The sequence below is a fragment of the Xenopus laevis genome, chromosome 1S (genome assembly GCF_017654675.1).
Source record: "Xenopus laevis strain J_2021 chromosome 1S, Xenopus_laevis_v10.1, whole genome shotgun sequence".
In the NCBI taxonomy this organism is placed as follows: domain Eukaryota; kingdom Metazoa; phylum Chordata; class Amphibia; order Anura; family Pipidae; genus Xenopus; species Xenopus laevis.
Window position 1 is genome coordinate 99,350,649 of NC_054372.1, and position 144,179 is coordinate 99,494,827.

At 36.5% G+C, this 144,179-nt stretch overlaps 1 protein-coding gene across 1 annotated transcript; it reads right to left on the reverse strand.

The window, feature by feature from the left end:
- Nucleotides 1-10,468: 10,468 nt before the first annotated feature.
- zcchc7.S (zinc finger, CCHC domain containing 7 S homeolog) lies at nt 10,469-111,301 on the reverse strand. The gene is made up of 9 exons (XM_018239939.2): nt 111,151-111,301; nt 106,072-106,775; nt 42,996-43,039; nt 41,090-41,209; nt 38,633-38,803; nt 31,384-31,419; nt 14,879-14,974; nt 13,005-13,122; nt 10,469-11,309 (listed from the first exon to the last, which is right to left on the reverse strand). Exons 2-9 carry the CDS (start codon nt 106,760-106,762, stop codon nt 10,903-10,905), a joined length of 1,683 nt encoding a protein of 560 aa, XP_018095428.1. The 5' UTR covers nt 106,763-106,775; nt 111,151-111,301; the 3' UTR covers nt 10,469-10,902.
- Between the last annotated feature and the right edge of the window lie 32,878 nt (nt 111,302-144,179).

Genomic DNA, 144,179 nt, shown 5'->3' on the forward strand with positions numbered 1-144,179 from the left:
GCTAACTAGATTTGTATCTGAAGTGAGCTGAGGCTGTTCTTACTCATTCCTGAGCAATGCCAAGCCAAATATGTGGGAGAGCCACATCTGGAGTCTTTTATTGGATAGCACTGCTTTAAAACATGCTCATCTCCAGCTGTAAGGAGAGTGTGTAGTTCAGCAAGTGCTGAAGGGCTGCAAAGTGGACAGCCCCGGAGTAAAAAGCTGCTGCTGGACAGAAGATTCTGAGCTTTGCTAGGACCCATTAACCCGAGCTTGAGAAAGGCTTCCGCTTTGTCTTACATTCAGAGGCACGGAGCCAAGTTTCAGTGTGTGAAATTATTACTCTTGGTTCACATTCAGCCATGAAAAATGTTGACAAGACAATTCACTAATTAGTTGTTTGTATCACTTACTTGTACATGGTCAGATTTTTTACTTGATGAGTTATTTAACGGTGTCCAAATTAACTTCAGTTCTGTAATTGACATGTTTAATGAGGTGTTTGTTTGAAACACCCAAATTGAAATAGAGGTCGTGGATTTCTCTTTGCTGAAATATTCGGCACATCATCCATGTTCACTTTCTACTCCGTTAAAGAAAAATGTACCTCATCTCTCCCTTCTCCCTCTGAATATACATTCCTGATAATTCTTCACCTAGCGTATCATTTGACACCCACAGAAGCAAAGGAAAACAATACTTCCGTTCTACTTTTGTACACTAATTTTATTCATATGTTGAATTATTTTAGGGTAAGTCCCCTTAATAATTCTGCTTTTAAAACTATTAAAGGGGAAATAAACCCTCAATATACCTCTTCGATATACTCTCCAGCGCTCTAATGCAGGCTGCTGAAATAAGATATTAAATCCTGCTACCCAGCCTTATATAAGTCATCTTGTATTATATAATATAGGTTAATTACTGTGCAGTACTGACTTGCTAGTGTTGTTTAGGTTTTGTATGCTGGGAAATCTGTGTAGTGTGGTGACAGAAGGCTTTCAGAGCAGTGCTTCAGTTCCAACATTCCCCAGTATATTATCAAGGGTTAAATGCACGCCAAGATGTAAAGTCTACCAATACCAGGACTAGACTCTTAAAGGGTTTGTTTAACTGCACATGAAAGTAATTATAATCAGAAAACTGCAATGGCCCAGGGTCCTTCCAGTGATCATGGGGGGGGGGTCACCACAACATTTTTACATTTTCCTTTAACTTTTAGTATGTTATAGAATGGCCTATTCCAGCAACTTTTCAGTTGATTTTTTAAATAGTTTAGTATTTGCTTTCCCATGTTCCAGCTTTCAAGTGGGTGTCACTGACCTAAGCAGCTTAAAACTATGACTCTATGTGTACAATATAAAATACTGTAATCCTGTAATCGATTCCCAATGCACAGATAATCCCTCTACGTAGTTAAGGTGGCCATAGACGCACAGATAATATCGTACTAAACAAATTTTCGTATGATATTCAGTGCGTGTATGGTGGGAAAAGAGCCAACTGATATCAGCAGAAGACTTGGATATCGGTCAGCTCGTTGATTGGGCTGGACGGAAAATTTTGATTGGGTGACTTTAAAGGCACCCAAACATTGGCCATTGTTAGTGTTGAAACGTCAGATACAGGTAGAACTCTATTGTTTCTGACAATTCAGCTCTACACATGTGTATTGAAACAAAAGATCTTTTCCAAGAAAGATCGTAATTGTTACGTCTATGCCCACCTTTACTCCTACTTATCTGTAAGACAAAAGAGTGGGTTAAGAAAGGGGCAATCTATCTTGCAAAAACAAAACATACAGTAGCATTAACATTTGTCTATTTCAAACCACATATGTTTTCATGATTAAAGCAATAGGCAAAATGTTACAAACAAGCCCTATTCATTGCACACACGTTGACCAATGGGGAATACTTCCCTTTTAAGAATAGATTTCTTATTATTAGCCTATTAGCCTTTATTTATATAATGCTGACATATAGCTCAGTGCTTTATAGAGAGTATACATCATTCACATCAGTACCTGCCCCATACCCACCCTGTATGATATTCAATAACCTGACTGAACCTCTCACCTTGTTTCTTATTCACGGAATGTAAGTACTGTATCTCCCTTCCCCTGCTACAGCACAAATCAACTGCCACCCTGAGACACCATTCCTCTTATGAGACCTCTGGGTTCGTGTGTCCTGGGCATCTCTGGAGTGAAGGCTGACAGGTTTCCAGTTTCCAGAAGAAAGATAAAAACAACAGGTTGAATGATATTCCATACATTCCTTTAAATAGAAGTAAATTGAGGCTGTCAGGTTTGCTGTTATTCTTTTGATTGAAATGAAAAAGGTGCCATTCTTCTAATCTTATGTTAGGACTTGAATGATACGAGTTTCTAACTGCGAGGCAGTCCTTCCACTTCTCTTCTTGTTGCAGCTAGAACCTGTCTTTTTTCCTGTCAGGTGACCAGAAAGTTACACAGAACATCACAAAATGAAGACTCAAGATGTAAAAAGGAAATATCTACTGATATTTGTATGGTCATTTTTGTGAATCTTTGCTATACCATTTAATTCCCTTTAAATTTGAGCCACCTACATAGGGAAGCTACAAGTGGAAGTTTTATGTGGTATTTCCATCTCATTTGATTAAAATGTTCTTTTTAGTAGGATATTAAGTAAAAAAATGCATAGTTACCTGTAACCATTAAAAACTAAAAACAGAGCAACAATTCCTGAATATCCTGTACTTTTCAGTAGGCTTGGGGCTCGGAACTTTAAAGTTTTTCTACTTTGCTTAAATAATGAACAAATAGTAAGAAATGATATGGGAAGTTCCATGGTTCACTGCATTCACTTTTATTACATTTTCTAAATATCTTTTTAAGCAGGACAATATTTCCACTTAAACGCCAAGTAATTTCTTAAAAGAATCAGGCCCAGAGGACAAAAAATATTCTATGTTTTACTAACTTTCTTTTCTTGCAGGTCACAAAGTATATTATACCGGTTTAAGGGGGAAAATATATCAAAAATGTAATTTAAAATAGAGCTAAAGATTAGATTTTTAATTTGAAGTTCTGCAGTCCAGCGTTGAACTTTATAATGCCATTATGTTGCTTAGAACGGTCTGTAGACCCATTATCAGCAATTAACATGGAGTTTTACCAATTGGATTCCTTCTTTTTTAACCTAATGCCTGGTAGGCTTGTCAGTCACACTAGGCTGGGGTACCCAAAACAGGGTTGGGATTGGGCCAATGGGACACCAGGAAAAAAACAAACAGTGGGCCCAGCATAGAGCTGCTCCCCACTTTAGACCCTGGGCACAGATACCTGATCTCCCCCACTGGCCCCAAAAAGAAAAAAATGGTACGCGTGCGGGGGAGGGGGTTGCGACAAGGGTATTTGCAGCAAGGAGTAAAATAAAACCAATTTTTCCCACTATTTAATTTTTAAATATATAAGTAGTAACAAAAAAGCAAGATGGGGTGGGATCCTTAGTATCAGAGGGATGTAAATTTGTTGATGAGAGCAGGGAAAAAGCAGATATGTTGCACTGTTATGTACTGTAATGAAAGTTTGCTTTACAATAGGCCCAATTCTAATAATATACTATACATACTAAATTATAGCTCACTCAGCAGAATATTCAAAAGATATTTGCATGTGTAGAGAAATCAAAGGTCTGGGACCTGATGGTATTCATCCCAGGTTACTAAATGATCTTAGCTCTGTGACTGACAAATCTCAGAGCTCAGGATTCATTGAGGTTCTGAGAGACTTGCGAATTGCTAATGTGGTGAGGCTATTCAAAAAAGGGATCCCGTTCAGCCTGAAGACTATAGGCTTGTTAGTCCGACATCAGTGGTGGGAAAACAAGTCTGATTTTGAATAGTTGGGTCTCATATAACCTTTGGGGGAGTATGCCCGGAAGCTCACTTGTTTTCATGCTTGTTTTCACAAGAAATTCTTTGTTTGTATCAAAATGTTATGGGTGTGCTAGCTTTTAAATTTGGGGGTGACAAGTGCACAGCCTAGAGCAGGGGGTCCCCAACCTTTTTTTTTTTTTTTACCAGTGAGCCACATTCAAATGTAAAAATAGTTTGGGAGAAACACAAGCATGCAAAGAATTTCTGGGGGGGCAAAAGAATAGCTGTGACTGGCTATTTGTTAGCCTATATGTGGACTGGCAATCCACAGGAGGCTCTGTGTTGTAGTGCACCTGGTTTTTGTGCAACCAAAAGTTGCCTCCAAGCAATGAATTCTAAAAAAAAGCACCTGGGAGCAACATCCAAGAACAGTGACTTTGAAGATTCAGATTCTAAATACATTATACAGTGAGAGGCAGAGGATACGATTACACTTTAGCCACACATGTATTACATAGTATAAGAGGCAATAGCTCCGGACAACCCAGTTTTCTCCCCTTGTAAAAAGCATAAGTGAAGGCTGAAGAAGGTTTAATCATGGTGTAGCTCAAAAATGAACTCAGCATTCATCAACCAAGCTAAAAATGCTCCCAACATTGCACCTGATGATAGTATGAGTATAGCACCCAAGTGGTAGAAATAGCAGCATCATTCACTGGGAGATAAATGAATAGGAGAGGTGCTGCATTATGCTGGGCTTGATGTTTTTGAAAGCACAGGATAATGCATAATGGCCTGAGATAGCTACATGCCATTATTAACAATAAATTTAAAAAACGTAAAAAAAAAAAAAAAAATCTTGGTTTGCGGATATAATTTTTTTTCAATTGTTTTTTATTTAAATTCCATCACATCCATGAGTATTCATTTTTGCAATAGTACAGGCACATATTACAAGCTTTGTAGGGATGAGTAACTAATAAAGTCATTTTGAATACGACAACAATTCTTCTTTGTGCATCCCCCCACCCAACATGTATAAATTGTATACAAATGTGACAAAATGCAGGACAAATAAGAATCTAGAACTATTTGCGGAGAGGTAGCGGTATTCATACTTTGAAGTTCATCGTGTGGATATCATTTTTAATGGTAGAATGAATTATTTGCAAGGCACTCACTTTGAAATAATACTAGAATCAAAATTATAAAGAAAATCACAGCAGAATTTCTTTAAAGAGGTAGTTCACCGTTAAGTTATTTTTACGTATGTTATAGAATGATCATTTCTAAGCAACTATTCAATTGGTCTTAAATATATATTTTAACTTTTTTGGCGCCTTCTTTTCCAGCTTTCAAATGGGGGGGGGGTTCATCACTGATCCATTTAAAAAAACCAAATGTTATGTAAGGCTATAAATTTATTTTCTTTATCACTGTGATAATAAAATAGTACCATGCACTGGATCCAAATGTAGCTAAAATTCATCCTTATTAGAGGCAAATAATCCTATTGAGTTTTATTTTTCAAATGACAGAAAGTTATATATGTATATACAGGTATGGGATCTATTATCCAGAAACCCGTTATTCACAGTTCTGAATTACGGAAAGGCCGTAGACTCCATTTTATCCAAATAATCCAAATTTTTTAAAATGATTTCCTTTTTCTCTGTAATAATAAAACAGTAGCTTGTACTTGAACCCAACTAAGATATAATTAATCCTTATTGGAAGCAGAAGCCTATTGGGTCTATTTATATATATAGGGTATATTACATGATTTCATAATCCTTGTAGGAAGCAGAATAGGGTTTATTTCATGTTTAAATTATTTTCTAGCAGACTTAAGGTATGAAGATCTAAATTATTGAAAGACCCATTATCCGGAAAACGCCGGTCCCGAGCCTTATGTATACCAAGTCAAAATGCATATCTTAATATGTCTTAATGCATCACCTGCTTCAGTGGAGTATGGCAAAATATCAGGCTCAGCAGAAAACAATGTAACATCTGAGAAATAAATCGAAATTTTCATCCAAATAAGCAACCTAAACAAACCTCTCTCTAGGGATTCTGCATAATTTATAAAGAAACTTCTGGAGCTGCAGGCTGATTGTGGTATATCACAAGTTCCAGTAAAAATGTTCTTGATGGGGGGTGCATGGGTCTAAGGGGATGATAATGAATACATGGTGGATGCTGGATGGGAGAAGCTGTGCTGATTCCTTACAGAGGGGTATGGGGAGGGATAAGATTCAGTATAGAGAGGAACTGTATGAGAAATGTTATGCTGATCCATTACTGATGTTGCTGAAGACATAAGCTGTGTTGGGACAGTAAAAACAGCTGTATGGTATAATCCAGTGGTCCCCAAGGTTTATAAATATCACAGGTTTATTTCACATTCTGAATTGTCTGTTCCTTAACATAGATTTTTTTGCTCCACCCCAAATCAGAGGTGGCTCTATAGGTAAACCAGTTTGTTTTAATTCTATTAAGATGCCTCGTTCCACTGAGAAACAAACATTTCGGCTTGCACAAGAAACTGCTTAGATATATTTAATGTAGAAGTTATACTAATCTTATACAAACAAGCCTATCATAAGTATAGTTACGCTCTAATATTTGGAATTGAATCATTTGCTCTTATGGGGGATGTGAAACATACATCTATCTATAGATCTGCTTTTCTTGCACAGTTCATGAAGCACGGGGATTGATGCACACATGACTTTAGATAAGCCCACATAATTACATTACATTACAGCTCATCTACCAACTGGAAACCGTGCGTCACTGATAATAGAATAAGCAAATATTGGAGAAAACAAACCTGGTGGTTAGTGTATAGAGAGTACATTAAGGGCGTTTGCATTTCAATTGGTGCCACGTGAGGATACCAGCTGGTATTTTTGCTACCTGACATCTGTTCATTGAAATTAATTGGACTATACACACCACCGTGCACAAATGAAAATGGAAATTGCAGAATAAATGGCACCCAGCACATCGGCGAGCAAGTGCATGCTATGCTACTCTTTTTGCATTCTTCATATGCGCTACAATTGTCCAGCCACAGAGAAATCCTTGTTTTAGAAGCACAACTTTACAAAGCCTGTGTGAGCCCTGGGGTGTTGTTGCTGGATCCAGAGTCTTCATACAATGCTGTTTCTTCAAGAAAGGTACAGAGTTTAATATAAGAGCGTAACATGGGAAGAAAAGCTTTGGCTCTGTCATCATGAACGTTTTGTTCAATAGGAAGATCTGGTATAAAAGTAAATTATGATAAGCATAATAATTCAGAGCTATAACCACAACTGGGAACCTTTCTCACCCCATTGATGTCTGGTGGATGAGAAAGTAAAAAGGAACTCAATTTGCAACAACTACTATAAACTGTATATCCATCCCAAAATGCTCTATTCTTGAGTCCTGCGCGGAACCCATTTTTGAGACCCAGACCTGAACCTCTAACCCGAAGCCTGAACCGCAGCCCGTGACCCGAAACGCAACCCACATATTTACCCACTTGAATCAGCTACCTGACCCCGGCCTGCAACTGCCTTATCTGCATCCTGCTGACAACCATTAAACAGGAAGTGCTGTCACTGCTTCCTGGAAGTGACATCATCAACAGTGGGCAGAGACAGAAAATACATTTCTTTACATTTTTTTTTTAAAGGAGTAAAATCTGACTCCCTTCTAAAAAAAATGCTCTATAAGGCTACAAATTAGTGATGTAAGGACCGACCCGATACCCACGGGACCCGTGACGGGCGGGTTCTGGCTGACCTCGCAGTGCTCCTCGCAGGTGGCCACCTTCAAATGCCGACATCCGGTTTTATGGTGTCGTGTATGCTCGTCCCGCCCCTTTTGTGACGTCATCGGCGGAGCGGCGCGGGTCTATAAAAGGACCCCCGGAAGCGGGTGCGGGTATTACCAGGGCAGGTTAGGGTCGGGTGCGGGTCAGGGAAACCCTGACCCGCACATCACTACTACAAATGTATTGTTATTGTAAATTTTTATTACTGATCCCTCTTCGGTTCATATTCCAGTCTCTTATCCAAATCAATGCAGGGTTGCTAGGGCAATTTGGATCCTTGTTACCAGATTGTTTAAGATGCAAACTGAAGAGCTGCTGAATAAAAAGCTAAATAACTAAAAACCTTCAATAATAAAAAATTAAAACAAATTGCAAATTGTCTCAAAATATCACTCTCTACATCATACTAAAAGTTATCTCAAAGGTGAACAACCCCTTTAAAACACTGTGTTGCATCAATTGCTACCTCTGTCTTTGCACTAAGGCTTAGGGCTCCAGAATGATGCAAGGCTAAACCCTGTGCACTGGTAAATAACCAGATGAACACCAGACTGCTCTTATATCCAACTTTGCATTAGTTCTAGTAACCCACTTAGTGAACTGTGGGCTGAACGTGACCCCATCAGGACTCCAGCTTGAAATTTGAATTCAGCCACAAACAGTTGGACAACACTGATCTTAATTATGAATAAATAACACTTAGCATTCAATATAATGCGGAATAATTATCATCTGCCAGCTATACGCCTATGGTATATGTAACAGAAAAAAATAATATATTGCATTTAGCCAAGTAAATCCTCCCCTATCCTTTGTCATTATTATCTATGTCAGTGATCCCAACAAGAGGCGCATCCCCATGCTACAGATTTAATGGAGTGCTAACAATAGTAATATACAAGCATAAATTAAAATAATTCACAATGCCGTCATTGCTTAACACCAAGTGGTACATTTATCAAGGGTCGAATTTCAAATTCATGTAAGTTTTTTTAAACTCCCTTATATTCGAATATACTTGAAAAATAATTTGAATTTTCAATTTGACGCTTAATAAATCTGGACCTTAGTACGGCGATCCTCACACTTTACACACTATTTCTTTGAATAAAATTCATTGCATTGCTTTATCATCAATGGGAAATACAATGTGTCTTTTTTTTTTTTTTTAGTGTCTGGGCTAGTAACCTCCTGATGAGTCACATGTGCAACAGCTACAATATCGTTTTTATTCTTTAGATGGCACAAACAATGTAAGGAAGTGATTTGAAGCCAGGATCCACAAGATAAAACAACACAGAAAGCCAATAACAAGCTGCCTACTTTTTTGGTGTGTGCTCGAGAGTTTGTTTCCCTTTAAGCCAAAGAAGAAAACCTAGGTAAACAGATGCAAAACCAATAATTATTTGAATCTTCATGAAGAATAATATCATGATTATTTACTGCTGACAGATTACTTGATGTTATGAGGATAAGGAAACAGAAACACATAATTTGGCCCTCTCGGCACTGATCAATTTTGTCCATAAATTTGGTTGTTTTTTTTTTAAAACATACCAACATGATAAGGTTACAATACATAAGGCAAAAAATACTGAGCAGCTTTTCCTATGACCATACAAATGTTCCCTAAAAATGCCATTCTCTTTTAAAGGAACAGGTGAATTGCTCCTTCAGAAGAGCTCACTGATACGCGCTTAAAAAATTTATATTTATTTAAATTTTATTTATAAAAATCTATTATGCGGAAACCCATAATCCAGAAAGCTCTGAATTACGGAAAGGCACTCTCCCATAGACTCCATTTTATCCAAATAACCTAAATTTTTTAAAAATTATTTCCTTTTCCTGTTATTTTTGTTCCAAACTAAGATATAATTAATCCTTATTGGAAGCAGAACCAGTCTATTGGGTTTATTTACTGTTTAGTAAGGATTTTCTAGTAGACTTAAGGTATGAAAATACAAATTACAGAAAGATCTGTTATCTGGAAATTCTCAGGTCCTGAGCATTCTGGATAACAGGTCCCATACCTGTATCAGAACCTGATATATTTGAATGTACATATACAGTTTCCAGCAGCTTATCAGTATGCGCTATTCTACTGAAACCACTTTATAGGCACTTCTACAGTAAAACTCACTTGAGGTTTGGGGTGCAAAGAAAATAAATTCCTCCCTGCTACTGAAACCAAATCCACACAATGGGGCAACTTCACTTACCTCCGAAAATTCGCCAGCGACGGCTTCACTCACATCGCCAGGTGAAAATTCGTCAGGACAATGCTAATTCACTAAAATGCAAATTTGCGTCCAGGGCACCGAATGATGTCGAAGTTTTGCTAGTGTTAATTCGGCAAGCAAAGCAAAGTTGCGCTAGCGTTGGCTAATTTTCATATGGCGGAAGTTAAAGTTGAATGGACGTATATGTTGCAGCGAATACATTACACTACACAAGCCTGGGAAACCTTAATAAAATAAAAAATAGAGTTGTTATAATACCCTACACATGTGCCCAGTGTATAGTTTATGTGCCATATGTAAGGAAATGTAGGGGGAAAGCCGGGTACCCTAAAAAAAATGTACGATCTTTTGCAGCCTATCACCCTGAAAAACTGAAAAGTCGCCAGCGTTTTTTTTGGGACTTTTCAAATTTTTTTTGAGGAACTCCTATCTACTCTATTGCACTTTGCCTGGTCTGAGGTGGCGAAGGCAACTCTGGTGCAAGAGGTAACGTTCAGTAAAATCTGCATCTTTGTGAATTAGCGTAGTTAATTCGCCTGGCGTTAGAGTGCGAAGTAGCACTACAGTCTATCTCCTTCGCTAGCGAATTTTCGCGCTTTAGTAAATTTGCCCCAATGAGTGGTAAAACAACATATGTTCAGTCTATATTTGTGCATAAATAGAAGCAGCACATACAATATTACCTACAGGTTTTCCCTCATTATGAGGTGGTTTCTTGCAGTACAGTATTAACAATCAATACCCACATATAAAATACATTAAAATAAAATATGTATAGTTTATTTAAAATACCAGCTCAAAGAGTTCTTATATGTGAAATGAACTTGGATCTTAACATCTTTAATAAGGTTTCGATTTATGAACTTTCTTCCAAAGGATATGTGTTCTCTATGTCAGGGCAGAGAGAAACGAGCATTTCAACAATATGTTGTGTTTCTGCAGATAATGAGAAAAAGTCTCAACACATTCATATTCAGTTGCACCCATTTATGCTGTGCTGCTTTGTGCTACTTTTCTTTTTGATTTCTTTTTCTTCTGTTTAATTACAAGTAAATCCTGTTCAACAGCAGAACTGCCTCCTCTTTTGCCCTTGAGTTTCTTCCTCCGGAGATTTCTATATAACTCTTTCATTTCATCATACTTCTTTAAACGGTTTTCAAGTTCCAAGTAAGGGTTAGGAATTTCACGGGGGTAATCCCCCTCTGTTTCTTGAAGGCCAGATTTTTTTTTCTTATGCTTCTTCATTTGTTTTGTCTCTGCACATTGGTCAGTAACTTGTTTCTCTTTTTTACTAGGATGTTTGTTCTTCCTTTTCCTGGATGGTGGCTTAGCATCTTCCTTGCTTTCATTATATTCTCTTATCTCGCATGTGAGAAGGCCAGCTTCTTGGAGATCTGTAGAAGGTATAGAGTAAAACAAAGAAATATATAAATATAGAACACTGAGACACTGCACTTGTAAACATTACACACTTACTTCCTAGTACTTGTTGCTGGAGATTGTAGTATTTATCTAATAACAGTGAGTGAGTGTATAATAATCTCCTTCCTAGTTATAGCCCTCAGGATCAGTTGCAAAACGTGAAGGATAAGAAAAGCAAATATATTTAAAATAAATCAAATTGTGTCTATTAAAGGATATGTAAAAAAATAAAAAAGAATGTACTGCATTAAACTCTTTTAGATATAGAAGGAATGTGCTTTAAAAAATTGTGTTTCTGGTTACTTTCTGTAAAAACCCTACTAGTCCCACCCATCTGCCCCATTCCTGTCCGCTGAATTCCCAGGCTGTGCAGGGGAGCTGGCGGCACTCAGCACAGTAGAATAGGAACCAATCAGCAGCTAGGCTGACCTGATAGGGAACTGAAGCCTGTCTTTGCTTATGTGACTGCAAGGCTATGATTGGCTCTCCCCCTGCTACTATTCTTCTGGCAGGGTCCATTAGACACGCCCACCCCTCATTTGAAGCACAGACAGGGCCCAGAGAACATATATGGAGAGCTCAAAAAAGTGGCTATTTTTGAAGTTAATTTACAGCCTTACAGGTCTAGATAGAGGTCTTCTAGCCTGGAACTCCCCACCCCCTCCCCCCTATTCCTGGTTATAATACTCCTTGGACATTCCCTTATTAGACAAGACAGTAGTGACAATGACTAACTTTAGGTAATGAATGTTAAGTTTATTGATATGCCTTTTGTAACAATACAATTGCTGTATGTTCAAGATCTGACCCTGTTAATCTTGAATAAAAATGTAAAAATCAGCATCATATAGCATATTGCCTACAAAATTGGGGGGAGGGGGGTTAATTTATCCTCTATGTCTCCTTCGAGCTTCTCCTGCTCTTCTGTTATCTGATCCACATGCACAGCACTAGGGCCACCCAGGATACCTTTAACGTTTGGTTGGCCATAAACCTCATATGTGTACGTGCATTATGATTTGTCTGAAGGCTGGGCCTCGACAATTGCCTGGCTGAAGGCAAACACCAAGAAGCTGAATTGATATCTAAATAGGACAAGATATAAATCTAGATAGAGGATTGTTTTGGTTCTAATCAGTGGAATTTGATCAAGAGAGCCATACGGGCATCTTAAGGCTACATAGATGATAAACCCAGTTTTACAGGGTTATGTAATGAAATACAAATTTTGCCCAGGTGCAGTAACCTATAGCAACCAATCAGCAGGTACTTGTTTAAAAGTAAATATCTTAACAGCTACAATAGTGAGAACCATACCTGGCCTAGGATTCTTTTTCTTTTTTTTCTAACTTCTTTGCTTGACCAAAAAACTGAATAGGTGATTCAAGTGACAGTGGTACTGAGAATGGTGGGAGCTGGTGTTCTATGACAGCTGAAAAGCTTAGACTGATACCCATGATGCAATATGTATTGGTCCAAGTGTAATATCTGTACTAACTGCACCACAGTCAAAATATGAATCATTTATGAGAAATGGGTGAAGGCTGCTTTCTTTTACTCCTTTAATGTCCTGAGCTGAAAATATGTTTAATAAGAGAACAGTAGGAATAGAACACTATAATGTGAAATGCTGATGGAGCTTTAGAGGCTTAAAATATTTGACTTACCTTTAATCTTATTTTTTGCTCGCTCATTTCTTTTCCAGATATCATTTTCATGGTCATAAGAAAACACAAGCTGACAAGTAGGGAAGTGATCACTATTCATCCTCCTTTCTTTACATTCCTGCAGGGAAGAAAAATGAAAAACAAATCACGATGATAGAAAACGACTAAAACTGATTGTTTTACTTTTAAGAGCTCACTCTAGAGACAGAGGATATCCTACTGCCTAAGGCTATTAAAGAGTGTTAGCAGCTATAGTCATGGAGGCTTATGCACTGCTCCCCCTTACTGGGCATTCAGCTAAGTTGTCCACATGCCAGTCTTTATCCTGATTGAATGCACAACCCATACCTGGATCTATAAAATGGAGCTTTGCCAGTATACCTCCTACTTTATATCATGCACTGTCAGTGCTCTGATGTGGACCTGTTACGTACACCCACTTCAGAGAAAAGTGACTGTAAGTATTGGGCGACAGCTTTTAGGTTGGCAATCATGGTGAAGCAAAACGTATTAAAAATAAAGCAAATTACAAAAATGTTTACATAGACACTTAGGGGGTTATATACTAAAACTATTTGTTTACTCATATTTTACCAGAAACAAACTCAACCTAGATTGATTTTTTTTTTTCGAGTTTATAAAAAAACTCCATTTGAGTTTCAATTTGTATCATACGACTAATTGCCACTAAAAAAACTCGAATTTATAAAGTTTTTGCTTGAAAACCAGCGTCAAACATCCAAAAACTCCCAAAATTTGTAAAGCTTAAAAACATTTTCAAATGGTTAAAGGGAGAGCTGTCATTGACTTAACAGGTTTTTGATGGAGTATTTTTGGATCCAGACTTTTAGCAGCTTTGGGGCATAATACTGTAAATCTGTAAAAACTAGGTTTTTTTCTCTAAAAATGAGTTTTAATTAATAACCGTCTAATGTCCCATTTAAATGTATGAATTAGAATTTTTTTCACCATAGCTTAGGGACAAGCAGTACTGCCGGTACAACTCCTAAATTTGTACAGGACAGTTACAAAGTCAGATGCAGTTTTTTGTTATCTGTTTGCCAAACTAAGCTCTTGCTGCTCAGCTTGTTCATACTCTACTGCTTTTATTTTCTACGCCCCCCAGTGACAGATCCGTCCAAGCATCCTTAGCCACTGTACTGATTTCTTTGACTGACAGGAGAGTTTTGAAGGGGGTTGACTTCAAAAGAAATACTGGGCACACCAATGTGTCCCTTATAATGCATTCAGTAAGGCTTAGGCCAAGGGCATACGAAGCGTTGGCTCTACTGCTATCAACCTGTTTTTTGGGGGGGGGGTTTTTGCCGGCTGAGAGAAGCAGATCCGCTCCCTTCCCCAGCTCCGTTGATCTGCAGCTTCCACCTGAGTGCAAGTACATGGAACAGAAGTTGGTCAAGAAATGTGTGCTTTCACATTTTTGGCCTGATCTCCGCTCCACTTTGCATACCTTCACTAAATCGGAAGCTGTACTTTTCAGTGCAGATCAGCAACGTTGCGGAATGTAGCTGCAGCCTATGGACTCACATAATTAGACATACACTTTGATTTATGCAAGGTAAATATAGTTTAGATTCATTTGTATCAGAGACTGTGCTGAAAAGTTATCCATGCCTTCCTGATGGCTGTTGCCTTCCCATAGGCCTTTCTTTTCGTGAAAGGTTCCTTTATTTTGCATCCCTTTTTGTTAAATGAAATAATCAAAACATACTTAAAAAATACGAAGCTATTTGTGTGGGTAGGTTTAGTTCTGTGGTATATGATTCATGTGTCTGCTTGGTGTGTAAGGATACATACCACATAAACAACAAATGACACACGTTTTGCTTAGATTAGAATGTATACCATATACTTACATAAATACAGTGTCCTTTCCTAGCACAGTTGCAGCAGTAAACAATATCCTTTTGGCCAGTATATGACTTAGGTTTCTTGATTGGTCCTGGTTTAATCTGTATGGAAAAGGAACATGAATGTGTTTGAATATTTAATGCATTTATATTAGCAGTTGTCAGTATTATTTTTTATGTTAAGCCTGGCACCTAATCTGTTGATGAACCTACATTTAACAGAATCTGGCTGATTCCTGGCACTTTTATCACAAGGATCATCATTTATACCATATATATCAGAAGTCACCTGCATCCTTGTGCTTTTATACAGGTGATGTATGATGTAATAAGCATCCCTATTGAAATATATAAAAAAGGTGTTTTTCATCATGATACACAGACATACAGTGCCTTGCTGGAAAAATAACACCATTGATTTCTGTGATTAAAACAATAGGCAAAGACGTTTGTTCAGCACAAACCCTATTGACCAGACTCATGTTGAACAAGGGGGTATTACTGCAGCTTTAAGACTGGTTTACAGACAGCACCAGTACTGTACATGCTGCCTTGGAACAATAAGAAAAACTTTTCCCATCTTCGCTTGGAAATCTCTCTCAACAAAATACTCATCAACCCATACATCAAGATTCATGAATACAGGTCCTCTGCTGTTTCTAGATATATTGAATAGAGGCATATTTGGTGGGTGAAATGTTGGAAATGACTGCACTATCAATATATGGAGGTTAATAATGTGGTAGACAGCATTACCTATAAAAAGCCCACCCCGTCTGCTTTTCTTGCTGAAAGCCTTTCATGCACCACTAAACTTGGAAAATATCAGACGATAACACACGAGCCTCACCACACCAAGGATTTAGGTGCTAATGTGTCTGCCGAGTGCTGCAGATGCAAAGATTACAAATCATTTTTCCTTTAATGTCATTTTACATAACCCTTTTTTCTGCTTGGGTAGTTAGTTTGGGAATGAATGCCATTAAAACACTTAATCATTATCTAGGAAACTAACCTTCACCACTAGGAATCTCCATGACAAAGACCAGTAGATCAGACAGCAGGCTGCCTTAGCAGAGTTTGTCTGCTGGTGAAATGAATATTATATGCAAATAGAAACTCCGGGCAGCTCCCACAGTGACCTTGAACCGGCCGTCATCTCAACTTACATATTCACAGGCTCGTCGGAAAGCTGGTACTCATTACTACGAAAATATCTGCACCATCAGTACCATTAATTAGTGACAGCTCTTAAAATGATACTGAAGTACCTAGGTTTTTTTCTAGGTTATTGCAGTGAGGGCTTCCAACAATTCTTGCTACCAAATGCATGTGTGTAATTAGTATTTCTGCATAGTATACCACCTAAATATATATGTTTTCAACTCTTACAACTAGACACTAAAGTAGGTCCATGTGTTCCCCGTGAGATGAAATGTAAGACACACTTGCCTACTCAAAGTTGGGTACAATCACTGGTTTTATACCTTGGTAGATACAGAGGGACATTTTGTAATAGTGAGGCCTTAATCCAGAGCAGATTTACATCAGGTTTACATCAGGTTGTTGTGTTTAGCCCCATAAATATTTTTTTCCGGCGCTATATGCTACTCTCAGCTTTATTTATAAGGGTGTAACCTTGATAGACACCCACCAAAACTGTGATTGGTGTATTTGGGTAAGCCTTATAATTGGTTGATTTGCTAATTGATGTACTGCTCTGATTGGTGCACTATTGTTTAAATATTTGAGGTATGGCTCTGTAAAGATAGCCTATGATTAAGTGTTTGTAACACGAAACGTGTAAGGCTGTGGACACAATAAACTATTTCTTCACTTTGAACCAATTGCCTGGTGGAAGATTGCCTTTATTGAGTGCCTGCTCCAAAGAATTTTTATTTATAACTCCACTTGTCTAGAGAACGGTGAAACATAGCTTAAATAGAGTGTGCTTAGTTATGGGTTCTGATGTCGAGAACAGATATTCCTTTAATAACCAATTGACTGGGCCATAATGTGATGTGTTTGGGAATGGGACAAGTTTCATTTATTCAGCGGGACATTTTATTGAATTTTATAGGGAAAGGGTTATTGAGATCTGATTCTAATTCTTAAAGTGCATGTAAAGTCTAAAATAGAATAACACTAGAAATGCTGTATTTTGTATACTAAATATAAACATGAACTTACTGCACCACAAGCCTAATCAAACAAATGATTTATGCTTTCAAAGTTGGCTACAGGGGGTCACCATCTTGTAACTTTGTTTAACATCTTTGCAAGACTTAGACTGTGCACATGCTCAGTGTGGTCTGGGCTGCTTAGGGATTGTCATAAACAAAGCTGCTTGAGTTCTGCGTGGCTGGGAAGTAAGGCGGGGGCTTCCCCTGCTGTTCATAAGTATGATTGTTTCCCATCTGTCAATTCACTAAATTCACTAAAATCCGAAGTTGCGCACAGGGGTAATTTGCATACGGCGCGAAATTCAAATTTCAATGGAGGAACACGTATCTGCACTACAAATGCCTAGAAAACCTTCAAATCAGCAAATAAAAATTTTATTTTGCCCTACACATGTGCCCACTGTCTAGGTAAGTTGCCATGAGTCAGGAAATGTAGGGGGGAGGAAGGGGAGCCCCAAAAATTTTTCGATCTTTTTCAGCCTATCAGCCATCATGTAGAAAACACGCCAGCGTTTTTTTGGGACTTAGAAAAAAAATTGACTTTTTTTGAAACAATCCCTATCTACTCTATTGCGCTTCGCCAGGTCTGAGGTGGCGAAGGAAGTCTAGCGTAAAAGGTAGCGTTCAGTACACTGCGCAAGTTAGTGAATTTGCGTAGTTTCGTCGCTAGCGAACATTCGCCTGGCATAAGGTTGCGAAGTAACACTAGCGAAACTACGCCAGCGTTCGTTAGTGAATTTGCGCAGTAGCGAAAATTCCAAACGCTAGCGAATTAACGGCTTAGTGAATTTGCCCCATTATGTCAAACACATAAACGCAATGCTGAGTCCACTATAATCCTATTCCAATCTTATTATGCAAAACATTTTTCAGTACGCTTTCCAGTAAGCATCTATTCTATATTAAGCAATTTTTAAAAATACATTCCTTTTTCTCTGTAATAATAAAACAGTGCCTTGTAGTTGATGGTAACTACGCTGCATGAAACATTAGTGGGCAAAACAATCCAAATGGGTTTACTTAATATTTACAAGATTGTTTTGTTACAAGGTTGTTACAAAATATGGTGATCCACTGGCAACAAAAATAAATGATATACAGTACTTGCATATATGGAGTGTATGTGGCCCCCAGAAATAGGGACAATTAAAATAAGTGAATTAAAAAAAGACCAAACAACCTAAATTCCAATCCGTTAATATATAAGACACCTTAATGATAAGGTAACTTTCTAATTCACATAGGCTTTCTGCCACTGAGCAACTGATTACCAACTGCAGTGCGTCTTTCCTACCTCATGCTATGGTTTCCATACAGTTCTACATTTGTTGCTGCTCAATTTTATTATCATAACTTTGAAACGAAAACTTGCATAGATATTAAATGACTCAGTGAAACAAGGGACCAGGGAATGTACATTGATCAATACCCCTTCTTTTGAATATTGTAGCTAATTTGACCAGATCATTAGTATTTCTATTGTGCTATTTTTACTTAGCCTTAGAGTGCTCCCACAAATCCCAACACCCCCTTTTTGTGTACAGTTCTATACAGCTACAATCTTCTTCAAACATTCATAGTGTAAGCTCATTATTCTGTAACAAGAATCTTTTAACACCTCTATCTTACTGCCTGTGTACAAACATTATGAATAGCTCTTCTATGAAGCAAAATGCTTTTATACCTTTGTAAGGGGTTAGTAATTTATAAATGCTTTATAGAGAATGCTTGATCCGTATAGTCAAAACAAAGATGCATATTCAATCCCAACAACAACCCTATGTTTACTATACTAGTTATATTCTTAACACTGACGATTTAGGAAGACAACTCTTCAACTCAAAATTACACTCCTCATTTCCAGAGATTTCTATTTTAGGATAAATAAGCCACCTCCATGAAGCCCTTTAGCAAGGCTGCATAATGAATTTTCACTGATGCAAATGAAAGCTGAGGAATGGTACCTTTAAGGCTTTATTATCCTTTTCTTTATCTTTTTGGATAATCCTACAGCCTGGGTTGAAGGGGGAAAAAAAGAGAAAGAAAAACCCTAGCATGGCAAAATGAAATTTAGCTCTCAGCTCCTAGAAAGGAGACGTTACAATATAAACCAAGAGTTTTCTCTTAAAAAAAGAACAAAAAGCCTTCAGCGTGCCTGGAACAATGAATAATATATGCAAGATAGTTGGATAGCAGCAGCTCACTCAATGAATAAATGGAAATGAGGTGCTCCAAAATCTTCATGGCTTAAAACACATCCCAATTTTCTCCAAAGGTGGCGACTTTTATCCACTGGTCCATGGCTAATTTTACATGGAATGCAAAATTCTTATTCAGATCGTCCACAGCATTAAAGTTCAGCAGGGTCCCTTTGTAGCTCTCAGTAAAGCTTACATTTATTTTCATTTTAAAGTGAGCTAACAACTGCTTTCCTTTTGATCGCTGCCTACCCATAAAGCAAAATACAAGTGTAAAATGTAGGATATAAGCACACATGCTTCTCTGCAGTAATGTGCACCTTAAAGAAAAACTTTAAAAAGGACACCACAGATATGTACATTTTTTTTGCCATCTAAAACATATCTGAGCCTTCTCTGCCTTATATCCCCCCTTCTCTCTCTTCTACGTATTGCTTTTCTACATTCCTCGCTGCAGATGGACTGCATAAATAAGCAATGTGCTATGAGACTTCAGACTAGCCGATAAACCCCTTTCAATTTTCATGCCAGCTTCTTCTTTTGTAATTCAAATCTGGCTGAAAACTGGCAGCTCTGAAAACTGAAACAAGCACTGCCACAAATACCTTGTAATGCTATCGACCTTGTCTGCCCATGCAGGGAGGAAAGGAGGATGCATATGTGTCTGCAGTCATCCAGATAACATAGTTCATTTTTTTCCCCTTGGATAACAGGAACCAACGCAAGCCTGTGGACCAGAAGCAGTCATTGCAAAGCAAACTGGAGAAAAAGTCTCTTAAGAACATACTGTATGTGTGTTTGTGTATAAGAATAATAATGCAAAAAAAAAAAAAAAAAAATATATATATATATATATATGTGTGTGTGTGTGTGTGTGTGTGTGTGTGTGTGTGTGTATAGACACAGCACATACATATATTGTCAGCCAGTAGACCCTTTTCCTTTTGCCATCCATATAAACTCTACATTAGGGCCATGTATATTTCCCTTAAAATCTGCTTTGCCATATTTCCTTTTAAGATAGACTAACGCTACGAGCAATGGTGGCAATGAAATCATTTTTCTAAGGAAATAAAAAGGAAGCTCTGCTTATCAGTCACCATCAGAAAGTTCATTAATCAGCTTGGCTTTGTGCCCTCCAAATTGAAAGGTTAAGTAATCCTCCAAGGAATATTTCAGGGAAGTGCAGCCCATTGTCCAGAGAGGAGCTGCCATTCATTTCACGTGGGATCAGTAACTTGGTATCTTACCTCTGTTCTGAGCCCAAACAATTGTCAAACGTCTAAGTGCAATAAATATATTAAATTTGTTGGTGGGTAGAAAAAAATACTGAATACAAACAGTATTAACTGTCTTGTTCTGTACTCATATTTTGTTTATTGTTCCAATGGGATAACATTTTTAGCACACAAGCTAAGGGTGCATTTAATTATAGATTAGTTTAAATTTACAATGTAATACAGGTATGGGATCCATTATCTCCACTAGACTACATTATAATAAAATAATCACATTTTTAAAATAATAATAATAAAACAGTACCTTGTACTTGATCTAAACTAACATATAATTAATACTTATTGGAATCAAACTCAGATTATTGGGTTTATTTAATGTTTTCATGATTTTCTAGTAGAATTAAGGTATGAAGATTCAAATTACAGAAAGATCTGTAATCCAGAAAACCCTAGGTCCCAAGAATTCTGAATAACAGGTCCCATGCCTATATTATAAAATCAACAATGACTTTAGGTTAAATCTGTCACACATTAAGTAGCAGAATGATCTGTAGCATAAAAAGGCTTTGTAGGAATGGTGGCATTATTAAAACACAATGCATTGCAGGGACTTTTTGGGAATTGGGTGCATCTTTATTCCCAAATAGGAAGTACCAAATACATAATTTTTAAACGTGGATGAATCCTTGTCTGAAGCCTTAACCAAATCCTAATATGCATATTTAAATTTGAGAAACAAAAATACATTATGAATTGTCTTTTTTAGTTGTTAAGAGCATGTGAGACGTGATAAGTCACATGACTTGGCTGCAAAAAAAATAAAAAAGTGGGGTGTATCAACTAGGAGTTGATACACCAATTTGATGCCCAACATTGGATAGGGTTCCCCATAGTTCCTAACGAGGCTATACAGTTTTTTGTAAACATCACTGAATTATCCACTTAGCTATAGTTTCAAGACCATTAAGAAAGCATTCTTCCCAAATTGCATCCCAATTGATTAATAATCAATTCGTCATTCGTCTATTGTGGAAAGTCCTCCACAAACTAGACATATGCGCAATTTACAACAGAGCGCAACTATTGGATAATGAAAAGCACCTCTGGTCATACAGCACTAGTGTCCTACAGCTTAAAGGCTATTGGTCTTGTTCCAAAATGAAAGCTTTAGAACACAGTCAAAATATATAAGTACAACTTGCTTATTCAACAAAGCCCAAATAATTTACAGAAAGTTTTCCATTAATATGTTACTGTTGAAATGTACAAGAATATCTTGCAACAACTACAGCTGCTGGTTAGATTATAACCATGGTAGACATTCAGAAACACACACCATACAGCTCTACTGGTTCAGCAAACAGTATCCAACTTAGGTTGCAATGTATACTGGATGCAATAATTCAGAACAACTGATTTTACTTGCACACAAAGATTTTACGAATTTCATCCATACAGATGCATCTGAGAAGGTCATCAAACCTGTGCAGACATAGGTGGTGGATCCTCTAACTGCCGAGAGGTAATTTATGTGGCCTGTGTTTCTTGTTGAAGGTTACTGGCCGATGGATTTTCTAGACCTGTTTTGTCTTTACCTATTTTGACCAAACTGCCTCTAGGTTGTGATGAGCCAGTTGTTTTTAGAAAATATATTGTCTAGGCTCATTTGTGTATATCCAAAGTTCCACACTATAATGTATGTCATGGATGCCAGGAAATGTTTAATCGCTGTTCTTGCTATTCTGTTTAGCAGTGGTCGGAGGTTGTCTTGAAGGTGGGAAATAAGTGTAGTGCTGTACTGTAGTCAAGATTCTTGTGTTCACAAGTGCTTTGCAATTTGCTCTATCATCATATCTGGATAAGTTGCCAACAAAATACAACTGTTTTTTATTTTGCCTTGTATGAGCTTTACCAGACAATAAAAGAGCACTGAACAAAAACTAAACACATCACTGAACACTATGCAATATCTGAGATTTCAAAGAACAACCCTTTGTAAGCAATCCATGAAATGAAACAAGCTTTGATAAGTAAAGCAAATATGTCTGCAAAATTAAAAACTGAAAAATGCTATATTTCCATATTCTATACTTCAGCAACAGGTAACCTCAATACTAATTCACTTTTTATGCATGTTATGTCCTAGTTATTATAAATGATACAAATATCTCTGAACTGACAGATACTTGCTCAAGCAGTATGCAGTGTGGAACCTCAGTTAATATGCCACTTGCATATTCATACAACATTCATTCCATTTACACTGTTAAAAACTGTTAATTACAAAACAATGAATTTAAACTGAAAGTCTGTAGAACATTCTTACTAAAAACAAAAAGTAATAAATTAAAAAATTGTAACATGTCATGGAACATGCTACTGACCTCACTTTTATATTACACCATCTAAACCGCAAGCAACTTCAGGACTTAATGTATAAGGGAACACTCATGCCTACCAACATGATGTCCATAATAAGGCAGATACACTATGAAATCTATGAACCATGTTCCATGTGTGACCAATTGTTTACAAAGAGGATGTAAAAAATGATGCTTTCCATGGATGGGGATCTTTTCTTGCTGCCTCTTAAAGGAGAACTAAACTACCTCAATAATTAAAAACCCCTACCCACTACCCTACATAGTCCGCCCTCCCTGCTTCCCTACCCCACATAGGTAATTACCCCTGAAATTGCCCCCTATTCATTACTCATGTATAGGTGCAGAGTAAGTGCAGCAGAGCTCATGGGCACCATCTTCCGGCTCTTCAGTATTCTCTGTGTTCTATTCCTTCCCTTCAGCAATTTCCAGTACTTGGTGCATGTGCAGTTGCAACAAATCAGAAAACTGCTCCAACATGCGCCAATACGGGATTCACTTCTCGAAGAATACAGAAGAGCGAAGATGGCGCAGATGAGCTTTGCTTACTCTGCACCTAATGAATAAAGGGCACTTTTAGGGGTAATCACCTATGTGGGGGGGGGGAGAAGCAGGGTGGGGGACTATGTAGGGTAGTGGGTAGGGGTTTTTATTATTGGGGGGTTTAGTTCTCTCTCATGTAACCCCTCCAAAAAATTTAATCAATGAACAGCTTCTTTGAAATCTTTATGCCTTCTCCTCCTCTAATCCACTCTGGCCCCTCTCTTGGGAATTTTCTTTGGCTGTTGGCTATTGAGCAGACTCAGATCTTATCAACTCAGACTGCAAAACACACCCACTCCAGTCTAGCAGCCAATGAAGGAATGACATTGCTAGTTCCCACAGAAACTCTGGTCTAGCTGTCTGCTCCAATATTTTCTTCTATCCTCCTGTCCTGAGAGGATATATACAGAATAAGTTATGGGGTTCAGGTGGGGTAGATGTGCCCAACTTATATACATGGTAGGAAAATATAGGGTTTACATGTCCTTTAACATACCCACTAACATACCCACTCAAAAGCTGCCACTGCCTTTCCAAGTTCCTCCCACTAGCCAACCATATAGATCTAATGTAAAAATTAATAAGAGCAATATATATCAAAAAGGGCATCTTACTTCACACTGACACGTCATCCTATAGAAAACAAGCTCTTTCGTTATCTGCCTTGTTAAATAGTAATGTTTGCATGTACTGTCCAGCAAAGTGTAACAATATTAATAACAGAATGAATTCCATTTTAGAGCCTAAGCCGCATTAAACTTAAAAATGGAAGCAGATTATTTTCCACAAGTCTTACACGTTTAACACTTTATTTTTCTAACCTGTATATCATAGTTCTTCAAATACAATTTCTGTGTATGGCTCCCAAACAGGATTTGTGATTATCCCTTCTCAGGCACAGGTGGATCAGTCACAGCAACTAAGCCAGTATATTAAAATACTGCAATGCAATTTGTGGCACAGTGCACATTCTCCAGCCTGCAGTGACTTGGGTATATTTGCAGCAATGCCTGTTTTAAGCCACATACACTATTAAGCTAGCACATATTTAGGATCAGAGAGAGAGATGTGTGATGTTGACATTAATGAGGATTTGATTCATAAAGTTCCTAAGAAAAGAACAAGAATTCAAATTGTTATACTCTTCAGATATTAGAAAATTGACAAGTAGGGCAATAATAGATGATCCCTGAACTTCTTTTGTATATCTGGATGACTGCATTTGCATAAATATAGAACTCAAATTAGCTAGTATGAACCATTTTACCAATTCAATGATTTTAATGTATTTTATTTATAAAGAATCAACACTCTCTATTATTATTCAGTGTTTAAGAAGAATTAAGAAGTGTTGCTTCAGTCTTGCTGAGCCTTTTGACTTAACATTAAGGGATAGATTAATCAAGGGTCGAATTCAAAATTTCTTATTGTCAAATTTGTATCGAGTTTTTCTAAAAATTTGAATTCAATTTTCTAGGTTTATCATACTCTGTCCCTTTAAGAATTCAAATTTGACTATTCGCCACCTAAAATCTGCCGAATTGCTGGGAGAGGTCCAGGGATCAATTTTGAATTGTTTGCAGTCTTCCTGACATTGGAGAAAAAACTCAAATGGGGTTTTTAAAATTTGATTCGAGTTTTCCGGGTCGATTCCATTCATCTGAGTTTTAAAAATTAAATTTTGAATTTATGGGAGTTTAGGGGAGTTTTTAAAAACTCACATGAATTCAAAATTCGAATAATTGATAAATGTGCCTCTAAGGGTACATTCCAATTCTGCTAAACATTTTTTTTTTTGGCCTAACTGAATCAAATCCTTGATTCAGTGCATTCCTTAATAGAGGTTTTATATAGTGAGGCTGCGGTGGTAAACTTTTTATTTCTTGATATTACCAAACTAGTACCCTATATTTTTAATATTGGTGAGCTTTTCTTGACAAAGGTTAACCTTACATAAAAAAAACAAATTCTACCCCTCAAGTGGTTGAAATATTAGGTATCCTCCTGACTTGGATTCTTAGCAAGTATTAATTAACTTAAATATGAAAGAGGTCATTTCATCGGAAACTGAAGTCTTCTGCCCTTGGAGTTGAAAGTGAATTTTCAATAAAATTCAAACAATACCAAAAGGACATAAGGATGCTAAGGGGAAAATATAAAGCTGAAGTTAATATTTAAAAAGCAAAAATAAATATACTGAATTGTTTTTTGTGAAATGTTCAAATAAAAAACATGCTAAGTCTATGCCTCTATGTTACAGTTTTGCTTAGATAAATATAAAGGCATAATTAAGCTTCCAATAAAATAGTAAGGAAAAAATGTAATTGTAAAGCTATGATTGTGACAGTGGAAGGGGGATTTTTACAGATTTTGCAGATCAAGAAAAAATGATAGTTTTTTTTACCTGGAGTACTACCAATATAGAATATTCGAAGGAAAAACTATAGGAAAGGAAAATGCAAAATACCTGTTTGACCTATATGGACGAGCAGTTGTCAAAGTTGAAACTTGAGAAGAGACAGGGAAGGAAAAACTACAAATCAGCAGACATCACAGCCTGGGCACCCCCGCTCTACTGTTATCATCGGGGTTTTCTGACTGTAATTACACTACTGTAAAAACTTTAATGTGGAAGATTTTCTTGTAATTATAACAATTAGAGCTCTGCAAAGCCATGAAGCTCTGGCCATACAGATAACGAACATATTTTAACTTGAGGAAAATTTTAGACGTTGAGGCAATTTCTCATGCAATGTCTTAAATTCAGTCTTTTGATGTATTAAACTATATTGTTTACCTGGGTATGAAAAAACAATGAACAACATTCATACGGAATAACATACTTGCATGTGAGCCATAAAGAGACATTAGACTAATCAACAATGGCTTTTTTTTATTATCAATCCCAATTTTATATTGCCTTTCTTGATAAGTAAATGATGAGTACACCCATTCTTCAAAAACATGGAGCCAAAGGGTTATTATTACAAAAATGTTGGTAGTGGGGATTGAATATTTTCCAGAGTCAAACATGTTTATGATCTGGATATGTTTTCACAAAAAGCAAGCCTTGGTTGGCCATATTAAAGTTACCTTGCAATATAAGAAAACTGCATTTGAAAAAGCTTTGAAGGCCTGGAAAGTATATGGCAACAGTTTGCACGACTCAAGTGCATGTATTTGGAAAAAGCTCAGGGAAGCTAACTGATCCACTTAAGCTTACATTAATATACTGGTTTTCCAACTAGCTTTTAAAATAACAGTTCGAATAAATTACATTGTTATTATAAGATTATTATAAAAGCAAACTGATCACAATTGCCAGATGCACTTGCAAATCAGCACTTTCTCATGCTGTGCTTACAGAAACAAAGACAAGAAGTAATTAGCCCAGCCCATCTGAGCTTACACTGTAGCGCTTGGGCACCCAGTGGAAGTAGAGTATAGAGACAAATTAGTACAGAATTAATTGCGGTTTTGCTCTTGGAACTCAACATACATACAGAACATAATATACATGCTAACTGAGCCTTCATCAAGGGTAGAGGGTGCACAACAATAAATAAACCCACTAAATAGTTTTGTGAATCTATTTGGTTGGCGTGAACACTATGATTTTCTTGTATAACTATGTTTTGGTTAAATCAGCAACCTTATAATTTGTTGAGGTGGGTCGTAACAAAGGTTGGTGAGGAAAGAAAAAATTAAAACTACCATTAATTAAAACATACAAGGCCTTTAAGATCAGAGATAAGTGCAACATGAGCATGGAATTGTAGACGTGCCTCAAAGAAATATCTGCAATACTGAGTGAGAAGGGGTAGAGATGGAAACGTGATACAGGTATGGGACTGGTTATCCAGAAACTCATTATCCAGAAAACTTTGAATTTCGGGAAGGTCACCTCCCATAGACTCCATTTTAATCAAATAATTCAAATGTTTAAATTTGAATTCCCTTTTCTCCGAGTACCTTGTACTTGACCCCAACTAAGATATAATTTCCCTTTATTTGAGGCAAAACAAGCCTATTGTGGGAATCCAAATGATGGAAAGACGGCAGATTACGAGAATTCTGAATAACCCATACCTGTATACAAAGCAATACAGAAATTAGGTTAAGGTGGTTGACTTCCTTCGGACAACAGTGGGAAAACTGCAAGTTGCTTTCAGCCCAAGATTGTTTACAAAATACATATTGGTGCTTTGAGGCTGCAATCACAAGCAATTGCTACTTGGGACCATTCCTATTCCTCTCATCTTCTGCTCATTAATGGATAATATAACACCTTGCTGGAGGTAGACAAAAGAACTAGAGGGCTAGGTATGGGCTCCTATATACATTTTTTTAAAGGTAACACTTGATGGTATTGTGTCTTCTGCTATGAAATGATGCAGTGTGTGCAAAGAAAGTTCCAGAGGTAGAATTAATCCCTGGAGGTGTGACGTAAAATAATTTATAAAGCAATAAGAAGCTCAGATTTTTTTTTTATTTTTATAAGATATAACCTGATGGAAATGCAATTTAGCCTAATGCTAATGATGGCCTGAGGAAAAAAAGCCAATTTTTTTGGACTAATCTACACAGAAATGTAATGCAGGCTCCCCAGCAACTAATCCAGCCATTGTGAGTAAAACCCTTTTCTTCCAGTCTGCCATAGACAGCAATGTGTTCTCTGCTGGTGAAGCAGAGCCAAATCAGGCCTTAAGTAGAAAACAATACACAGAGGGAAGGGAAATATTTCAGATTTCATTACTTAAAACCCTTTGGACAAACTTCCTTTTGAAAATGTTGTAATATGGTAAAGGCTTCCACACCTGCCACATTCAATTAAATGTGATCTACTAACGTGTTTAAAGTCGAAAGGTTTTAGAGGTCAATGGATCACCCAAACAAAAGAAGGGCAACAAATTGCAGAGTCAACATGCAATAAAAAAATCATTAAATTAGCCTAGAAAAACATTTGTATTGGCAACATCTCAATAAATGCTCTCAAGCACTATACAATACAAAGAAACAGCCCCTGCTTAGTACAAACACGTTTCCATTAGTATTGTACTAATTGTAAACTGAATTTTCTCTTAGTATCAACATATAAAAAAACTAAATATATTTGCCTGAATACAATATATCTATAATAAAAGACAATATATCCAATTTGTTTATAGCAGCATGGAGCATGAGCTGTTTTAAGGTGAGCACCTGCCTCGTGTAGTATAATATTCATGCATGTTTTTGTACTTTGAATTGTATGCCTTAATCAGTAATTAGCCATGGGTGACAATAGTAATTATTCTATAGTTCTCTCTAGACCTAATGTCAGTAACATTCTATATATTTATGTGAATTGTGCCTGACTATGCATAGAGAGACAAAATTAAATAAGAAATGTGTGCATGGCTCTGGAACAGCCAGTTCATTTGAAAAGGTATATACTAAACCAACTACAACATTTTTATTGTAGTTAATATTATATTATTAAACCAGGAACGTAAACATAACAGCATAACGTGAGTTCCAAATATTGGAACACAATACTAACATAAACGGCTAGCAATTAGACATTAGAACAAAAGAAAAAAAGTAAGAAGTTTATTTAATAATCTGGGCCAGTTATGTAATTCTGTTAATGTTCATAATACAGGTATGGGATCGGTTATCCAGAAACCAGTTATCCAGAAAGCTCTAAATTACGGAAAGGCCATCTCCCATATCCAAATAATCCAAATTTTTAAAACAATATTTCCTTTTTCTTTGTAATAATAAAACATTACCTTATACTTGATCCCAACTAAAATATAATTAATCCTTATTGGAAGCAAAACTAGCCTATTGGGTCTTATTTTTTTTATGATTTTCTAGTAGACTTAAGGTATGAAGATCTAAATTACAGAAAGACCTGTTATCCTGCCTGAAACCCCCAGTTCCTAAGCATTCTGGATAATAGGTCCCATACCTGTATATATTTTGTAACAAATAAAATATAGGAATACTACATGTTGAAAAAATAGAGAAAGCCTTTGGACTGCTTTATTATATTTTACAAAGAACCACATGGTCTTGACAGATATTGGATAAAATATACAATATATGTATTTAAGGTATGTCGGTATGCAATTTATGTACATATGCAATCTTAGGCCACTTTATCAAGTGTGGTATGTAAATAAAGTAGCAACTAAATATATTCTTTAATATAATTTGGAACTCAATGTGGTCAAATTGACATTACTATGCAACTAAAAGAAAAACCTGTATTTTCTTAATACGGTAATAAGAGATTGTGCAGGGATCTTGCTCTTTGCATAGACAAAGGCAAACTGCAAGAAGGTGCTTACAGTAAGCAATTAGAAGGTACGGTTAAAAAATAATAATGAGTAGTCAAGCAAATATGGATTTCTTAAAAAAAGAAAAAAGGTGATATAATTTACCTAATCATTGTTGTACCTAACACATACAGAAACTTATGGTTTCAGTTAACTAGAAGCACTCAGAAATCATTGTTCATATAAATAATACTGTATCCTAAGAAATGCAGGCACCCTGCTAGATAATGACGAGCATGATTACCAGCCATTGATCACAATCAAATTAACAGCAGTCAGCCTAGTGACTTGTGATGTGAGTTAATGAATGCCAAATAGACCTCTTACATGTTAGATTAGCTTCTCAGATGGTGATCGATCATTTATTCCAAAATCAAAACTGCTGTTGAGAGAGGCATAATGCATAACTGTAATTTTAACCCCTGCACTAGGGAAGGGTGTCATTAAAATGTAGTCCAGTAGATGTCACCCTGCCTCTTGGCAATGAAGATGTTGCTGAATAAAGTCAACAGCTGTGCCAAGGTGTTCATTAGTATGTTTTACCAAACGATAAATAGCATAGAAGTTATTACTATGTTTCTAAATTTAAAGTCTGCTTACATAAACCCCAACAATTAGCAGCTTAGCAGTCATCATGGGTAATAGGCATCGATATGCAGTAAACCTAAGTTGAAAAAGATACCTCTTACTTACCTTTTTAATTACATTTGCCTGGCAAAATAAATCCATCAATCTGCCAGTGACTGCACAATTAGCTAACTTGACAAAAAGTTCAATACAATGGCAGGACAATGCATGCAATCTCTTAATTAATATGATCATATGAAATTTTATTGTACATACAAATGGAACCATTTCTTTTTTTAGTTCAAATGTATTCAAATCCAGCATGTTTTCTGCTGTCAAAGAACCCCAATATACCAAAGATAATTATACTAAATTATGTTTTGCTTTATACTATGACAATGAAACTCTTGTAAGTAGCCATAAATTAAGTTATTGCATTTCTACAGTAAATGCCTTGCTATTGTTCTTCTTTTAATCTTTTTGTTAACTAAAATATGCCTAAAATAATTATATACTTCTTTGGTTCACAGAAATTCACATTTGTATTCCTTTACTTTTTCCCTTCCAGAAATTCAGAAGTAAAAGGCCCAGCCACTGAAAATAGCATAAAGCCATTCTTTTTACAGTGAATTAGCTAGATACTAGTAATAAGCAAGTACTATACTCTACTTCTGCCTTCATTATACAAATTATATTAAACTGTTAATTGTCTTTCTCTAAGTTGCATGTCTGTGATTTATAGCATGTATGTGTGTTGAATATCATGCATAAAGGAAGAAATATGCCTTGGACAATTTTAGGCCATGAAAATTTGCAAGTAAGAAGCATCCTAGCATTAGTTGGATTATACAGATCAATGTCTCTAACGTACAGCAGAAATTGTTATTTTTTTTTTCCAAGTATTCTATCAATACATGGCAAAGAGTATGCGGTGCCTACTTTTGATCTGCCAAGAAAAAAATGGCACTTTTTGATAACATTTTTAGTAAAAACGCCTGACTACACAATTGTGGTTGCAAGTTCATGAAAAGTCAATAATGTGAGAGTAAGAGAATAAAAAAAGTTATCTACTTACTGTTAGGTGGTACTGTCTCCAGATTTCTGGGCAAGCCTGGAATATAAAAAATATTGATCAGCCAGAAGCATGAAACAAGGTGCTTTACAGCCTGTTGGTTTTGGCATGACACAGCAGTTGCTGGTGATGGTCCGAGAGAGAAAGAAAAGGATTAACTGAATGGGTCAGAGTTTCAGCTTCACAAAATCTGGCTGCACTGTTTAATTGAATTTTACACTGCTTTAACACACACCCTGTGACTCTTAATAAGCCAGAAAAGTCCCCACCTCTTCTTTCCTTGAAAATCCAAAGTTTTGGGAATCTTTCCTAGCTGTCTGTACTTTTAACCAATTGAAGAGCCTGGGTTTGTAAAAAATGGGATGATAGAAGTAACTCTCTCCAGCTCTCTGTAACCAAAGGAATTGTACTAACTTTCAGTTTAAAGCAATATAAGCCAGCTTATTATTGGATGAGTCAAAGTCAAAGACATGTCCCACAAGTTACTGTTAACTAATATTACCAGCCAGCACCCTTTGTGGAGTGACAGTAGTGGCACAGAATGTTTAGCTCCTCTATCTATAAAAATGGATCCAACATGGTATGTTGCTACCTTCCCTGTGGCTGGGTGCCGGGAGTTGTAGGGTAAGAACAGCTAGTGGAACAGAAATGTATACCCCTGTAAATCGATGTAAATATTTTCATTACATGAGTTTAATGAACAAAATTTATTTTTTTATACTTGTGGGCCAGTCTCTGGACTTTTATATGTTATTTAATGTCAAAAGAAACATAAATTGAATTTGTTTGTTAATGCTTTGTTTCATATTAAAGCAAACCTAAGTGCAACAAATACATTTATTCAGTGAAGCAAAATGCTTCCATCTGTTAAGTCAGGCTGAGAATGTAATTATTTTTATAAAAGCAAAATAATTAAACCAGAAGCTACAGGCACAGCAGGTGCAACTGAGCAACATTATAGAAGCAGAAGGGAAGCCATTTTAAAATCACATATGCCAGCTATGCACAAATTTTTATTTTATATATTTTTTATTTTTATAATATTTATATATCCTTTCTGTTTTGTTGTTAGTCTGGAGAAAAACAAGAACAAATAGGCTAATATATCTGCTCCAGTAACTGCTAGAAAGAAATCTTATGATTGAGGGAGTGGCTGTATTTTGCTAATGGACATTAGGGATGGGCGAATTTGACCCGTTTCGTCAAAAATTTGCTGCCAGAGAAATGTCGCCAACGCCCATTGAAGTCTATGTCCGTCAAAAAATTGTTGTCGCCCGGCGTCTTTTTTTTTTTTTGACGCACAACGTCAAGTCTATGGGCATCAATTTTGAGGCGAAACAAGGCGAAAAAATTCACCCATCCCTAATGGGCATCTTTATCTAAGGTGCCGCTCTAAATACATGTAAATTGTGTTTAGATGATCTGCAGTAGGAATGGTAGATAATGTAAGTTCTCTACAAAGAATTGGGCCTGATTGATCAGGGCTTTTGTTGGTCTTTAGGGGAAAAATAAACCTTTTTTTCTACAAATTTGGTCTTAATTTTGGATTTAGAAAAAAGTTAAATCATCATGTCATATGAACAGAATACAATGTATACAGTACAATGAAATTATTACTTGAATCACACACCATATCTCTATTTTGCAATGCAATCTTTTTGCCCCTCCATGAGAATATTTGTTTTACAGGTTCCTGGAACAAGATAAGACATAGAATTGCATACAAAAACAAACAGGCAATATTTAAATTGCCTTAAATGAAATATACACGTGATGATGATGATAATGTGAGATGAAGGAATTGCTAAAAAAATCTAATTCATGGCAGTTGGTTGCAACACTATATAGCTTTGTTTGCTCAAGTCACTAGTGCAAAAAAACTAGTCTTTTTGTTATCCCCTGGCATCCAATCTCCTTAAAAGTTTACCACTTGCCAATAAATACATAATAGATAATGAAGGCTCAACCTTTGTCTCTCAGAATAAACAGCTAGAGACCCTTTGTAAAGCTTCAATTACTTTCATTTACATCTAACCAGAAAATGCAATATGTCTTCAAAATCATTGACTCTCATTGCTTTAAAAATCTCTATACCGTTCTTGACAATTTTTCTGTATTATGCCAAGAGACATTACAAATAATACTGAAAAAAACCCAAAAGAGGCAATCTAACACCAGAAAACATACACACCTACCATTTTCAATGGACTATGAAAACGGAATTGTGTGATTTATTCTTTAGTTATGGTTAGTTTCCGATTACCCACACTGTTACAGAATAAAATGGTTGAAAAATCACAATTACTGACTTATCCCATGCTGGCAAAATGCCATAGTCGCATGACCTTTTTATATAAGTGGCGCATAAATAGAGGAAAAAGGCATTTGGTTTAATAGCAATTATTTTATTATTGTTGTAGTTTAACCCACTGATGCTGGGAAATATGAAACAATATTCAGTTTCAATACAGTGCAATGCAGTTGTTTGCCTTTACTTCAACTTAAAGCCACTGAGGAGAAAAATATATTAGCATGCATTTCCACAGATTTAACATATGCACTTGCAATTGTTCTTGAAATAATATGCAAATGTTGATGAACAGGAGTGGAATCTTTTGAAGAAACTGCACAGTATAAAAAGAGTCTCAGGTCGGTGATTACAGTGGTCTGATTATATTGGACTGAGCTCAAAGTTTTCCAGAGGTACATGGAACCAAGACACTATTGCAATCATTGCACAATTTGAATATTTGTTTGGTAGTTGTTTGTTTTTTTACTTTGGTTATACAGGTATGGGACTTGTTATCCAGAATGCTCGGGACCTGGGGTTTTCCGGATAACAGATCTTTACGTAATTTGGGTCTTCATGCCTTAAGTCTACTAGAAATTCATTTAAACATTAAACAAACCCAAATAGGCTGGTTTTGTTTCCAATAAGGATTAATTATATCTTAGTTGGGATCAAGTACAAGCTACTGTTTTATTATTACAGAGAAAAAGGAAAACATTTTTAAAAATTTGGATTATTTGGATAAAATGGAGTCTATGGGAGACCATTCCGTAATTCGGATCTTTCTGGATATTGGGTTTCCGGATAAGGGATCCTATACCATAATGTACATTTTATAACAATTCACTTCAGCATGATGTACTTTTAGATGCCATAAAAGTAATGTAAGAATCCTACTAAACTGGTACCCTAGTTTCAATATTTTACTGCATTCATATTAATACTGTACTTTACAGTAGTACATTATGAAAAATCTAATGCAAAATGTCAACTAAGTCAGAGCCTTTTCCTAGCCTTTTCTTGTAGTGAAACTTGTGATGTGGTCTCATCATGTGTATAACATCATACCAGATGACTGGGAGGAAACTATATTGAACTGCATAATAAACTTCCCTTCAGAACCCACAAATACGTCTCAAAAGATTATTTGCCACCCTAAAAGAACTGGGGGTCTTGAATTGTATATGGTCTGACCACGTTGAAGAAGAAAACCGTTGTGTTTTCAGAAATATGTGAATAAAAATTGCTTTGTGCATCTGTTTGATTTCCACTTCCCCTATTTTCAAATGTGAACATCAAAGAAAATACAACACTGAGACTTAAACAGCCCCTGACAGCAGACCGAAACCAGAGTTCTCAATAGACAGGCCCTTGCCACCAGTTCTCTTATTTCCACAACAGTGAACAAACACAAAAAACACCACTAAGCGGCCTTTTCCTCTTTCTCAACTCTTCTTGGTCAGCCGTCTGCCTTGTAGTAGTGAGAACCCATGTACACAGCCTTCTGGAAACACAGCACTGAAAAAAAGGATTAGCTGCACTTACATGCTAGCACTTGCAAAAGTGAGGTGAAAGTACTAGTACAGTATTACGATATATGAAAAAGCCAAAATGCTTGTACTTGAAAGAGACTTAGGACAAGCTTGTGTGCTCCCTGGGAGAAAATGTTGCCGTGATGAGTGACAGGGCTTTCAGGAAATATGTTCACAATCACAGACAGGGAAGGCCATGACCTAGATCGTTTAAGAGCTTGTCTTGTCAAATTATCAAAAGCTCCTTCCCTTTCTGAATAAAAAGGGTGACATAAGTGAGTGTCAGAAAGCTGTGGGCTGACAAGCCAAGCATACAATAACAGGACGTCACATACTTGGCAAAACACCACCACTGCTGGCGGCAAATCTTAATGAGAGCGCGGCTGGCCCAGGAGACTTGAGTCCCTGCTGGCACAGCAACTCATCTCGCAGAGAAAATCCTTCAGCTCCCAGTCAGTTATGGTCTGACACGACGCCTACAATTACTAAACACAACTTTTTAACAGAATCCTCTTGTGCTTTGTCAAAGCCGCTTGCTGTTACAAGCCTGCCCAGTACAAGCCTCTGCTGTAAAACAAAGGCTTTACCAAAATGCAGCACAGAGTAGTGGCACAGGAAGGTGTAACAGTTAATTGCAGGAAGATGTAAATATATAACTTAATAAGATGTTAAGCTGTCTTTGATTTACAATTTTTAAAAAATGTTCTTCCAAAACCCCTCTGTCAACCCGTGGTGTAAACCAGTAGAGGAACCTGGGTGAGAGGGGGCTCAGTAAGGAATCACCAACCTAAAATTGCTCAACTGCTTTCGATTTGTGCCATCTAGCAGCAAAGGGCCTTTATAATGTTTCATTCATTTGCATTCATTTGTTCCCTTGCTAAGTATCCTGCAAGCAATGTAAGCAGATCAGAAAATATTGTTAAAGATAATTATTTTCCCCAAATTACAGACATAATTTACAAGAATTCTCTGATATGTCATGGTTTAACAGCTTAGTTGACAGGTCCAGAATCTCAGATTTAAAAGTGTTGTCCCATTAAGGCCTTTGAGACCTGTACTTGAACAGGACTAACCTAATTCATGTAACTGCCATTGAGAATAATTACAATTCAACTTAGACATTCTTGTTTCACACTTTCATGACTATGCACAAGAATTCAATATTGAAGGCACAGTAACACCAAAAAATGAGTGTTTTAGAGTAATTATAATATAATGTACTGTTGTCCAGCACTGGTAAATGTTCTGTTTGTTTCAGATACTATACTTTAGTTTATATAGAAAAGCTGCTGTGTAGCTGTGAGGGTAGCCATTCAAAGCGGAAAAAGCTCTGTAGTATACAATAGGATTCTGCAGAGCTTACTTGTTATCAACTATGTGCCTTGTGCTTGAGTGGCTACCCCTATGGCTACACAGCAGCTTGTTTACATAACCTATAATAGGGTTTCCAAAGTAAACACTTTAGTTTTACTAGTGTAGGGCAACACTACATTATATATTCATTACTTAAAAACACTTTCACATTTTGACGCTATAGTTCCTTTAACAGAAATCTTTTTTAATCAAACAGTTAGAGAGTGTTGACATTTACACTGCATGGCTTACTCAACCAAGATATTCATACCCGACTAAAAGACAATACTAATTACACATATTGATTTAATTTCTGAGTGTTTGAGCAGATACATCTTTCTCAAGTGAGAGAAGCAGAAATGCACAACATCCGCTTTTAAATGCATGCACAGACCAGCAAATTTTTTTTGTTATGACTTGGCCATCTCCGAAAATGATCTGCACATGGCAGTAGCTGCTGCAAGTCTTCCGTGCATCAAATACAATGAAAACCTTTTTTTAAATCAAAAACACAGGCAACCTTAATGTACAACATTTATTAAGTTCTACAAATAATTTTTGATTGTTTGCAATTCAAAATGTCATCCCCAAATACAGTAATCTTAATCAATACAAGATCAATGAATGAAATTATTTGAAAAAAATGGTGTAAAAAGCTATGTAAAATAAATGGCAAATTTATCAATGTGTGTTTTATTCTATGCCATGCTAATGCCAGATATGTCGTTTTTTTGCTCTGCTTCAAACCTTTGTAAGTAAGTTCAGCCAGAAGTTGCGCAAAAAAAATTACTCAATTTTTACTTTTTTTTTTTTTTTTTTTTTTTTTTACACGGTTATGCCTGGTGATATGTGGTGCATTACTCTGACGTTTTTACACAATACATCTGGCCTGTAGAGTGCTGCTCTTAAAAAACAACAGTTTAAGGTCCAGAGATCTTTGAAATCATGGACTGGCGGCAAAATTAATATAGGTATGGTTTTTGTTTGGCATTGCTTTATTTTTCTGGATAACAGGTGTTAAATGCCAGATAATAGCTTCATTAAGACAAAAATAAAAAATATACTTTTTGCTGGTTTCACTACAGTGTGAATCTTAAATAATAATATTAGCTCTTCCAACTAGGGATGCATTAAATCCAGGATTCAGTTTGGGATTTCTCCAAACAGAATCCAAATCTTAAAAATCACATGACTTTTTATCCCATTAACATGGAAATTCTTATTTGTTCCTGTGCACTGTGCAGAAGGTTATTTTTGCCCTTCTTTGTTCTAATTGGAGTGAATCCCCAAATAGTGGGTTCAGTGCATCCCTACTTCAGACCTAAAATTAAAGGATGATGGATACATTCTCCTGTAGGTCCATTTTACTAATCCATCCAAAGAAAAACTGAGAATGGGAAATGCAGTGTAGCTCATTTAAAGGTACAGTAACACCAAAAAATGTAAGTGATTTAAAGTAATGAAAATATCATGTACTGTTGCCCTGCACTGGTAAAACTGATCTGTTTGCTTCAGAAACACTACTATAGTTCATATAAACAAGCTGCTGTGGAGCAATGGCGGAAATTGAAAAATTGCTATAAGGCACAGGATAACTATTGGATAACAGATAACACCATTAGACAGACAGAGCTTATCTGCTATCTGCTGTGTAACTTGAGCCTTTTCTCCTTTGAATCGCTGCCCCCATTGCTAGACAGTAGCTTATTTATATAAAAAATAGTAGAGTTTCTTAAGCAAACACAGCAGTTTTACCAGTGCAGGGCAACACTGCATTATATTTTCATTACTTTAAAACACTTTTATTTTTTGACGTTACTTTTCCTTTAAGGGGAAGTATACCATAAAGTTGCTCTTGTTGTTCTACCTGCAGTAGGGTAATCGCTCATTGGCTGCTATCCGCTACTGCACCAGGGAAAAACTACCCAGTGCTAACAACTAAGCCTTATTAAGGCCTATTTTCAGATTTTTTACAAATTGAAACCAAACAAGATCAAAAAAGAAACTGTTGATAGAAATGTGAGTAGCAGGGTAAACTACAAAATAACACATAAAATATATACATTATTATACTCACATCAGAATAGTGACCTGTCATTGAACAACGATGGCAAGTCTTCTTCCAGTAAGCTCGCTCAATGCATTCCTTAAAGAAATGCCCCGGCAAAAGGCAGTTTAAACAATACCGTGATGGGCAAGCATTCTGGCGGTGCCCTCTCTCACCACAGAGGCAACAGGCTGGCAGTTTCTAATAAAAAAGCAAAATCAAATTAAATAAAAATGATGTAATAAGTAAAAAAATGAAAACAGGTACTACTTATATTTAGGGATGGGCGAATTTGACCCGTTTCATTTTGCCAAAAATGAGCCGCCGGTGAAATGTTTTTTTTTGACGCACGACGCCATACAAGTCTATGGACGAAAAAATTTGCCCATACCTACTTATATTTAAGAAAAAGTCTAAATAAATGTAAAAAAGTATCGCACTGGGTATTTACTTAAAATAATGTTTTCATTATAATGCTCCTTATTCAAATTTAATTAAAAAGAGACATGGAAAAACTGTATTGCTACCTTCTCCTTTCTTTGTATTGTATAAGCATTGTGATTGCTCTGTCAGAAGATAACGCTATAAGGTCTATACTGAACTATACATAGACTGTGATTGCCTTGTTTGAATGTCGTTGAAAACAGAATAAAAACCTTTTTAAAAAAAATTAAAAAAAAGAGACATGGAAACAAACCTCTTCTTTTCTTTTTTCCCCCCATTACTATTTTTTCTTCTGCCTGGCAGTGTTGAGAAATTGTGCCTTCCAGATTCTACACTTAAACTTTTTTCTGTCTCACATTTTTATGTTAAAGCACCTAAACACAAATTCGTTTTTTTTTATAACTTTGTTTTATGTTAAAAAAAATCTAAAGAAAAAATTAAACAATAAATCAGCTTTTTTTGTTAAAATGTAGTCAAAATATTGAGTTCACCATTGGAGCAATACTATTTTTAAGCCTTTTGTGTTAAGCATGTACCAGACACACTGTTCTACACTGTTCAGGAAACCTTTCTTTATCGACGATAGAATCTAAGGTGGTTTAAGTTTCATTTTTCAAAAATTGCCACAGATTCTCTATTGGAGTGAGAAACTCTTTTTTTCCTTGCGCCACCCATCACTTTGGTTTTGGATCATTGCTTTACTGAAATATGAACTTTCCTATGAATGTCAAAAATTGTTCTGATAGGCAGATGGAAGGTGGAACAGAATGTGTTCATTGATCTGCAAATGAATAGAATGTTAAACACCACTAAGGGTTAATAGATGGAGATCATAACACCATAATAGTCAAACATCAAATGGAGGAAAAAGACATCACAAAAATAATAAAATTATTGTAAGATTTTCAAGTTCATCAGGGATTATTTACAAAGAAAGTTCATTTACCCATTGCAACCAATCAGATCATTGCTTTAGTAGCCTTTTCAACACCAAGGGGCAGATTCAAGGATCAAGGGTCGAATTGAAAATTAGAATTTGAATTTTCCAATTTTTTTATAGTCAAAACTATCAATTTCAACTAGGCAGTTATTCAAATTAGAGTTTTTTTTAAAAAAAAATGTAATTCGATTTTTGAGATTTATCATACTCTGGCCCTTTAAAATTTGACTATTCGCCACCTAAAACCTGTGGAACTTGAATCTAGTTTTTTAAACTTTTTAAATTTCGATTCAGTTGATTTAATTCATCCGAGTTTTAAACATCTGATTTTTTTAATCAATTTCTACTGGTCGAAATTGGAGTTTATGGGCGTTTTTAAAACCTCACATGAATTCAAAATCGACCTTTGATAAAAGTGCCTCCCCTTGTTGATTGGTTTTTACTTTTTAATTAGCCCCCATGTGTCACAGGTAACCGGAATCCTTGTTAGTGATATGGGATATTGTGTCTAGGTCAGTACAATTGTTAAGCTATTTTTAGATTAATATGAGCTTCTTATCCATATCCTGTCCTTTTTGCATACACTTCCCATTGACCCCCAAGACAACAGCTACTTTTGTCCCCATTAGAGTTCAAGATATGAATTTCTGTAAAATGATTAAAAATGTATGAGATGTCAAACCTTTCAAAACATATAAACATACATGTTGATTTCCCCTCTATGTTTCCATAATCTAACTGTAAGGGATTTAATAGTCTGCCTACTGCACTAATACTACATAGCTATACATTGTAAGGCTTCCAACTGTAAAAGTATCAATAACAAATGTTGTTTCCTCTGTGAACGTTTTTACATTTCAAGACTGGTGCCACAGCCAAAACGTTCGTTTTTTGTGCCCACAATAAAAGATTCTTTGTTTTTTCTTAAGACCTGAGAGTGCTCCTTTCATTGACTATATATATATATATATATATATATATATATATATATATATATATATATATATATCAAAATAAAAGGCAACCCAGCTCATTTGTGTCATGTCTTAATTAATATTAGTTATGTATATTTTCCGTTCTTAAAATAATCTATTTTTTTTTACCTTAGGAACAGGGCAGTTTTTGGATAAATGTCCCCGTTTATCACAGTTTCTACACACAATATTCTTGTCTGCATAATAGCGATTGAACCGCCTTAGAGGAGTATAGTTGGCAATCTGGGCCTGTAACACAAAAGTAAATTAATCTCACAAGGCACTTGCTTAGGATTTGATTTGAAATTCACAGAGACATATATCTAAAAACAGAATCAACACAATCAATTAATGAACAAAACTTGCACACTCTAAACACTAAAACATTGGTAAAGGCAGTTTATAAATAATTGATAACCTAATGAAAAACAATCTTACCGATATTTTTTTCAGAGCACTTTTTGAGTTTAAACAAAAAAAAAAAGAATTTTCCAACACGAGTATAGTATTAAAGGAGAAGGAAAGGTTAAAACTAAGTAAACCTTATCAGAAAGGTCCATCTAAATATACAAGTAAACCCCCAAAGTAATGCTGCTCTGAGTCCCCTGCCAAAAGAAACATAGCATTTCTTCCCTTCTATTGTATATACATGGGCTTCTGTATCAGACTTCCTGCCTTCATTGCTCTGGGCAAGAGCATGCTCAGTTTGCTCCTCTCCCCCCCCCCCTTCTCTGCTGTAATCTGAGCCCAGAGCAGGGAGAGACTCAGGCAGGAAGTGATGTCACACCATGTTAATACTGCAGCTCCTATCCTAAACAAACAGAGAGTTTCTAGAGCTTTTTACTCAGGTATGGTAAAACATTTTACAGAATAAATATAGCATTCTAGGTTGCACTATTGCAACTAATCTATTGGCAATAAAATGCCTCTGTAGCTTTCCTTCTCCTTTAAGGATACCAATAATACCATGTGAGCCAAGTATTCTACTACAAACACTGAATAGATACAGTTCAGGTGTAGACTGAATTAGTATTATCCAAAGTGACCATAGAGTCAAAGCTTAGACTGCCTTTTTGTAAGAGTTAAATGTGGTTTTGTAAGAGTTCACTTTGAGCCATGATTGGTAAACATCTCCTGCTGTAATACAAATTAAGAGGAAAGACCAACAAAAAAAAACCTGTGATACCTAGGCATATATTATTAATGTAGACTATAGTTTTAGAGCCAATTTTGAAATTTTAATCTCTCCTTACCCACTCTTGGAAATGACGGGACACACTACAGTTTGCAATATTCAAATTTAAAGACAGACATCATGATTCTAGGGCTTGTAATTAACATGCTGAATACAAATTCTTCATGACCTAGTTAAATCTTTCCACACGGTCAACCATGATAACACAGACCTATCTTGTTTTTCCTCACACCTTTTTAAACACATGATTTGGTGTGGTCTACCTTGTCTTCAGATCATCCTGTACTTGTAGTTGGTTTACCAAAAGCCTCATCTTAGGCTTTCTACTTCTGAAATATAGATATCTTACTTTAAAAAAAGAATTACCTTAATATTCTAGATCAGAGAAATGTCAATTTATCTGTATCAAATATCAATACAGATATTTACCTACCAGTTACCTGTTAAGTATGGAAAAACTGTGACTAGGACATTGGCACAAATCTTATGGGCAATGAAAAAACTCTTAAGGGAGAATAATCCCCCTTTTCTGATCAATTGTAATATAATATAAAATAGAGCAGGATAAACTGTGTACTAGCACACTCATCTTTTTTTTTAATTATAATTATTATTGGCCTAATTATTTAATTTTATTGGTGTTGACCTATACTGGGATAACTGCGGGCACTAGCATAACAAGAGGGCAACAATTCAGGAAAACAAAGTTAATACTTACAGGCTGTTCTAGTTCTAACATATTAGGACACTACCCATCACTTATATGAAGAATCGGAAGCACTGATATACTGCAATATAGTTTTTACAGAAAAGTTTGAAGAGTACAATGGTTATTCTTACCTCTGAATCCTTTTCACTAATGGACCATTCCGCTCCTCTTTCTCCTATAAAACAAAGGCATTGCTTAAAAATGTACTAAAATCTGCTTCAACTAATAATTTTAATCTATGCATATTTTAAAGAAAAAACAAAGTCCTAAATTAAGTTCCTGTATCTTTTAGGTACATAGAGGTGCTAAAATAGCAAAGTTGTAAAATAAAAAATAGCTCCTTAATGTACAGTATATGATTACATTTCAAAGTTGTTCATGGTTTGTTTTAGCCCCTTCAGACTCCTCTATATGCATTAGAAAATGTCCAACAATAAAATTGCCCAATTCTCATGTCAAAGTGTCAGACTGAGTATGCGTGTGGATTCACAACCTTGTTACAAGGAAGGGACAAGGACACACAAACGGTAAAGACATAAAGTAACATAATTCTTACTGCATAGCACTGTATATGCACAATGGTGCAGAAAATTTATGAACTTTTAAAGAGTATAAAATGAAACACAGGAACATTGATAACACATTTAATTTAAAACAAACTCAAGTTAGGTGTCAGTTACAGGTTTGTCTAGTTAGTGAGTCTTTAGTTGCACACAGGGCAAAAACAAAACTTTGCATAGGTCTGTATTTATATTGCACTCCTTAGTATATATAGAGAGAGTTTGTCAAAATTAGGCTTTTTACTCCATAAACAATATTCCCCAAATGAGAAACACTTAATTTAAAAGTTGTTTTACAAACATTCCATGCCCTTAAGATCACAATTCAAACCAGACCATTCTATATATACTATAACGGTAATAATGACAAAGTACAGCTTCAACTAAGTCACAACAGGATCATCATGCCGTTCTCAATGTCACATGCTTGCCAAGAAACTGCTAGCAATGCTTAATTCACATGATTATGCAGCAGAGTTAGAGACAGAGCTCTGTGTAAATTGTGGGCAATGACCTCTTGTAATCACTGAAGGAGAGAACATGTTAAAACAATGGGGTGCTATCTAGTTACAATGCACTATTCAATTAAACAACTTTGTTTTGGAATTAAAATTCAAGAAACACAAGCTGGTACTCTAATTAGTGTACTATGTAAAATACCCCAATATAGACCATGTGACTCACCCAAAACAAAAGAAATTAAAAAACAAAAACATTCCTCCATGCGCACTTTTATTCTGACACATGCCACTTGTATAAACCTCGTTGTGCTTTTATAATGTGAAAGCTTTAATCCTGTATATAACTGTTGTCCTAATACCATAAAATAATAATGTTAAATGAATGGGGTATAATCATGCCTTAGCACTTGCTCACATTTTGAAAAGGTGTTTAACATATGTTTATTGTGGTTATATTCACAATAATCTGCAATAGACATTTTAAGAAATGTCCCAAACAGTATCACCCCAGTAATCAATCATAATTATCTATTCACACAGCAAACAAAAGAAATGTAAAAATTGCCCATCTAGAAACAAACCACACTTTCATTTGTAAAGGTAAAATATACAAATGCAATATTAATTTAGCTTTTTGAATTGTGCTTTTTAAACTATATACCACTGGTTACTTAGTTAATGACAAAATCTCATCAATAGTATTAAAAAAAACAACTGCAATAACAAAAGCCAGATTTATTAAGAAATTTAATTTTAGAATTTTCATCTTATTTTAAATGAAAAAAAAACCTCAAAGAATTAAAAATCTTAAATGTGCTCTGAATTTATTAAAAAGCATGAATGTTGTTAATTTGCATAAAAACGTGAAACAACAACTTGAATGCAGTGAAATCACATTCTATCCATCATTATTGTGTGCCAAATTTCTAATTGTTCTTGAAAGTTTAATTTAAAAAAGCTTTAATTTTTATAACACAACTCACATTGACTTTTTTTTTTTGCACATAATTCAAATTAAATGTACATACCTGTAAATTGTATATGGAAATTGATAAAATTGCTCAACAGAGACCTAATTATATATTATAGAAGCTGTGCACCTCGATAGAGATTTGTAGAGTGATATGTGCTCTAATTTAAATCTGCCCAATAGCTTCACACATACAGTAGGGCTCCACATGCACCAGCAGTGCAGTCAACCACTTGAAGGGAAAGAAGTGCTTGGCATGTTTTACATATTGTGCTAAGCACCGCAAAGCCAATTAAGGGTCACTCCTTTATTTATAACATCTGCATAGAACACAATACATACATTGAATTATAACAATAAAACTATAAAATAACAAATCAGATAATCCTAAACAATTTCAATTATGGTTAATTAATATACTCCTATTATATTAATAACTAAATATGTTTATACAATTTGATAATTTTCAACTAAATTATCTGACTAATGGGGCTGATGCTAAATTGCACCACTGCAGTTGCTGTAAGAAGAATCGCTGGTCCAATTTACCACCTATGTTAATAAATCAGCCCTCTGTGAGCCCTTGGGAGATAGGTATGAGTGACATCCAACTGATGAGATTACATTGCAGTTAGGTTATCAAGAGACAAGACATTTCATCAGTACTTAACCTATATTAATGCCTTGGGGCATGGATGAGATGAGGTATGTGCTCCCTGTGCAGAATATCCTAAGGGGATATGTTTCAATAAACTTTCAGTAATAAAGTGAATGTAAACTGCACTAATAAATAGGACATGCTCACTTTAATATAAATATATAGGAAAAGAAAATAAAAAGTGAAAAAAATATATATATTTTATACAATTTTTACACTAACCTGAAGTCTTAGGGCCTAAGTACGGCAATGTGGTATGGATGCCTTTGTATTGGGATATTTTACTCAAAAGAGTATTTTACAGATTGAAAACATGATAAAAAAATAGCTCAAGATTTTCCGATTTCGCCCCCCCCCCCCGAAAATATAATAAATGCAGAGGTCAAATTTTGAGTGGCACCTAACAACTTATGTACAAACATGAAGGGAATAGGTCATAATTGTACTTTTTATTTACAATTTCAAAAAGCCACTTTAAAAACTAAGAAAGCATAATCACTGCCTCTGACTTCAAACTGACTATACACCCCCTCCACCACAAAAAATACTATTTTTAAACAGCAAAGCTTAAAATATATTTTGTTTTATTCAGATATATATTCCTGAATTATATATTTTGAAAAAGAAGATGAACTTTAAAACTGTATGTGAATGTGATACATTCAAAGTTATAAAGCACAGTTTATAATATTCCATACACAATGCTAATAAAAAACCTAGTGAACAGAGTACCTCGTGAAAAAAACTCCATGAGATCAGCTAAATGTAACTTTTAAATGCCCAGCCTCAGTTTCTTGTATTATTTCTTTTATTATGTCTCACCTAGAAATCACAAGGCAGACTCACATTGGGTAGCATTTTATTTTAAAAGTATCCTTTATAAGATGTTCACCATGACCAGCTGCATAGAAAATGTTGTAAAAGCCAGAAGTTTTGCCATCAAGTTGATTTCTTTCTGTAGAGATTTCTGGCACCTCCAGAAATCAAAGGGTTTAACTCCAACATGGAGTTACTATGGCTGCCCATAGTATATTAAATAGGCAAACACACTATTTAACATTATGATTATTGCCCCTGTTATATAATCATAAACTCTCTTTTAGTACTGACACATACATCATTCTATATACGCCATCTACCATAAAACCTATGGCAATAAGAACAACCTATTATAAAGCTAGTGTCTATGTGAAGCATCTTTCAGCAATTAAAGCATCACTATTTCCACAATCAATAAAGACCTAGAAAATAACACTTTCAGAATATAGACATACGTCCTTATGGTTGCAATCTGCTGGTCAAGGTCAGCAATTGACAAGAAGCAGAAGATTCAGCAAGTTATATGAACTTTTGTGCTTCGATCCCAGGGAGACTGCAGCAGAATAACAAATCATGTAAGAAGATGGGTTGCACTAGACCTGTGAAAGCAGCGATTTTCCACTCAAAGTATATTTATGTACCGTGAGAAAAGCCTGCTGTGCTTTGCGCATCATGAGAGAAGCAAGTCAGAAATTGAGGAAATCAGTAAGAATCCAACAATGACAACTATTCAAGTCCAAATATGATAGTTATAGGCCTATCAGTTCTCACAGTCATTTATTGCCATGTTACCCAATTATAGATCAACTGTAGCATCTATTGCACTTGGGAATGAATAGGTGAACTGTTAATATTGTAGAGCTTACCTCTAAGAGTTCCCCTTATAAAAACAGATCTACTGTGAGTTTATTATACTCTGTTAGTTTTCGATAATATTCTAACCTACAGAATTTGCCACAGACATTTTGTTCCTTAAAACAGTTTAGCATTCTGTCGAAGGCAATCTTGACATTGTGTTAACATCTGAATACATATGCAGAGTTTAAATTAAACACAACACATTTTCTAATAAATAACACAGGGTCTAAAGAGGGATCTGCATGTGCTCAAAAGTCAATATAAGTACAGGTATGGGACACATTAGCCATAATGCTCAGGACCTGGGGTTTTCCAGATATTGGATCTTTCCATAATTTGGATCTTCATACCTTAAGTCTATTAGAAAATCTTGTAAACATTAAATAAACCCAATAGGTATTGCTTCCAATAAGGATTAATTATAGCTTAGTTTGGTTTAAGTACAAGCTACTGTTTTATTATTACAGAGAAAGGGGAGATCTTTTTTAAAAATGTAGATTATTTGAATAAAATGAAGTCTGTGGGAGACAGCCTTTCTGTATTTCAGATCTTTCGGGATAACAGGTTTCCAGATAACGGATCCCATACCTGTGTTTCACTGGATGTATTTTAATAAATAGAAATTTTCAATTTAGCATCTGTATTTTTTTTTTTAACTTGTTTTTATTTGGAATTTTTGACATAACAGTCGTTTAATATTGATTGTACTGTAGGTTTTCAATCCATTCCAATAACATTATATATCAAAATTATAATAACACTGTAATAATAACATCGTAATAACATTTCTAACATTCAGCTCTTATGACATCGGTGTTGTGACCCTAAAAATAGTTTTGTGGGTAGGAGGCTAACAGCCTTTAAGTTTGATGACTCCTGGGGGGTGCATAGTTTGGTTGTATTTGTTCTTGTTGCAGGCTTCTGAGGTACTGGGACGACTCCATGACCAACGGTTGTTCAGTTAGTATTGCTGTGTCATACCATGTTGTGTATCTGAATGTGTGCACTGTTAGATGTCTAATTTGTTGTGGAAGAGATTCTATGTATGTTGTCCACATGTTTGTTCCTTTCTGATTGTTGCTTCTAACCAATCCAAATGGAAGATATGATGTAGTTTTTGTTTTACTGTATTTAGCCAGTACTGCAGTATTATTTTTCTAGCAGCCGCTGCCAGTCTTCCAATCAAGTTCTTTTCTGTTTTTGTTAATTGTGTATGAGCTGTGCTGTTGCTAAATATTGCCCACTCTAATTGCATATGGAGATATTTTCCAGTCATCTGAGCACCGTATTCTGCTACTTCTTTCCAAATGTTTTGTAATGAATGGCATAACCATAGGTTGTGAATTAGGTTTTCTTTAGGGGAGTGGCATCTGAGGCAGTTATCGGAGGGCAGATTTCCCATTTTGTATCTCCTGATTGGAGTTAGGTATGAGTTATGATGTATTTGAAGAGCCATTTCTTGATATCGACTTACAGGAAGTAGCGTCATAATGTCTGTGTTGTTTTAGGATTTCAGGGGTTGTGGTACTTGGGATTTCGGTGGTCCATGTGAAGCTCGGCATTTGTTCGTTTTCTGTTTCAATTACAGCATCTGTATTTTTAATGGGTTTTTTTTATGAATGTATTTACAACATGATTCTGCTTTCTGTGTAGAGAGTGTCAACACTTCGAGACTACAGTCAGTACAAGAACTTACTTAAAGGAAAGGTAAATCCTTTTATACCCTCTGGGGTCCTTGTACATGGTCCCCTCCTCAACCACATCACCCAAACTCTTAAAAGGGACTCCCACACCAGATGTCCCAATAGAGCGGTTGGGCAGCCACCTCCTGTCAGAGCCTCCACAGCTATCATCACTGAAGTGGAGCATGCTCAATGAAAGCTACGGCCCAGGCACATGATGATGAATCGGTAAACATATATATATTTGTTGATAATTCATATAAATGATTCATTACTGCTGTCTTTAACAATATTAAAAGCAGAAGCTAGAGTTAAACTGCTGCCAAACTTACCAACATTAACTGAGATTAGGTTCCTTATGTAAACAAGTCCAGCTATTACAAGATAAAGTAGGAGCGCCATTCTCTAGTAAACATGGGCCCTGTGTTACTGTTTGCTCTATAAGTTTTTATTGTTAATGGGCAATTATTTATAGACAATGGGAAACTGCTATCAGGGAGACTTATACAGCGCTCCTAGTTGTGTAGCTGCTCTAGTATCTCCAAGTCTTATGGAGGCAGCCATACATAATAAATATGCATAATATAAACATACAAAAAAATGCTAAACTGAGAATTTATATTTAACCAAATACATTTTAAGTTAACATAAATGTTCACACGTTCCCCTAGTCTATAGGATTTATGTATATACAAATATACAAGAGTCAAAGGATATTGACAATAGTTGCAATTAGCAAAAGAATCCTATAAAGAGAATTCAATTTACACATTTAGAATTTTAAAGTGGACCTGTCACCCAGACACAAAAATCTGTATAATAAAAGTCCTTTTCAAATTAAACATGAAATCCAATTTCTATTTTTTATTTAAGCATTCATAGCTGTTGTGAGCTCATTTAAAAATCTCAGCTGTCAATCAAATATTGTCTGCCCCTCCTCTATGCCCGTGGCATAGAGGCGGGGCAGACAATTACTTTCACTTTCCATTCAGCACTTCCTACATGTCCCTGCTCTCCCCACATTCCCACGTTCTCTTTACCATATAATTGTGTGGTCAGGACATGAGGGTGGACATCGGGTCCCCCATTCTGGTGCACAAACAAGATTCTGAGATGATACAAGACTTGTCTTAATAACAGTGTCCACAAAATGGCTCCTGCCTGCTTTCTATCATTTTGAAATCCCAGACTGAAGGAAACAAGATTCAAATAATTTATATAGTGTAATTAAAGTTCATTTTCCTTGACTAATCTAATAAAATAGGATTTTGAATAATTGTTTTGGGTGACGGGTCCCCTTTAAGGCAGAAATGACACACCATCAAATTAAAGAAAGAAAAAAAAACAATAAATTAAGAAGAATTCTACATGGGCAGCTACTATAATCTTTAGGAGCTATTATCAATTTAGATATTAGAGAGTTCATTTACGAACATGCAGTACTATGCAATGCTTATAGCAACAAATGCGTCATTCGTTTTGATCATGCTTCTGAAAGCTAGAAAATGAATGCAGACATTTAATTGGTTGCTATGGGTAACTGCACTGGTACAATTATAGCTGCAGAATTATAAAGATTTAGAGAGGCTTAGACTCCCCAAAGAGAGAGCAACTGATATATATTCATATAGATATTTATATGAAAATTAAAAGCTTTCGACTGGTACCACCACAGCCTATGATATAAAATGAGCCCTATGACCTCTGTTCTCATAAAGAGGACCTTCTTACGCATACATTTTGATTTTCATTCCCAGTTACACAGTTGGTTCATTTAACATTTGAATTTGGAAAAAAATATTCTAATAATCTTATCTAGCTACAGATGGTGTTGCTCTGTAAATGTTATAATGAGCATTTGCTACAAACTTATATTAAACGCTACCCACTTTTAAATGCACAGCAATTTAATAGCGCAACCTGTCGTGGTTATCTTTAATGTCACTGAGAAGCAGAGAATCAATGGTGATTTGGTCCCATAGGTCTTATGGATACGTTTTGAGCTATCTTTATATCCTATGTGATCATTTGATTGGAGGTACTTGTTTGCATCACTATTAATACTAATATGTTGCTGATTTGTAGAGGTTTGTTGCTTACTAGCTCTGTTATGTGCTTAACTAACATGTTGCCCCTTGTAATCCTGCTTAACAAACGACCAGCAACCATTAAGTAAGGGGCAAAAATGTATATATTTTTTTAGTTTCCTTTCTCATGATCTGTTGCACTTTAAAACAGGGCCAGAACTAGGGTTGGGCAGAAGAGATAACTTGCCTAGGGTGAAATGGTGGGGGTGGGGGCTGGACATGTACCTTTTATTTCCCCTACATGTCTCATCATCAGCATGACCACACATGCACGCACATGCTGGGGGAGGATTGGCCCGGTGCTGCTTTAACATATACAGTGTTTATATATACATTTTTGCTAATCTATAAACCTTGAGATTTATGGGCCAGTAAAATCAACAAATTAAAATTGACATATGCATTTAAATATAATGTACTCTTGCCCCTAACTGGTCAAAAATGTATGCCTGCTTCAGAAACGATACTATGTTTACATAGCAGATAAGCCATGGAGAATACTATCATTTTTTTTTTTTCTTACATAAAAAAATAAACAGAAGTCGCATGCCATTCACCGCTTTCTACCAGTCTATAGACTAAAACTTCACATTTGCAAAATAGGACATTTATTGTCAACTAAAAGATTATTTGTAGGTGCTTGATCAACATATAAAAACTTGAAATAATATTTTCAATTGTATTTTCATTGTTCCTTCAATATTTCTGGTTAAAATTAAAACAAAAAAATTTAACCTATATAAAGTCACTTAAAATGGACCTGTCACCCAGACACAAAATCTGTATAATAAAAGTCCTTTTCAAATTAAACATGAAATCCAATTTCTATGGAGTCGGGGCAGACAATTACTTTCACTTTCCATTCACTTCCTAGATGTCACTGCTCCCCACATATTCCCCAGTTCTCTTCATCGTTTAATTGTGTAGCCAGTGCAAGCTGATGGACATCGGTTACCCCTTTCTGGTGCACAAATAAGATTTTGAGATGACGCAAGGCTTGCCTTAATAACAGTGTCCACAAAATGGCTCCTGCTTGCTTGCTATAATTATGATTTCCCAGACTAAAGGAAACAAGATTCAAATAATTTATATAGTGTAATCAAAGTTCATTTTGCTTGACTGATGTGATAAAATAGGATTTTGAATATTTTTTGGGGGTGACGGGCCCCTTTAAAACAGAGCACAAAACATGACTCTATAAGCTTTCACATAAATGTATTTGTTTTATGTATTATGTCACTAAGTTGCCTCTGCTGTAAAAGATGTAACACCTTGCACATTAGTACCTTCATGAAAATATTTTGCATCAAGTAGAAAAACTTCTGATGAAGTGTTACGTTTTTCATTTGTTCTTTTTGTGGTTACAACTCTGGCTATAAAGACCACAGGAAGAGTTAAATTCATGGCATGCTTCGTCTACCACACAGTTGGGAGAGTTCTTTAAATAGGGTCTGTCACTCTTTCTACCCATCAATGGGATTTCCTCTTCAAACTGCTGATTTGTTCAGGTACAGAACAGAGGAAATTTCAGTTAACCTTTGTTTCACCCTAGGGAAAAATGTCTATCTGGAAAAATAAAAAAGCATAAAGATGGAACAAGTTAGACTGCTCTGGATCATCGGCAAAAGCAAAAAGTTAATAAAGGAAAGATTCAATTACAAAGCAAAGCAAGCAGAAAAACATATTTCCCTTATGTACTTCCTCTAAAATATTGAAATACTGAAATTAAAAGTGTGAAACTACAATAAATTGATTTTAATATGTTATCTATTTTTAAAACAATGCAGTCATTAATATATCTTCATGTATAGAAAAGCAGTTGTGTATTGGAATTTTTTTCTTCTTCAATTCAGCCCAAACTATGGTTTATCATAAGACCTCTAAATTATTAAGTTAGTGATGATGAAAATAATAAAGAATCTGGATTTATAAATATTTGTTTGTTTGCATGACATATGTATGTATGTATGTATGTATGTATGTATGTATGTATGTATGTATGTATAAAATAATGATCATTTCAGTGAATAAAAAAAAAAAAAGGATAACCAATGAAGAACACTAGAAGACATGATATATGAGAAAAGACAATGCAGCTCCAGTTTATAAAAGGATAATATTGCATGGGTCTGGCATTTTGTTTGTAAACTATACAACATTACTAAACGCTACAAACTGTATGTATGTAACTATGCATTGTGCTCACATAAATTATCCTAACCAGAGCAGTTTTCTTTTTGTGAACTATTATACAGCTTTATGAGGGATATTTTATTTATTGTGAATAAAGTAGCAGCCATTATGAACCGTCAATCACTAGTGGCACACCAGCAGGGGCATAACTACGAGAAAGCAGACCCAGCGGCTGCAGGGCAGGACAGGAGATATTAGCAATTTCAAAATATATTGGTAAAAAAAAGTCATCTGGTTATATTGGGGGCCCTAAAATTAAATTTCCTGTGAGGCTCAGAAACACCTCGTTATACCACTGCACACCAGCATTTTTTGGATCGCTACATTGCACCAAGGTCGATTTATGGTTTTGGCACTTACTAAGTCTGTTTTTTTTGTGGCATTTAAATAAATGTTGTGGGTTAAGCTGCATCTCTCCAGTTATTCCAAAACTATAGACCTTGACTTTTTTCATATCAAATGCATAAAATAAAAACTTGAGTTGAGGTTTCTACTCCTGATGTTTCTATATTGAATATTAGGGAATACCTACTGCTATTTTTAACACAAATGGCAGTTGTTTACGCCTCAAACAGACTCCAATGCTGATTTTTATATTTGATATAGATATTATAAATAATATTGACAGATAATCTATATTCAAGAATCAATGACTGTGGAACAATAATATACAAGAAGGACTTCATACAAAACTTTATATATATATATATATATATATATATATATATATATATATATATATATATATATATATATATATATATATATATATATATATATATATGGCTTTAGGTTAAATGATATAAAAAAAAACACAGAAACACTAAAGCAATTACTGAAATATCTACATATGAATTTATTAAAATATTTGTTTATTTGTAGATCTAAAAAAGCAAAGAGCTTGTATACACAATGGATAAATGTGCAAAATTATTTCAACATTTCTGCTCAGCTCTTTTAGGGGAATTTACATAACCAAGCACAGAAGCCAATTATTATTCAAGTTCTCTCAAGGCAGAAAAAAATATTGTTGTGATAAGTAAAACTAAGAATTGAACATACATTAAAGAGCATGTTTTATTATTTGCAGCATCTTTAGTTGAATAATGCAAAACTTCTTATTTTAAAAATCATGAAAGAGACACATAGTTACTCAATGATCCATTAATAAAACAGTTTACATTCATAATGGACAGAAGGTTTGCCTTTCTATTAACTTGGCAAAATGCTCTCTTTGCTAGCCTTTTCTAGAATAGAAAAAGAAAAAAGGGTCCGGAAACAAATTACATTTGATAAAAGAAACTAAATGTATCCCACATGTGCATCAATATGCCAAGTAGACGCAAGGCAATCCGTGCTTTAACTCAATGCTTTCAATGGTGCAGCCTAGTGATCACACGGTTTTGGTGATACTTGTCTGTTGCCATTAGCAACCCTCCTCAAGTGTAACGATGCTGGGCTACAATGGCTTTGACTAGTCCACATTCTCTTCCTTTAAATGAATGCTACTGGGCCATCTGTGTCGGCAAGCATAAAAGGCAAGTCTGCCTGTGGGCCCGTCAGTCTGAACACCACCCCTCTGACCCTGATTAAATACAAGTTTCAGTCTCTTTTTATCCTCCCTGTTGACTTCTCCTATTAAGGGAGCACTAGGACAAAGAAAGCGGAAGAGTAGGCTATCTGCTCCTAAAAAAGGTGATGTCTGATACTGCTCAACATAAGGATTAGCAAGGCAATACATAACAAAAGAGAGTTTGAAGGAGGTGGGAAAGAGACCAAAAAAATGTTTTAGGGAGAACTCTGACTATATCAAAGATACATAACTTGATAAACTGACGAGAGACTATGTAGGATACAAATCTTTATAAAAAGCTAATAATATATGAAAACAAACAGACGACATTCCTACAGATTTCCGCTACAAGACATTTCAACATATTTTGTTTTCTCAAAAACAGTTATAATCGATTAAGCCACTGATTTAAAAATTATCATGAATCTTTATTTAAAAAAAAGGACACAAAAAATGTCTTAAAATAATAATAGAGTCAAGCCTGATAGGAATACTACAGTATATTAAAACTAGAGGAATACTCTGTTCTGATGATTTTTCAGCAGTGACCCAAGTCACACTTTGCTTATGTACAGCATTATAAAAATGTACCATTAACACTTTCTGCATGACAAGTACCTTGAACACTGTACAAGTAAATGCGTAATCCAAATTCTGAGCTATGTTCTATAGAAACTTTATTATAAATCATTTGGTGAAATGATGCTGTTTACTGGATATAATTAAACATGTTTATGCATATGAGGGGCCGAGTTATGTTTTTTGTAATTTGTGTTAATTACAAATGTGGATATAAAATAAAAACTGGAATTAACATCCCTAAACATTCTAACATGCTACCTTGATTGTTTGACCTTTTCAACCAAAGCCTTGTTAAAAACAGCAAGTTCTTATAGACTCGCATGTAGAATATAAGAAGACTGTTAAGGGTATCACTGCACTGCACTCTTCTATATTCTTGAACACTTTTTAGTAATACAAAACAGAGTAGTGTTTTGATTTATCAATCCCCTCAATATTTTCTATAAATAATCAGATATCACAATTTTTATCATAACTACGCAGAAACTTTTAATTCACACAACATGTTTCGAGTGGTGTCCCTTAATCGAGTGAGCATAGTTTCTGCATTGTTATACCTGTCTACAGTTATACTTCTTCAATATCTGACATTATAAATGATTCATTGTTTAACCTGTTAAGTGCCATACAATGTAGTACCACAGTGCTCACATGAAAAAACAATAGTGTCATAACGGCAATTACTATATTTCCTGTTGGCATTTCAATCTATGCCAGGTAACTTATATGGCAATGCACAGAAAGGGTTAGATAATAAATCAGCTTTGGCAAAGTTGTCTGCTTAAAGGAACAGTAATGTCAAGAAATAAAAGTGTTTTAAAGTAATGAAAATATAATACAGTGTTGCCCTGTACTGGTAAAACTGCTGTGATTGCTTTAGAAACACTACTATTGTTTATTTAAAAAAGCTGCTGTGTAGCAATGGGGGCAGCCATTCCAAGGAGAAAAAGCTCAAGTTACACAGCAGATAGCAGATAAGCTCTGTCTGTCTAATGGTGTTATCTGTTATCCATTCGTTAACCTGTGCCATATAGCCGTTTTTCAATTTCCGCCATTGTTACACAGCAGCTTGTTTATATGAACTATAGTTGTGTTTCTGAAGCAAAAAGATCAGTTTTACCAGTGCAGGGCAACAGTACATGATATTTTCATTACTTTAAAACACTTACATTTTTTGGTGTTACTGTCCCTTTAATACTAAGATTTTACATATATGTTTTGCTTTATAGTTAATTACAATTACTCTACAACATTAAGAACTATCAAGACCGTGTACCAAAGACTACCTTGACCTCCTTTTTTTCTTGAAGGAGCATTTGTTAAAGAGAGAAGCTATATTGCAGGGCTCCTGTCCGGTTTTATAAAGGTAAGAACATATACCAATCTTAACTGAAGTTACTTGTTTTCTGCAGAGTTTCTCAGATTTCCTAATGGGTTTGTGGTGACTCCTGACACATAAATATCACAGGCATAAGGAAGGCTCATTAACAGTTGCCCTCGTTCCCAGTGTGACGAGATATTTGAAAATATGTGTAGAATCTACACTAATGTTTCAAGTCACACTTAGGGATGGGCGAATTTTTTCGGCTTGTTTCACTGTGAAAATGACGCCCATAGACTTGTATGGTGGCGCACGTCAAAAAAAAAATTACGTGCATCAAAAAAAAATTTGCAGCGTGACAAAAAAATTTGGACGCCCATAGACTTTAATGGGTGTCAGCGACATTTCGATTGTGACGAATTTTTGGTGAAGCGAAAAGGGTCAAATTCGAGAAGGGATGTCAGTATTCCTTTAATATTAGTGCTAGGCAATGCACATCCTCAAAACCAGTGTGATGGTTGTCACATAGATGCCGGCAACAACCACCATAGCTGAAAATGGAAAGATATACGAGAAACAAAGCAGACACAAGGTACCTAACACGACCAAAAAATTAACAGGCAGGGACATTTCATGGAAGGCCCATGGAAATTTTAGCACTCATTTGTCCTGGTGATCTATGAGCAGACAAAATCTAGGATCTAGTATATACAGTAGTATTATAATAGAGATAAGCTATTTGGGATATACCAGGATTAAGAGTCTCTTTCCCAGTTTTTACAACAGAACACAATATTTTAACAGCTGTTATACGTAATTGAATTTCTTATTTAGCATGCTTTCATTGTTTCAATGTCTAACAGGCAAAGGGAAAAAAGGCTGTGTAGTTAACAAACGAGTAATGCCACTGGAAACAAATAGAATACATTTTCTCCATGACTGTGCAGCAGAGGTTTGATTGTGAAAGCAAATGTATTTTGTGATATTAACAAAACTGAAGGGCACAGTTGTTTCGCATCGTCAATGTCTTCCATGTGGCCTATTTGTATTCTGTGCCATGTACTACATTATTGTGGCAGAAGGATAATACATATATACTGTAGGTATTATTGCTAGGAACATAGGTATTAATGGTGGAACTCAAATTTATTTTGTAAATTTAGCAACCTTTCACTGGCACCATGTGTGTCCTCATAAACTTCATCACAGGTAACTGCTATCTATCACTTAAAGGAAAACTATACCCCCAAAATGAACACTTAAGCAACAGATAGTTCATATCATATTAAGTGGCATATTAAAGAATGTAGCCAAACTGGAATATATATTAAAGTAAATATTGCCCTTTTACATCTCTTGCCTTGAGCCACCATTTCGTGATGGACTGTGTGCTGCCTCAGAGATCACCTGACCAGAAATACTACAACTCTAACTGTAACAGGAAGAAGTGTGAAGCAAAAGACACAACTTTGTCTGTTAAAGAGATACTGACACCTGAAATTAAACTTTTTTTTTACATCTATTATAATAATGTACATTCATATGCTAAAATTAATTTCTTAGTGTCAGTATCGCTTTAATTGACACATGTGACCTAACATGTATGGTTTGTTGGTATGTTTGTGAGTACAGTGAATCCTACGATCCCAGGGGGCGGCCCTTATTTTTTAAAATGGCAATTTTCTATTTATGATTACTCAATGGCACATACTATTAGAAAAGTATATTATTATGAAAATGGTTTATTTACATGAAGCAGGATTTTACATATGAGCTGTTTTATGCAATATCTTTTTATAGAGTCCTACATTGTTTGGGAGGTATAGTTTTCCTTTAACTTTACATCTGTAGTGAGGAGAGAAGTGGAGACCTGTGCATTGCTGCTCCAGGTAAATTCTTTTTTTTTGGGCAAAAAAGCCCAAGTTTATCTATCACAAGAGATAAGAGGCACATGATCGATAAGCAGATGTAGTTATGCCAATTGTCCAGGAATAAGTGCCTTTGGGCCAGTGTAATGGTGTCCACAAAAATTGGAAGGACGACTTCAGTTCCCCTTTAAAATAATTACATTTATTTCAGTTGATATCTGTTGCAAAAGGAGAGTTGGAGTTCCTTGGTGTAAATGATATCAAAGGTAAAGATGTCTGAACGCAAAGATTCAGTGCAGCTATATTTAAAGATCAGAGTTGTCACAGATAAAGCCAGAACTCCAATGTCAATGTTCCTTCCTGACTCAGCAGGAATTAGATTTTTGCTTGGAATAGCAAAATTATAATTTACATAACTCTCTTTCTCTGCTAAAATATTTTAGCTTAAATATCAGAAGAGACATCATTCTCAATTCTTCTTGAACAATAACTGCTTTGTTAGCACTATCTTAAGAATTCTGCAAAGCACTAGTTCTGTTTTTCTTTTTTGTTGAAGCTAGTACATTTCAAGGGCATCTCTTACAGAAAAAAAGAATGCTCTATACAATCTTATTCACTCCATAGTACATTTATTTTTTTAATAATGCATTTGGGCTGCTGTGTGCATATACATGCCACTGATGTGGGCTGCACATAGACCAAATACATGATAACACATATTGCAAAGTTACATACATGAATTTGCTAAATTAAAATATGATATATTTAAACTGTCCAACTGCTACATAGTTAGTTTGTAGGTTTTGCCTTGCTTTAGCTTCCACTAACTAGTGGACTGGCCACTTTTCAACTCCCACACTACTATGCTTGTATGTTTAACAACATTGCAAGAAGTGAACATACCATTAATTAGGGCTGTGAGTAGTCTAATAGTTAAAATAGTTAAAATAGTACACAGACCATTAATTCCTGCTAGAAATGATGTAAGGACTATTAGGGCTAGATTTACCCTGACGGAGCCCAGAGGCCAGCATCCTCCATTGCCCCTTCCCTCCGACAGAATCGCACACATGCGCATCCTATCATAGTGCCATAGCGCCTAGTCACTAGTGCTCTGGAATTAAGTTAATTAATCATGCAGTGGATCAAAATGCTGCCCTAGGCCTTTGGCGCAATTCCAGGCCTGGGGACTATTACCAAAAAAAAGAAAAAAAGGGGAATCAGTGTACATGTGGTCCAGATAAGAAAAGGTGGTAATGGGGTGGCAACTGAACCCCAAGCATTGTTGCAAAAATCTAAACATGATCAGGTTATTAAATACATTTATTATATAACTTATAAAAATAAATAATGGTTTATCTACTATATCTAATAAATACATAATAAATTTGTTGGCATGCAAAAAATATATGTTAATAAAAATAATAATAAAAGTCTCTAAAGGAAATGAGACACTAGTTAATTTCTAGTGGTCTTTAATAGTAAAAGCAGACGAGGAATGGGGCAAATGTCTCAAACTGTCCTCCTCTATTACAATAACATGACTAGTGAATTTGGGCATCTGGTTCTAAGGGGTCTGTGGTATTAAAAAAAGCCAGCTTTTTCGTTTGAGTTCAGCTTTTTATTCAACTACACGTGCACACCCATGCAAAGAAAGAAGAGACAATGGGGTATATTTATCAAAGTGTGAAGGTAGAGATCTCCACAGTCCACTAGAGTGAGATTCCGCCACTCTCCATTCATTTCTATGAGATTTTTAAAAGTATTTATGGGTGAAGGTGATGATAAATGTAGTATTTCTTTCAAAATACCTTAGAAATTAATGGAAAGGGTGGACTGTGGAGATCTCTAACTTCACTCTTTGATAAATATACCCCAATAAGAGGATCACCGCATGGTGCTCACTGCTAAAATCCCAGGCTGAGGCAGACTTTGCTGATAGGAACATCGGGGGGGGGGGTATCAGGTAAATTAATAAAATCACTGGGGGTGCCCAGCATAAGATTGGAAGTAAATGATAAGAATAATCCGGCTCATAACAACTGTGCCAATTACCAGGTAAAGAGCCAATGTTATATTTATTCATTTACAGTAAGGTATAGTAATTAACATTGAACAACCTGATATGGGTATGGGAGAATTGAAAAAGCCTCATATACTCCAAATCCAGCAGAGCTAATTTATATAGCATTCTGGCTGGCAAAGGCCCTGGCTTTCCTTTGCAAGCCTGTACAGTGGTGCAAACACATGGCCACTGCTTCCAAACAAATAGAATGACATTTGGAGTAGTCAGTTTTATTAACATATTGACCTTGTGTCTCAAGTTACTAGCATTTCTCTGTGATGTTCATGTCTCCAGAAGGATCAGAGATTTCACAGCTTTAAACTACATTATAAGGCCTCTTCCAGGTCACTGAATGAAATGATATTGAATTCAATGAAATAACAAACCAGAAAGCCCCAATCGATATACTGCTTCAGTCTGACAAGTGGTTTGTCAGTAAACTCACCAAGAGAATGTTAGGGGTAATAGCAGTGTAGCAATAATGAGTCTGCAGAATTTGCAGGTTGAGGGTGAGATTTGAGTAGTACAAATAATGCCCTTTTAAAGTGGACCTGTTACCTAGACATAAAAATCTGTATAATAAAAGTCCTTTTCAAATTAAATGTGAAATCTGGTCTTCTTGCCTTGGGTTATTCCAGATCAAGTCTCTACTGTGTTAGCCATGGTTTTCATACTTTTTCATATTTCCCCAACTTCCCTCTAATTTAATCTTGACTATGTGTGCTACATGGACTACCAAGACCTGGGTGGGTCCAAATATGTCCTGCACTTTGTGTTTTCTCACAAGAAGGTATGCAGAAGTAACTCTTGCATGGGTGAAAGATAGCATAATGATAATTTAAACTAAAAAAATCAGATCATCAACATATTTATACTTGAAAAAAAGTATATTTGTAACAGTATGATTTCAGACAACGTCACTCAATTAATTGTTGCAGTCGTTGCCACAATAATTTTTTCATGATTAAAATGAATATTTTTCCACATTTGGTGGACCTACAAAAATAATTCAAAGGTACTGGAAGGGAATATCTGTCAATTTGTTTTAAGAAATGGCACTTATCATTCAGGGTTATTTCCCCATTGGATTACTGGGAAAATAAACATATTCAATGCATTAGCTGGTATGATGCACATTAACACTGACAAGATTCCTCCACATACAATGAATGATATTATTATAATACACAAAAGCCATGAATATCCTGTAAATTATATCCTTATAAACGGTGAGTTCTGATGTCATCAGTTATAAACGGTGAGTTCTGATGTCATTTCTGTCACATGACTCATTGAAATTTGTGTATTATAATAAATAAAGTACCCCCAGTTGTAAAATATGAGGATATTAGAAGTTACCTCGGAGTTCCATGACCTGTATAAAAACACTCGGCCTTCGGCCTCGTGTTTTTATATGGTCATGAAACTCCTCGGTAACTTATAATATCCTTATATTTTACAAAAGGGGGTACTTTATTCACTATATATTAAATGAAAAGCTCTTTCAGTGAACTACCTTTATTTTGAGAAAATATGAACTGAATAAATCCTTTTGGCCCATGGTTCACCATTTGGCACTTCAGTGATGAAGATTTTAATCATACAGGTATGGGAAACGGTTCTTTCTGTATTTTGGATCTTAATACCTTAAAACAATTATAAAAATCATGTAAACATTAAATAACCCCTATAGGATTGTCCTTCCAGTAAGGATTGATTATATATATTGGATCAAGTACAAGGTATTACTTTAGTAGTAGTTATATTTTTATATAGTGAGCTGCATTCTAAGTCAGTATAACTAGATATGACGACCTCTGTTTTAACAATCCATGCAGAGAGGAAAAGTAGTAAGATTCTCTGGGACAAAAGTTAACATGATAATCCTTTAGTTTATGCAAGGATTATTAACAAACTGATCACTGTTTCTTTAGTCTGGAAAGCGATGAGATATATTTTAAATTAGAATACACTATACATTTCATGATTATAGAGAAAACATAATGTACATAATGATTTCTTTACGTTTTGTTTTTGCATTTTTTTGCTATAACTCACTCTAATGTGATGTTCAGTTGAATACATTTCAAGAATTGCAATGCAATTTAGTCACTCGAAGAAGTTCACTCTGTTATAATAAAGCTTTATATGATGTTTCTGTCACCAGGATTGCTTGTCAAGTGACTTGAAACAGGGTCCTGGTGACCTGAAGTGCCTTGATATTGCAATAAAGTGAACACAAAGAAAAGAACTGGGTGCAATCAACTATCTATTGTAGTTGCAAGTGTGGTGTGGGTAACTGAAATGGCAAGAAGGTATCCTTTATTGACTGTGTTTATAGGTCATATGTCATAATAGTTTTTGTATAACTAATAGAAAAGTACCTTCTGTTTAATCCAAACTAAGATATAATTCATCTTTATTGGGGGCAAAAAAAAGCATGTCTGATTTATTTAATGTTCAAATTATTTGTTGCAGAGATCATAAAGACCCCTTATACCTTACATACCTTAACTTTACTTATAATGGTTCCTTTACTCTTGCTCTATAAAAGCTTACCATATATTAAATAATAAAGTAGTCAATTTAAATTTAAATAATTTTAATTTGCAACTACCGATTCATTTTATAACCAGCTTCCTTAGGGATCCTGGCTAGCAAAATAAAAACATTTTTTTTATTTTATAGCAATAAATAGCATCATTAATCTGCCATGCTTCTTTTCTATTATCTCAGAAAATGAGGAGTTATTTTATTTCGATCTTTAGGTAATTTATGTCATTTAACAAGCAGAAAAATGCCTGTGTTCTAAAAATTAAATATGTGTCATTAAGTGCATAATGCCATTTATCTTTGTATAGTTCATCAGTGTCTACAATGGACCTGGAAATGCATCAGGCTCTGCTAAGAAAGCAGTAAAAAAACAGAATAATCCCCCACACCCTGACAGAGGCAGTGCCATTGGGGTAATTAAATAGTGGTGGTTAAACTTTTAATTTAGATTTTCCTTTTCGTTTCTTCACAAAGCAAAATAGGCGTTCATATTCATAGCTGTTTGTATAAAAGGCTTTCATAAAGAAGGCAGATTAATTATGTATAGTAAATCTGTTTTCCACTTTGAGAATGAATGTTCATGCTGCATGTGTTCTTTTGAGTCTTATCATCTGCCCTCCAAAAAAATATGAATAAAAAAAAACAAGAAAGAAATAAGAAAATCATAATATTTCAGTTAAGATAGCTAAATAATGAGCGATGTTTAACAAAACTATTTATTACAGGACACTGTAAGGAAAGTAATTTTAAAGCCCTACATGCATCATTTATACACTTTGTACCATACCTATTTGGTAAAAATTAGGACCCAGATTGTGTTTAGCTTCTAATTTAAAAACAGGAAACAGAAAGTTACTTTACTTTAGACAAAAAAAATAAAATAAAAACCTTATACAGGTATATTTACTAATTAGCAATAAGTATGTCTAGCACAACCTCTGCTCATTTAACTGTCGTAGTTATGGGAGTATACGGTCCCTTTAAAGGACAAGTAAAGGTGATACATATCCACGTAGAAGATCTCTATTAATGAATAAAAATAAACAAAGTGGACATGTTCAGCTCACACTTATCCTAATTACCATAGAATAAATACCTTCCCCTAACCCAAGAGCCTGAGAGCTGCCATCCCCTGCTGACATTTCCCTCTCATTGAATCCCAGATCCCATCCTTCTAGTCTCTAATGAAAGGGAATGGGGAGGGCCATTTTAATTGTAATGGTTTTGGTATGGGATATTCTAATATTCAAATTTAAAACTTATCAAGAAGTCCAATACCTTAAACCATTTAAGAACTTATTTTGCTTTACAAAAAGACTTTTGCCATAAACACATAATTAGTGGTACATACCATAGGGTAGTTTATGATCAACTGGAATTTTTTTATACCTTCGGTTTTATAATTATGATTTTCATGGTATGTGCCACAAAAGTGGGTTTTTTATATTTTGGCTATCATAATTATTATTCTGTTTGCATGGGATTAGCCATCCAGTGTTTCAAATACTGAAAATCTATGAACACCTATCTGTATGAGACTTTTGCAGTAGTACGGTTATCTAAAAAATAAGTCACGACAGAGCATGCTGCAGAGAGATACTGCACATGGGCAAAAATATGGTAAATTTGAAACAAGCATTACACATGCAAACAATATTTAAATGCTTGGGTGCACATACCCAATTGCAAATCTAATATGTTGCCTAGTCTAGGCTGCGCTTTAGTGATAACACAACAACACATTTAAAAAAAAGCAATGGAATGCAACACATACTTAGGAGTGGGAGGAGAAAAAGATCAAATATGCTCTGGTCCGCCATAGTCATTTCTCTAATTATCTACACTATGATAGGAGAAGTTAATTAATGCTTTATTAAACATATTAAATCTGGAGTGCAATTACTCAACCTAATCCATATTCCAAGAGTACTGTGTTGCCAACTTTACCACATGCTTGCATATAAAGTAGATAATTAAAAAAAATGTCAAAGGCAAAAAAAGATAATGAGCTACAAACACTACAAAAGAAATGGTGGTAACACAAGAATGATAACATATACAGACCATATATTGATGGCCCACTGCTAATGAAAACATCTATATACTGTATAAATATTATATAGAAATTACCTGCACCAATAAAGTACATTGAACAGAGAACTATTTTTATTATAAGGGGATGTTATTATGGTGTGTCCTATAGCGTGCAACCTTGTACATAGATATGGCAAAACGGTCCATGATTGCAGAATTGGTTTTCAACAACAAGATACGATATGTGATCCTTGTTTACTAGGTAAGAGAGGGGAAAAGTTAAAGGGGTTGCTTACCTTCCAGACACCTTCCAGACACTTTTTTCACTTGAGTTGTTTTGAGATTGTTCTTCATAAACAAAGACTTTTTTCCAATTGCTTTCCATCTTCCACAATTTACCCAAAAAGTAAGTTTACTGTTCCTGTCTCTAGTGTCTGACAGTTTAGAGATCCAGGAGCATTCTGAACCAATTTGCTACATTTAGTTGATACAATAAGTATCATAAGTGCATTTCTTATCAGTATAACAGCTAACTTTAACAAAACTCCGGGATTTTTGCTCAGCAGGGACAAATATAACAAATGTATCAACTAAATGTATTAATTGAGAACAGTTAAAGGGGAACTCTGGCTTCCAATCAAATATTTGATAAAGATGCCCACATAGCACAGAAACCCCTAATATACCCATCACAGTTACCTGTTTCTTCAAAAATTATGAATAAATGCCATTTTCTATGCTGAAATTCTGCTGTTTAACAATTCTTCTCTTTCTGTATCATTTGAATTCCTGGCAGGGAAGGAGGGACTAAAGCACGGATGTTACCAATTGTAACAACTTCTCCACAGCTTACAGATATCATGCAGGAACTACATAACCCACAATGCATTGTACTGTGATGTTCCTTTCCTTATTGAAATCATGTAAGCAGGGAATTGTGGGGTTTGGAGGATGCAGTCCGAGGACAGAAGGCTCCTGATGCAAAGTAACAGTAGTCAGTCAGCTCAGCAAAGAGAAGTCAGACAGATCAGCAGGAGAGCTGGGGGCTAGGCTTAGTGAACTGTCAGAAACCATTAAAAACCATGAAAAGTCTGCATATTTTGTAATTGATGTATATTGCAAAGTTGCTTGAAACTATATTTACTTTAAAAAGTAAATATAATTTCAAGCAACTTTTTAATATACATCAATATCAAAGCTTACGTTATGTTTTTGTGGAGTTCCCCTTTAAATACTTGGCGACCCCCCCTCCCCCCAGACTGCGTTAGAAGATGAAAAGTTAAACTTTACACTTCAAATAGAAAGTAAGTGGAAAAAGTCTTTGTTTATGGTGATCTAACTGAAACCAACTGAACTGAAAAAAGTGTTTGAAGGTGAGCAACCCCTTTAAATGCATAAACTGTTTTAGCTTTTATTACAGACCCTAGCATCTTGAGGATATTGAAGGAAGTGAAACTTGTGCACATCCTGGTGTAAATATTCTTTTTCACACACACACAGACCACCTGACTACACCAGGGCCAAAAAGATAAAAGCTTCAAGAATATGAATTCCCTAGAGGGATAAAAACAGCTACCACCTGGGGATCAGAGCTTTGGAGTTCACAGCTGTTATATATATATATATATATATATATATATATATATATATATATATATATATATAAAACATAACACACTTAAATGGAGTTTGCCTAACAGTAATAAAAACAGCAAATACACATACACTATTTACTTTTGAAAAATACTGTATGTATTTTCCTCTTACCACGCTAATACAAGTTAGGTTTTATAGATAACTAAAGCAAGATTAAAACACCTAGGAATTTGGAACGCAATCATACAATGGTTACACAGTGAGATCATAGCAAAAGTAGGAGTAATGTAGTAAAAGGTGCAAAATTTGCTACAGGTCTAGTTACTGACAGCAGGTGTAATGTACTAATAATATAGTGAATAAAGTACCCCCTTTTGTAAAATATAGGGATATTATAAGTTACCGAGGAGTTTCATGACCATATAAAAACACGAGGCCGAAGGCCGAGTGTTTTTATACAGGTCATGGAACTCCGAGGTAACTTCTAATATCCTCATATTTTACAACTGGGGGTACTTTATTTATTATAATACACCAATTTCAATGAGTCATGTGACAGAAATGACATCAGAACTCACCGTTTATAACTGATGACATCAGAACTCACCGTTTATAAGGATATAATTTACAGGATATTCATGGCTTTTGTGTATTATATACATCTTATTGGTTGCTATGGGTTACTACACCTCCATAAACTCTGTTCCCCCAAAGTAAGATATAATTAATCCTTATTGAAGATATAATTAATCCTTATTGGGAGCAGAATAAAGCCTATTGGGTTTATTTAATGTTAACTTGTTAACTAGTAGACTTTCCGTTATCCGGAAAACCCCAGGTCCCAAGCATTTTGGATAGCAGATTCCATACCTAGAATATACATTATACATAATATTTATATAAAAAAATTAGAAGCTATGATATAATCTTACATCCTAGCTCTCTGAGGTATCCCATGCATTCACTGTATCTCAACATACTAATACATTATTAACAATGAAATTGCAATTTACATGTTAAAGAAATATTTTTCAGCCACAATCTTCAAGATTACTTAAACATTATCAGGGAAAAGTGCATAAAGTGGATAATGAATCTCTGGGGGAAAAAGGTTTGAACATAAATTGATAAAGGAACAAGCTGTATGCTTTAGTATTATATGACAGCAACTGCTAAAGTGTTCTGTTATATGAATGATGTTAATTCACGAGAGGCGACTCACATTGAAATTAAAGAAAACTTCTATGTAAAAGTAATGTAACCTAATTTACTGTGATGCTTTAAATATATATAAACTTTTCATGTAATCTTATGTTTGATTTGTATTATACTTCTAAATCCATGAGTTACATTCTGTTTATTCTGTTCACCATCTTTATCCTCAGTGCACATTCTGCCAAATACTCTCCTGGCCTATGATTTGAAAAGTATATCTTCCATGCAAACATAACTAATATGCAAAATATTAAACATGTACCTAACCCAGATTCAGTCTGACAAATTTCAAGCTGTGCTGAATCAAAACCCTAAAAATCACGTGACTTGGCTCTCTCTGGCCAAATAAAAAAGGCTCATTTTTTGTTCAAGGTTTATTTTGTTCAAACTTGAATATGAAAATTACGGTTTGGATTCAACATAGTATTCAGTAGTCAAATCTGTTGAGGAAGATTCAGAATTCAGCCTAAATGTATGAATTTGAGCACTCCTGCAAAATATAGCAACAAAGAATCCAGAAAAAGATTATCAGGGATTAAAAAAAAATAAAGGATGCATAAGTAGGGACAAGTATCTTCTTCTAGTACTCAGAAGTAAGCTGCGGGCTACTTAATTTGATTACGGTAGTCCAACTGTATTAACTGAGAACAAAGTTAAAAAAAAAATTAGGCTAGACACATCCTTGTGTTTTGGGCACCGGTTTCAGCTCAAGGCGAGCTTGAGCCTTGGTAAAAATTGATGCCTCTAAAAATGCCTCCAGTAGCTCACAATCTTTTCTACTGGCTCACAGCACATGCTAGGCTAAAGTCATTTAATAGAATTTAGGGACTGACTTCCAATATACGGACTATACAAGGCGTATTATTAGTATTTAATTCAGATTACATGGTAGTACATACTGCATTATAATTATCAGCTTCTACTGCAACTAATCTCATTTTTGCTGCCACTGTTTTGAAGGTTTTTATTGAATCTGTAACTTTAGATTCTCAACAGTAGTCCAGAGTACATTACTCCCAGATCTTCTGAACTGTTGGTCAAGATGTATAAGCGTTATACAAATTTGAAGGATGTATAAAGGTTTACAAATTTGAAGGATCTTTACAAGTACTGTTAAACCTCTAGGCTGGTGTATATTAAAATACAACAATCCTAGCTATATGCAGTTAGGTCCATAAATCTTTGGACAACTTTTTTTCTAATTTTGGTTCTGTACATGACCACAATGAATTTTAAATAAAAACTCAGATGCAGTTGAACTGCAGACTTTAAGCTTTAATTCAGTGGGTTGAACAAAAAGATTGCATAAAAATTTGAGGAACTAAAGCCTTTTCAGGGGCTCAAAAGTAATTGGACAATTGACTCAAAGGCTATTTCATGGGTAGGTGTGGGCAATTCTTCACAATAGCCAAACAAATGAACAACACTCTCCAAGAGGTAAGCGTGTTGATATCCAAGTCTACCATAAAGAGAAGACTGCATGAAAGTAAATACAGAGGGTGCCTGAAACTTCTGGAAAGCTACTCAGCTGCCATATGAAGATTTTACAGATCGATGATCCAGAATGGCTAGGACATGGGTTTTCCAGATACAGGGTTTCTCTGTCAATTTGAACCCATCTTATAGCTAACTAAAATATTTCAGTATTGTAAAAATATACAATGGGTCATCTTCGGCTGAATTGGATTCAGTGCAAGATCAATGATTATCCAATTAATATGGGCCAAAAACTAACCAATTTGCCAGATGTGGCCAGCTATTAACTGCCTGCAGCAGTTATCATTATTGCACAAAATCGTCATTGTGTTTGGTCTTTTTTTTTATTAATATATATCTGTACATGAAAATTGTTAAAACAGTCAAAACAGTTGTTAAAACAACTTGTCGTGGAATTTATTTCTACAAATAATTAGAGACAGAGTTATAAGCTCTACCTAGTTAAAAAAAAATGTATTTGTTGTTCTTATTTGCCTTCTGGGTTTTTGGATGAACATATGTGAAATGGTAGGAATATGACAACAGAAGTGAAGGATAAAACTGTTAAGGCATGTCCTGTACAGAGGAGGAACCAAAACTAATTTAATCAAACGTGTCCATCAAATTAATTATGCTGGATGTCTGAACGAAAACCACCAATGTATGCTTGAATACTTAGTGAAGTATTTGAAGACTACTGGCACATTGTATGAAGGTACTACAAGTCACACAACGGCTCAACTACAAAAATGGAAAAGTTAAGGCTCCCCATGACTAAATGGATTTAGCTTTCACACAGAAACAATTACATCCGTCCGTTCAGTTCCATTCAAAGGTTAAATAAGCATCTAAATCTCATTTTGGGCCAGCCTTTGCCTAATCGAGGCATAATCCTTAGTGTAGAAGTTAACGTTCTTCCATAATCTTCAACTTAAGATATAACACTGGCAAAGACTGGCAAAGAGGGAAATTATGTTTTAAGAATGGTTTTTAGGGTGACATGTATTGTTGCAATAGTACTGCCAGCTTTATAGTCCGATGTCTCTCTCTCTCTCTATGTGAAAACAGCATAGCTCACATTACAAGGTCCAAGGCCTGTTCCCGACATCTGTTACTGAAGAGTAAAATGTGGCTGTTGCTGGCAAAAATCTGATCAACTTTACATTTGTCAAAGGATTTCCCTTTTGAAGATCTAATTAAAAATTATAGTCACTCTTTGTAAAAGATACAAAAATTTAAAGCAGACGTTATTGATCACACTGCTAAAAATGTAAACATGCCTTGTGAAAAAAACATATACAGTAATTACACTCCATGGCAATTACTTTTTCAACATACAGATTTTTGATCTTGAGTTCAATAATATTGATAGATAAGGGCAATACATAAAAAAAAAACTAAGCATGCAAATTTTGCGCCAGCCCCCAAAGAAAAACCAAAGTACACCCCAACATTAAATGTTTTCGAAAATTAGAATCAGGTACACCAGATGAGGTGCATATGATAAGAACATTGCTAGCGAGGGTCTTGGAGGAACCTGTGTTATTTCAACTTCAGACACTTTATTTGCTTTGTTCTTTGTCTGCAGTATCACCATGTCTAGATTGAAAGAAGCCTATGAGTCTGAGAAGTGATTTGAAAAAAAAAAATCAAACTATTGGGTATCAATCATTGCCGTGTCTGGAATCTACCAGTGCAGAAGATTTCAAACAATGGATAACTTCCCAGGCCAGACTGCATGAGCAAGTTCAGCTCAAGATCAGAAGATGCTAAAAGAAGTCTCTAAGGTCCTCAGAATTTAATCACAGGATTTACAGATAGCTCCTGATAAAACAACAGAAAATTCTTAACAAATATTATTAAAACAAACAAAACCATGGACCACAGGACACTTATTTGTGCAACTTAAGCTGTTTATGTTACTTGCGCAAATGTATGAACTTTGTTGGCTCTGTAATTGCAGATATCCAGTATAATGGGAAAAATATGCAAGTATGTTTAATGCAATTATATTTTAATTCCCTTGTAAAAATACTATACAGATCTCAAAATCCATTTACATAATCTCAATTAAAACAAACACTCGTTTGTTTTCATAAGATGTTATTCAATAATCAACTTATCTGTTGAGTGTAAAATTAATTGTTGGCACAGAATACACAGGTTTTTTTTCACTTTTAAAAGTGATGCAGTCTTGATTAAATAACAGAATCTGGCTTTGCAACCCAAAATGAGGTTAAAGATCATGCTCAAACAGATTATACAATAACCTGCCAAACTAACAATATTCTAAATTATGTTTATCTAAAATTGAAGATTTTTATGTTCCCAAATGCTAATAAATTATTTAAACCAATTGAAAAAAAAAAAATCACTTACTCCCATCTGCCCTGGGTTTTGTAAGATCACGGAGATTAAACAGTGTAATTCTATAAAACCTAATATTTAATCTCCAAATTAAATTCAAAGTCATGAGAAAAGGGCACTGTAATGAACTTAGCATTTGATGACACCCAGTGTACCGAATCAAATACTTGGATTACCTTAGTGTAGAAAGTTTATGAAAGACCATTTTGTCAATAATCTTTTCTGTGGAGTAAAAATAATGCTGATCTTGCCTAAGACATTACAGTTTGTAAATTAAATTTTTTCTATCATCCACAAGAAAGAATTATAGGAAAAAATGATTATATACACTGCATAATTTTAAGTTGACTGTCCCTTTTATATTTCATGGGCATGTGCATTTTAAATCCAACAAAGTGGATACTGGTGTGTACAGACAATACCATATGCATAATATGTATATATAATACCAATATATCATCTGCTCAATTTATGTGGAACTGTATGAGCTTTCTGAATAATATCCAAATTGCAATGTTGCCTAACTCAAAACACAGCATATGCGTAAAACAAGCATATTATTACTAAGAATAAAATTTGGGGCTTTTCTTTTCAGAGTCTTTATCCATTTAATAGGTTAAAAATGCATTTAAAGCCTGGATTTTTTTAAGGTGTGATTAACCTTTAAATTACCTTTTAGTACAGGTATGGACTATATTATCCAGAAACCCACCATCCAGAAAGCTCCAAATTATTATTATAGACTCCAAAATGATTTCCTTTTTCTCTGTAATAATAAAACAGCACATTGTACTTGATCCCAAATAAGATATATAATTAATCCTTATTGGAAACAAAACCAGGCTATTGGGTTTATTTAATGTTCACGTGCTTTTGTAGTAGACTTGAGGTATAAAGATCTAAATTACAGAAAGATCCGTTATCTGGAAAACCACAGGTCCTGAGCATTCTGGATAACAGGTCCTGTTCCTGTATGATGTACAGAGCGATATTCTGAGATTATTCACTATTGGTTTCCATTTTTTTATCATTTGTGGTTTTTTATTTAGCAGCTCTCCAGTTTGAACTGGTTGCTACAGTTCAAATTTCCGTAGCAACCATGCATTGATTTGAATAAGAGACTGGAATATGAATAAGAGATGCAATGGTCTGAATAGAAAGATAAGTAATTAAAAAAAGCAATACATTTGTAGTCTTACAGAGCATTTAAGTTGGGGTCAGTTAAGAAGGAAGGTGTCAAATAACTGAAAGAATATTAAAAAAATCAAGTCCAATTGGAAAGTTGCTGAGAATTAGCCATTCCATAACATACTAAAAGTTAACGTAAAGGTGAACTACTACTGCAATGAATAACTACTGCAATTAAAGACTAAAAGATTCTCTTTAACCCTGAGCAACATGGCAATTCATAACTTTCTGTTATATGTATTTAATTGGTAAATAAATTCTAGAAGGTCATTTAACTTCTTTGTGCATCATCTAAATATACATTTTCTGCAAACTACATGGTTGGATAATAGCTACAGGCAATATGAGTTACATAAATGAATTAGGAGTTTATGGTTTCATTAGTGTACATAAAATTCAGACACAATACAAAGGCATAGCATCTTATAGTCAGAGTACATGTGGCAGAATTGTTTGACCAGGAAAGATCACAACAGTGGTTTATAAGAGATATACAAGAGACATACTGTACATCATACAAACATTGGTTACTCAGCACAAACCACCACCTATTTCTCTAATGATAAAAAGACCTGCGTGTTGCACTGAAAACTTTGTTGGTAGTGATCATCTTGTTACGGCAGGTAAATGAGTTGGGGGAGGGAGCAAGATCACTCCCCCCCCCAAAAATGCATGTGATTTGCCATGTATGTGCCATGTTTTTGTGCATGGAGGGCCAGGTGAAGAAGAAGAAGGCTTCAGGGAAGGGTTTAATTTGTCCATCATTTGACAATTCAGATGGGAGGTATGTTTATGTGCAAATCAAAATGGTTGTTCACCTTCCACACATTTTTCAGTTTAGTTGTTTTCAAATTGTTCGCCATAAACAAAGACTTTTATCAATTACTTTCCATTTCCTCTATTGTTTTCCCAACTTTTAAGATTAAAGTTTAATGTTCGTGTTTCAGCCTGACAGCGCTGTAAAGGAGCAGATTTACAATTTGCTACATTTAGCAGCAGTATCTGTGGAATATTAGCAACTATTGTATCAATTCTAACAGCTGTCTTTAATCAAACTCAGGAATTCTGCTCAACATCGACACAAACTGTTTCAACTAAATGAATCAATTTTGAACAGTTAAAGAGTCAATCACCCCCCCTCTCAGAGCTGCTTCAAGAAGGTGAAAAATGAAAATTACACTTCAATATAAGAAAAACGGTCAAAAATAGAAGATAGAAAGTAATTGAGAGAAGTCTTTATTTCTGGAGAACTATCTCAAACCAACTGAATCGAAAAGGTGAACAACCCCTTTAAACTATTAATTCAATACAGCATTAAATGACCCATACACAGGAATATTATACCCTGAAATTAATTCTGTTCTAGAATAAACAGCAGTGATGATGACATTTTTTCGCCAGGTTGTGCCAAGAAAAACAGGCCCATAGACTCCAAAGGTTGAAAAAATTTGCCGCCATAGACTTAGCACTATAGAAACAGCTAATTATATGTTTTTTCCTTTGCACTGCTGAGTAGTAATGCAATACAGATATGGGACCTTTTATTCAGAATGCTCGGGACCTGGGGTATACCGGATAATGGATCTTTCCGTAATGTGGGTCTTCATTCCTTAAGACTACAAGAAATTCATTAAAACATTAAATAAACCCAATAGGCTGGTTTTGCTTCCAATAAGGAATAATTATATCTTAGTTGGGATTAAATACAAGCTACTGTTTAATTATTACAGAGAAAAAGGAAATCATTTTTAAAAATTTGGATTATTTGGATAAAATGGAGTCTATGGGAGCCATTCCGTAATTCTGAGCTTTCTGGATATCGGGTTTCCGGATAAGGGATCCTATACCTGTACTATGAAATGGCTGGATATCAGTGGTCAGACAGCATGCATACATTTTGGAGTTAATGAATGCCAGATTTATAGGGTAGTGCGTCTGGACACCTAGAGGTTTATGTTTTGTTCTGCCCTTAAAGGGGCAGTGAATTGCTTGTTCAACGGGAGTTTTGTCGTTTTTTTTTCTTTAATTGCACTTTCAGGAAATTATTTAAAATTTTAATTATTTGTTACATTTTATTCCATGGGAGATGGCTTTCTCATAAGCTTTCTGGTTAATGGTAACTGAACAAAACTATATTAAACTCTCTTGCCTCTTCACTCCCAGGCAGGACTGTGCATGCATAATTGGAGCAGTCCCGAAGCTTACCGACAGCGCATTGCTGAAGAGGACTCAAAAAAAATCGGAAGATTCGGAACATGGCGCCCACAAGCTCCGCTGCTTTACGGACATTTTCAAACCCATTGAACTCTGCGAGGAGAAACAGGGAGGGGGGACGATCTTGCTTACTAGGTAGGGCCTTTACAATTCGGGGTTGAGTTCTCCTTTAAAGGAACAGTTCCTTGTAAAAATAAAAACTGGGTAAATAGATAGGCTGTGCGAAATAAAAAATGATTTTTAATGTAGTTAGTTAGCCAAATATGTAAGCTGTAAAGGCTGGAGTGACTGGATGCCTTCTACGTGGGGTGGGGGGTAGGGTTTTTTTGGGTAAAGGTTTGTTTCTCCTTTAAGCACTGCACTGTTATATTTAGTATTTACAGATGGGGCACTTTATCGACTACAGGAAATATCCTCTCTAGCATGAGATAAAGGGTCCTAAAATAACCTCTCCTCCATATTCACTGGAATCACAGCATGCAAAACACTATTACCCTTGAACACTGCATGTAATGTGTTTTACATGGGGAAATTCCAATGGGTGCTAACAGGCAGGTATTCTCAGAAGCTTTGAAGTAACAACATGTCTAACCTGCCATGGCTCTAGAGGATGATTCTAGGAAGGAAGTGTTGATAGAGCAGTGAGAAATCCAAAAAATTTAAAATTGAGGATAGAACATTTCTGTTTCAATTGTTCCCTTTTCAGCAAATCAGAGAGACTATAACAATAATTTACATTTAAGACCTTTAGAGAGCCACCAATCAAACTGACTGCAAGATATTTCAGGGATTGGGGCTGCCGGATTATGTGGCGCCATTAGTTTGGTTCAATATTTAACTCTGTTCCAGCTCAACATGAGTAGGTCATGTACTGAACATACAAAATGGTACTGTAGGTGTAGTACATGTATGGGATTCGTTATCTGGAAACCCAATTTCCAGAAAACTCTGAATTACAGAAAGGTGGTCTCACATAGACTCCATTATAATGAAATAATCCAATTTTTTTCCCCATTTTTGCTCTGTATTAATTAGAAAAGTACCTTGTACTTGACTTAAACTAAGATATAATAAATCCTTATACTAAGCAAAACCAGAATATTGGGTTTATTTAATGTTTACATGATTGTCTAGTAAACTTAAGGTATGAAGATCCAAATTATGGAAGGATCCGTTATCCGGAAAACCCCAGATCCCAAGTATTCTAGACATAATAATTTCCACGTGAACTGCATTTAAAACATTAGGAAAATGTATTTAATATTTGGAATGAATCATTCAGTTGTGCAATAAACCATCCTACTATGCTGTAATTATTATAAATGTGTGATGTAATTCAATATATACCAATAAATCATAACCTCCTGCTTCTTATAATCAAGGGCATAATGTGCCCCATAGAATAAAATATACAAATTTTATATACAATACAAATATCAATGGATTCTTATAGGTGAATTGTATAATGTTAACAGTATTAGTTAGAACTGGGCATTGGCACTTAAGGCAATACTATGTGGCTTGGCGCCCCACTGAATATCCCCCCAACTTTCTAAACCTCCCCTTCCATCCCGCCGACTGTATCCTGTATCCTCAAATCACTAACTCTTTGCTATAGGTTACTATGCAGGTACAAATGTGGCCAGTGTTAGTTAATGAGCCTGTCAGACCCGTTTCAGCATCCTATAAAATTAGTAACTTCGTAAAGGAAAGTACAGATGTTTCATTGCTGACTTAGTGCATAAATGCAAGGAAACGTAGCATTTTCCAAACTGCTTCTGTTGTTGAAGCCGTCAATCGTCTCGACATACAGCAAAAAAATTAATATCCAATGATAGGATTTGAAATTAGTAGAGCCACCAAATCATAGAAAGCATACCTATCAGTTTGAGCCACTGATGCAAACTGGCAGATGGAAGAGAAAAATTGCCAGGGCACAGTTTGCCTTTAAAAAGAATTATTACAAAAAATTAGGTGTCGAAAATATGTAAGCTCATGTGCTTCATCAAGGCCCCTCATTGTACCCGAGTCCTACACTTTTCATTAGCATTCTAAGTTTGTAGTGCATTTAAAATCAAGTCCCACAGCAAACAGTGTGACTGAGTAGTAAGACCAACAGTACACTTACCCTTAGCTCAGGAGCTGTAGTGAGAAAGCATGGAACTTTTAGGGTAGAACTCCGCGGATTGAGGACCACTGACAAAACGCACACGACAAATCGGATGGAGTCATCAAGGCCCCTCATTGTACCCGAGTCCTACACTTTTCATTAGCATTCTAAGTTTGTAGTGCATTTAAAATCAAGTCCCACAGCAAACAGTGTGACTGAGTAGTAAGGCCAACAGTACACTTACCCTTAGCTCAGGAGCTGTAGTGAGAAAGCATGGAACTTTTAGGGTAGAACTCCGCGGATTGAGGACCACTGACAAAACGCACACGACAAATCGGATGGAGTCATCAAGGCCCCTCATTGTACCCGAGTCCTACAATTTTCATTAGCATTCTAAGTTTGTAGTGCATTTAAAATCAAGTCCCACAGCAAACAGTGTGACTGAGTAGTAAGGCCAACAGTACACTTACCCTTAGCTCAGGAGCTGTAGTGAGAAAGCATGGAACTTTTAGGGTAGAACTCCACGGATTGAGGACCACTGACAAAACGCACGCGACAAGTCGAATGGAGTCGCACACATGAAGATATAATTGGACTAAATGAAAAAACGGAGGTAACAACTACATGGTCCGGCTGTCAAATGAAGATGCTGCTTCCTACGTCCACATCTGACAGCCTGCGGTGTTTCATTCAGTTCAATTATAATCTTGACGCCTGCGTCTCCATCCGACTTGTCGCGTGCATATTGTCGCCGGGCGTCGAACCGCCGAAAAACGTTCATGGAGTTCTACCCTTAAGCCCCAGCCCATTAACATACACCTATAAATCATTCCCTGTTTTAAAGGCTGAATGGCAGCTATAGGCAATATTTGGCTGCAATTTGTACATGAAACACAGCAAGTAATCACACTAATGTAGACAATTTCACCTAGATATCCAGTACCCAAATGTATTAAACTGGACAGTTCTACGTGCATAAAAAAAAAGAACAACATCTTAGTTTTCTCCAACCAGCCTTATTCTGTATAGAAAATGTAAGGTTTTCACATGGTTCATTAACATATTATTAAAAAATGCCATACCACACAATAAAACAAAAACACAGTTGATTGCAATGGTAACCCCAGAGTTATATATCAGAAGCTTTTAGCTGTTGGAAATCTAAATACCCAACTCAAATATAGATCTAATGCAATGATATCATTCTAGCACCTACAATATACCAAGAATATCTCACATAAAGAATGATATTGTTATACAGAACTAACTCATTTGATAAGGACCACAAACTTAATGTTTGCAATTTGATCCCAAACAATGACAAAAACATGTTGACTATAAGCTCTTAAACATAGGGAAAAACAGTCTCAGGACTTTGAGTCCCCAATTAAATATATGGCTGGATAGAAAAAGATATTGGAAAGCCCACACCTCAGAGTAAACAGAATATGATATAGGATGCTTTTTCTAATATACTTCCAAATAACTATTAAGTAAGCCACATTTAAGATACTAATATCACTCGTATAAATAAATTCAAATAAATATAGTGCTATTTGTTTTTAGTATTAGTCGGAACAAGGAGGAAATCCATATCCTCTAAGAACCTAGCTCCCTTGGCATCATAAAATTATTATCTAATGTTAGCTATAGAGTGGGAGAAGTGTGAGAAAGTGGTGTAAGCATTCATTGCACATTAAAAATCTATGAATTTGGTACTACTGGGTCTTGGATATTAGATAGATAAGTATAGTTAGATAAATCAGACAGCCCTGATATTAGCATACAAAGTGACTAAGAATGACATCATGTGCACCCATATCCTAATGGCTTCTGCTTCGAAAAATGTCAACCATTTTGATTTCAGATACATCAGGTATTAGGGCTGGTTGATATAGCTGTGAGCACCAGTTACTATAGCGAAGCAGTCAAAGAAAGAATTATACCATCTGTACTGCAAACTTTCCTTTTTTTTCTAACAGCATCCTTAAACTTTATGGAAACCCGTTACTTTTAGTATTGGACTGGCCCACCGGGATACCAGGAAAAGTCACAGTGGGCCCTCATGCTCCTAAACATTTGGCCTATTTCATGGCCATTCCCTATTTCTATGAGAACAAAGAGGCTAAATAGATGGAAAAATAGAGTATAGTATGTAAAGAAAAGAGACTAGGAGAATAGAGGTTAAGTGAGGAGAGAATGAAAAATAGTACTAAGAGTGGGCCCCTGGTCTAAGATTAATTGGTGGGCCTCTGGCCAAGGTTTTTGGGTGGGCCCCTGGTGTCCCAGTCCAACACTGGTTACTTTCCCTTTTAGACTGGAGAGCAGATTCATTTGTAGATGAGACTGAATGCATACACCATTTCAAGCCAGAATTAGAAATAGAATACTGCATATATCATTAAACTGTGAGAGCCTGTTGGTTTTCTGAAAGCATTCCTTTGTGTACAAAGGTATTTTACATGTACGACACAAAGAAAAAAAGAGCGAAAAAGGCAGAGGAAATTTTTCGTGCATGCAAATGAGTTCTATTTCCAGAAGCTGTTTCCCTATAACAGACACAGCTGTAGCCACCCAATTTTAATACCCTTGGTAGTTATTATATCAGAAAGCAAAGCAGACTAATGCTTTAAGCTGGCCGGCTGTTCTGGGAATTAAGGAATTGTATTCAAATAGATCTTACACTAGTAACAAAATGAGAAGCTAGCTTAATTCTACTCCAAAGGCTGCCTAATGCACATTTGTCATTGGTAATCTCCTCGTTCTTTGTATTAAATGGAAAAACCATCACAAGAGCAATTGTTCCACACATGATATCGCAGTACACAGAGTGATGCCGAAGCTTCACAATTTATCTTGGCTGACGTACTTAGCTATGTGCAAATTTTTATTGAAGGTCTTACAGACTTAAAAAGCTTATGTGCCCTTAAGACAGACAGAAAATCACAAAAGCCACACCAGAGGGCAAGATTGCAATTTCTCTTCTTAGTGATTAGAACCAGATTTAATAGGGAAAAAAATCAAATAGCCAGCGTAAACCATGTAAGCAATATTTCCAGGCACATTGTTCTAAATCGAAAAACAGCTTAGCAGTTTTTGTTAAATCCTCACCTGCAGTGTTTACATTCAGGAGTAAAAGAGGCAATGCTGTACATGCTGTATTTAGTTTAATACCTACATAGAGGTAAGCTTACTATTACAAAATGTTTATGATGATAAAAAAAAAAGTTTTATTTGCCTACAACCAAAACATGAAATGTTTAACTTAAAGATGTTTATTTTAAAAAAAATATTATTTTCAGAGTAGTAGACGATGCAATCTAGCATAACTTTTCCCGTTTATAAGTAAAGCAGGACTAGCAGATACAACCAAGTGTCTGAGGAGGAGGAAGAGTATATTTTTTTAAGCTAGGGATTTTGGATTCACCAGAATGTTTAAGGCTCACACTGAAGTTTTTACCCATTTCTGCTGAACTACAGTAGCAACATCTTACAGTCACTCACAGTTGTTACACATAAATAAGTACAGCTTCAAAAATCCAAAAAATAAAATGTAGAAATATATATGAAAAGGTTGTTCCAACTGTTCAACTACATTGCCCATCATCATGTAACAACGCAAAGCTGTCAGATACAAGTGTATCCAGTTGCAGATAAGCTACTGCTGCAGTTTTATTGTGATATAAGAAGTCACCTAAGAAAACTGTAACATTCCAAAATCCTGGCAAATGGCACTTTGTTTTGTTTAGATCATAAAAGATAATGTATCCTGTTGTGGGAAATTGTAAGGATATTGTCCTTAAGCAATTGAATTCTTAATGAATCAGATGAAAATTAAGCGTAGGACTGGCCAGATATGGGATGACTTTGACGTAGTTGGCCAGTTTAAATATATTGCAATATATGGACAAACAATCCCTGTATTGTTTAAAGGGTAAGGCATTTTTCAGTAGCAGTATGCACAAAATGTCGCTGTCTTAAATATATTGATAATGGGTTGAGTGCAGAGGACCTCTTGTAGTTGACTATATGTGTTTTTTGGTCACAGCCTCATTGCACCCCCGCCTAATGGTTTTAAAAAATAGTGGTGAGCACAACTTTCCCTTGTTTGTTATAGTTATACAGGAGCAGTGACCAGCTCCATGTTGTAGCTCCCACCCTTCCCAACTGTAGTCAGGTGATCCCACTGGTGTCTAATAAAAGGGCAGCCAAGTTTGGGAGTTTTACTTTGAAAGCAGCTAGTAAGTTGCAGGTAAAACTTAGTCCCTTTGTAAAATGTATAATTAAGCAATTGAATTCTTAATGAATCAGATGAAAATTAAGCATAGGACTGGCCAGATAAGGGATGACTTTGACGTAGTTGGCCAGCTTCAATATATTGCAATATATGGACAAACAATCCCTGTTTTGTTTAAAGGGTAAGGCATTTTTTAGTAGCAGTATGCACAAAATGTCGCTGTCTTAAATATATTGATAATGGGTTGAGTGCAGAGGACCTCTTGTAGTTGACTATATATATATATATATATATATATATATATATATATATATATAGTATATATATATATATATATATATATATATATATATATATATATTATATATATAATATATATATAATATATATATATATATATATATATATATAAATAAATGAAATGCAGCAGCGACCGCACTCCAAGGAAGGGATTTCAACCAGATAATAGTGGTGAAATAAAAAGGTTTATTAATATCCAACGATTCAGTTCCTAATTGGAACTTTTATCAGGGAAAAAATTTGGCAAACAATTAACATGAGTTAATATGTATTTATATGTATACATGTGTATATATTTTATATTTATATAAATATATTTTATATGTATTTATATGTACTTAACTCATGTTAATTGTTTGCACTTATTACAAAATTTTTTAAAGAGGTTTATGACGTCATTTTGGCAAAAATAAGGGTATATATATCACAATACAGTACAGCTTCAAAAATCCAAAAAATAAAATGTAGAAATACATTTCATTTTGGCAGAAATTAGGGTATATATACGTTTCATTTTGGCTTAAATGAGGGTATATATATCACAATACTGTCACTTGTATTTCATCCTTGATAAAGGCCCCAATGAGGGCCGAAACATTGGTTACACGAGTGATGACTCAATAAACACATTTGGTTGAAAAATATTGGAGTGCTGGTCCATTCTGAATTTATCCGGAAACCCGATATCCAGAAAGCTCCGATTTACAGAATGGCTGTCTCCCATAAACTCCAATTTATCCAAATAATCCAATTTTTTAAAAATGATTTCCTTTTTCTCTGTAATAATAAAACGGTAGCTTGTACTTGATCCCAACTAAGATATAATTAATCCGTATTGGAAGCAAAACCAGCCTATTGGGTTTATTTAATGTTTAAATGAATTTCTAGTAGACTAAAGGCATAAAGACCTAATTTACGCAAAGATCCGTTATCCGGAAAACCCCAGGTCCCGAGCATTCTGGATACAGCTGACCAACACATTCTTGGCACTGGTTCACTTAAACAGGCCATGGACTTCTAATATGCTTTTTTTCCACAATCACTCTCATTATCAGACATTTCAACAAGTTTACTTGTTGGCCCAAGGCCACCTGGTTTCATTTGGGTCACAACATAGAAAGGCAGCCCTTGTATTGGGGAGGGTTAGCTACAAAAGACGGCACACAAAAAAATAAAGGACTATAGGTTGAGTAACCTCGCATTATATTCATAAATGAATGCTGAGAATACATGATTTCATCGGGTGAGGTATAACCCCTTTAAGAGGTTGAACAAAGAAATACATACACCTGTCTAGCATATGTAATATTCTGTACAAGGCACTATGAAGCGTATTTGAGGCTAAAATACCTTTATGCCTCATGCACACTAAGTTTGGACTCCGTTATATAACCAATTTTAAAGTAGAATCAAATCTGCCTGGACTTTTCATGTAGTAAGGACTAAGATCCTTTGTGCTGCATTTCATTCAAATGTGTGTCAATGAGATTTGGCTCTGAGAGGAAAGAAAATGAGGCTACAGTTTATCCGAGCATTCATCAAACTATGCTCATAGTTAGGGTTAATTAATAACATAGTAATCAATACAATTGGCACATTCTAGAGCACCTTAGTTGTCTGTTAGCTCTAATGCCACATATCTAATGTTCTGTTAACACTTTATGCTTTTAGGTAGATTAGGGATCTGCAGGTGCTGGCTGCTCTAGTTCTCCGAAAGCATGAGTGCTGCAGACTGCCTATCTAGATCTATAATCTTCCTTTCCAGCCTCTTTTCTTCAGATAGGTGTAATCATGAATTCCACACGTGCCTCTCAGATGCTTCAGTGCTGCCTTGAACAAATGCAGTCATAAGTTTTGCTCGGTAGGACATTCATTATAGAGGTAACAACATCATCAAGTTTCCATGAAAGCAATTAATTATGGGAATGTAGCGGCTGCTTTTGCAATAGTTAGTGTCTGCTAGAGATGAAGCATCAATTGTTCACGCTACCTGGCACTCCAGTAGTAAGCACAACAAGATAATAATCTCCCCTTTGTATCCAAAAAGCATCTGTTCTCACGTTTACCTTTTTTTTTTTTTATTTGTAGCAAGAATCTCTGCAGTCAAGTTTCCTCACATATTATGCACTGTATCAGCAGGGTCTTTATGGCTAGAATGGTTTGTTTTACAGATTTATTGGAGGAATAAATAAATCAGCATTTGCACACATAATACAAGTCTACTATAAGAAAAAAATAAGGTTTAAAAACATAATTTTCCTTAATTTCCAGTATTAGAAAATAAAAGAGATAGTAATCTTAACCTGCAGCTTTTGTCTAGTTTATAGACATGTTGAAGCAGAACTGCATTATAGCCAGTTATTTAAAACAATGTGCGAGGGCAACCATCTTTTTCTATTACAAGTGGCATCTGATGCAGAAAACAGAGAGGGCCTTTGGCCTAGACAGCTGTCAAAGCTACACTGTAGCTGTCACTTCAATCACCTGTCAACAGGATATACGATACAATGTATTATTCATCTACAATCCATGGGTGAGTTCAATTTGCCTCATTTTAATTTCAAAGCATACATATACAGTTTGTTTTGTTTTATTTATGTGAGGTACTGATTTATAAAACAGTAAAAAAAAGTGTCCTGCTTTATCACTTCCTTGGCTCTGCAAGCAAAGACTGATCAATTATTCTCAGGCCTAAAACTTGTTACACACTTCCTCAGTCATTTTTTTGTTTCATATTAATAGCTATACATACACAAAGTGGACAATTCCACTTATTGATTTTCCCTCTATTAATGCCACAGCCACACAGGTAACCAAGCCTGCATACCATGGCAAAATCAGTGTATGTTTTGGACAGCTGGGTGAAAAGGGCTTACAGGTATGTGAATCCTTATGATCCCACAGCTAACGTCTGAAGAGGTTCAAAGCTGGACATAGAAAGCAATATAATTGGACACTTTTCTTGCTTAGACCAATCAGAAGACAGGTTTGGCAATTGGGATGTCTGAATTAAAGACCTTTGAGCCCCTGTTTGTCTACATGTGGTATTTGACTGACATGCCACAGACCATTCACCTCCATTGGCCTTCTGTGTGTAACCACATTTTACATCACCCAAGTGTTCAGACAGAGGGCTAATTTTTTTATTACCAAACATCTGAACTGCTTTAACTAGCTCTCTGTTAAGCTAGTCATACACTAAGCAGATATTTCTTGAATATTCCAACCCCTGATACAATCATTTGAGTCTAGGGACAGCGATGCAGGTCATTGGAATGAGAACCATATCAACAAGCTGATGAGGTCCTTGTTTTGATGGACTTTTTAAACCTGCGTGATTGATAGCTGAAAGATTTTCAGGCAGATATTGGTCCAAGGGTCCCTTATAAGGACACAATACAGGTGAAAATAAGCTGCCAACTCAGTCTGAATGAGCCAAATTGGCACATTAATTCTGCTACCATTAGTCTTTGAAGTCTAAACATAGTGTAAAATGTAGGAAGAACAATTAACCCTCAATGATCACCAAGTAATTACCTAAACTGACGCCTGCTTGTGTTGTTGGAGAGAATGTACAAAAGTTTTGACTAACTGAGCCCATCTGGGTTTAAAGGAGAATTAACCAAAAGCCCCCTAAACTTCCTGCCATTTCCTCTCTCCCTCCCCGCAATGCGTAAAAAAAAAAAAAAACTTTCGAAAAAAATCTGACCCTTAAATACAGATAAGAACAGTGGAGCTCCAAGTCACCATTTCCATTGCTTCATATTTTCTTCGGGTTTCAATTTATGGGGGCTTTAGGTAGGGGGGGTTTCATTCTCCTTTAAAGGACAACTAAAGGTGAATTCAATGTGGGTGCCAATATGATAGGCTGCCTCTTCCCTCACAAAATGAATTCCCCAAATTTCCCCAGACCAGTGCTCCGTTTAAGAAAAACAAAAATGAAAACAGTATTTCTAGATGAAGACCTTTAACTTGAGGCAGAGTTTGTTTTTCATACAAATCATTTTACATTATTCATGATTGAAAGCCAATAACACGGAGGTTATGGGGCCAGTATCCTCAAAATTCTGATAGAACAGGTTCATTATTCAATAGACAAAATTTCACAACTATATCTTAGACAAAATAAAGGCACTTTATCACAGGTTGAATTATAAAGGCCATGGAATTTGAAAATGGCTTCTAACAGAGAGGTCATAACTATTTGTATTAATGTGTGTCTGTATCTTAAGTTTAGCTGTTGGTCTAAGGGCATATGGATTAATTTGGGTCACAGGGTAAAAAAATAACCCTTGGATCAGGCAGTACAGTTTGTCAGCATCAAGTCACAGCTAAGCTACAACTCACTTTGACTCTTAAATACATAAAGATTACATTTTGCAAAAAAAAATTAAGGACTTTAGCTTGCGTAACCCTGCATTGCTTTCACAAATGAATGCTCGGAAAACATTCATCAGGTGAGGTGTAACCCCTTTAAGGCTATAACCTGTATAAAGAGAATACACAAATCTATTTCTAGCATATGCATTACACAAAAATAAACAAATTAATTATTTGAGGTTAAAATAACTGATGCCCTGATGCAAACTAGGAGTTTGGACCAATTTATAAGTGTATAACCTATATTAAGTATAATTAAATCTGCATGGACCATTCATATAGTAAGGACTTATATTCACTGATTTCCATTAATTTAAATAAAGTCTTCATAACTCTGTAAAGCACTATAAGTGATCTGTAATCTTACACATATAAAGGGAATGTTACTCATTATCAGTATGACGGGATAGGGACCTGATGCAAATCCTGCACCTGGGTCTGTAGGACTATAGTTACATTACTGCATAAACATCACAATGTGTTTTCCATAGAAAGAAAGTGGATAGTAAACAAGTAAATACATTTTGATTAGACAGTGAAAGTCTGAGAGAATTTAGAATAGGGTCTTTACAAAAAAACAAAACTCAATGATGTTAAAGGAACAGTAACAGCAAAAAAAATATATAAAGTTATAAAAATGTAACATACTGCTGCACTGGTAAACTGTTTGCTTCAGAAACTCTACAATAGTTTATATAAACAATCTGCTGTGTTGCCATGGGGGCAGTCATTCAAAGTTGAAAAAGGAGAAAAGGCACAGGATACATAGCAGATAAGCTCTGCAGTATACAATGGGAATCCTCAGAACTCTGTTATCAGCTGTGTATCCTCTGCTTGAATGGCTGTCCCCGTGGCTAATAGGAAAGAAATCCACGGCACACAGGCTGCTGCAAGCAAGGAACCCCTTGCACGTTTAATGCGGAAGTGAGCAACGTTTCGGGGTCACGCCCCTTTGTCAAGTCCCCGTGGCTACACAGCAGCTTATTTATTTAAACTATAGACATGTTTCTGAAGCAATGACACCAGTTTTACCAGTGAAGTGCAATAGTACTTTATATTGTCATTAGAACACTTACATTTTTTGGTATTACTGTTGCATTAAAGGAGAAGGAAAGGCTAAAATTAAGTAAGCTTTATTAGAAAGGTCTATATTAATACACCAGTAAACCCTCAAAGTAATGCTGCTCAGAGTCCTCTGTCAAAAGAAACACAGCATTTCTTTCCTTCTATTGTGTACTCATGGGCTTCTGTATCAGACTTCCTGTTTTCAGCTTAAACCTCCAGGGCATGGCCTTGAGCATTCTTAGTTTCCTCCTCTTCCCCTCCCTGCGGTAATCTGAGCCCAGAGCTATGAGCGAGCAGGGAGAGACTCAGGCCGGAAGTGATGTCACACCAAGCCAATATGGCAGCTGTTATCCTAAACAAACAGAGAACACTTCAAGAGCTGTTTACTCAAGTATGGTAAAGCATTCTGCAGAATAAATATACTGTTATAGCTTGCTCTACTTTGGCTAATCTATTGGCAATAAACTGCTTCAGTAGCTTTCCTTCTCCTTTAAGATCAGTGCTCCATGATCTTTTTGCTGCAGAGTCATTTGTCTCCTGCAGAATGAATTAAGCAACAATTGAACACCCATGATCGTATTTGATCATACTTCCCAACATTTGGAAAATGGAAAGAAGGATAAAAATATCTCAAGCATAGCGCAGTGAAAGTTTTGTGACATGCCCATTTTTGTGGCCACACCCCCTTAATGACACGTCAGTTTTACAAAATTTGGCAGGTTATAGAAAGTCTGAACACATTTCTGGGGATTTTAGGGATGTATTTTACTTGTTATTTTAGTTTTGCTAATGAAGGTGAAATTCCCCTTTAAGCTATGGGTTTCAGTCAGAGCCAGAACTAGGGGTAGGCAGAAAAGGCACGTGCCTAAGGTGCGAAGCTTGGGGGCGCCAGGCACGTATCTTATAAGCATCCTACCTCTAGTCCACCACTGAAAAAGATCAACAAAACTTTATATCTTTTTCAGTTCAGTGCAGGAGATAAAAGAGAAACTGTGGACATTTTAATAAAAATCCAGGTATGCGGGTGGGGCTGTCAAAATCGGGACAGTTGGGAGGTATGTTTGATCATGATGAATAATAACTGCCTGTACAGCCAGCAGTGAGTGTGCCATTAATTAAGAAACCTGCCTTCTGCCAAATATTTAAAATTTTGACATCAGTCAAGAGCATCTGCTGCCATTTTTCTGCACCCCATATATATGTCTTATAAGAGTTTTGTGTACTATGGACGGGTGTTCTAGAGTCATAGTGTTTTCTGTCAGGTCTGATTCCTAGAGATCATCCTATCTTGAAGGGAAGTAAACGCGATGTATTTTTCCATTTGCTGCACAAATATTCCCATCCGACCACTGTTTCCAGCTGTCAGCATTCCCAGTTTGTTTGTGATACTGCAGAAGGGCTTGGACGGAACAAAACTGTCTGCCACAAAAATTCTGCTTGGGCGAGACTTGGTGATGCAAGATGACCATGTGTCCTTGCTACCACGGTGTAACATTTGAGGGCTAAAACTCCACATCTAAGTCATCTATAAAATGCATTATATTAGTTTCTTTTATTAAGGGCATTCAAATTTGTATGTTTTGTTTCACATATGCCAAAAGAATGTTTGGAATTCTAAAATACATCATATTCCATTGCACTAATGCAAAACACATAAAATGACTATGCCTTTTCCTGTATTCTTGTGAGCTATCTTGAATGCTGAAGGCCTTTGTACAGTACTGTATATAACCCATCCTTCAACAAAATAGGTCATATATGGAAATTTTAAAAGCAGCAAAATTGTAAAAAATAAATAAATAAATAAATAAATGCAATGTAATATATATAAACTCACACCTAATCTTTACCAGGAGAGAAAATGTGGACTAATGTATGTGCAGTTGGATTCCTAAATTAACGTGGAATGTAATATACCTATTGGTAGTCAAACTAAAATTCCACATTTGCCTAAATAAAGCCTTAAGGTTGAATCTTATTTCTTTGTATGGGAGGAAATGTGCCTTTTAGCTATTTAATTCAGCAATGAAAGAAAAAAATCTTCCAAGCATAAGCCATTTTAAGAACCTCCTTTGTATCAAAAGCTGATTGACATACTGAATACATCAAGCTTGATAGTCTGTGTTATCAAGGGAAAGAACAGGTTTAACAACGTTATCCCTGGTGCAAAAGAGGAATTACAATTTAAATGAAATTTCTAATTTAATGCTATTCAGGCAGTTTAAGAGCCATGCAGAAGAAGGGTTAAAAGCAAACTGCAAAACATACAGAACAGAAGCATTTAGAAATGTTTGTATTCTCATTCTACTCCAATTCCCTCCCAAGCGGCTTCTAGCTTGAGCGACTTCCAAGAGAAGCGTAAATGTTTAATAAAAATAAAAGTATTTGCAGTGGAATATAACTTTCTTCCTTTATATCTAAAAAAATGAATACTACGGAAGAAATCAAAACAACTAGTAAGCCTTTGGTGTTTTACAGTGAATGCAAGCACTTTTGAGTAGTGCCGTAACGCAAAGCCCATGGGGGTTTGTGTGAAATTAGTCAGGAGCTCACATTCTCATAGCCTCCGGCTAAAATAACCACTACTATATTAATCCCAACTCATTCTGTCCCAAATCCCTAAAGCCACCTATAGACATGGACTCCCCTCACTGCTCTGTTAAAGAATGCCAACTGTGCTGCTTTACATATACTGGAGGTTACAAAAGGGTTGAGCAGGGTTCATGCTCACAGAAAAGCCCTTAGGAAGTCACAGTGGGCATATGTAAATAGAGATATTTAACTTCCTTGGTAGCATAGTTTATGGCAGGAAAGTTTATGCACAGCACTATTCTATCACCTGCCACAATATATATATATTGGTCCTATTGAAGTGTATATATACTGGTCCTATTGATAAGGAAGATTTGCCCGAGGTCTTGGTGCAAAGCTATAAAGGAAAAAAAAAGTTAAAAAAAAAAATGTACAATTGTGACAATGTATATAAGTACATATGTTTTTCTATAAACAGTACTGTACATTGCAAAGATTTGTTCATAGAAAAGACAGGGGGGACAAAGTAAATAATATATTATTGTATATACAAGTACGGTATGTATAAGATTAAATGGCACATAAGAAAGAAGATTCCTTCCCGACAGAGCTTACAAACAAATATATATGTACACATATGTACATACAGCGAGAGAGAGAGAAAATAGGAAATGTATTATTCAGTTTGGAACTCATCCAAATCCCTGGATTTGGACAGATCCTATATGGGCAGAAAAACAAATCCAAATCCTTAATCACTGTGACTTTAAAGCTCTAGACAATCGAAAGTGAACATTTTCTGTTTCATTTTTCTCAAATGTTACTATTATATAGGGTTGGGTGTTTTGGCTACAAAGGCTACATTGCTAGGCGAAACGTTGGATAGCATCATTGTGGCCTTGCACCCAGGCAAGTGAACTTTTTTCGTGAGTGCCGGCATATCGGAGGACTACAGATATATATATACATATATATATACACACACACATATAGAACATACATATATTTTTCATGCAAATGTGAATACACATACAAAATAATCCAGATTCATTCAGTATAATACATTATTCATTTATATTCCTAAAAACACAAATGGGGGGGGAGAGTTTATGCATCTTTCTGTATTTTAACATTTCTATTTAGAAACTATGCCAGAAAATTCACGATTCCATGCAAATATTGTTGTGTACTCAATAGACCTAGTCTATTTCACCTCTTATTTTACATTAGAAAATGCCAAGCTTGCCACACCCACACTAGGCAAAAGTTCTGTTCAAGTCGCACCAGCACTCCTAACCACACTGTACACTCCATAACTCATTCCCATAAGACAAATTACACATGCCAGCATTTTATGAGAGACTTTTTTCTTTTGTTAGGGCAAAAACGTTATCAAACTGAAGAGTATATACACTTCCACCCAGGAACACGCTTCCATTCATACTCGGAAATCTCTCTAAGAAAAGTGTACTTATGGTACACTCAAGCGTTAATTGAACAGGGCCTGCTTTACCTCCTGTATTGATCTGTACAATATCTGCAATATGCTGTCACTTGATAAGTATGTGTTCCGATTACTAAAAATAATAATATCTATTGTCCAGACTGCTTGGCAGCAGGGGTTTTCCGAATAAGGCAACTTTCCGTAATTTCGATCATCAGACCTATAGTCCCAATAGGATTGTTTTGCTGTCAATATGGTTACATGCAGTTTAGTATTCATCAAGTACTGTTTTATTATTACAGGGAAAAAGAAAATAATATTTAAAAATATGAATTATTTGCTTAAAATTGAGCCTTTTTGGTTTCTGGATAAGGGATCCCATACCTGTATACATCTGAATCATATTAAATAATCTTCTGTTTCCAGGATAGTAAATGTATATATTTTATCTTGTACACCTAAAATACTACATGGTGTTATGTGATTAATTAGCTATTTCATTTCATATTTTATATCTATGCCTTAAATGGCGTGGAACTTATAGTTTCAGAATCAAATTTACAATATAAAGAGAAGATAGAGAAATTGAGTTATGCTTAATAAGACCTTGTCTTTTGACCTTTTTGCTTATTAGGCACAAAATGCTTAATTTTAATTCATTAATAATCTTTATGAAAGCATTGAAAGTAGCAATTAAGCATTAATTACATTTAGTTTCAACAACTAAAATGGTCATCAATGAAAACTCCACAAAATCACAAAACAGAAAAATAAAAGTAGAAGCAACCTCCTTCATTATGCAATATTTGGAATCTTAATAAATATGCATTAGTGATGCAGTTTAGAAAACCAAACAGATGCATGATTAACACTGCTTAGCCAGGACAAATGTGAATATTACATTAACTGGGTGGGTGAATATTAGTGGCAGAATGAAATAGGCTATTGAGTTTCAAGCAGAATACTTCAGATGATCCTAGTCAAGACATTTTCAAGAAAGGCGGATAAAAGAGAAAACACAGACTGTTGTGCTTTTCCTGATAGACATGAGGGTCGTGCATCAAAACGCTGAGACTGTTGCAGGTGATCACTTGAAGTGACAATGGCACAATATCAATCCATGCACCACTGGGCAAAATTTATAAGGCCTTTTATAAGAAGTCATATCTCAACAAACACTCGTTTTATTAATAAAAACAGACATAGCCAGTCTAAATCTTCATGTAAAACAAAGACATGAATCTTTTCCTGCAGTCGTGATAAAATTATTAAAAGTACCAGCTTCTTGAATATTTATGTCTGTCTGCAACCATTTTATTAAATAACTTTTTGAATATTTGGATACATGAAAAAATGTAAGGTGGAAATACTTTGTGCAATTCTGTGCTGTTCCATATCTGATGCTTATAATATAATTCCTTCTTCTAATAAAGTGCAGAGAGAGCTTATAAAACCTCAAGCTTAGTAGCACATTCAGATATAGGACATAGCACATGCTAAAGATTGTCTTAAGTTATATTTACTTTTGTCCTGCTCTATGACTGAGTTTTCACTTTGAATTCACTTAAGTCAAACATTAAGGGGGTTATTTACTAAAATCCGAAAATTTCTCATTATTTTATTAAATCCACTTCAACCAAGCACCCATCCGCATTTTTACCTCATTTATCAATAAATTAACTCGAAAAAAAAATGCGTGAAAGACTCAATAAAATCGTGAAAATCCACATTGTACATTTTTCAGATCTGACGCCCCGAAAACTCTGAATTCTTCAGATTATTATGCACGCAAAAAACACGAAGTCTTCGGATTATTGTAATGATATTTTCCAATTGTAAACTAGACATCTTTCATTAATTTCTTCATGACCGTGGCAGGTTTGAGATGGAGTACTTTTTAATTCTGACTTTTAGCAGCCTCTGGGTTCAATAAATCACCAAATATTCAAGTTTTTTTTTCCACAAAAAATTGTGTTTTCCCCTTTAAAGGGGAAGGAAACCTCGTCGGCGCTAACCCCCTCCCCCCCTCCCGTGTATTGCCCCCCCCTCCTCCCCCCTGGCCTACCCCTCCCACTGGGCAAATGCCCCTAACTTGTTACTTACCCTTCTGCGCAGGTCCAGTCCAGGGAGTTCACAGGCGACATCTTCTTCCACGCAATCTTCTTCCTCCTTTGACCGGCGCATGCGAAGTAGGATCATTTCGCCGGTACGATCTACTGCGCATGAGCGTGACTTTTGGCGCATGCGCAGTAGATCCGTACCGGCGAAACGATCCTACTGCGCATGCGCCACAACGCCGGTCAAAGGAGGAAGAAGATCGCGTGGAAGAAGATGTCGTCTGTGAACTCCCTGGACCGGACCTGCGCAGAAGGGTAAGTAACAAGTTAGGGGCATTTGCCCAGCGGGAGGGGTAGGCCAGGGGGGAGGAGGGAGGGGGGGCAATACACGGGAGAGGGGGATTAGCGCCGACGAGGTTTCCTTCCCCTTTAAAACTCTGACCAGAAAAAATTGGACTTTAATAAATAACACCCTAAAAAAAACTGGCATACTAGTTATTATTTAATTTTGCTTCTCAAAAAAGTATAACATTTGGTGTAAAATGAAATACCTATTATAAAAGATGATGTGTTTGTCCTATGCAAAGGCATACTGGATACAAAGGTCTTTAATGAGTGATTATAACAGTTGGTTAATAATTTAAGTAAATAAACCCAAAAAGCATAAGGGCAGAGACACACGGTCAGATTCGGGGAGATTAGTCATGCAGCGACAAATTTCCTCTTCTTTGAGGCGATTAATCTCCCAGAACTGCCTTCCCGCCGGCTAGAATGTAAATTACCTGCAGGATGGTACTTCCCGCAGGCTACTTCGGAAAACAAAGCGTTCCGAGTGCCATACCGCCGAGATTTACATTCTAGCTGGCGGGAAGGCAATTCGTGGAGATTAGTCGCCGCGAAGAAGATGGGATTTGTCGCCGGGCGACTAATCTCCCCAAATCTAACCGTGTGTCTCTGCTTTAAAGGCTTATCTCATTAGCCTCATTAAAGGCTTATCCCTTAAAGGCATATCTCGTTCACTTTAGGGCAATGGCACACCAGGAGATTAATCGCCAGTGATGAATCTCTGCTTCTGCGGCCGACTAAATTCCTGTAAAAAGCAATAATGTGAATCGCTGGTGGTAAAAACCCATGTGTCGCTTCAGTCTTCCAAAATTGTGATTTCAATAACCAGCAATTGCAAGACATTTTCAGGAGAATCAAATCTTTCCGTTTGCCACTAGCCAAAAGCTTGAGGGTAAGGTCACATTGGGCGTTTCAGGGAGATTTAGTCGCCTTGTGACTAATCGCCTCGCCTTTGCGGCGACCAATCTCCCCGAACGCCTTCCCTCACTCTTGCGCTGGCTAAAATGAAAAATCACTGGTGCTAAGCACACGCGGCGATTCGTTTTTCGAAGTCGCCCAAATTTGCCTCACGAGGAAACTTCAGACGACTTCAGAAAACGAATCGCCGGCGCAAGAGTGAAGGAAGGCGTTCAGGGAGATTGGTCGCTGCAAAGACAAGGCAATTAGTCGCCAGGCGACAATCTCCCCGAAACGCCCAGTGTTACCTTACCCTGACGCAAAGTTTCAGGCAACTTCAATCGATTTTGGAAGATTGAAGCGATACATGGGTTTTACCTCCAGCAAGTCACATTATTGCAGGTGGGAAAGCTTTTACAGGAGATAAGTCACCCGCAGAAGCAGAGATTTATCGCTGACTATTAGGGTGGTGGCACACTGGGAGATTAGTCGCCAAGCGATAATTCTTTGCTGCTGTGGGCGACTAATCTTCCTGAAATGACTCCCTACTGGCAAGAATGTGAATCACCGGTGGGATGGCATGCGCGTCACTTTAGTTTTCTGAAGTCGCCCGAAGCTGCCTCACAAGGAGACTTGGGGCAATTTCAGAAAATGAAGCGACACACATGCCATCCCACCAGGGATTCACATTCTTGTTGGTAGGAAGGCATTTCAGGGAGATTTTTTTTTGTGGTCCCACCAATTTATAATGCATTTCAGTGGGTGAATTTCCCTCATTTTAAGTAATGTTTTCCTGGATTTTATGTCAAAATTTTGTCCTGATGTACCCAAAAACTGCTTTTTTTCAGCTGTCTTGGTTTCCACTGACTGGATCATAACTGTTGCTTTTGAATCTAAGTTGAATGCCTAGGATCAATTGCAAACTCACTGCACAGTTAAGTCGCTGACTAACTCAGAGTTAGAGAGCTGAAAAGCAGGAAGTAGTGTTCTGTTCGGTTATGTTAGACATCCAGTCACTCCAGCCTTACATTACATTTCTGGCTAACTAACTATATTAGAAACATTTTTTATTTTGCACAGCCTATTTACCCAGTTTTTATTTTTACACTGAACTGTTCCTTTAACCCCTTTTATTAACACTGAAAATATTTTATCGCAAAATAAAACTGACTCTTGTGCTTATTGCCTTTAAGTAATTGAAGAAAAAGTTACTTTAACACATTTCCCGTAACACATTTTACATAAGTTTTTCCTGGTCCCCTTAAAAAAATAAAATGGGTGTTCTAATTTAGAGTGTTTAAACTGTCACCTTTCTTTACTAGTTTTTCTTAACACTTCATCCCATGTTATATACTAAAAATACCTTGTTATTGGGTTACTGATGGGGCATTTATCAGTTCAAACAAAATACCTTAATGGCTGTAATTCCTCCAAATTAGCTGTATAAAATAAACAATCAAGGATATACATGAACTACAACACCCAGAATCCTCTGCCAGCTTTTGTTGTTACAGCTAAAGCATTGACATTTGCCTTTCCCTTTTCTAAATAGCTCAATGAGTTTAGTCATTTATATTCAATTTGTATGCATATTTTAGAATTTACATACATTAAGGAACACAATTACTTTGGTTCTGAAAACAGACAATGCAGGTCTAGAAATCAAGGTGAGAGCCCTCTTTCCTGTATTATAAAATAAGAGACACTTTTTTCCTATTTTTCCAACTTTTTGCATTTCAACTGATCAGTTTTAGATTTATTAGATGTATAAATAAATGCATAAATAATTAAACTTGTGGCCCTGACTACTCCATCATGTTATGTGCCTGGCTATTTCATGGGACAGATTGAACTATTAATTCCAGGATAGAATTCAATACTGTGTGCCCCCAGTCTGGTAATCAAATATTCCACATTTCATGTGTTTGAAAAAAACAAGTAAAACTCAATAATGTAATGTTAAAAAATAGCAAGCATAACAGAAATGCCTCTATAAACAAATCAAATTATTGGAATGCTTAAGTATCTCTATTGGCCAATAGCACTTACTCTTCCACAATCTCCACAGTAATAGACCTCAGGTAGGTTGATTGTTGTCTAATGAAAATGTATGAGATGATACGTGTCTATGTATAAAAACAGTTTAAAGAACATATATAAAATTCTGTGGAATTAAAATGACAAAATAAAGGACTTATGACATCTGGTCATCTTTGTGTTACTGGCACCTGAAGCCTGGAAATTGAATGAATGACAGGTTATAACAGTGTAAGGCCTTCTAAAGTATGCAGATAGATTGATTAAAGTGTTATTTCCTACAGTTCAAAGGGTATTTGCAAGCTGATTAATATAAGGTGGCATTTATTATTCATTTGCAATACTTATATTAATAGAAATGGAAGTAATATTGAAATACATGGCTACCAATAGATGCACCCAAAATATTAATAATTTGCTGGAATTTTCCATTAATCTAGAATTGATTTTTAACCTCTGAAAATAATGCATATGTCATGTCTATCTTTCTTACATGAAGATGGAAATTGCTTTAAATCACTCCAAAGTAAGATGTATTTAATACATGCAGTCTGAATAAAAAGTATGGGTTGGGGGGGGGGTTTGTCAGTGTAGGTTTTGGAGCGCTAAGCAAGCATATTTGTATCATGGATGTATCATGTGATCAGAAAAAGATTTAACTTGCAGACAGTATTCATAAATGTATGCGTCATAATTTAATGTAATACCCCCAATATGTTTACATAAACTGTAAAGAAAGGACCTTCAACATATGACTTTTAAGCTGTTACGGAACTGCACCTACCAACACGCATATATTTACTAGTAGCAGTCATGGGGGATGCTGGAAGTTGCAGTTCAGACACAAATTGAGAGCTACAGGCTAAAGATCACTGTAATACAGAAGAGCAATGTTTTACCCACTTGCTGTTTCAGAAACCACCCAGTAATAACCATTCTCTTTACTGCAATGTTTAAATTCATGTTACTATCATACTTTATGTTTAACTATTTATAAAAGGATTTTTTCTTAAAATGGACTTAAAAAATCAAGTACTGTAAATTCCTGCTGCCAAAGGCTATTATTAGGGGAAGAGACATGGAAAATGACAAAAACAAGTGAATTACTAGTAGGTAGGTGTGTATGTGTGAAACCTCTTCTGAGTTATAGAATGCTTTATGTTTTAGTGTTATTGAAACTGTATGTAGGTATGTCAATGGGTTAAACAAACGATTATCTATGGATTCATAACATTCTAAAAGCAAATGGTAGGAAAAACAAATTACCGGCACTTCAATAAAATTGCATTTTCTACTCATTAACTCTGAATGATTAAGAACTAACTGGATTTGGTTTAATGGTGATAAATTTATGGCATAGACATTACTGAACTGCAATATACTTATAGTTACTAGTAGTAAACATGCAATCATTAGGAAACGGACACTGAACCTGAACATCTTATAATCAACACTCAGAACTTTACCTGACCCGTTTTGGAATCTCAAGGTTTGGCATTAATAGCCCAAAACGTCCCGACTTCTACTGACCACTGGTACATCTTGGACATGGGACTGAAAATAAGAGCGTATCTGTGTGTTGGAGGGGGTGGTTAGGAATTAGTGCTAGCAGACGTAACCAGGGTTTCATGTGAAGAACGGAAAAGGCATCTGGTAATCATCCTACTGTTTTCTTTTTTTGTCTCTGTCTTAGGAGGAGGTTTAAAGCTTAGACACTTCAACTTGAGTTTAACCCAAAACTAATTTGTAAAACTTAGACCACCATTGAGCCAAGTTGTGCGTGATAATGTGTTCCAGTGATGTTTTGCAATATTTCTGGTTGCCTTAGCACCATAGTTTGCTTAACACAGTTAACCTGATCCATATAATTATGTGTTGGTAATAATACAAATAACAATGGTTACAAAATGTATATGTTGCTATCTGCTCTGCTTGTATAGGATTCTATTGTATAGGTTTGTAGAGAGCCATCTGTTAAATCTGACTGCTACATGTTAGCAACAATTAAGTATTAAAGACACTGGCACTCATTTATCAATGCCTAGCAAATTTGCACCTGTGCAGTAACCCAGGGCAACCAATCATTGATAAGCTTTATACACCCAGCTGCAGAGGACAGTAAAAGCAAAATCTCATTGGTTGCCATGGGATACTGCCCGGGTGCAAATTTGCAAAATGAGCCCCACTGTATCCCATATAGCTTATGTGTTCTGCAATGTTTACCCTACATATTTAGATCTTTCAGGGCAGCCTCCACTGCTACACAGGCCATACTTTAATTCCAGATGTTGTGCCAATACAAACCAACCATGATTCCATTAAATTCAATAGCATCTGTCACTGTACACAGGGTGGATTGTGTCGCAAGAAAGACTTAAGCGTTTTTGAGCTTATGCTCAGTGGCAGGTGGTGTCATAGTATGTCAATTGGTGGTGGGTATTGACACCAATTGATTATCTCTCGTTTGAAACTTTCATCTGCCGATGTGTCGGCAGGTGCAGTTTCAAATTTTGTCCTTACAGTGGTGCTTGAAAGTTTGTGAAACCTTTACAATGTTCGATATTTTTATATGAATGTGAGCTAAAACATCACCAAACATGCCTTAAAAGTAGATGACATCATGGCTCAAAGGAGGTGTCTGATGACCTCAGAAAGTTGTATAGCTGGAAAATGTTACATAACTATCTCTAAAGAATTTGGCCTCCACCAATCAACAGTCAGGCAGACTGTGTACAAGTGGAGGAAATTCAAGACCGCTGTTACCTTACCTAGAAGTGGTCAACCATCAAAGATAACTCCAAGGCGTCTAATAGTCTGAGAAGCAAAAAAGGAACCCAGGGTCACTTCTAAGCAAATAAAGACATGTCTCAATTTAGTGAATGTTGATGTTCATAAGTTCACCATAAAGAAAACACTGAACAGCAATTGTGTCTATGGAAGGGTAGCAAGGAAAAAGCCACTGCTCTTGTCCAAAAATATTGCTGATTGTCTAAATTTGCTAAAGATCTTGTGGACAAACCAGTATACTGGAAAAATGTTTTGTGGAACTTTTTGGCTTAAACAAAAAGAGTTACATTTGGAGAAAGAAAAACACTGCATTCCAGTATAAGAATCTTATCCCATCTGTGAAACTTGGTGGTGGGAGTGTCCTGGTTTGGGCCTGTTTTGCTGCATCTGGGCCTGAACAGATTTCCATCACTGATGGAACAATGAATTGTGAATTATATCAGAGAATTCTAATGGAAAATGTCAAGACAAGATCTCAAGAGACAGCGGGTCATGCAGCAAGACAACAAAATGCAAAAGTCGTTCTATCAATGAATGCTTATAGAAAAATAAATTGAACTATCTGGAATAGCCAAGTCAAAGTCCTGACTTTAATCCAATGCTATGGAAAGACCTAAAGCGAGTGGTTCATGTGAGGAAACCCACCAACATCCAAAGGCTGAAGCTGTTCTGTATGAGGGAATGGGCTAAAATTCCGCCGAGTTCATGTGCAGAACTGAGCTACAGTTACCACAAACGTTTATTTGCAGTTATTGATGCACAAGGGGGTCACACCAAATAATGCATACGGATTCACTAACTTTTGCTACACACAGATGTGTTATTGGATCATTTTTATTAATTAATTACAAGACCAAATAAAAGCAACTAAATTAGAAACCTGCAACATATATTTTGAAAAGAAGAACAGAAGGAGCTAGGTATATGCATCTTCATATCCAAATTGAGAATCCTAAATAGAATTCAATGGACTATACACCATACAATTATGAATATTGATGTGTTTGCCTGCAGAAAGCAGAAATTGTCTCTAGAACAGAAGAAAGTTTACCGACTAATCCTGATAACGATTACTTATCAGTGCTCACAGCAGTATGACGATGTTTGCTGTTACTGAAACATCACCATTTTGTGCCATCATCGGCTCCATTCAGCAGCTTTCGGGTCATTTTGGCAGCTTTCGGGGCCTATAGACGGATTTCGGCTCTGATCGTCTAATTTTGGTGGCAGCGGCAGCTTTTTTTAGTGACACAAGGGGCCCAGCAAATCCAGGAAGTATAGCATGGCCGGGCCCCCCTTTAAGCTTAAGAACCTGCCAGGCCCAGTACAGCTGTCCCCACAGTGCCCCCCTGATGGCGGCCATGACCATGGTGCTCCGACTATGGGCTGTTCAAAACAGTCCAAAGTCTCATAATTATTCATCACAAAATGTAGTTTCACATTATCAACTGTAGATGGGGCAAAAGCACGGGCATCAGTGACGTGCGGGTCGAGAAAACCTCGACCCCAGCCCTGACCCGCACACCTCAAATCACTGGCCGCCAGCACCCGACTTCCGGCTCCCTTTTATAGAACCACCGATCATGTCACAAAAGGGGCAGGCAGGCACGTGTCTATAAAACCGGAAGTTGGAAGCCAGCAGTGTGAGGTTGTGGGCGAGGAGAGCAGGCAGAAGACCCCAACCCACCGTGACCGGCAAATGGGCAGCGAGGTCGTCCTGAAGCCGCCTATACATCACTAAAGGCCATGCCCCTTGTGTGTGCTACACAAATGGATTAAGCAGCTAAGTAAATATTTTACATGCATACATGTACATTATTGATTATAGCCCCCAAACACATTTGTCAGAATCCAGTACTAGCTATTTAGGCACAAGAGAACTGCTAAAAGGAACAGGACATTTGCCTGGGTCTGAAGGAATGTATACATTTACAATGCAGAACAAGAAAGTTGTGTTCTATGATGCTTCTACTCTTCTTAATGCTAAGCCCTTGAACTAAGAAATGGAAAAGTTGCATTGGCTTACATGCCTTTGAATAACTTTCCTATGATACATTTCGGCAGCTTCTTATGCATGAGTACAAGCTGCATATAGTAATTCTCAACTATACCAAATTGTGTAGCACAGATGTCATTTTTGTTGCTGCAGAATATAGCATAACGACTTGGGTACCTTACTTCAGACCACTTTAAATTAGTTTATTTGTGCAATCCCATTGGACTGCTGTCTGCATACAAATGTTTAAGATAGAAATGTCGGCTCGCACACCCAGGCCTTCAGTCAGGATAGCCAGGTGCTCAATGCTGGAGGGATCGGCACCCTCCCCAAGGTCAAATAGTAGAAATACACTGGCACACACGGCAATTCAAACAGGGAAATCCCTTGTGTCTTTATTTGCAGAGAAGCAACGTTTCGGGGTGATACCCCTTTGTCAAGCATGCTTGACAAAGGGGTATCACCCCGAAACGTTGCTTCTGTATTGCCAGTGTATTGCCAGTGCCAGTGTATTTCTACTATATGCATACAAATGTTTGACATTCTTTAATACCCAGTTCGTCCTTGGCTGCATACACATGTGCCATCTGTATAAGCAGCAACTGGCTTCATTATTTTGTGTACAAGGAACAAAGGTTTGCAAATTGTCAAAGAATTACAGGGACTCAATCCACCTGTAAATGTCCTCTGCCTTATGCTGCATCCCTTCGGGTATATTGCTTCCTTTTAAACGTGCATTCAAGCATGCCTCCTAATGTGATAGAGAATGAATGAAAAACACAGACTGATGGCAGCTTGCTTTAGAACCATTTTAGAATACACAACACTGATAAGCAAAACACAATTGTTTTCTATAAATAAATAGAGGAACCTTACACCTAAGCTGTTTATGGAGACGTGGTAAGTGATGCATTTAAGAAATGTTAAAATGCAATCTTAAAATTGCAATTCAGGAGCCTGAAAAAGTAAACTTATTACCAAACAATATGTGTTATTGACTTTCACAGTCATAAAAATATCTGGGTGCAACAATGTTAAAATGTTTAAAAGCAATGGCATGTATGGGGAACTTGGAAATATGTTTGAGAGAATTGCATTACACTTTAAACACAATGTTCAAAGTATTAAGCAATAAATTGCAACATCAGGCATGTTGTTATGGGCTAAGGACCAAGACTGAAGGCCATATAAGGTAATTTGAGAAGAGTCCCTATTTGCTGCCCCGGGTACCCACATAACTATAGCAGGGAGACTGTTGCTGACCAATGTTTTCTATAAATCTTATTTTGTGGCCTTTCACTTCTACTTACAAGTAGTACATAACAGCTGTAGTAAGGCAGACATTTGATGAACAGCTAGCATCCTATGATGATGTTGAAAGCTAATGAGTTTTGAAGTACAGCTCATTCTACAGCCAATACTAGTTACTGAAGACTGCATGGCTAAATTATTAATTCTACCAGCAGTGGGTTGATTCCACCAAATAAAAATTGTGGCCTGATACTTTTGTAAAAATAATGCATACAAACACACATACAGCAACTAAAGCTTACAGCCTCAATTATACTCATACCATATGATCATATAGCCGCATATACATCTACTTTTACAGTCATAAAGGATATAGTCATAGAAACCTACAGCTACATGCACTCATACCAACATGTAAACATAAAGTCACAGACATCATGGAAGCATACTGCTGTGTATTAATATATTCTCAAAGAAAGTGAGACATTCAATGCCAGAGTCATTTGCTCAAAGTCACAGAACCATGCAGCAACATAGACATAAACATCTACGGAACCAAACAACTGCAAACATCTATTTCCATAAACATATTTTTCCATAAATAGCCACACAACCACACACAGCTGGGAAAGCATACAGTAAAGTACATATATGCACAAAGCCTACAAAAACATATACTCAAGAATTTGTGGTAAAATGTATCTTATTACCAATGGCTACTATGGACAAAAAGATCAAGGTTTAAACTTATGGAGTATTTCTGGGAATGCTTGCTTGATGGAGCACAATAAGGAAGTGAGATGATTTTAAAAGAATGTACAATAAGGAAGGTCATTAAAAGGGACAAAGAGTGTTTTTGGGGGGAAGAGGTTCCGCACAGAACAGGGGGTAGTTCACAAAGGATACATATAGGGTAGGGTATAAGGGCAAAAACCTGAAACAGTAAGCTTAAAATTTTGCATGTGCCAAAATGGACACAAAACACGTGCAAAAGTCATAGCTCCTGTCCTGTACCTTACATACTAAAGGGCATTTTGTACTGGCAACCCTATTACCGTGCATAGTGGCAAAAAGGCATTTTATATAGAGAGAAAATGTGGACACCTGCACCCCACGAAATTCCATGGGGCCCTTTTATAAACACTGGGCAAAATTGCACATGAGCAGTAACCCACAACAACCAATCAGTAACTGGCATTTTTCAGCCAGCAGCAAGATGAGCAGTGACAACAAAATTTTGATTCGTTGCCATGGGTTATAGTCCAGTCCTAATTTGCCCAGTGTTTTTTAAATGAGCACTGGTTACCCAAAGTATGTGGCAATGAAGGTACAGTGCCTACTACCCAAAAGTATGTTGAATGCAGTAAAGGGACATTGAGTTCAGGTTTGGGACCCGTTATCCAGAATGCTCGGGACCTGGGAATTTCCGGATAATGGATCTTTCCATAATTTGGATTGTCATATCTTAAGTCTACTAGAAAAACATGTAAACATTAAATAAACCCAATGGGGTGGTTTTCCATCCAATTATGATTAATTATTTCTTAGTTGGGATCATGTACAACGCACTGTTTTATTATTACAGAGAAAAAGGAAATTATTTTTTAAAATTGGGATTACATGGTTAAAATGGAGTCTTTAGGGGAAAGGCCTTCTGTAATTCGAAACTTTTTGGATAACATGTATCTATATAACGGATCCCATACCTGTACAAGCAACCAGTCTTTTTAGAGGTTTTTGAAAGAACGAATAAATTCACTTTCTCTAAAACCGCAACAGGAAACCCACCAACAAAGAGCTGAAACTGTTCTGTATGGAGGAATGGGCCTAAATTTGAAATGGATTTTCTTCATCTCCTTTCAGGACTTGTTTGAAAATCAGATGATGTATTAGGTCACATTTATATAACAATATAGGACATTTTAAAGGGTTCACAAACTTTTATGCACCACTCTATATGGACAATCTTGGGATAACATTATAATCTTTCCATGTGATATTCAGGTTACATGGCCACAGGTAAATACTAACAAAGCACTGCATCACCAATCTAAGTTTCCCCTAATTTCCCTCAGGAAAGGGGGTTGCCGACCCTCTGCCTGTGGCAATATACAGGAAGTCAAACTATGAAGTACCAATATGAAGCTCTACTATCCATACTTCAAAAGTTGTCAAGGTGCTATAGAAGTCAATGGGATCTGTGCTAATCCTATTAGTCCGCTTTAAAGGACAAGTTAAGTTAAATTAAAGAAGTAAGCTAGAAATGTTATATATTCTGTTTTGGGCTTCGGTACCAGCTCAAGGCAGCCAAAGCCCTTTAGCAGAGATGATCTGTGTCTCCAAAGATGCCCCAGTAGCTTCTCATCTTCTTTTCTGCTGATTCACTGCACATTCTCTGTGCTGCTGTCAGTTAATGAGTTTAGGGATCAACTCAAAGTATACAGTACACATAGAATATAAATGTCACAATATAAGGCTGATTAGTAATTAATACAGATAATTACTACATGGTAGCACAGAAAACAGTGCAACTAGCATCAGAATTTAATAATCAGCCCTGTAGCATAAGTTTATATTACAGACAAACCTCATTTTCTGCTTGATAATTTGCGACAAACCCTAAGCTTAGCTTCTCAACAGCTGCTCAGAGCCCACTGAGCATGTGAGTGTCGCAGACACTTTCCAAGATGGAGACCCCCTGTGACAAGTTTGAAGTCCTGGATCATTGCTGCTATTAAGAAGCTGAAAATTTAAGCTGGTGCAGTAAGTTCAGTATATAAAACATGACATTTTTAGCCCTATTCATTTTTAGGGGTTAGTTCTCCTTTAAATCAATTTCGACTTTTAGAGGTTTTCGCATTTTTTTCTCCACTAGACATTGTTTGAAAATTTCAATTTTTTTCCTTTTTTTTTCCTTTTACATTCAGATTTTTGAATAAATTTACTGACAATTGTGGTTTCAGAGTTTGTGAGTTTAGTCATGGTTTCAATAACCTCTAAAACCATTCCAATCTGACCTGTAATAAATAAGCCTCCAAGTATAATGTGAACAGTTCTCAGCCAGCTTTGATCCTATTTTTCATTTTTTTTGCGTTGTTTTGAAATACGCGACTTTGCATTCTGGTTAGAGGGGGTTATCATTCTAAACAAACTGTAATATTTTCCATAAATGAATGCTCTCTTCAGACGACTTAATATTTCCCTTGCAACCTCTTGAACCACTGCTCTTTTGCTTGTGCAATTGTAATTCCAATGGTTTCAATTCTAAATCCTAAAGAATAATAAAAACCAATTGAAAATTAGCTTTTAATATGACTGAGTATAGCATCCTAAAAGTTAAGATTAAAGTAAAATATTAAGCTTTACTCTTATTTAAAACTTTTAGATAGTGCCTTAATTGAATATTTTGTTAACAACAAAAGCACTGACCTTCATCGCTGGATAAGATTTTATAGCCTTCAAGGTTGAGCTGAATACTTGCATCTCCTTCCTCTTTTGCCCTCCCAAGCAGCATCCAGTTTTCGACATCACTCATGTCACTTTCTGGCATACTGAGATCTTCCTCTGATTTGTTGGCTTCTTCATCCTCTGAACTTCCCCTTATCACTAGGACTTCTTGGACATATCCACGACTGTAGCTTTTTCTGGAACTATGTTGGCAGGACCTCTGACTTTTAAAATGATTCGTTTCAGGTGTGGAAACTTTGGGAGTAGAATGGGAGCATGGACCACACAGTGACTTCTCTTCTTGTACATAAATACTGGAAGACTTCTTTTTTATCTTACTACTATATACACTGTCTTCTTCTGCAGTGTCAGACAAGATTATGTCAGGAGAGGTGTCTGAAACCTTTGCATCACTATCTGATAAAATAATAAGATCTACTTGTTTACCATCTTTGTCTGTACTAGCATTCTTCTGTTGCTTGGCACCTGGCACACATGCTACACTATCCCTACCAGTATCCTCTTCGGGTTTGGATTCACTGAGATTTTGAGAATAATGCACTTGACTGTAGAGGTGGAATTCCAATTCACTGTCAATGCTCTCATCGCTGGATGTCTCTTCATGGTACAATTCATCCTCATAAGCGTTAAGGTCTTCATCACAGTTAAACATTTTGATAACTGTTCTGTTTAGATAGAAACCACAATTACAAATATGGAGTGGCAGAGAAAAAAAACAAGATAGTCATTTAATAGTGTTACAGCCTAAAGCTGGCCATAGACGCAAAGATCCAATTGTACGAATCAATGTACGATCGGACTTTCCCATCTCCCGACCCGCCACTAACCATTCAGATCAAAGTCTCACCATTCCGATCAAATAAAGTAGTAAAAGAACAGATCAGCCAATGTTCTACCTCTGACAGCAATCATACGATAGTTATGTCTGACAAAGCTAGTGACAGTCTCCCACTGAAAATCGTATGATCGGCAATACATGCAGAGATATTATCGGCAGCCGACAGAAATTTTGTAACCTGTCTGATCGACCAAACGACCGATCTCCGCCGGACGAAAAATGTCGGGACTCTCCACACAGGGTCCGAAAATCGTACGAATCCACGATTCGTACGATCGGATCGTTGCGTCTATGGCCAGCTTTAGTCATTCTAGTCACTAATTACATGAAGACAATAACTGCTTAGCTAAGCAATGTAATTAGAATACCCATTAGTGCAGTCTTATAATGTATTCCATTAGTAAGCAAACCCCACATTTTGTTCTAGATATAAATGCGAATTTAAGTAGTTTGGGTAACATAAACCTTAAAGAACAAGTAAAGTAGAATTCACTGGATGGGGAGGTAGTAAAACTGCCACCCCAAGAGCATTATAGCAAATTTTGTAACTTTACTATACTAGATATGTGCTGGTCCAGGGCAGTGAAAGGCATTCCAGGCAGATGGCAAAAAAGTGCTCCGATTATTTTATTTTTTTTTATAGGAGAAGCACCCACAGTAAAATGTGATTTCATTTACAGGTAGTATCTAACAAACTGGAACCTCCTATTTACTTTCCTAGTCACTATCTTTGTTCTAGACAGTTATATTTTGGTTTAGAAGTATGTGAAAATCGTGTTTTAACTATATATAGATTTTATAATAATTAGCAATTTTTGGATTGCACTGGATACAAAAACCCGCACAAATAATTTAACCAAACATTGAGCTAAATTTGAACCCTAATTTGCATATTTACATTTAAGCAAAGTCAGCTAGAATGCATTGTCTAAAAACAAAACTGCCTTTTTATAATTTTCTAAAAAATATTGTCTCACCAACCACCGATGTTTCATATATTTTGACTAGTTTACAATCATATTGTAAGAAATTTTATGTGAGCCCCTCCACAAAGCAATTTGCAAGCCCCAAAGCTAAAACAGGTTACATGGTTGGACAAGTGACCCAATTCAGAAGGTGCATCAATTGCTTAGATGAGCTACAGTATCACCAAGAGATCTTATTCATTAGTCCATGAGTGACTTCATCAGATCAGTGGTATCTGGTCATGCAGAAATGCAGCCAAAGTCAGCAATATAAGCCCAACAACATCCACAATTCAGTGTGGCCAGCTCACGTTATCATTGTCAATCATTATTCGATTAAACAGAGTTTTACTGCTGCGAGTTCTAACTTCATGATCAGTTGATAAGTATGCCTCTAGCCCTTACTACACCCATCCTCTTCTTAGCCTGAAGTAGGAACGGGAGAGATTGCAAATGTAGAGAGCTTTATAGCTGCATAGCTAGCACAGATCTGCACTAGAAGAGCTGTATTTCCAGTTTAATCACCAGAAATTAAAGGACATGTAAAACCTAAATTTTCCTACCATGTATATAAGTTGGGCATATCTTCCCCACCTAAACCACATCATTTGTACTGCATATACCCCCTCCATTTGCCAGTGCCATCACATTTTCCTAAAACAATTAGCAGCTTTCATCATGCGGCCATTTTCTCTCTGTCACATCATCAGTAACATTGATATCTGCAAAAAGAACATGTATGCTGTAAAGTTCATGCACTGCAGAATACTGATTTACACAGGCACAACATACTTTAATGGCTAAGCTGAGCTCAGGAGAAGTAGTTAGGAGAAAAAAAGATAGGATCTGAAAGTTTTTATGGGAACCAGCAATGTTATCTCTTCATTGGAGATAACACATTGGAGAGTGTGTTAAAGGGGTGGTTCACCTTTAAATTAACTTTTATCATGTTATAGAATGGTTAATTCTAAGCAACTTTTCATTTGGTTTTCATGATTTATTTTCTATAGTTTTTTAATTATTTGCCTTTTTCTTCTGACTCTTTCCAGCTTTCAAATGGGGGTCATTGACCCCATCTAAAAACAAATGCTCTGTAAGGTTACAAATGTATTGTTATTGCTACTTTTTGTTACTTCTCTTTCTATTCAGGCCTCTCCTATTCATATTCCAGTCTCTTATTCAATGCATGGTTGCTAGGGTAATATGGACCCTAGCAACCAGATTGCTGAAACTGCAAATTGAAGAGCTGCTGAATAAAAAGCTAAATAACTCAAGAACCACAAAAAATTAAAACCAATTGACAATTGTCTCAGAATATCATTCTCTAGTCTACATCATACTAAAAGTTTGTTTAAAGGTGAACAACCCCTTTAAGTAATCTGAGCTGAGAAGAACTGATCACGCTCATGAGCCAAAGGAAATTCCTGAGGGAGGGGACAGAGTGGGTTAGTAGATTAGAAGGATTTCTAAGTGATTAATGGCATGCTGCAGCCTTACTGTTAATCTTTAACAACCAGTGGCAGTTATCTAAAGATTTCAAAGATGCTGTTCAATGATTACATTTTTGTAGGGGGGGTTACATTTCCTTTAAAGTGGACCCGTCACCCAGACATGAAAATCTGTATAATAAAAGTCCTTTTTAAATTAAACCTGAAATCCAATTTCTTTTTTTCAATAAAGCATTCATAGCTGTTGTAAACTCATTTAAAAATATCAGCTGTCAATCAAATATTGCCTACCCCACCTCTATGCCTAGGCATAGAGGCGGGGCAAGCAATTACTTTCACTTTCCATTCAGCACTTCCTAGATGTCACCGCTCTCCCCACATTCCCCCAGCTCTCTTAACTATTTAATTGTGTAACCAGTGCATGGTGATGGGCATTGGGTCCCTGTCCCCTGGTGCACAAACAAGATTCTGAGATTATGTAAGGATTGCCTTAATAACAGTGTCCACAAAATGGCTCCTTCCTGGTTGCTATAATTTTGAATTCCCAGACTGATGGAAACAATATTCAAATAATTTACACAGTGTAATTAAAGTTCATTTTGCTTGACTAACATGATAAAATAGGATTTGGAATAATTTTGTTTGGGTAACGGGTCCACTTTAAAGGAGAAGGAAAGTCATTTAGCACTTGGAGATGCCAAATATTAGGCACCCCAAGTGAATATATTTACTTACCTGAAACCTCGGGCCGGTGTTCCTATCAGCAGAAATCTGCACCGGCCCAGGGTTGCAGTGAGCACCACGGAGCGCTCCTCTTCCGGCTTCCTCCTTTTTCAAATTTCCAGGGGCAAATGCATGCGCAGTAGAATGAAATAGCCGACTTTTTAGTTAAAGTTCGGCTTTTCACTCTAATGAGCATGTGCAGCCGCGCGAAGAAAGAAGAAGCGGGAAGAGGATCGATCCGTGGTGCTCACTGGTATAACCCTGAGCCGGTGCAGTTTTCTGCTGATAGGAGCACCGGCCCGGGGTTTCAGGTAAGTATATACAATCACTTGGGGGTGCCTAACATTTGGTACCCCCTGAGTAGGGTTGCCACCTGGCCGGTAAAAATGATGGCTGATTCCAATGTTATTAATAGGGGAAAAAGAAATATATAGGAAGGCTGGTATTATTTTCCAGAAAAGGTGACAACCCTACCCCCATGTGCTAAATGACTTTCCTTCTCCTTTAAAGTTTTCAGAAGCATTTTTTGCAGCACCTGGTAAGTTGGGGGCTGCTGCTGCTGCCTGATTTTCTGAATTTGCCTTATGCCAGCAGTGCCCCTGCACAGCATGTCAGTTCACCTCTTGGCCTGTTCAGGCGGCTTCTGCTACAGTCTCAGGAGTCAGATCTCGAAGCCCTGGCAATGTTGAAAACTAGACAGATATCCCTTTCAATTGCAATCAAATATATAAAGCACTTTAAAATCTGTGAAACTTTTTAATGAAAGAATATATTAAAGTCAAGTTTTCTTTAATTATGTAAAAACGGGTTTGAGGAGGAGAAGCTATGACATCTTTGCCTCTGTATGCTACTGCTATTCATCCTGTTACAGTCTACTTTCAACCCCTGCCTATATATATACAGATGCAGAGTCTAATCCTCACCAGGATTAGAAACGTTACTCCAACCCACGGAAGTCTGTTCAAACTCCTCGGGGCAATAATTAGCATTTAAACAAAGGAAAGAAGTGCGCACATACAGTACAATGGGCACTAAACTATCGCTTAACCCTCTTTCCACTACTCACTTCGTTCCAGGCTAGTACAACACAAGCATGGAACTGCTCGTGTCGCTTCCTTGAGCGCCTCTCTATGACGTAACGGTAGGACGAGCCTAACCAAGGTAATGCCGGCTGCTAGTGATGACATGTAGCTTGTTTAACCCCGTACTGTCCATACATTAAGTGTTTCATTCGAGCCGTCAAGAGACGTATTCAAATTGCGGTGAAATATCGAACAAGAAAACAATTTCCACGGACACGCTTGTGCTCCCACTACATAAGGACAGGTTTAATAAAGAGAAACAAACAAATGAGTTTGTGGGGCCAGGCGATGAGGCAGATGTTGAGTCAGAGTTTTGGGTGGGGGATATACATATGTTCAGTCTTCTGTTTTCCATTGCTAATGCTAACACAAACATAGCATACCTGATCCCTCCCAACATTTAGGAAGGACTAAAAGATTTGTCTCGCGAAAATGTTTTCACCGCGTCCGTTTTGTGGCCACCCCCCCTAATTACCATGTTCATTTTACAAAATTTGGCAGGTTGTGAGAGTTTGAACACATTTCTGTGTTTTTTATTTATTATTACAGTTTTGCTAATGAAGATGAATTGCGCCCGCATACCTCCCAACTGTCCCGTTTTGAGAGGGACAGTCCTCAGGCCCGGATTTGTGGCGAGTCCACATAGGCCCGGGCCTAGGGCTACACATTTTTGGGGGCGGCATGCCGCCCAGCTGCTCTGTGGGGAGCCTGTGCTCCGGCGCTCGCACGCTGGCGCTTTTGCGGGTGCTAGGACCGCACGAAGTGCACGGCCTAGGGGCACCCCCCCAGCGAATCCGGCGCTGACAGTCCCTCTTTTGACAGCTCAACCCGCAGTCCCTCATTTGTACTGGAAAGTTCAGTTTTTCTCTGCACTGAACGGCCAGAAAAAGAAACAATGTTTCTAACTTAATTGGCTTTTGGCAGAGAGTCCTGAACAGCCACAACAGAAGACAAGATCCATTTGTAACAATTCAAATGTATCTAGATAAGCAAATAAGTAATTGTAACAATATAAGATAACAGGTCCCTTGGGATAAGTTAGACTCGCAGCTTAAAGGGAAATTCACCTTCATTAGCAAAACTGTAATAACTGGAAAAAAACACAGAAATATGTTCAAACTTTTATAACTTGCAAAATGTTGTAAAATGGCGTGGCAACTTAAACTGTTACAATTGGTGCTTTGCTTATCTTAAATTGTTACAATTGTTTCTTTGCTTATTTTGAATTGTAACAAAAGTATCTAAGTGCACCTGCCACATATTCTGGGTTCTCTGCCAAAACACAATTAAAGGAGAAGTTAAGCCATCTTGCACTTGGTAGTGCCAAATGTTAGGCACCCCAAAGTGATTGTATTTACTTAGCTGAAACCCCAGGCCAGTGCTCCTTTCAGCAGAAATCTGCATCGGCCCGGGGTTATTCCAGCAAGCACCACAGATCGCTCCTCTTCTGGCTTCTTCTTTCTTCATAATTCCCGGGGCAGACAATAAAATGAAATAGCCAACTTTTTAAAGTTCGGCTTTTCATACTAATGAGCATGCGCAGCCGCGCAAAGAAATATGGACAGGTGGCATCCCTTTAATGAAGGCAGGTAATTTTTTAAATGCAGGTTGATTATTTTTAATGCAGGTGTGACCATCAAAGGTGGCAACCCCAAGGTTCTGATTGCTGCAATGCACTTGTGCTGAAAGACTTGTGCACAGCTATCATTTTGATGCAGAGTGCCCATATTAGTTCCACCCAGCCATGGAACATTTTTTCACAAACGTGTGTTTTAACACATTGCTGCAATTGTATCAGACACATTGACCCTTACATATGTAATTAAGCAAAATTTTGGGGAAAAAAACTGCATTGTGTGTCAAAAAACATAGCAATTTGCATACAAAATTGCACAATGCACTTGCAGTAAGTAAATGATCCCTTTGGTCTTGCTCTGGCATAGTTTAAAGGTTTGTCACCTAATATCTGTCAGGTGTGACCCTTCCAAAGATTTGAGGGATCGTTGCAATTTCATTTGTTCTGATGCAATTGCCAGTGCAGCTGCAATTATATTGAAATTCTGTGAAAATGTGCACGATTGTGGATAAAAAATGTTTTCTCAATTTCAAATCTTCATTGCACGTCACACATTGTACTGCATTCTTAAATTACCCTTCTTGTTTGTATTGAAGTATTATAACTAGAAGTTAGAAGTTCAGCTTGTTAAAACTGCACATGAAAACCCCATTTAGCATTCTGCCTAACAGACCTTTCAGCTATGCTTTTTGTGTTCTGGTTTTCTTTTTTTTGAACACCTGTGTACTTGAAGACATTTTTAATTTTAGCATTACTCTGCAAGACCGTTTTCATTGTATTTGTCTCTGTTACATTATTTATGTTTATTTATACATACCCCTCTTCTTTTCAAGCCTTAAAGGACAAGGAATTACAAATGTACTCCTATAGCTGAATTCAGTGGCTGAGCCAATATGTTAGCACCCCAAGTGAGTCCAGTCTTTGCATTTTTCTGTCAGGGCTGTACCAGTAGGTGGAAAAAAACTAATTTAACCAAATTAATCTGTATTCTAACTGGGCTGTCATAACCTTTCAGATAACTTTACTCTTGACAGAATAGCAGAACAGTTTTCTATATTTTTCACCATAATTATGGTGCTACACTGCAACACTGGGATACAAAACCTGATCCCCCCTGTTTATCTAGGATAGTAAATAAATAATGTATTCAAATAATATGATTTAAAGTTCATAGAAGTAACCAACATTATCAGTAATGCCCTGTTTGCAGATGAGATCAGTGTACTAGTCCTTTCAATGGATCTTTATTTTGTGTTTGTTGTATGTGGGTCATTCAGGCTGGGAACAGGTTTTTCATTGGAGCTCACTTTATTGCAGAAATACTTGCCCATTGGTATATTTCTTTTTCTTAGTAGCCAACCACTGTAACATTTAAAATGCACTGGGCATGTAACATTTACATTTGGTATGGAATGTATTTGGTATGGAATGTTAGATTAATGTTAATGATTTTATAGTTGTATGTAGCACTGATGCATTGGTGCTGCTGAGTGCAATGTACAGAATCTATCAGTGACTTTTCCTCTTCAGAAGACTTTGGCAGCTAGGGTCAAGAGCTTGCAAGCCTGCCTCCTTTGTTTGAATTTTGCATGCACTTCCCTTCATCTTTAATCACCATGGGAAAAATCACACACTGTGACATTGTCCTAATTCCTTGCCTGTCTACTTCACTCACAAAACCAGGTTACTGCCATACATTTCCAAGCTCTTAAATCAGTTGCTGCCCATTTTGGAATTCTGTACTTTCTTTGAGCAGTTTTACTAAGAAAGCATGAGAGCATATTGGTTGATGTTGCTTCGAACAGACAGTGCTGATATTATTATTTGTGTCTTTTTAAGAGTTTTCAGAAGGTAATTCTGCAGTGCTGACGAATGCATTAGGAAGTCTAGCTTTTTGAATTATAAAGGGAAGTGGTGGTGGGGTGGCATGACAGCTGCACTCAGACTTTAATTATTAAGAAATGCAGAAGGTCAAAGTATCTTATTATTTGATTCCACAGAGTTCACCTTTAAATACATAACAGGACTAAATCTCTCTATGTGATTCATTCTTAGAACAAAACCCGGGCACTGGCATTCATTTGACATGTGGCTGATCTACACCACATGAACTCTGGAACAACTACTAGTCCTGCTGTGATTCAATCCCAAGATCAGCAGTTAAGGAGCAAAATTGTCCAATTAAATGTTCCATTCAACAGCATTTTATTGCTTAAAATCCCTTTCCAAATACACTGCTCTTCCCTGGTATTTTATTTGTGGATTTCACTAATTAACACACTGTTTTATGCTATAAATATCAAGTGGTGCTACAACGTCTCTGCCTGGTTAGATTGCCATAAAAACACCATTGACGCAGATTACATTTACCGGTTACTCTAACAGTGACCTTTTTCAAGCATGATCAAGCCTCTGGTGCTAACAAATAAACAGCACACAGTTCAAACTGAAGTGTCAGGAGATCCTTTATGTTTATCAGCATTTCTAATTCCTTCTGTTATCCTATATTATATTTGCCTGGATTCGTATTCAGTGTGACTTAGTTTTCTTTAATAACAGTGCCAAAATGTTACAAGGTGCACACATTTAGCTACATTACACAGATATCACAAAGATATATATGAATGTAACCTCAAACAATTATATGAAAATAAATGTGACCTTGTGTGGATTAGACCATACATTGCTCTTAAATAAATAAAACAAATCCAGCTATTACTTTGTTCTGGAATACAAAGATAACATCATTATAGAATATGTTGAAACAATGTATTTATGAAATGTTATTTATTGTATGACATTTTAAAAGGACAAGCATAAAACAATATAGTAATTTATACTGGGATTCATTCAGGATGGTAAAAAGCACATCTAACCAACTAAATATCTCTGAACCTAAATCTTTTTATGTGTACTCTGTATGTCTGTCTCTCTCACTCCATTTCTTATTGACCTGTCTATCTTACTTTTTCACCAATCACTTTCCATTTATCTGCCTGTCTTTCTACACATGTTAATCTTTCTATTGTTAGGGAGTTATTAATCAAGGTCCGAATTTATCTCAGTATCGGCTGCTACAAACTCCGATCTAAGCCGCTCGGGTTTTTAACGTTTATTTATTATTACATTTTCCCGAAAATTACCTTTGTGGGAAAAGCTCAGTTTTTCACAATTTTTTCGTGAATTTTCCCCGAAAACATAGTGAAATTGCCTGAAATCCCGGACACAACCAAAAATCAATTGGACAGTTCCCATTGACTTTTATGCAACCTCGACAGGTTTGTGATGTCGTGTTTTTATATTCGGTCTTTTTAGCCCACGGGGTTTAATAAATTCTGAAAAATTCGTGATTTTTTAAAAAGCCTATTACAACACAAAAATCACAAATGTTTTGGATTTCGGGGATTTTTCAGGTATTCGGAGTTTAGTAAATAACCCCCTTAGTGTACACAAACATGTTTTATTAATAAAGATTTGTGAGGAATTCAGCAGGTACCATTTACTGGACACCTGTTTAAAAGCAAACATCGTATTGGTTGATATGGGCAAACGTGGTGCCTTTTATTATATATGAGGGTTATTCTTAGTAATATGTGCTAATAGTGCCCATTACTACTTTTATTACATGGGCAATATAGGGTGGTTATTCTGTTATGGCCCTGTTATTGCTTTACACAAACACTTTTCTGTCAAATTCATAGAAAAATTAAAACAATACAAATATAAAAAACGGCTTTGTGCTCTCTCAAAACAAGTTGCTTATCTGTAACCTTAAAATTCACATTTTGCATTGTATTTATTTGTTTATAGAGCAACACAAATGTTTGCAGTTCTTTACAAGGCAAAACAAAACAGGGATAGAGTTATTGTAAATTAGACAGTGTGAATATATAATTAAAAACTGGAGGTTTCAGTACACAATTGATTGCATACTTATCATATACTAATGCATTTTATTGTAGTACACTTTTGCTGCAGACTTATTTTGAATAAAAATTCCATATGTACCTGTGGCTGTAGTCATAATTAAAGGTAAAGGTAAAGCTTTTACCATACCCAAACTGCATTGGTACCTGCCCTGAAAAGTCCTTAGGATCACATCCTGGCACTGTAACTGCAGAGTTGCAAAATTGGTTTGGCAGATTAAATCCAGTTTCTGGCCCTTAAAAGCAATCCCAGATTTGGAATGAGTACAGTGGAAGTCAGGACCTGATTGGCTTCTACTGCACATGCTCCTGGTTGCTGATCTATGTCCAAGTAACAGAAATAGAATCTGATGAGGTCAAAGATGGCAACCATCAAACCGGATGCACAATTCTGCTGCTACAGTGCCAGTAAAATGGTCCCTGGGACTAAATATAGGGCATACACTGAAATGTGTTTTGAGTGTGGTCAAAAGGGCTCTACCGGTGGAGGCAATTCTGTAAAATATGAGAGTGGCATTTCATTCTCCTGTAGTAAGAAAATAGTTTTTTGCTTTATACTAGAAAGGTTTGGTGACTGATGAATATAGTTATTGGTTATATGCATTTTTTGGCATCTTTCTGAATACATTTTTTTTTTTATTACATTCAGGGGCCCATTTACTTAGTTGAAGGAATAGAATAAATATAACTTTGAATTTTTTGGCTACTTCGACCATCGAATTGGCTACTTCGACCTTCGACTACGACTTTGAATCGAACGATTCAAACTAAAAATCGTTCAAATATTCGACCATTCGATAATCGAAGTACTGTCTCTTTAAAAAAACTTTGACCCCCTACTTCGCCACCTAAAACCTACCGAGGGGAAGGTCCCCATAGGATTTCTATAAATTTTTAGGTCGAAGAAAAATCGTTCCATAGATGGATTAAAATCCTTCGAATCGAACGATTCGTTCGATCGAACTATTTGCGGTAAATCCTTCGACTTCGATATTCGAAGTTGAAGGATTTCCATTCGGCAGTCGAATATCAAGGGTTAATTAGCCCTCGATATTCGACCATAAGTAAATTTGCCCCTTATTGTGATATTATATATGAAGAAAAACAGCTTCCAGTATCAGAATATAAAGACAACCATTTACATGAAGAATTGTTTGGGCTCAGTTAAGGCATAATTAATGATAAGTCTTTAACATTCTTCCAAAGTCATTTCACTTGGCATTTTCTTTAGTACTAAACTACATTTAATAAGCATAGGAAAGGGTTTATATTTTTGTTTATCTAACTTGTGCCATACAATATAGAACAAAAATAACAACATTTTAGCTGCTCACACTAAAGTTAAAGGGTTAGTAAGTTTAAGTAATTGTACATTTGGGAAGGGGGGCAGAGGTAGGTCATGATGCTTTTTTTTTTTTTTTTTTGTATGATTTTAGCAGATAGACTTGCCAGTGCAGACTAAATATGTTGATTGGTGTGCTATTTTGGGACATGCTTTTAACGGGTTTTGCTGAGCTTTCCTGTTACCGGTAGTTGGGGGAAAGTGAATGCAACCCAAACACCTGTTGAGGACTGAAGAGAAACATAAACTGTCAAAAACATATTTATACCTCTGATAATTACACAATAACAACATAAAATTAGAATAAATGTACACCCACAACAGTTTTTTTTGGTAGAATACAAATAATGTTCTTGTTTATAATACAGGAAGTAAGAGTAATGACGTTAGTAATGCACTGTAAATGATGCTTTTATTCCCATAACTACTTGTGCTCTTTGCCGAACACTAAAAATACATGCCTTATGCTAATTAATACTGTTAAAGCAAATGATTATTGTACCAATGGGTCCCACGCAATTTATGGCGAGTCCCCATTATAGAAGTGAAATGTTCTGTTACAATAGTTCAATAAAACAAGGTTCATAAACAATTCAAAATTAATTGAGACAAAACATAATTTGTGTCACCTGAGAAAACATTTAAGAAAACCTGTGTTAAGGGCTCAGCATCCTGCAGCAATGTATACAATAGGTTTCAGCTAGGGTCTACTTTAGTCTGAATGCTTTGTTCTAAAGAAAGATAGACCTTGTTATGTTTTGTGTAGCCGAGGATGAGCAGAGTTGAACAGTGCTTTATTAGCAGTGTCATGCAGACATTACACAACAGTAAGCTTTCACTTTTAAGCTACCAGGAAGTATGCACATTATGTCTGAAAACAGTGACATCTAAAGGCCATTTGTATAAACACCACATATTCCCCCTATAGTAGGAAAGCATTTGGACAACTATAATAAACAGCAACAATTAAACAGTATGCATTTTAAAACAATATTATACATTCTTCACATCAAAAAGTCCTGGTCCATGCAGGTAGTTTTCTGATTCTCTCAGTACGTCTTATAGGTTCACTTTCTTCAGGCCTATTGCAGTTGACATCTGGAGTAGGAAAATGTCCTTCATCAAATGGAGCTTCTCCAAATTCATATCGAACAGGAGCAAGACGACTTGCATTCCATATGCGTCCATCAGACAGTTTATATGTGTATGGTCCTCGCTGGCGTCTCACTTCTAGTGGTGTAGTAAATTTAGTCCTTGTTTTAGTATTCCTGGTTTCTTAATTCTGACTAAAGATCCAGGCTGAAAATGTACTTCTCTGGCACCACATTTTCTGTCAGAATAAGCCTTGCATGGCTTGTTGGCGTTTCACAATGTCAGCAGTAGATGATTTTGTAGGCACAGTATTTTGTGGATTTTTTATGTCTGCAACATGTAACCTAGTGCGCATCTGTCTTCCATGCAATAATTCAGCTGGAGATGATGGGGTTGTTGCATGGCACGTTGCTCTGTAGTTATGTAGGAACTCTGTTGTAAATACTTTCCAAGATTTACCAGTGAGATTTTCTGTCTGTAGTGCTTCATTCAGACTTCTGTTGAATCGCTCGATTTATCCATTTGCTTGTGGGTAATACACTGAAGATTTCCTATGCACAATATTCCTCTCGCTCTCTCTCAGAAAGGACTCAAACTCAGATGAGACAAACTGTGGTCCGTTGTCTGATATTAACTCCTTTGGATTACCTTCTCTGCTGAAGACTGTAGACAGAAATGTTATCACTGTAGCTGATATTAAATGAGAAACAAATGCAATTTCTGTCCATTTACTGTAATAGTCCATCAAGGTTATAGCAAATCTGCAGTCTATAGGCGCATCTGTAAAAGGACCCACAATATCAATAGCAAGTTTTTCTCATGCTGAATCAGAAAATGGTACTGGTTTGACATCTGGTCTCACCTTAACGTTGTGTACAAAGTTCTTTGCACAGCCCAGTGATGCTTTGTGGTGACATTTTAGACACTGGCTGTGTGGCAGGCACTGATGCTGTAGTATTGAGACCATCAACTAATTGTAGGTTTAGTGCAGCAAAGAGATCCCATCCTCGTCGCCATTTGTTATGTTTTGGGTAGCCGAGGATGAGCAGAGTACAACAGTGCTTTATTAGCAGAGTCATGCAGGCAATCGACAACAGTAAGCTTTCAATTTCACTTTGAAGCTACCAGGAAGTATGCACATTATGTCTGAGCACAGTGACATCTACAGGCCATTTGTATAAACACCACAGACCTCAGAAATTAAAGCCAATGCATGGGCAGATTTGGACAGGCAGTTTCACTGATTTTGACCCTGCTACCTGACTGTCTTGGTATGTCAGCTCAGAGGTCAGTTTCCTCCTGGATCTGTTCTATAGCTGATTTGAAAAAAATAATTATAATAAACTCAAACTTTCGTCTGGCAATTTACATTTTCAGAGTGCATCTGTAGATCAAGGCTGTGGAGTGTGACCTTTAGCCAATGGTCAGATGGCCAATTTCAGGCCATAATCAGGCCATTAAAGCACCCCAGACGGGTTTCAAAAGGATCACATAATGCTACACCTGATAAGCAGTACGATTTCACTACAGTACCAGTACAGAAGTTAAAGTTAACATTCATTGGATGAATTAGCACCTACGCTCATTGATAACCTGTAAACCATTTAGGCATGTTAGTGCATTTATAGAAATAGAATAAAGTAAATCACTTAAGATGCTTGAATACTCTGTAACTGCACAACTCTCTGAAATATATAGTGGCTGAACACAAACTGTCTGGCTGACACCTAAACTGTGACTGTTATTTTATACTCCAAATAACTGACATGTTACTAAATGAAATTAGGAAAGGTACCATGTTTCTATTGCAATATATACTGAGGTTTTATTCTGTAAAATAACTTTTATTTTAAATGACTTTTATTGCTTGTACAGTCTGCTTCACTAAAAAGCAGACATCTGCTGTCATATGCGTACATTGCAAAAAAATCATTTGATCGCTATGCGGGTTTGGTAAAATTTACAATTTTACAGACTGCAGTGTTTACTTGTTTTAAAAGAGCCAAATCCATTGGAAATACAAACAGTACCCTTTGCTGTCTTATCGCTTTAGCTGCCCATCCATTGTTGGACTGGTATGTGATTGGTGTCATGTGCTACGCAAACAGATGCATGCACTACCAACCAAATAATATAATTGCTGTGCAGAGTATAAGGAGGATGGGGGATATGTGGTGGGATTATATTATTTGCATCATAATACCCCTCACTCTGGTAATGCCAAAGTGCATCTTGGGTGTCTAGTTAAGCATATAACATTAAAGGGCCAGTGGATCCAATAACGTTTGAATCAGTATGGAGAGGGAAAGGGATATTAGTAAGGAAATAGGCTGCTTTGGTAACTTTTTACGCATTGTTTTGTTAGCTAGTTGGCTAATGATCCTAGAAATTAGACAAGAAGCACTTGTGTGCTCAATCAGGGGAATACACAAAACTATACAAGTGAAGACAAAAAAGTCATAAAATCTAATGATATGAGGCATGGAAACAATTACCAATTATTCCAACACAAATGTGTCAGCTATATAAGTGGCTCTTCATGTATATGTATATATCTCTCCGTATCGAGGCAAATCCTCTGGGGAAATTGCTCTACTTGGCTCAAGTGAAAATCTATTGCTTTCAATTGGAGGCTTTTCTTAAGAGCTTAAAGCTTACACACATTTTTGCACTGCAGTTGTGATGTGTGCTTTGCATCAGCACTGGAGTGCCTTTTTTATATTAATGGGACAACCAGAAAATATTTTTTGTTTCAAGAAAAATTGTTGTATGTTGTGTAATGTGTTATAGACACACAAACATATACCATATAGCTCCTATTTCATTTGATCTGTTTCTGTTACAGGTAGTTTTCACTGTATAACCTTCCATTGTTTTCTTTTCAAAATCCAGGTAATACTGGTATAATAAAGCAAAGCATTTGATTTGCATTTTTTTTAATAAAAATGTTTAAAATCAAGAAGTAAAATTATTTCCTGTGTTTTATACAATTTCGATTTATTGGAACTCTAACTTTTCCCCCTTTGGGGTTGATCGTGTCACCAGGTTTCTAAATATGGGACCTGAGGTTTTTCAAATAATTGGTCTTACCATAATGTGGAGCACTATACCTTAAAAAATGTAGCATAAAAAAGGATTATTTAGCCACCAATATTGATTATGCAGTTTAGTTTTCACCAAGTACACCAAGTTATTAAACAAAAATTCAAATCAGCTAAGAAGAGTTTTTCCTTAAACCATATACCAGGGAAATGGCTTTGCTAATTTGCCATATTTTGGATCTTAATAGCAGGTTTCAGGCTAACAAATGCCAAACCTTTACTTTACAATAGAGCAAACAAAACACATTTCTTTTGTAAAATATGAAGAAGTGGGTAAAGAATATGAATAAATGTTATAAGACAGCAACATTAACTCAAGGACTGTATAAATACAAAGATTGTAAATATTGTAAATTGTAATTACATGTTTTTAAAAATATATTCTTTTAAAATTGTGTGATCTGATAGAGCTGTTTTCAATTTCAAGGAGAGCCAGACCTAAGAAAAACAGGCAAGTTAAGCAAATTGTTTGATCTTTTTCAGTTTTCAACTTTTTAAAAATCTTTTCACGGGACTGCCTTTGCCTTGAAGTATAGAAGATCAGGGAGTTAGATCAGAGAACACATGGTTTAACACTGACACTGAGTCAGAATGCAAAGGAAATAACAAAAGCCAAATTTGTTATAGGAAGGCGAATTTCTCAGCTTTAAGTGGAATTACTCAGGCGTGTACTCAAATATCTAAGACAAGTGTAGAGAAGGGAGAGGACAAAAGAACTTGCTGAATAACCTTCATTTACATTTATTTTAAGGACACAGTTTTGTTTACACCACCGTTTAGCCATTCTAAGGAAGAAGCACATAAAGACACATATTTGATTTGGACATGCCACAGGTGGATGGAAAAGTGTTAAAATATAATAGAACAAAGAGGATTAGAATAATTGCATTATATGCTTCAGGGAACTGTTGTGGATAATTTGTTAAAATTAGTTTATAGAAAGCAAATGCATGTGTTTCCTTTTAAACAAACAAAAGTATATTGTATAAAAATATTTGTTATGATCATAATAAATAAACATTTATTTGTTTTGGTCACTTGGAGGGGCATATTTATAAAGAGTGTAAAAAATGGGGTTAAGTCAAAACAAATTTAATTCCATGGTTTGGGATCACACACTATTATAAAGCTAAGGAGTTTATGTAAATCTATAGCAGTGAATAAAAGTTTGATATATACACTGATATATTTATATATATATATATATATATATATATATATATATATATATATATATATATATATATATATATATATATATATATATATATACACCAACCTGCAAAACTTATTTATTGCAAAACAAAAAACTGATTTATTTCAATGTTTCGGATCTTACACTCGAGCCTTCATCAGGAGGGGTGCACAGTGCAAACAAACAATCTCATTTGAACACAAAATGGCGCCAAAAATTAGCATGTGACATCATCTGATCTTGTGCACGTCAAACAGCAGGTGTGTATATATATATATCAAATATCAGACGCTAGCCAGGGGCAGCTCAGTGCATCATGTATTACCTAATGTGAATAGAGTGCACTTCAGTGCCTATGTCTATGCCTGGTCGGTGCTTATACTGTTACGTTACTATTCCACCTAAGCTGTGCGTGCTATAGAACTGAGACGCACTTACCCAGAGGACTGGCGAACAGCAGTAGTATAGTGTCAATTCTTTGTCGCCCTTCTGGCAGTGTATTTTTAGTATTGATTCAAACATGGGCACTAAAATGGAGCTTTATAATGCACCTTTTTATTTCCACTTTTCTGTGGCGTAAAATATTTAACACCACTTTATAAATATTCCCTTACATGCATTATGGGATCATTTTTTAGCATAAATTTGCATCTAGTTTTTTTATGTTTAATCATCAATTGATACAGACTGTAAACATACTAACACGCAGCCACATATACGTACGCATATAGTATTAGTTTTCCAGTTTATAAAAGTATATAACACTTTTTGGCATGAACATATATACACATATAATGGCGAAATATCAGCTATATTATGGGGCGTAACATCACAAATATGTTAGATTTTTTTTTTACTGTCCACAAATATGCACTTAAACATAGCCTGCAATTTACCTACACTCACACACACAAGTGTGTGTGTGTATTAAAAAATATTTATTTTATAAAAGAGTGTAAAAAATGGAATTAAGTCAAAGCATACATAATTCCATGGTTTGGGATATAAAATCACACAGTATTATAAAGCTAAAGAGTTTATGTAAATGTATAGCAGTGTATAAAAGTTTTATATATATATATATATATATATATATATATATATATATATATATATATTTATATGAAATATATGTATATTAAAGTGAAAAAAAGGTTTATAGAAAACAGCACTGAGAGACAATGTATTTTTGGTATTGATTCAAACATGGACACTACAATTGAGCTTTATAATGTATCTTTTATTTCACTCCAATTTCCACTTTTCTGTGGCGTAAAATATTTAACATCACTTATCATAGATAAGATATCTATCCATAGATATGTTAGATTTTTTTTTTACTGTACACAAATATGCACTTAAACACAGCCTTCAATTTACCTACATCACACACACAAGTGTGTGTGTGTATTAAAAATATTTGTAAATTTATGTATCACTTGGGGATTTCTTTTAATATTAAGTTTAAATACATGGAAAAAATCTACATAAACAGATGCTAAAGTTCAGTGGTATAACAAGGGTTTTTGAACCCTGGTCAGGGTTTGCATACTGAACCCCCACCTTGTCCAATCTATGATAATTTAATGCATAGGAATCCTCTAATTGCTTCCCTTGCTTACTCGTTTTTAGTTTCATGTCCTGCTCAGCCAGATTTAGGCATATTTCTTTTACAGATGACATTTTATAATTTTTGGGTAAGATATTGTATTTCACAATTCATCAGAATGCATTTTAATTCATATTTTCTATAATTCTATACCTTTTTATATTAAAATGCTGATGTATTACTTTTTGTAAAAAAAAAATATATATATATATATATATATATATATATATATATAGTATATATATATATATATATATATATATATATATATATATATATATATATACTACAGAACTACAAATTCTATTTTTTTAACAAATCAGTCACATAGTAGATAGATATGTAGTAAGTCTTCCAACAACTGACTTGTGAGTGATGAAGGTGAAAGTATAATATAGTATATATAATAGTATATGTGTATATCAAGACCAAGAACTCTTTTGTTTATACATGTGCTCCTCACCTCACTGGTCACACAGCAGCTCTTTTCCATTTCTCATGAAAAGAGAATATTTTCGATGAGTGTACAAATAACCGATTTCTTATAGTGGTCCTTCTTGCTAATTTTGCTACCAAGGCCTTTTGATTTCTGAAAGTGTGACCACTGGAGCATCTCCCTATTTTGCACTCTGAAAAATAAGGTCATAGATTAAGAAACTATTTTGATATCCAGTTCAGCTGTAATAGCAGATAGGAAAAACGTGGGTGGCTTTGCTGCCCTGTGGAACAAGTAAGATTTTAGACAGGCATGAATATTTTAAAATTAATCAGATCTTCCTAGGAAACAGATTAAACTGAACACATTTTCCCAAGAAAACCTTTCTAAACTGGATACGTAATTTTGTTTTTAAAACGTTTTTTTTTTTTCAACATGGGCTGACGTGTATACAGTAACACATGCAACTGAAATCTAAAATTACTTAGGTAATTCTTAATAAATATAGAAAAATAACTGCAATTTGCAGTTATTAAGATGTAAATAGGGTTAAAAGTCTATATGAGAATACTGCTTAATGTTTGAAAATAGCAACTAAATTTCAATAAAGTAGACATAAAACAACAAGATTTATTTATAAGAAGGCTCTATAAATAATCTAATGAGTTTGAAGGCCACAGTAATTACTATCAATCAGTATACACTCACATGACATATTATATACCAAGACTACGGCTATAAAAAAAAGAATTGCTAATGGTGAAATCCTATTGCCTACTAATCTGCATAGATGGTGTTTATATAATTACCTGTTTAAAACATCAACAACTATGGTACTTTGTTTATGAAATTTACAGAGATAAGCCTCCATAGCAAACTTTGTATTGGTTTACAAATGTATCTCATAATAGTGTTTCTCTAAACACCAAAAAAATACAGTGTTGTACTGTTGGTTTTTCTGTTTTTTTCTGTAATACAATGCAGCCTAATTTTGTAAAATAAAACTTTAGCATAGATTGAAAAGCTAAATCTGTGTGAAATGTTAGGGCTCCTTATTATCAATATAAAACATTTTTCAGCTGACAATATCAGTATGGTCATTTTAACATGGTCTTTACTGTAAGAGGTTAGCACAAAAGAATATATATATATTATTAAAATTGCTTTCATTAAAAATATCACCGACAACACCACAGTTTGCAAACTAAGTCTTTGCTACTTTGTATTACATAAAAAACCTGCATTTTGCCCTGACTGCGCGCTCTGGAAAGGAGACATTGCAATTTTGAAAAATCACTGGTTTGTACTTTATCACAAAAAAAAAAAATTACAAGAGGATGAGATTAGAACTCACCACAGATAAAAATCACCCACTTTCTATTGATTCCTAAGGAAATTTGACAATGTATTTATCAGTGGATGAAAATTAGTGATCACCTATTGATAAAGTAGCTTCTTAAAATCCCATAGGAATGAATAGAAATTGGGTGATTTTTTTCTGTGTTGAGCTCTAATCTCCATTTTGATAATCTGCCCCAAAATGTATAATGCAATTGGAGGAAAAGTTACAGCTGAAACGGAATTGAGTGAGAAAACCTATATATTGATGACAACTGAAGCAAATGTAGATTACATTTAAGTAAGGCATGGCAGAAAAATAACCATTGCTGCATTATTATTCAGTTCCGTATTTAGGTTACAGTTTTAGAGAAGCACGGTACCCCTCACCCCCATGTGTTTGATTAAGTTACCAACCAAATATCAATAAGAGATAACTTCTCAATCCGGTGCAAAGTATTTTTTTCCTTATGTTAGGGACAGATTTACAGGTACCAGAGATAAAATGAGCAGAAAGGTATGTGTGTGACATATGATAATGACATAAGTAATGCATATTCACTGGAGAACAGTTAACAATCAGCCATTGATCTTCCAAAATAGAAACTGGACTGAACAGTGATCTTATTCATTATTAGTAATATGTCATTAATGTCCTAGAAATTCACAGGTGATGTCAGTTTAGTCATCCATGTGGTTAACCAGATTGTATTAAAATATGACCAATTGTCCTATAAGAAGATGATCAACGAGATAAAACTCTATTTGGGTCCTATGTGGCCAGCTTAACAATAAGAAAAGGAATGTAGTAAAATGGCATTGAATGAAAATTATAAAAATTTCAGAAGGCAAGATCTTCAGTTGTATAGTAAACAGGGTTAAGCTCTTACTAAAAAAGGATGTTTAGATCAAACAGATTTTAGGGTAAGAGAAAAAATAAATGTAACTGATACTTCACAACCGGTTGAGCTACAATTCCCTTTAAGGCAATACATTTAATTAAAATACAACACAAGCTTAATAAATATGGATTGAACACAAACAGTTCAATCCATCTTTTATTTAAGGGGGGTCCGGTCACGCCACACTAGATCTTGATTAGCCAGGCCCCCTGCTTTCTGAGAGCTGCTGACTTTGGGAAGGCATGGTGGGAGCACAAGGGGAGATATCTTCTGTCCATTACTTCCCCTTATTGGTCACTGAGTTTAAGTCCCGGTTGAGCTGCTCAGGGGTTGGATAGCTGAGGTTTGAACTCCTCCATCTCATCCAATCACCATGCAGCTTTACCAGGACTTGAAATTCTGTGACCAGTAAGGGAAGAACATGCTGTCACTGGAAGAAGATGCAGCCACCAGTGCTCCCCTCCTCCCTTCTGTAGTTGGCAGCTCACTGACAGCAGGTGGGCCACACTAATGAAGTAAGTGTAACATGGCAGGGTCCCCTTAAAGGTAACCCTTTGTGGTCCCTGTTGTGTGGTGGGGCCCTGGGCACCAAATCTTTTTGAGACTTCTGGGGGGGCAAGTTTTTTACATGGACGTTTAAGGGGGCCCTGACCACCAATTTTTTTATAACGTGGGGGGGCCCTGGCCACCAATTTTTTTTCCCCATGTGGAGTCCTAGCCACCAATGTTTTTTAATGGGGGGCCCTGACCACAAATGTTTTTTTCAATGGGGGGCCCTGACCACCAATATTTTTTTATTAACATGTGGGAACCATAGCCAACAATGGTTTGTTTCTATTAGTGTGTGGTGGGGGTGGACCTGTGGGGTTGGGAGGGTGGACCTGTAGGTGGGGCTTGTGGTGGGTGCAGCCCAGGGGGCCCAGAAAACTTTTTCGTATGGGGCCCTGCAATTTCTGATGGCGGCCCTGCATACCCTTACAATTTCTTTGAAGTTTTACTTTTAATTAAGTAGGTTGTATATAATGTATTGATGCAACTACTTATAATATAGTATAAATACTAATATTCCAGTAAATACAGGGGAAGTTTGCTTTTATGTATATGTCATTGAAGCACCTCTTCTAAGCAATTTTTTATTTTGTATTGTTTTTAATTATGAGCTTTCATTTTCTGCTTCTTTTTTTTTCTATCTGGTTTTCAATCTTGATTGCAGATTGATTGCTGTATACCACTGCCTATGCCATTCTAAAAGTGGCCTACTCTTTTAAAAGGGTTAAATGTCTGTACCTGATAGTTATTGGCCTTTCAGTTTGACTTCTGAAGTGAGTAAGGTATTTGAAGTTGTGTTAAGAGATCAATGTAAAATGGCATTATAAAGGTGGCCATAGACGTAAAAATGACGATCTTTCTTGGAAAAAATCTTGCCAAGAAAGATTGTTAGTTTCCATACTCATGTATAGAGCTGAATCGTCAGATATACAGGTAGAAGCAATAGAATTATACCTGTACCTGACGATTCAGCAAAGGCACCCGAACCAAATTTTCCATCTGGGCCGATTGACGAGCCAACCAATATCCAAATCTTCTACCGATATCGGTCGGCTTATCTCCTGCCATACACTCACCGAATATAGTGCGATAAGTTGTTTTGTACGATATAATCGGTGTGTCTATGGTCACCTTAAGAAGGAAACGGTATGATTTTATAAAATACAGACCATGCCAAACAAACTTGTTTTCTTTTAATGATGTAGTAAGTAGCACTTGGCCAGTTAGGTTGCAGTAGATATGATCTACTAGACTTTTGATGCAACATACCTTTCCTAAATGAAGGTTTCACTTGTGGGCTCTTAAAGGGCATATTAGCAAAGCATTAAAAGTGAACAAACTCTGTTTTACCCTTTGATAGATATGCCCCTAAAAAGTGAATAGAGATATGAAATTACCCTCTGGTGAAATGTGTTGATGTGTTTTTATTCTTTTATAAATAAACCCCATGGTGCTTGTGTTATATATAGAATAAGAGTTTTAATATATGTTAATAATCTTAAACTTAGAGGTTCTGTGAACTTCCTTTCACTTGATTGGTCCACTAAAAGACTGGCCATTCTCATCTAGGTTGTGTTTCACTGCACTCTGATACAGTATTTGTTCAGAAGACAAGAACTAAATATAATGATTGTACATGTACTTACCAGCTAACATTCATTATAGGAATAAAACAGCTTTGTATAGATTTCCAATTTATACACACCCCAGAGACCAGATTGACATGCAATATTGCATGATAAACCATACTTCCTTCCTGCAGTTTTAATCCTTTTTCTCCTTAATTGAATGTCGATGTATAAATCTGCTCCAATGATCATTGATCAAAAATATGTTCTGCGGAATTCTTCAATGTCTTTTGAACATCAGCAATCTTATATCGCATCTTATTTTCAAAAAAAAATAGAAATAGCATACAAGGCAAAATTGTTTTATATTTGATCCTCAAAACAAGAAAATATAAAAGGTAAATGGGACAAAAACTAGTCCAAATGACAATGGACTTTCAGATTAATGCATTAGTAACTATTGGTGTTATGTGCTTTTTTGGCCACATATGCCACACAGTTGAGAATTTCCCAATTAAAAAATTACATTTTTGTTGATTGAAGTTCCATAGCAGCTGTCATTCAGATTTCTAAGTTTTTGCAGACAGTTGCTTGATGAAGCAAGGTTTCTAGGATTTGGATGAATTTTAACACTTTTTGCGAGATTCGGACCATTGGTACCCATTCTACCCTTGTTTGTCATCATCTACCAATTTAAGTCTTCAGTGCAATGCCTTATTGAAAATGAAAAGCTTTTTTTTATTATATCAATTAACATTACAAACTACTTGTGGCCCGACATTAATTAAATGTTTAATCTTACTCTTGCCCAACATGTTTTTATCTAGCATGACATGCCTCAAAGCAAATTTTTTCGTTTAATAATCAATATCTATGCATAACATAATTCGGTTGCAAATATATTTAACTAGCGGTTAGGGACAGAAATACCTGTAAAGATACTCCCGATGGTTTATTGTTGTAAACAATAATGCAATAGCTGTTGTCTCATTTGTAAATCTGTTGATGGCATCTAACAACCAGTTCTCTCAAGGTGATATAGAGAATTTACAGCATGCCCGACCTTTTGTGACATTGGATAGTCTTTGTGATTACATCAATGCAGCAAATCACATTTCAGAACCTGACCTTGTAGTACAGCTATAAAGGTTTACTTCTTGTGTCCAATTATGTAGTTTGAGTTGGCATCTCTCCTCATTCCTGTTATTTTATTTTTATGTTTGACCCTGGCTTGTTTATGGTTTTACATTTTCTCTGCGTATTCAATCCTATATCTAAAATACCCTGGATTAGGGATGTAGCGAACGTCGGAAAAAAAGTTCGCGAACATATTCGCGAACTTGCGCAAAAATGCGAGCGGTTCGCGAACGGTTCGCGAACCCCATAGACTTCAATGGGAAGGCGAACTTTAACATCTAAAAAAGACATTTCTGGCCAGAAAAATGATTTTAAAGTTGTTTAAAGGGTGCAACGACCTGGACAGTGGCATGCCAGAGGGGGATCAAGGGCAAAAATGTATCTGAAAAATCTGCCTGTGTGTGCTTGGAAGAGATAGTGTAGGGGGAGAGCTGTTAGTGATTTCAGGGACAGATGATAGTAAGTTTGCTGGCTAGTAATCTGCTTGATACTGCTCTGTATTGGAGGGACAGAAGTCTGCAGGGATTTGAGGGACATTTTAGCTTAGGTAGCTTTGCTGGCTAGTAATCTACTGTTCTCTTTAAACAACTGCCATACGTTGACCTTGTAGGCATTGTTTGCCCAGTTTTTTTGGACGCAGCCACTGAAGCACAGTTGCCAGAAAAAATATGCCATATAAATGCTGAAAATAGTCATTTTTCGCCATACGTTGACCTTGTAGACATTGTTTGCCCAGTTTTTTTGGTTGCAGCCACTGAAGCACAGTTGCCAGAAAAAATATGCCATATAAATGCTGAAAATAGTCATTTTTTGCCATACGTTGACCTTGTAGGCATTGTTTGCCCAGTTTTTTTGGTCGCAGCCACTGAAGCACAGTTGCCAGAAAAAATATGCCATATAAATGCTGAAAATAGTAATTTTTCGCCATACGTTGACCTTGTAGACATTGTTTGCCCAGTTTTTTTGGTTGCAGCCACTGAAGCACAGTTGCCAGAAAAAATATGCCATATAAATGCTGAAAATAGTCATTTTTTGCCATACGTTGACCTTGTAGGCATTGTTTGCCCAGTTTTTTTGGTCGCAGCCACTGAAGCACAGTTGCCAGAAAAAATATGCCATATAAATGCTGAAAATAGTAATTTTTTGCCATATACGTTGAGTCAACGTATGGCAAAAAATGACTATTTTCAGCATTTATATGGCATATTTTTTCTGGCCTCTGTGCTTCAGTGGCTGCGGCCAAAAAAACTGGGCAAACAATGCCTACAAGGTCAACGTCGTTGACCTTGTAGGCATTGTTTGCCCAGTTTTTTTGGCCGCAGCCACTGAAGCACAGAGGCCAGAAAAAATATGCCATATAAATGCTGAAAATAGTCATTTTTTTGGTCGCAGCCACTGAAGCACAGTTGCCAGAAAAATTATGCCATATAAATGCTGAAAATATAAATTTTTTTGGTTGCAGCCACTGAAGCACAGAGGCCAGAAAAATTATGCCATATAAATGCTGAAAATATAAATTTTTTTGGTTGCAGCCACTGAAGCACAGAGGCCAGAAAAATTATGCCATATAAATGCAGAAAATATGCATTTTTTTGGTCGCAGCCACTGAAGCACAGTTGCCAGAAAAATTATGCCATATAAATGCTGAAAATATAAATTTTTTTGGTTGCAGCCACTGAAGCACAGAGGCCAGAAAAATTATGCCATATAAATGCTGAAAATATAAATTTTTTTGGTTGCAGCCACTGAAGCACAGAGGCCAGAAAAATTATGCCATATAAATGCTGAAAATATAAATTTTTTTGGTTGCAGCCACTGAAGCACAGAGGCCAGAAAAATTATGCCATATAAATGCTGAAAATATGCATTTTTTTGGTTGCAGCCACTGAAGCACAGAGGCCAGAAAAATTATGCCATATAAATGCAGAAAATATGCATTTTTTTGGTTGCAGCCACTGAAGCACAGAGGCCAGAAAAATTATGCCATATAAATGCAGAAAATATGCATTTTTTTGGACGCAGCCACTGAAGCACAGTTGCCAGAAAAAATATGCCATATAAATGCTGAAAATAGTCATTTTTTGCCATACGTTGACCTTGTAGACATTGTTTGCCCAGTTTTTTTGGTTGCAGCCACTGAAGCACAGAGGCCAGAAAAAATTAAACCAGTAGGGTTTGCACCCTAGTTTGTAACGGTGGCGGAGGGAGGAGGACGCTAAAGGACAGCTGTGTGTGGAGTCATGAGGCTTGAAGAGAAGGACAGCTGCATAGAAGTCAGAACAAGTCTTCCGGCGTGCAGTAACCCTCCGAGATCCACCCCTCATTCATTTTAATAAAGGTCAGGTAATCTACACTTTTGTGACCTAGGCGAGTTCTCTTCTCAGTTACAATCCCTCCTGCTGCACTGAAGGTCCTTTCTGAGAGCACACTTGAGGCTGGGCAAGACAAGAGGTTCATGGCAAATTGTGACAGCTCTGGCCACAGATCAAGCCTGCGCACCCAGTAGTCCAGGGGTTCATCGCTCCTCAGAGTGTCGATATCTGCAGTTAATGCCAGGTAGTCCGCTACCTGCCGGTCGAGGCGTTCTTTGAGGGTGGATCCAGAAGGGTTGTGGCGCTGCCTTGGACAGAAAAACATTTGCATGTCTGACGTTACAGACTGGCCAAAGGGCTTTGTCCTTGCAGGTGTGCTCGTGGCAGGATTACTGGCACCTCTGCCCCTGGAATGTTGATGAGTTCCTGAAGTGACATCACCCTTAAAAGCATTGTACAACATGTTTTGCAGGCTGGTTTGTAAATGCCGCATCTTTTCGGACTTGTGGTATGTTGGTAACATTTCTGCCACTTTATGCTTGTACCGAGGGTCTAGTAGCGTTGCGACCCAGTACAGGTCCTTCTCCTTAAGCCTCTTGATACGGGGGTCCTTCAACAGGCATGACAGCATGAAAGACCCCATTCTCACAAGGTTGGATGCAGAGCTATCCATCTCCGCTTCCTCATTATCAAGGACTGCATCATCCACGGTCTCCTCCCCCCAGCCACGTACAAGACCAGGGGTCCCCAAAAGGTCACCACTAGCCCCCTGGGAAGCCTGCTCCTGTTGGTCCTCCTCCTCCTCCTCCACAAAGCCACCTTCCTCCTCTGACTCCACTTCTGGCACCTCTCCCTGCGTTGCAGCAGGTGCCTGGGTTCGTTCTGGTGATTCCGACCAGAAATCGTGCGCTTCCAGCTCCTCGTCACGCTGGTCTACAGCCTCATCTGTCACTCGTCGCACGGCACGCTCCAGGAAGAAAGCGAAGGGTATTAGGTCGCTGATGGTGCCTTCGGTGCGACTGACCATATTTGTCACCTCTTCAAAAGGTCGCATGAGCCTGCAGGCATCGCGCATAAGCACCCAGTAACGGGGGAAAAAAATCCCCAGCTCTGCAGATCCAGTCCTACCACCCAGTTCAAAAAGGTACTTGTTGACGGCCCTTTGTTGTTGCAGCAGACGTTCCAACATAAGGAGCGTTGAATTCCAGCGAGTCTGGCTGTCAGAAATCAAACGCCTGACTGGCATGTTGTAGCGCTGCTGAATGTCAGCAAGGCGTGCCATGGCTGTGTAGGAACGTCTGAAATGGGCCGACACCTTTCTGGACTGGGTGAGAACGTCCTGGAATCCTGGGTACTTGGAGACAAAACGTTGGACTATTAAATTTAACACATGTGCCATGCAGGGCACATGTGTTAAATTGCCCAGTCTCAACGCTGCCAACAGATTGCTTCCATTGTCACACACCACTTTTCCGATCTGCAGTTGGTGTGGGGTCAGCCACCGATCGGCCTGTGACTGCAGAGATGACAGGAGTACAGATCCGGTATGGTTTTTGCTTTCCAGGCACGTCATCCCCAAGACAGCGTGACAACGGCGTACCTGGCACGTCGAATAGCCTAGGGGGAGCTGGGGGTGCACAGGTGTGGAGGAGGAGAAGGAGGACCCAGCAGCAGAGTAAGAAGAAGAAGAGGAAGAAGACGAGGTAGAGAGCGATGGAGGAGTAGAGGTGGTGGCAGAACCGCGTGCAATCCGTGGCGGTGACACCAACTCCACTGTTGTTGTTGAGCTACCCATTCCCTGCTTCCCAGCCATTACCAAGTTCACCCAGTGGGCAGTGTAGGTGACATACCTGCCCTGACCATGCTTGGAGGACCATGCGTCAGTAGTCATATGGACCTTTGGCCCAACACTAAGTGACAGAGATGCGGTAACTTGGCTCTGCACATGTTGGTACAGGTGTGGTATTCCCTTTTTAGAAAAAAAATTGCGGCTGGGTACCTTCCACTGCGGTGTCCCAATTGCTACAAATTTGCGGAAGGCCTCAGAGTCCACCAGCTGGTATGGTAAAAGCTGGCGGGCTAAGAGTGCAGACAAGCCAGCTGTCAGACGCCGGGCAAGGGGGTGACAGTCAGACATTGGCTTCTTACGCTCAAACATGGCCTTCACAGAAACTTGGCTGGTGGCAGATGACTGGGAATGGGAACAGGTGGTCAAGGTGGAAGGCGGAGTGGAGGGTGGTTCAGACGGGTCAAGGAGAGCAGAGGTAGAGCAGTAAGATGCTGGACCAGAAGGAGTGTGGCTTTTAGTTTGCCTGTTGCCTTTGAGGTGTTGCTCCCAAAGTGCTTTGTGCCTGCCGCTCATGTGCCTTCGCATAGAAGTTGTACCTATGTGGCTGTTGGGCTTACCAAGGCTCAGTTTCTGACTGCACTCATTGCAAATTACAATGCTTTTGTCAGAGGCACACACATTAAAAAAATCCCACACTGCTGACTTTTTGGAAGTGTGCGATCTGGCGGTAACAGTAGAAGTTGGCGGCATTGGCGGCAATGGCGGGTGCGTTGGCCGGCTGAACACAGGTGCCGATACATGTTGTTGCCCTACTGATCCCTGCGGGCTGTCCTCCCTGCTTCTTCTAAGTCTTATTCTCCTACTGCCTCTCTGACTCTCCGTCTCTCCATCTGAACTACCCTCCTCTTGCTCTCTTCTACTAGGCACCCACAAAACATCAATCTCCTCATCATCATTCTCCTCAGATGCATCAATTTCTTCTGACACATCACAGAAGGAAGCAGCAGCGGGGACCTCCTCCTCATCACTCATTATGTCCATCTCTGTCGTGTTCTCTGCCAGAATTAAATCTGGTGTAACGTCCTCATCTCCTTCATCTTCTTCTGGCAATAATGGTTGCGCATTACTCAGTTCAAGAAACTCATGGGAAAATAACTCCTCTGACTCCAGTGAAGAAGGGGCACCGGTGGTGGAGGAAGTGTTACGTGGGGTGGCCATAGCAGTGGAGGATGAGGAGGATGTTGTGGTAAAGTTAGAAACGGTAGAGGATGGGGTGTGCTGTGTAAGCCAGTCAACTACCTCTTCAGCATTTTGGGAGTTCAGGGTCATTGGCTTTTTAAAACTGGGCAATTTGCTAGGGCCACAGGATTGCATAGCAGCACGGCCCCTAGCACGGCCTCTGCGTGGCGGCCTGCCTTTGCCTGGCATTATTTTTAAAAAACAACAACAACAAAAACTCAGTTGGTTTTTCTGGAAACGATAATACACACAGCTAGATGGCAGTTTGAAGAAAACAGTGTGCAAATAATGCCTACAAGATCAACGTATACACTACTACAGCGGTGGATACGGATTACGTAAAATATATGAATGCTGCTTGAAAAAAAGTAACTCAAGTGGTTTTTCTAGAGACGATAATATTATCAATATTTAGACAAAATGTGAACAAGCTCACACAGCTAGATGGCGGTTTGAAGAAAACACTGTGCAAATACTGCCCACAAGATCAACGTATACACTACTACAGCGGTGGATACGGATCTCGTAAAATTTATTATGGCTGCTTGAAAAAAGTCACTCCGGTCTTTTTTCTGGAGACGGTAATATTATGGATATTTAGACAGAATGTGAACAAGGTCACACAGCTAGATGGCAGTTGGTTGAATAACACACTGGGCAAAAAATGCCTACAGGGCAAATAATGCCTAAAAGGTCAACTTATACACTACTACAGCGATGGATACGGATTACGTAAAATATATTATGGCTGCTTGAAAAAAGTCACTCCGGTGTTTTTTCTGGAGACGGTAATATTATGGATATTTAGACAGAATGTGAACAAGGTCACACAGCTAGATGGCAGTTGGTTGAATAACACACTGGGCAAAAATGCCTACAGGGCAAATAATGCCTAAAAGGTCAACTTATACACTACTACAGCGATGGATACGGATTACGTAAAATATATTATGGCTGCTTGAAAAAAGTCACTCCGGTGTTTTTTCTGGAGACGGTAATATTATGGATATTTAGACAGAATGTGAACAAGGTCACACAGCTAGATGGCAGTTGGTTGAATAACACACTGGGCAAAAAATGCCTACAGGGCAAATAATGCCTAAAAGGTCAACTTATACACTACTACAGCGATGGATACGGATTACGTAAAATATATTATGGCTGCTTGAAAAAAGTCACTCCGGTGTTTTTTCTGGAGACGGTAATATTATGGATATTTAGACAGAATGTGAACAAGGTCACACAGCTAGATGGCAGTTGGTTGAATAACACACTGGGCAAAAAATGCCTACAGGGCAAATAATGCCTAAAAGGTCAACTTATACACTACTACAGCGATGGATACGGATTACGTAAAATATATTATGGCTGCTTGAAAAAAGTCACTCCGGTGTTTTTTCTGGAGACGGTAATATTATGGATATTTAGACAGAATGTGAACAAGGTCACACAGCTAGATGGCAGTTGGTTGAATAACACACTGGGCAAAAAATGCCTACAGGGCAAATAATGCCTAAAAGGTCAACTTATACACTACTACAGCGATGGATACGGATTACGTAAAATATATTATGGCTGCTTGAAAAAAGTCACTCCGGTGTTTTTTCTGGAGACGGTAATATTATGGATATTTAGACAGAATGTGAACAAGGTCACACAGCTAGATGGCAGTTGGTTGAATAACACACTGGGCAAAAAATGCCTACAGGGCAAATAATGCCTAAAAGGTCAACTTATACACTACTACAGCGATGGATACGGATTACGTAAAATATATTATGGCTGCTTGAAAAAAGTCACTCCGGTGTTTTTTCTGGAGACGGTAATATTATGGATATTTAGACAGAATGTGAACAAGGTCACACAGCTAGATGGCAGTTGGTTGAATAACACACTGGGCAAAAAATGCCTACAGGGCAAATAATGCCTAAAAGGTCAACTTATACACTACTACAGCGGTAGTAAAATAAAAAAAGTAAAATAAAAAAAAATGAATATTAAAAAAAAAAATTAAAGTTGGTGCTGCTGAACTACTAGGAGCAGCAGATTAGCACACCAGTCCCACTCCCCAACACTGCTAGACTAATAGCACTGGGCTCTTATAGTAGTAGTAGTAGTAGTAGTAAAACAACAAAAAAATAAATAAAAGCAGTCCTTACAAGGACTACTGTTATTGCAGCAGTCAGCAGATGAGATCAGAAGCAGGACAGCTGCCCACTGCAGCTACATACAGAGCACTGCAGTAGAAGGTAGATTACTAGCCAGCAAAGCTACCTAAGCTTAAATGTCCCTCAAACCCCTGCAGACTTCTGTCCCTCCAATAACAGAGCAGTATCAAAACGATTACTAGCCAGCAAACTTTCAACTGTCCCTGAAATCACTAACAGGCAGCAGCTCTCTCCCTACACTATCTCTTCAGCACACACAGGCAGAGTGAAAAAACGCTGCAGGGCTTCGGTTTTTATAGGGAAGGGGAGTGGTCCAGGGGAGAGCTTCCTGATTGGCTGCCATGTACCTGCTGGTCTGGGGTGAGAGGGCAAAAAAAAGCGCCAACAATGGCGAACCCAAAATGGCGAACGTCGCGCGACGTTCGCGAACTTCCGGCGAGCGCGAACACCCGATGTCCGCGCGAACAAGTTCGCCGGCGAACAGTTCGCGCCATCTCTACCCTGGATTAGTAGTTCGTACTGCAAGTAGAAAACTATTCTCTAGTTGAGGATTATCTAGGGCTCCTCTGCTTACTCTATTCCTGTAATTCCAAATGTATTAAGTAAACTAGCCTTCCTCCTTTCTTGGCTTTTTATACATAAATGCTGGTACATACTGACATACCAAAGTTATATAGACATATAATAATCAATTAAATGTTTTGCAGTGTAAAATGCAGACAACACAACTAGGGATGCACCGAATACACTTTTTTGGTTTCGGCCGAATCCTTTGTGAAAGATTTGGCGGAATATCGAACCGAAGGGAAAAACATTTTTTACTTCCTTGTTATCTGACAAAAAGTCATGCAATTTCCCTCCCCACCCCTAATTTGCATATGCTAATTAGGATTTGGATTTGGTTCGGCCAAGCAGAAGGATTCGGCCGAATCCGAATCTTGCTGATAAAGGTGAATCCTGGGCAAATCCCGAACCGAATCCTGGATTCGGTGCATCCCTAAACACAACAGTCAACGTAAAACAAGCTACTTTGCACCTGGATTATATAAAAGTTCTTTAAATAAAAAAAAAATAAAAAAAACAAATAAATGTGATTAAACTCACAAAAGTGGAGAAGAATAAGAATTCTATGTCTGTGTGCCTAAGCACCTTGTGCAAAGTGCCATGCATTTTGCATTTTTGCTCCCTTGGAAATTTGTTTCTAGTGAACATTTTGTTATGCTGGATCATTGTATAAATCCATTGTTACTGAGCTGGAGTTTATGCTAATAAATGCCTAATAAAAAGCACAAACAATTACGAAGCCCTCGAAACTCTCTAATTTTTGTGCAAATACAAACAAAAAACCTCTAAAAGCTTGAAATAAAGATTTTATAGCTAGAACCCCTTCTACATGAAGTTTTGTATTAGTGTTTTTCATCTTTTTTCATTTAATAAAGTATCTATTTTAAGTGGTATAGAGTAGTATAATACACTATTTTTATCACTAAAAAAATAATTTGGGAAAACAAGTGAAGTTCATTGTGTTATGTTCTTGTAACGCAACAGCCTTTTTTCCTTGTTTCCATCTTCTATTCTGACTGAGTTCCCTTTTTTCTATTAAAGGAGAGTTAATGCTTAACTAAAGAAGTAGGCTACATTATGTTTTGGGCTTCTGTACCAGTCTCAGAAACCACAGCCCTTTAGCACTGAAGCTCTTTGCCTCTGAAGATGCCCCAGTAGCTCCCCATTTTCTTTTCTGCTGATTCACTGCACATGCTCTGTGCTGCTGTCACTTACTAAGCTTAGGGACCCGCTCACAATATACAGTACACATAGAATATAAATGTCACAATATAAGGCTGATTAATAAATAATACAGATAATTACTACATGGCAACACAGAAACCAGTACAATTAGCACCAGCATTTAATAATCAGCCCTGTAGCATCAACTTATATGACAGGCCAACTTAATTTTCTGCTTGATAATTTGCTACGACCCCTAAGCTTAGCTTCTCAACAGCTGCTCAGAGCCCACTGAGCATGTGAGTGTCATGGACATTTTCCACAATGGTGACCCCCTGAATCGTTGCTGCTATTGAGAAGCTGAAACTTTAGGCTGGTGGAATAAGTCCAGTATATAAAATATGTCATTTTTAGATTAATACATTTGCAATGATTTCTAATTTCTTTTTTTTTACTTACTTATTTTTTTCAACACTTGAATACTACTACATAAATGTTTTCATAAACATCTCTTTATTTATCTCTGTATCTCTCTTCCTGTTTTTTTTTTTTCTTAAAGTGTCACATCACCTTTAAATTAACTATTATTATGTTGTGTAAACACATATTTTTTCTTCCCTTTTTATAATATCAGCTCTACTTTGTAACATTTAATCAACATCAACTGTTTATTTTTCCCCCTCGAAAGCAGGCAGTGTTTGAGCAGACTGGAAGTTGAATAGGAAAGGGCCTGACCCAAAAGGCAAACCTTTAATTAAATTCATGCGTGCTTGATTTAACAAATTTTAGGTAGGATATCTCCTGTTAACTTGTGGCATCTGTTGCAGATAAAAAGTCCGATACAAACACTTTCCGCAACAAAATGTATGCAGTTACACAAATGTTACCATTTCTCACATTCGAAAACTTCAGCATCACAATGAATTGAATTCGAAAAGACTTTGCATTACTTTTTATAACAGATGTATTGAATTGAATCTGGCCCAGTGTAGGATATTCCCCAGAATTCCAGTATTATGGCATATGCCTGCAGAATAGCATGTTGCACAACTTGTTTTCAATTTACCAATGTGAGTGCATATTACTGTCCACTGTGGCAGAATGTATGCAAGTTGCAGTCCAATTTTGTCTTCTTGTGAATGATGCACTTTACACATGCTGCTGGATTATTATGGATAATTATGGCATTATAATGTTATCTCCAAGATGCAAGATAACTGCATGTGTAGGTGCAACATGCTAAGTGAACCTTGGAAGCCTCACGTGGGCTGCTGTTAATTCCACGACTTTTTTGGATCTATGCATCCTACATTAGAGTTAAGCTCAAGTACTTAGGAGTGTATACAGATACTTGTAACAGTGTGTGTAAAATATGCCCCATTTCATGCTTTGCACTTGGTGCTTGTCTTGAAATAAGACCACAGCTTTTAGATACACAATGCTACATCTTTAACCTTTTTAGTGTCATCAAATATAGAATCTACTGTGTCTGCATAAAAAGAACTTTGCCAGCACTTGAGATCCTAAAGGTGCAGTTCATCTTTGTTTTGTAAGTGTTTATATAAACGCAAGGCAAAGCTTAAATAGCTGTCCACCAGCATGTAAACATTTAAATATGCATTTAATTTTATGCCATTCTTTTATAAAGCTTTAAAAAGGTAAATTATCACATAGGGGCAGATTTATCAAGGGTCGAATTCTGAAGTAATGGGTGTTTTTTTGAACTCCCATAACTTTGAAAATCAAATTAAAAACGACCAATCGAAATCTATAAAAAAAAAAATCAAAGTTTTTTTTTTTGGCCAATTAGGTCTAGTCGAATTCGATTCAAAGTTTTTCCAAATCCACCAATTGACTCCTAATGGGTTCTAGGAGGTCCCCCATAGGCTAAAACAGCAATTCAACAGGTTTTACATGGCGAATGGCCAAAGTTGAATATTTAAAGAGACAGTACACAATACATGTCGATATTCGAATTTTCTAATTTTTTTCAAATTCGAATCGAATTTGGACTATTCCCTAGTACACAAAAATTAGCTCGAAATTAGAATTTTTCTCATTCGAATTTTCACTTCGACCTTTGAAAAAGCTGGCACATAATGTCAAAATAATATTACGTACAATTTTTATTTTATCAGGCACGCAGGAAGAGCACAGAACAGGTGAAGTTAACTGTCATCTAATATCACATATCCTGTTCTACAGCTCTTCCTTTCTCTATGTCTAGCAAGTGTGTAAAACTCTTTGCCCTTCAGATGTTGTGAACTACAACCTAGCAAACATATTGAGTAAAGGTCCCCATAGACGCAACGATTTTTTGTCCGACACCTGTCAGAAAATTGATCGGCCAGGTTAAAGAAAATTTATCGGTCCCAGTGCAATCTATCTATGTTTGCAGGGTCAAGCAGGCAGCTACCCTTCAGTTTTGCTTGCAATATCGCCTGAAATGGTCTTTTTAGTTGATGGACAAATCGTACATTTAAATGATCGTTTTGAGATAATCGTGGTCTCACGATAACGAAAAGATCTTTTAAAGATCTTTACATCTATGGCCAGAATCTCTAGCCTAAAGAAATGACCACCTGAAAATACAGACTGGAGCTTTGTCAAGGACCGCTGGAATTGATTGTGGTTTATGGGTTAGTCAGGAACTTCAATCAGTTAGGGAAAACTAGATAATTTCACACCCTGGATTTCAAATACCTTTTACAAGAAGCCAGGCATTTGTCTATTAGCTTGCCCATACAAATCCAATAGTTGTAATGACAAATGTTTATTAAACAAAATCTAAGAACTGGATCTAAGAGCACACACCTAGGTTGCAATATGCACGTCACATCCTCCAACGCTGGACAAGATACTCACTCCCCCCCCCCCCCCAGCTTTTCAATCAGATAAACAAAGGAAGCCTCCTGCGGCTGCTGGGGAGATTTTGTTTTTTTCTTGAAAAAAGTTCAATTTATCATGTAGGCACCTGAGGGCTGACCCCCCTTAACCTGCCACCATATATATATTGAAATGAAGTCCGCACTCACTGGTCTTAAAAGTAAGTAAAGTAAAATAATTATTTGAATTTATTACCGGGAGATTAACGTTTCGGCTAGCAATCTAGCCTTTCTCAAAGAAAGGAGAGGGAGAGAAAGGCTAGATTGCTATTTGAAATGTTAGTCTCCAGGTAATCAATTGAAATACTTATTTTTGCCTTTTAAGATCTGTGAGTGCAGACTACATTTCAATATGAATAATACTGTTGCAGTTTTGCACCCAGGCACGTCTACATTATTTTTTCTAGAGTGCCAGCATCTCTGTGGACTATCACAGCAGTTATCCAGCACACTTTGTACACTTAACTTTGGACTATACATAGATAGAAATATGGCACTGGATACAATACAACAGTCACTTATAAAATTGAGGGATGTGAAATCATAAAGAATTATGACTTCACATATTATATTATGTATATTATTTATACATAATATGCTGAGCAGATATGGACAACTTTAGTCAAATAATCAAGGTTTTAATTGTTTTAATCCTTAAAGTTTTGGCTTATTTTTATTTTTTTAATTGATTATTATTTAAATAGAACTCACACATTTACACAGTGTTTAACAGAGATTATAAATCATTCAGACATCAGTCCTTATCCAAGTGAAGCTTACAATCTAATGTCAGTTTTATCAGGAGCCAGTTAACCTATCTGTATGTTTTTAAAGTGTAGGGGGAACCAGAGTACCCAGAGTAGTAGCAGGTCCTGCTGAATTGGTAGCTGTCCAAAACTGAATCCATATTATGCAATGCTTTCAACTTTCATTAAAATTGGCTGTTGGTCCTCTCATAGCAGGCCCAGACTCTGCCCCCAGTCTGTGGGTTCTGGCAAATGGCAGAGGGGTTGCTGTAAGATGCCATAGAAAATGACTATAAGTGGACTGGTGGGGGGCTGTTTGGGCCACTGTATACTTGGAATGCCAGGGCCTATTTTGAATCCCAGTCCAGACCTGCC

Bases quoted from the DNA above. Each gene is read 5' to 3' on its own strand.
- zcchc7.S (XM_018239939.2), bottom strand. From the start codon at position 106,762: ATGTTTAACTGTGATGAAGACCTTAACGCTTATGAGGATGAATTGTAC. The intron at 41,210-42,995 runs GTAAGAATAACC...TTTGTGTTACAG, and splicing joins TTAGTGAAAAGGATTCAGAG to GCCCAGATTGCCAACTATAC. The intron at 14,975-31,383 runs GTAAGTAGATAA...TTTTCCATACAG, and splicing joins GGAGACAGTACCACCTAACA to ATTAAACCAGGACCAATCAA.